At 32.2% G+C, this 121,009-nt stretch overlaps 16 protein-coding genes, 1 long non-coding RNA gene and 2 other non-coding genes across 31 annotated transcripts; 8 read left to right on the top strand and 11 right to left on the bottom strand.

Annotated features, from left to right (window-relative positions):
• Positions 1-7,206: 7,206 nt before the first annotated feature.
• Positions 7,207-13,639, bottom strand: LOC124820341 (RNA methyltransferase family protein). 3 transcript variants are annotated; one of them, XM_047292011.2, is made up of 11 exons: positions 13,189-13,638; positions 12,883-13,125; positions 12,608-12,784; positions 11,949-12,058; positions 11,432-11,540; positions 9,838-9,993; positions 9,609-9,724; positions 9,356-9,522; positions 8,822-8,952; positions 8,612-8,749; positions 7,207-8,037 (listed from the first exon to the last, which is right to left on the bottom strand). In XM_047292011.2, the coding sequence occupies exons 1-10, from the start codon at positions 13,504-13,506 to the stop codon at positions 8,642-8,644; spliced, it is 1,635 nt and encodes a 544-aa protein (XP_047147967.1). In that variant the 5' UTR covers positions 13,507-13,638; the 3' UTR covers positions 7,207-8,037; positions 8,612-8,641. The 3 variants fall into 3 exon arrangements, with proteins under 3 accessions (XP_047147967.1, XP_087949274.1, XP_047147966.1); XM_088093148.1 differs by lacking the exon at positions 7,207-8,037 and having other exon boundaries at positions 8,257-8,749; positions 12,883-13,116; positions 13,189-13,639; XM_047292010.2 differs by lacking the exon at positions 7,207-8,037 and having other exon boundaries at positions 8,257-8,749; positions 13,189-13,635.
• A 906-nt stretch (positions 13,640-14,545) lies between these two features.
• Positions 14,546-18,137, bottom strand: LOC124820343 (IAA-amino acid hydrolase ILR1-like 4). Its single transcript, XM_047292014.2, has 5 exons — positions 17,665-18,137; positions 17,275-17,400; positions 16,174-16,488; positions 15,433-15,561; positions 14,546-15,224 (listed from the first exon to the last, which is right to left on the bottom strand). Exons 1-5 carry the CDS (start codon positions 18,019-18,021, stop codon positions 14,817-14,819), a joined length of 1,335 nt encoding a protein of 444 aa, XP_047147970.1. The 5' UTR covers positions 18,022-18,137; the 3' UTR covers positions 14,546-14,816.
• Positions 18,138-22,046: 3,909 nt separating this feature from the next.
• Positions 22,047-23,008, bottom strand: LOC148196833 (ESCRT-related protein CHMP1B). Its single transcript, XM_088092240.1, has one exon. The coding sequence runs from the start codon at positions 22,889-22,891 to the stop codon at positions 22,280-22,282; it is 612 nt and encodes a 203-aa protein (XP_087948366.1). The 5' UTR covers positions 22,892-23,008; the 3' UTR covers positions 22,047-22,279.
• A 1,606-nt stretch (positions 23,009-24,614) lies between these two features.
• On the bottom strand, positions 24,615-26,882 carry LOC148196830 (large ribosomal subunit protein eL28y-like). Its single transcript, XM_088093406.1, has 3 exons — positions 26,625-26,882; positions 26,300-26,463; positions 24,615-24,982 (listed from the first exon to the last, which is right to left on the bottom strand). The coding sequence occupies exons 1-3, from the start codon at positions 26,770-26,772 to the stop codon at positions 24,842-24,844; spliced, it is 453 nt and encodes a 150-aa protein (XP_087949532.1). The 5' UTR covers positions 26,773-26,882; the 3' UTR covers positions 24,615-24,841.
• LOC148196832 (small nucleolar RNA R24) lies at positions 25,125-25,215 on the bottom strand. Its single transcript, XR_015780526.1, has one exon. It is a non-coding gene; the product is annotated as a small nucleolar RNA R24 (small nucleolar RNA).
• LOC148196831 (small nucleolar RNA R24) lies at positions 25,592-25,682 on the bottom strand. Its single transcript, XR_015780527.1, has one exon. It is a non-coding gene; the product is annotated as a small nucleolar RNA R24 (small nucleolar RNA).
• Positions 26,883-29,561: 2,679 nt separating the features above from the next.
• LOC124843840 (uncharacterized) lies at positions 29,562-31,206 on the bottom strand. Its single transcript, XM_047320673.2, has one exon. The coding sequence runs from the start codon at positions 30,512-30,514 to the stop codon at positions 29,897-29,899; it is 618 nt and encodes a 205-aa protein (XP_047176629.1). The 5' UTR covers positions 30,515-31,206; the 3' UTR covers positions 29,562-29,896.
• An 8,076-nt stretch (positions 31,207-39,282) lies between these two features.
• On the bottom strand, positions 39,283-40,867 carry LOC124843864 (uncharacterized). 3 transcript variants are annotated; one of them, XM_088092641.1, is made up of 4 exons: positions 40,746-40,857; positions 40,517-40,623; positions 40,026-40,214; positions 39,283-39,692 (listed from the first exon to the last, which is right to left on the bottom strand). In XM_088092641.1, exons 3-4 carry the CDS (start codon positions 40,205-40,207, stop codon positions 39,506-39,508), a joined length of 369 nt encoding a protein of 122 aa, XP_087948767.1. In that variant the 5' UTR covers positions 40,208-40,214; positions 40,517-40,623; positions 40,746-40,857; the 3' UTR covers positions 39,283-39,505. The 3 variants fall into 3 exon arrangements, with proteins under 3 accessions (XP_087948767.1, XP_047176658.1, XP_047176659.1); XM_047320702.2 differs by lacking the exon at positions 40,517-40,623 and having other exon boundaries at positions 40,746-40,867; XM_047320703.2 differs by lacking the exon at positions 40,746-40,857 and having other exon boundaries at positions 40,517-40,736.
• Positions 40,868-42,623: 1,756 nt separating this feature from the next.
• On the bottom strand, positions 42,624-51,208 carry LOC124843862 (serine/threonine protein phosphatase 2A 55 kDa regulatory subunit B beta isoform-like). 2 transcript variants are annotated; one of them, XM_047320701.2, is made up of 14 exons: positions 50,786-51,208; positions 49,943-50,046; positions 49,706-49,804; positions 49,502-49,621; positions 47,235-47,441; positions 46,307-46,398; positions 45,905-46,023; positions 45,117-45,240; positions 44,758-44,881; positions 43,940-44,008; positions 43,746-43,837; positions 43,582-43,659; positions 43,424-43,494; positions 42,624-43,322 (listed from the first exon to the last, which is right to left on the bottom strand). In XM_047320701.2, exons 1-14 carry the CDS (start codon positions 50,895-50,897, stop codon positions 43,186-43,188), a joined length of 1,548 nt encoding a protein of 515 aa, XP_047176657.2. In that variant the 5' UTR covers positions 50,898-51,208; the 3' UTR covers positions 42,624-43,185. The 2 variants fall into 2 exon arrangements, with proteins under 2 accessions (XP_047176657.2, XP_047176656.2); XM_047320700.2 differs by having other exon boundaries at positions 47,232-47,441; positions 50,786-51,204.
• Positions 51,209-56,336: 5,128 nt separating this feature from the next.
• Positions 56,337-58,057, top strand: LOC124843842 (inorganic pyrophosphatase 2-like). Its single transcript, XM_047320676.2, has 4 exons — positions 56,337-56,893; positions 57,048-57,169; positions 57,284-57,485; positions 57,661-58,057. Exons 1-4 carry the CDS (start codon positions 56,756-56,758, stop codon positions 57,979-57,981), a joined length of 783 nt encoding a protein of 260 aa, XP_047176632.2. The 5' UTR covers positions 56,337-56,755; the 3' UTR covers positions 57,982-58,057.
• Positions 58,058-59,146: 1,089 nt separating this feature from the next.
• Positions 59,147-60,988, top strand: LOC124843845 (inorganic pyrophosphatase 2-like). Its single transcript, XM_047320679.2, has 4 exons — positions 59,147-59,329; positions 59,432-59,553; positions 59,705-59,906; positions 60,406-60,988. The coding sequence occupies exons 1-4, from the start codon at positions 59,192-59,194 to the stop codon at positions 60,778-60,780; spliced, it is 837 nt and encodes a 278-aa protein (XP_047176635.1). The 5' UTR covers positions 59,147-59,191; the 3' UTR covers positions 60,781-60,988.
• Positions 60,989-64,591: 3,603 nt separating this feature from the next.
• On the top strand, positions 64,592-68,473 carry LOC124843848 (Pentatricopeptide repeat (PPR-like) superfamily protein). The gene is made up of 3 exons (XM_088092231.1): positions 64,592-67,240; positions 67,673-67,785; positions 68,346-68,473. The coding sequence occupies exon 1, from the start codon at positions 64,789-64,791 to the stop codon at positions 66,595-66,597; it is 1,809 nt and encodes a 602-aa protein (XP_087948357.1). The 5' UTR covers positions 64,592-64,788; the 3' UTR covers positions 66,598-67,240; positions 67,673-67,785; positions 68,346-68,473.
• Positions 68,474-68,570: 97 nt separating this feature from the next.
• On the top strand, positions 68,571-69,059 carry LOC124843827 (uncharacterized). The gene is made up of 2 exons (XR_015780033.1): positions 68,571-68,753; positions 68,832-69,059. It is a non-coding gene; the product is annotated as an uncharacterized LOC124843827 (long non-coding RNA).
• A 10,236-nt stretch (positions 69,060-79,295) lies between these two features.
• Positions 79,296-85,261, top strand: LOC124843836 (inactive protein kinase SELMODRAFT_444075-like). 6 transcript variants are annotated; one of them, XM_088092622.1, is made up of 12 exons: positions 79,306-79,390; positions 79,998-80,031; positions 80,367-80,739; positions 81,003-81,258; positions 81,676-81,833; positions 81,904-81,998; positions 82,145-83,178; positions 83,622-83,782; positions 83,916-83,992; positions 84,084-84,231; positions 84,319-84,468; positions 84,798-85,261. In XM_088092622.1, the coding sequence occupies exons 4-12, from the start codon at positions 81,075-81,077 to the stop codon at positions 84,882-84,884; spliced, it is 2,094 nt and encodes a 697-aa protein (XP_087948748.1). In that variant the 5' UTR covers positions 79,306-79,390; positions 79,998-80,031; positions 80,367-80,739; positions 81,003-81,074; the 3' UTR covers positions 84,885-85,261. The 6 variants fall into 6 exon arrangements, with proteins under 6 accessions (XP_047176623.1, XP_087948748.1, XP_087948752.1 ...); XM_088092624.1 differs by lacking the exon at positions 79,306-79,390 and adding an exon at positions 79,469-79,715; XM_047320667.2 differs by lacking the exon at positions 79,998-80,031 and having other exon boundaries at positions 79,296-79,390.
• A 193-nt stretch (positions 85,262-85,454) lies between these two features.
• On the top strand, positions 85,455-90,888 carry LOC124843853 (RNA exonuclease 4-like). Of its 2 annotated transcripts, none has more exons than XM_088092627.1 (7): positions 85,455-85,704; positions 87,239-87,390; positions 87,498-87,631; positions 87,770-87,999; positions 88,545-88,751; positions 89,121-89,201; positions 90,241-90,888. In XM_088092627.1, the coding sequence occupies exons 1-7, from the start codon at positions 85,556-85,558 to the stop codon at positions 90,497-90,499; spliced, it is 1,212 nt and encodes a 403-aa protein (XP_087948753.1). In that variant the 5' UTR covers positions 85,455-85,555; the 3' UTR covers positions 90,500-90,888. The 2 variants fall into 2 exon arrangements, with proteins under 2 accessions (XP_087948753.1, XP_047176644.1); XM_047320688.2 differs by lacking the exon at positions 85,455-85,704 and adding an exon at positions 86,499-86,812.
• Positions 90,889-92,213: 1,325 nt separating this feature from the next.
• Positions 92,214-93,116, bottom strand: PRA7 (PRA1 (Prenylated rab acceptor) family protein). Its single transcript, XM_047320696.2, has one exon. The coding sequence runs from the start codon at positions 93,037-93,039 to the stop codon at positions 92,470-92,472; it is 570 nt and encodes a 189-aa protein (XP_047176652.2). The 5' UTR covers positions 93,040-93,116; the 3' UTR covers positions 92,214-92,469.
• Positions 93,117-101,383: 8,267 nt separating this feature from the next.
• PLDEPSILON (phospholipase D alpha 4) lies at positions 101,384-104,504 on the top strand. Its single transcript, XM_047320643.2, has 4 exons — positions 101,384-101,544; positions 101,652-102,209; positions 102,312-103,503; positions 103,731-104,504. Exons 1-4 carry the CDS (start codon positions 101,455-101,457, stop codon positions 104,165-104,167), a joined length of 2,277 nt encoding a protein of 758 aa, XP_047176599.2. The 5' UTR covers positions 101,384-101,454; the 3' UTR covers positions 104,168-104,504.
• A 2,973-nt stretch (positions 104,505-107,477) lies between these two features.
• LOC124843831 (DNA double-strand break repair protein) lies at positions 107,478-113,016 on the bottom strand. Of its 2 annotated transcripts, XR_007029314.2 has the most exons (6): positions 112,886-113,016; positions 112,135-112,683; positions 111,869-112,023; positions 111,468-111,544; positions 111,132-111,380; positions 107,478-108,152 (listed from the first exon to the last, which is right to left on the bottom strand). XR_007029314.2 is itself a non-coding variant. In XM_047320656.2 (5 exons), the coding sequence occupies exons 2-5, from the start codon at positions 112,671-112,673 to the stop codon at positions 111,297-111,299; spliced, it is 855 nt and encodes a 284-aa protein (XP_047176612.1). In that variant the 5' UTR covers positions 112,674-112,683; positions 112,886-113,016; the 3' UTR covers positions 111,038-111,296. The 2 variants fall into 2 exon arrangements, 1 of the variants encoding a protein (XP_047176612.1); XM_047320656.2 differs by lacking the exon at positions 107,478-108,152 and having other exon boundaries at positions 111,038-111,380.
• Positions 113,017-113,770: 754 nt separating this feature from the next.
• On the top strand, positions 113,771-120,009 carry LOC124843832 (uncharacterized). Its single transcript, XM_047320658.2, has 7 exons — positions 113,771-114,031; positions 114,118-114,251; positions 115,114-115,203; positions 116,240-116,292; positions 117,241-117,343; positions 118,489-118,593; positions 119,525-120,009. Exons 1-7 carry the CDS (start codon positions 113,806-113,808, stop codon positions 119,546-119,548), a joined length of 735 nt encoding a protein of 244 aa, XP_047176614.1. The 5' UTR covers positions 113,771-113,805; the 3' UTR covers positions 119,549-120,009.
• The last annotated feature ends 1,000 nt before the right edge of the window (positions 120,010-121,009 follow it).

The following is a 121,009-nucleotide window of genomic DNA, read 5'->3' as shown; positions in this document are numbered from 1 at the left end:
AGCTTATGAAAAGTGGGGATGAGAAAATGGTTTGGGAATAGTATTATTCTTAAGGGAATAATGGAACAGGAAAAGTGGTGGCAGAGTAGCAGAAATTAGGAGAAAGAGAAAGGTGTTTGGTATGGCAAAATGTGTCTGGTCAGGTTTGTGGTTATGTCTGAACTTTATAAGAGTTGAGTTGGTTTGATTTCATTGCATTGCTCTCATGGAGACAACGAAGGAGGGGTCTCACTTCTCATGAGCTCCTCACATGCACCCCATCATTACACTTCATTCAATGGCTTCTCATACCATTCAACTCTAGTCTTTCTCTCTTATTTCACACCATTCATGTTTCATTGGACGACATCTGAGTCATTGATTCATTCATTTAAGGTTTTTTTATAGAAAATAGTGTCGAATTAAAATATTATTAGAGTCTGATTGATATTGTGTCTTGTCAATAAATCTATTCGTTCATGACGTGTTCCGTTAAGATTAACTGGCCATGAAGTTTAAGCTTTAAATACTCATTTTTTTTACTACATTATTGGTTTCAAGTATCAATATTTGTGAAGGTTAATATATGTCAGAATCCTGATTCATGTGTTTAATGAAATTGCACTTCTTTGTTATTTTGTTTCCATTCATGAACCTAAAAATTAAAACTTTTTTATGGAATTTATTCTCTGTTACTTATGACCTATAAAGGTTTTTACTTTTACATCAATAACTCATTATAAGAAATAAAGAAGTTTAAGGGCCAAAGAAGAATTATAGTGCAATTTTTTTCTAAATTTAGTAAATAAGTAAGTTATGTTTAGAACAACATCTTCATAAAAAAACGTTATTTTAAAACATGCCTTTTTTTTAATGTTAAAATCTTATCTTGGCCGTACGTACCAGTTTAAATGTATTTTATTTAGAAGTCATTGTTTAAAAACCTAACTTTAGATTATTATATTTTAAATTTTGGATGAAGGCGTGTTTATAAATAGAACTTTAGTGATTTTTTTAGTGTATATTGAATCGTGTTTATAAATACAATTTTAAGCTTCTTTTGAAATTAAGATTCGTATTTGTAAGTATGATTTTAATACAAATTAAAAAATATTAAGTCTGACTTCAACATGTTATGCTAAATGCTTTTGAACGATGTGAATTGTTTAAATTATTAATAGTGAATATCTTGTTTGTTTATTTATTAATATATTGTTTAATCTCATAATTCAGCTTATTTTGTAAATAGTTTTATTTAAGAATAATTTAGTTTTTAAAAATTAAGTTAACATAAGTTGGTTCAGTTTTTTTAATAATTCAATCTTTTACACAATTCAGTATGATTTAGTTTAATTCAAATATATTTCTTTTAATGTCTTTAAAAAATATAAAAAATTATTGACAATATTGAATAGTAAATTAAATAGCAGTTATAAGTTAAGTAGAGGAATTGTAGGTGGATACAAAGTGTTGAAGGTATCTACCATTCATCCCACTTCACACTTTCAATTCTATCCAAAACCCTTCACTCAAATGTCATTTTCACCTTCTTATCTTTTTCATCTACTCTTGTTTTTTTTCTCCCATTTATAATAAAGTTTCACTTCAATATTTTGGCTTTATATTCCATTTAAACCACTTCTTTTATTTTTATATATGACATTTTTAAATATCAACATCATAACGTACATCTTATTATGAGAAAAAAAATTACTAATTCACATAAGAGATCCTTAAAATAAGTTCTTGAAATAAAAAATAACATTCCAGGTAAAACACTAGATAATAATAAGAATACAAATTGTTTTTCTGACTTTAAATCTCTTGTATCATGACTGATTAAACGGCATACTAATTGTGTGTGCATAAAACTTATATAAAGATTACAGTCTTTTTAATTGGGAATTTGAGATTAAAAAGCTGCATATTATCATATAAATATGCAGAAAAAAATATTCTTAAAATAGATCGTGACACCTAATAGCTTATTGAAAATTATATTTTTTTCAAACCATGTTTATACATTGATGGTAATTTCTTCCACAAGTAAAAACGCAAAACAGAGTTTGAACTATGACTGGAGAAAGATCCGTTTTCATTTTGGTGGGCCCCACTATGGGCCTTCACTGAGCATATGCGTGCCCGGCCCAAGAATATAGGACGGCTCTCATCTCGGCTCAATAACCAGCTGCTTACGGTCTTCAATTTAGAATTTTATTTTATAATGTAGGGCCCACGATTTGTTGACATGGCCACTTTTCATTGGTTCAAATGCTCATCCAAACAAATCATTAAATATTTCTTTATTACGATTTATTAACCTTCTGGATCAATATTTATACATTTAAATTTATAGTTTACCACACAATCTTACAACACAAATATATATATATATATATATATATATATATATATATAGACACACACACAGGATAAGTGTCTTATTATCACTTACAATATTAATTTGTAAATTAAAAGGATAATTTTTTTATTAGAAATAGTATCAAAATTTATTAGAGAAATTAAACTTAGTTATATATTTTACAATTCAACTATTATTATTTTATATACTATCTTATTTAAGTTTATTTTTCATATTTTATAAAAAAAAAATTCATTCATCTTTTACTAAATTTATAATGAGACAATGACGTTTTAAAAAAGAAAAAAATATTAGTTTGTTATTTATTTTAAGAAAACTATTTTGATCTTATGTTATTTTAATATTTTTCATCACACGTGATTTTTTATCTGAAGTTTAAAACTTCCATAAGATATATAAAAACTATAAAGTTGGTGATAAAACATGAGAAAAGTTAAAAAATAAAATTTACAAAATAAAAATTACTAATTAATAAAATTTCGATTACATATTCCAATAAAATTAGTCACTTTAGTTTTTAATCAATATTTTTAAAACAATAATTGTCATTTGTCAAAGTATAATATTTTAAAATCACTTAGTAATCTCTAGTGAAAAAAAAACAGAAAGGAGTGGTATTATGACATGATGTGGGTACCAAGCCATTTGATCCAACCACCATCCATCCTTAGCATTATTATTATATCTTATACAATTTCAATATGCATATTTTTTATTATTATTATTACTATTATTATTATTATTATTATTATTATTATTATTATTATTATTTCAATGTTTTCATTAACAAATGAAAATGGAAGGCTTAACAGTGCGGTTAACGAAACACACTTATTTAAATTTTTTCAATTTGTGTATTTAATAAATTATAAATTTTAGTTTTAAGTTACACAACAAGTATTTATTTATATTTTATCTTTATTATTATATTGCTTTGTTAGTTGATGTTTGACGTATTCTTACATTTTTTTTATTAATTTCTCAACTTGAAAGTGAACATCGTGCACTAAAATTGCTCTATGATAGGTATCATATTCAGCCTAAAAAACATTTTGTTAAGTTATAATTATCAAATTAAGCAGTTTGCAGCCATATGAATTCGCTGCTATTATGTTGTCGGATTATAATGTCGGAAATTTCAGATTAACAATGTCGGAAATTTCATTTGAAGTAAAATAAACTATTTGAAGATTGTAAAGTCTTAATTTTAATTAAGTATATGTCTAATGGAGTAGTTTTTATGTTTAGATTATTTTTACTTAATCATAACATTTATTTTATCTTCCATCTTTTTCCATTTATTATTTTTTTTTTTATCTTTTTCTTCATATAATTAGGAACATTAATTTGTCATTCTCTCCTTTTTCAATTGTTTCAAAAAAGTTATTGCATAAGGATGGAAAGTTTAGAGAAAAAGTGAGATAAGCATGGAGCAATGATTTGAAGGAAAGAGTTTTATGCAAAGTGCAGGTTCTATATGGTTGAGCCAAATTCAAATTGATTAAAGCACTGAATAAAGATGGGATGATGAACCCCACACCTATTACTATTACAATTTCTAGCCTTCACTACAAACCTTGAATGATACAATGCACACTTTTATTATATTATATCATAATAAACTTTTCAAACGCAGAAGAATGGTCATTTAATAGAAATGTCTCCTCAATTAGTTTATTTTCATTTGATAAAATATTATAATTTTAATACTTGTGTTGTAGGCTGACTTGACACCCTTATTATATAAAGAAAATGTTTCTTTTATATAACTTCTCTTTTTAATAATAAAGAGACTTAGATCTAATTTAATTTTCATTTATTTGACATAAATTAAAAAAATTAAAATTATTACAAAAAAATGAATTTGTGTACTTTAGAAGAAAAAAATAAAATTATATATAAAGACATAAAAAATAAAATTTACTGAGGATATAAAAATAAAATTATACATAAAAAAAAATTATATATAAAAGTATATTTTTGTAATAATTAACTTTTACAAACAAAGACGGGAGGAAATATGAAAAAGAAAGAATATATAAAGACAAAGAAGAGACAGATGCAGCAACTTTCAGTGAGGTCTGAATAATGTGAACTGAGGTGTCCCATTGCCAGCTATATCCTAGATATCCTTCCTTCTCTGCAACATCATTCACCATGTCTTCTATGAAAAACAATACTTTTTCAGTACTTTTTAACCACCATTTCTTTCTACATATATTTATCACTCATTCATCTTTACATAACTCATATATTTCTTTCATCATTATTAAAAATCATCATAATATTCGTTTTGTCAAACAATTCTTTAATTGAAAAATGAAAAAACACACAGTATCTTAGAATTTTTATGATACTCACTATTCTCATATACATAGTAAAAGAGAACTTATCTAAATTTATTGTATAGTTTCTTCTTGTCAAATGTTCTCCCTTCTCTTACTTCTCTTTAATGTTTTCTTGATGATATAGAAATTGTCAAGGATGTTTTTCCCTGTCAAAGTCACAGCTTCATTTTCTTTCCTCATACCGTTATTTTTCTCTTTTTCACTTTTCTTTTACAAACTTAACAGTAGTAAAACTTTTTTCTTCTGTTATGATATTTAACCAACTTTAATAAAATACCAAAATGTCCTTTATTGAAGTGAGAAGAGAGGGATTAAGTTTAATAACTTTAAAATAATCCCTATGACTTTAATACCTTATATTCTAATAATTATCATATTAGAATCTCTACATCAAAGTTATACTTTAAATTAGATGAACCAATTCTTAAATTAATATAATTTAACATTCTCCCACTTGGTTCATGTGATGAGTTGAAGATCTAAAACTAAACTTTAAGTGCGCACTATTCATTAGAATTATCAAGTCATCATCCTTATATGAATTGAAATGATAGGATCATAACGAGCAAAAGTCATAAACGATAAGATTCTTTTCATGTATATCATAATCAAACAAACTCAACATAACTCTTATATTGTGCAGGATTCCTTTAAATTACATGAACTAATTCTTAAATTAATATAATTTAACAGATTTAGCATAAGATTGAACATTAATTATACAAGAGTTAAAGACATTATCTTAAGGTAGAGAAATGAAAGAAAGATGTCGGCCAAAGAAGAGATTATAACAGGAATGGTGACTTGTCGTGGTCGTAAAAAAGGTTCTATTGCTCTCTTTTATGGCAGTGAGTGAGTGTTTTTGAATCCATGCATGCACATAGAAGGACTTTGTCACATTCAATGGCCTTAGCTCAACAACCAAATACAATGAAAGACCCTACAATGAAGGAAGATGATGATGTTGACTCCCACGTGCACACCACACCAGGCCCACACAATCATCCCTGTCGTTTTCCCTTCCTTCCTCCTTCAACTTCAATGACTCTTCATTACACTTACCATCCACCTAACTTTTACTGCATATACACAACTACATTCCAACAGTGCTACAATCATTTTAGCAAACTCCCAAATTTATAAAACTTTAGTCCCTCATTCATTGTACCATAGAAAATGTGTCTGTTCTCTTAGTTTCAACAATAATTTTTCACTTCAATATTAACATTAATTACAATCTAAATCTGTAAAAGTTAATCAAAGTTCTAATAATACAACTTTTTAACAAGGGAATACAATTTTCTTAATTATATTGAAAAGATTAATCCTATAATGTTCCCTCCACTCAAAAATATTCTATCCACGGTTTTAGTAAGTAACATTTTTTCTTTCCATTCATGGACCTATTCCCACGTTGAAAGTGATAACATAGATTTTGTTGACAAAATTTTAATACACGTGTAATTTTTTTTATTGAATTTAGAATATATCATTACAATAACAAATAAATAATTAATCAGAGAGTGTCAAAATGTTGAAAAAATTTGTATAAAAATATTTTTTTCATAAAAAAATCTAATCTGTGTTAATTAAAAATTACAACTCTGATTTATTGGTTGAAGTACATATCCACTATTTTATTTATTTTTATAATAAAGAGAACTTTAAAACTGATTTAGAGGAGTCCAACCACAGTTAGAATTCTGTCAATAAGTACGTTTAGTTTATAAGGATGTAATTCTTCTGAAATAAGCTTATTTGATAAAGGGAACATAATACCGTGATAACTTTCATGTATATATTATTACATTTTAAAATTTATTTATATTATCAAAACATAACATTTTATTATTATTATTATTAAAAGAAGTTGTAGAGTGGTTGTTAAAAAAAATGTCAAAATGATAATTTTGTTAAATTCATATCAGATTTCAGTTAACTAGATAAATTATTTGGATTCATGGTGGATAATGTTTAGGGTGCAGAAGCTTTGATGGGGTGCAGGAAGAAACAGCCAATTTTTGTTAGATTCCTTGGATTTGGTCGGTTGAAGTTTTTTTGTTAACTCCTAACCCTATTAATGCCAATATCTGCAGTGAGATAGTATATGGAACTTTTAAACCAAGCTGCCCAATTGTCCGTACTTTAAAATTATTGACATGAGTGTGTCACGGGAGAAAACAATATCGTGTCTCACACCATTTAAAGCCCTAGCCTTGTTTATGAACGTAACAGAGTAGACTTTGAATAAATTACCATAGTCTGTCTTTCTGGTTTTGTGTCCATGTCTATTAAGAAACGAAAATGTTATTAAAACTAAACCTTATGAAAAAAAAATTGTTCATTTTTTTTTATTGTTACTTATATTGTTACTTGTTCATTGTCAACTAGACACTTTCAACTTATATACTTAGATCATAGTTTTTTATTTCTAAATAATAAACTCTACCATTAAAACACAATTAATATCTATTATTGTCTAATAACTACTGCGTATAAAATTTTTAAACAAATAAACAATTCATTTAATTTTATTGTATTTAAATTTATCCTAACAAAACTCTCTCCTAAACATGAAGGTTTCTTCTAGCTTTCATTCTTCTCCCATATCCCGACTTTTCAAGTGCATTATCTCAACCGAACTTGCTCCTTACACTAACAATAGGGTTCTTCCTTCGTGATAGACTTGTTTTTCACCTTAGCTGACTTTTTTCTAACCTTGGCCAACTTATTAATCATGACCGACTTCTTCTTGACCATGATGAAGATCAACTTCTCAGTAACTGAGTTCCTTTCTACATCTACATCTTCATGTTTCTCATTCGTCAAGATACCTTTAGCCTTGGCATAACCCTAACCCTAATCAATGCTCTAACCATCACTCTAACCCTAACCCTCACCATCACACTCGCCCTAACCCCAACCCTACATCCAACTAGACATCTAATATTTCAAGATGGACTTGCACTTTCCACTTCAGGTATGCAAGGATCTGACAAGTGTAGCATATGATCAATCTCATGATGGACTTGCCGGATCATGTGAGTGGGATCAACACTCAACGGTAATCCACATTTCGATGCTGCTAAGCATGAATCCAATCTTTTGGAACCTCTGTTAAATACTAATGTATGAGAAACTTTTGTAGGGTTGCAACAGTGTAATCCATGCTTGTTTTCCAATGCTATAACCATTCAAAATGAATTTTTGGTCGGCAAAGCATTAATGTAATAGTGTCACACCTTGCAGCATAAATGTACGAGTTTTCCTATTTATCGCCTTGAAGATCAAACCTTGATTTTTATCTTGTATTAAGCTTGTAATTCCCTGAAAGTCATGCAAGAAACAGATAAATAAAGGAAGAAACAAGTAAACAAACAACAGTACAACTGTAAAGAAAAAGAATTTGAATTAGTACGGATTGTCTATAACTCAAAACTTCAAGCCTTACTATCTGTGGCCAAAAATGTATTGCGAAAATTCATTATCAGGCAATGTTACAGAGATAACCTATAACTTGATTGCATTGATAGTTAGCTGCAGCCATTTAATAGAAGAAGAGAATATGAGATTGATAATTTTTATAGCAGTTTCTTATAGCCCTGAGCTCATGGATGTAACTCAGTTAATCCAGCAGAGCAGCATAGATCCAGAGTCCAGTCATCCATTGAATTGTAAATTTTACAGTCATTTTCTTTAAAAAATAGTAATTACAAATGGCATCTATAGTAATTACAAATGGAATCTATAGGCTTATTAGTTAGCCTTTTGCAAAATCTAGACCATAAGAATTAATGATTTAGATATTTCAAAAAAAAAATCACAAAAAGCTCTTCAGCCTCCAAGATGTAAACTCCCAAATAGTCCCAAATGTAGCAGAGAAAATAAAATAGTGCCCAACCTTGAAATGGAAGTTTTAATTGATCATAGATTACTGAAGCTCCAGAAGGCAAACACACTCAATATGAGGTGTGTGTGGGAACATGTCAACTGGCTGTAGGCTTATTAGTTTGTAACATCCGTTTATATTCTGTTCGGCCTACACAAAACCTTCAACAGCTCAAATAATTGAATCTCAAAGCACAAGAACATAAAATAAAATGACACATACCACGCCGTGACAAAGAAAATCAAGATCACGTGCACATGTGGCAGGATTACATGACACATACACTATGCGAGGTGCCTTAAGATTAAGCAGGAATTTAATCAACTTCATGTGCATTCCTGGACGATTGGGATCTGCATTTTCTTTACACATGTGAGAAGTGCAATGCATTGGTATAAACAAAAACACAGTGAATCTTGTCAATTATAATTTCCAGTCTGTCAGAAGAAAATTTCCTGCCTGTATATTGAAGTCTTGATCAGGCATTTAAAAATACCAGTATAAATTAGCACATCTCCCTCCATACAAAATGTCAATGGAAGCAAGTTCCCCTCAATTGTACACAAATCAGTACAATGATTTAATGAAATGAAATTAAAGTAATGAGAAAAACACGGTGAATAACTGGCAAATCAAATAAGTAGAAGGATATCTCCATATGTACTTCTGGTTAAGACTATATTCAAGTAAATAGCTCTCAGCAGAACAAGCAAAAGAAAGAGTAGGAATAAAGAAACTTAGAAAGAGCATTGAAACCTGAAATGACGATATCAGGTTTAGGAAAATTCTTCCCAAAATTCTCATCAATTTTATTTAGATCTCCCTGGATAAATGTTGCATTCTGTATGCCATTTATCTTGGCATTAAGACAAGCATCTGCGATGGCTTGAGGAACTACTTCATAGCCATAAACATGACTTACCCTGATATAGATTGGAAGACAAAATTAATCTGATTGTTTCACATTTTATCCTAAAATACTAAACACCAGATCAAGACAAAAGGTTACCTTCTTGCAAGCGTCAGACCTATGGTGCCTGTTCCACAAAACAGGTCAAGGACAATTTCAGAGCCATCACCCTTGACACCAGCACAATCTTCTATAAGCTTATATAAAACCTCTGCCTAGAAAGGAAAACAATAAAGATTATTTTCTTGCCAGATAACCATGGCTAAATTTAAGAAATAAAATATGGAACCAGATAAAGAGAATGCCAATTTTTGGGATTACTGCAAACCTGATAAGTGTTTGTTTGAAAGAAAGAGTTTGCTGATATTTGGAATGTAAGCCCTCTTAATGTCTCTCTGATGCTAGATTTCCCATACAAAGTGTATTCTTCCTCTCCAACCGATGTGTTGCCAACAGAAGTATTTACATTATTAACGACACTTACCTAGAATTCATGTAAAGAAGTTTTAATGGTATTAAAAAGCAATAAATACATACAATTTGGAATCAAGTTAGCAAGTTCATCTCCATGTGACAATTTCCCAAAAAGTTCTATATGACTGTTGGCTTTAAAATATTGACTAAAAATTGCATTGCAAACTGCTAGAGATGTAATTTAAAAACCAGCCATATGCCTTCACCAAAACAGCTTAACCTTTTGGGATATTTGGTTCATGACACTGTAACAAAACCTCTACAACCGATGACCAAGTGGTCTAGAGTTCAATCCTCTGTCATCACTGTTCTTCTAATAAAAATTGAATTTCTGGACAATGTTGGTGAGTGCATCAGGTCTGTGTAATATCCATACTTCAAGTTCAACAGACTCTTGAATGAAAGAGATGTTAGAAAATTAAGCTTGTCAAAAAAAAAATCCAGAAGTTTGCCCATACAACTTAAATGTTAATGAATATATTTCATACTTCCGGAGAAAAACATTGAGAGACTTGAGATTAAAACAGAGAAAAATACTTTTAGAGGACGTCAAGAACCCCTCTCAGTTCTATATTTATATATTAGAAGATTGATATAATAGAATGACTGACTAAACATCAAAAGCACTGTCCTAGCCACTTGGACAGAGAACTAGGTGGAGAGGTTATCTAACACTCAACCTCCTACCTTAGACTTAATGATTACATGGATTTTCTAATTATTTCAACAGAGTGAGGTACCCCATTGATGCAATACATATGTGTTTGAGGAAGGGTACAAATCAGTAAAAAGGAGTACAGCCTATGAGCCTTCTAGATACAGCAAAAACAGCTTTATAGTTGTAAACAACTATTTTAACAATTAAGTTAAAGAGATTTCTTCCGCATCCCCCTTTTGTTGCTTCTTTCAAAGCAAGTTTAAGTGTCACCCTCTCCCCAATATAGTAGTATAATTGCAGATCCTACTTCCTAAATATGCCACTAAAAATTAATCTAGCAAGTAGGGATATATCAAATTAACAATAATTGGTAAGGACCACTAACTTCCCTAAAAGCTTAAGTTGTTAGGTTGAACCACTAGATAGCTTTATGTAATTTACACAACCCCTCATGTTATGCATGCTAGAAGCGTGGAGAATGCACAAATCCCACTTTACCTTGTTTATAAACTCCATTATAAAAAAATGCAAGCAGTAGCACAGATCAAACTCTAGACCTTTTGATCAAAGAGGCTTACCATGTCAACACCAACTATTGCAAAAGGCTTAAGTTGATAGGTGGAAGTACTATCTTCAACAGAAACAAAAATCATTTCGATTACATATTCCAAGAGTTTGGACAGTTAAGGAAGAACCACATTCATAACAAAAGAAAAGAAAAAATAATAATAATAATAATATATATATATATATATATATATATATATATATATATATATAGACTACGAACCACTTCAGGAAATGCAGAAACTTTATCAACAAGGAACTTCAACAGGTCTGGTTTGTAGGAAGAGCTCACAAAGTTGACCATAACTTCAGGCTGACCAGTTGTGACATCCCTGGAACAAAAATCATATAATAATAATGATAAAAAAAGGTATCCCTCAAATTCAAAGATATAAGAATGTATTGAAGGTACAAGGACAAGTGTAATTTATGTGAAAAAATAACTATGAACACTCTTTAACTCTTAAGTATACGCCTGACTATGCAGAACATCAAATTTTGCTACCAAGTTGTTCAGTTTGCTCCAAAAAGAAATAAATTGCTATTCCATCCCTTCAAATTGCTATTTCCAACAAATCCATTCATACATTCCCATGGACTAGTTTTTAGAAAAATTGTTATAGTTTGTAACCAGGTCTAATGCAGTGTTTGACCTGTCACACTACAGTATAGTCACAACTACAGTATCCATGTGTACCTAAAACAATTAAGTGAGGGATCACAAGATGAAACTTATATACCTTCCCGATCTCAGCATCAAATGCTTAAGAAATCCCTTGTGTGAATGAACATCATATGGAGAAAAACCAAGTTGTGGATCTCTCCAACATTCTTGGATGGCTGCAAGTACCTGTTCAGACAACAATTATATCTAGTAAAACCACTGCACTGGATAAAGCAGCAAAAGTAAAGACAAGAAAGGAAGCACAGGGCAGTGAAACAAGACAATGGAAGTCATTGTAATGTCAGTGCTCCTCGGTATCAATTTTCAAGGAAGTTCCTTTCAGTTAGGTGCACATCTCGTCAAAGAGTTCAGGATAGTCAAAAGCTTCAAATAGCTGAAAACTAAAAGGCACACCCTCCAACACACAGATACACATCTAACTTTCTCAGGGGGTATAATCACCATAATGATAAAGAATAGTTTTGTCTTAGTGGCTCTGGGTTTTGTAAGCAAACCAAATTTCTATTTCTACTCTAAATGGGATTCCCTGAACTCTGATTTTTTTACCTCGCTTGCTTATGAGATTTTAACGCTTAAAGACGGCAAATCTAGATAAAAGAACAGCATTAGATTGGCTCCTTAGGCAACCTATCCTGTTCGAAATATATTAAAAAAACATAACTGCATACACACTATACAAGCATGCAATTGTAAACAAAGCATAACACTGCATACCTTATTAGCAGGATGAGATTGCAATAAGCACTTGTCAACATTTAGAATTTTATCAAAAAAACCCGGAGCATGCAATCCCAGCGCAAAATTCTCATTTTCATTATCAGCATCAACAGCTCGTCGCTCATGCAGTGATTCTCTAGGCAACCATCTTTGGGGACCAAAGGAGAATTCCATCTGCACACGCAAGCATGTAAAACACACTACACAAATCATTTACTCACCAGGGGTCGATATCTGGTTAAAAAAGAACTAGCACAAATAGCAGCACCAACCTTATTCCTATAATGAAACTGGATATCACAAGGTACAATTGGCTTCATAACGCCGTACAACTGAACCAGTTCGCCCGAAAACCTTCCCACGTGAATCAACAAGTCACGGACCTGCTCTTCCTTGGCTCTGACCTGAGCCTCGTAGGACAAGTTCTGCGTCTTGCAGCCTCCACAATACGGAGCGTAAACACAAGGAGCATCCACAATGTCGCGTGGAGGAGTTATGGTCTTCACCTTAGTTACCTGTGTTTTGTTAATTAAATCGGAAAAGGAATAGAAATCAAAGAGAAGAGAAGAGGTAGCTACCTCGGCGTAATTTCCCTTTTTGCGAGTGACGCGGCCAATGAAGTGTTCTCCGGGAAGTGCGCGGTCGCATAGGACAACGAAGCCTGTTTCTGTGACCTTGCAGAGGCCCTTGCCTTTGAAGGCGAGGGACTCGCACATGAGTTCAAGGGTTTGGCCACGCTTCGGGAAGTACGAATTAGGTTTGGGAATGGGTGGTTTGGGGTCGACCTCCTCGGCGAGAGAACAAGACAGAGTACACAGAGAAGAAGAGTAGCCACAAGGTCGAAACCTTCGAATATGCAGTGGCAGAGCGTTGGTTAAGTTTGAAATGCTCGCCATTTCGCCGCTGGTTCCACCCTTAACGCTGCACCGACCAAACACTGCGCGACGGAATGTTGAGTTTCGCGGCGGACACGTTATAACTATATCATCAACGAGGTTGGAGTTGGAGGGATAGACCAGCACCTGTTTCTCAACAATGTCCTTTTCACCCCCATAAAAAAAATCACCTTTTTGTAAAAAAAAGTAAACTCCTTAATTTTTTTATATATTTGTTTTAATTTTAAAATAATCAAAAGCCAAAAAATAATAATAATAAAGTTTCCAACTGGTTCTGGTAAAATTTGATGTTTTTTTTTTTGTAATTTTAAACCAACATAAACTAGTTTCTTCTTCAATTAAAATCTCTAAAAATCAACTATAACTTTTACATTAGAATCATTTTAAGCTGCACTTTGATCTTCATATCATGGCCATTCATCTCATCAAGGGGTAATCTACTCATATTTTTTTACCAATTTTATCTCGTCCTTTAACACTTACAAGTTACAAATATTAACTAAAATGTTAATTCAACTGAAGTAAAAATTTAATCTTAAAATTGATATTATTATTTTATGTGTTGAAAGTATTAATCCACAAATACTTCTCATCTTTTGGCAAATAGAAACTATATACAAAGAAAGCCTTAGCTAGCCTATTTCAAATTTGAGTGTAATTTATGTTTATGTTCATTTATATTCATTTTACACATATTATAAAAGTAAATTGATCATAAAAAAATTAATTTTTATATTTTTTTTCAAGAAAAAAATAGTAAAAAGTAAAAAATGAATAATGTGAAATGAAAGTAAAAAATTTATATCTATCAAAATATCATTTTTCATATCAATTAGCCTAAAAGAAAAGTTAAAGTGATATTGGAGTTTATATTTCATTTTGATAAATCATCTTTCCATGCATAAAAGAAAGGGAGTGGTAGAAAGTCTCACATTTTCTATCTCAATTCTTAGGAATTTTATATGTAATTCAAAGCTCTATACTGTAGGAATTGATAACTCACCTTTTTCAAAAACCAGTTGTCTCCATATCCAGGACATTGAATCTAAACCACATTTCATACCAGTAGCAGATGCTTGAATGAATTTGAAATTGCAGAAAATATAAAAAGTTGCCTGTTCTATCCAATTTGATTTACCCCCAAGATCAGCAGGGTTGATGATTACAATGTGGAAGCTCTATGGAATTATTTTAATTTGAATAGCATACATTTACAGCAAAGGATGTGTAAAACCAGTTCCACGAACCAGTTCCACAGTACCTCGTGATTGCACCAATAAATAACCCAACATGACTTGCAATGAACTGTGCTATAATTCATCGTGATGCTTTCCCTCCACTACTGGTACTTGTTGATGTAATTTAAGAAGGTAGCTAGTAGCTAATGATGCATGAAGTGCAGCTCCATAAGGAAGTGCATCTTCATTGACTTTGTAATATGGAGAATGTGGTAACTCAAGACGCTCAACAGAAGCATCCTCCATTCCAAGGAGGAAGAAGTACCCTGGAAAAACCTCTTGATAGAATGCAAAGTCCTCAGATCCCATCAATGGTTGCAAGTCCTTAACTTTATTGCTACCAATTAAACTCCCAGCAACACTTTGAAAGAACTCATGCAAGTCACCATTGTTCACTGTAGGGGGGAAGAAAGGTTTCTCTTCATCAAGAAAGTCGACCGTTGCATTGCATCTCTGCACTGCAGCTTGCCCAGTGATAACCTAAATAAAAAACTCAGCCTTAGCCCCTCATAGAATTGCAGTGAAAACTACAATGGTAAAATCATTTCTTGGTTGCAACAAAAGCCAAATAAGTTTGACAACAAAGGAGAAAAGGCCTGAATTGGGATCTTCTCATGCACCTTTTTCACCAAACAAGTACACATAAAGAGAGACAAATGTACAGATGAATTTATTCTTCACAACAAACCTGTTCAATCCGATGTCTCAGTTGCATGAAACTTTCTTTTGAAAAAGCTCGAAAGGTACCACCAATTGTGACAGAGTCTGGAATAACATTGAAAGCACCACCTCCTTGAAATTTTCCTACAGTCAGAACCTGTGGAGATATTCTTTATGTTAGGAAGACAAAGAAGATTGGTCCATAAACAATGAATTATTTCTGCAAACAAGGCCTTCATTATATTCAATAAACAGTCAGACAAATAATACTCTAGTAAGTTTCTCAATATGTGTGTGTGTGTGTGTGTTGCCACAAGAGTGGGCAAAGCATAGAGCCTCCAAGTCACTATTGTATAAGTTGGCCAGAATTGCTGTTCCTGATAGCATATCTTTGCCAAAGACCCTTAAAACACAAAAGCTTTCAATGCTTCATATAATGACGAAAGGCATAAGGTCTCAATGCTCAAATTAAGAGACAAAAAGGTGGGACAGATTCTTCCAAATTATGTGTAGATAACAAAAGAGAGTGAATGAAAGAAAACAAGGGAAACTAAAATTGCTAATGATATTGGTTTCAAGCTAAGGCTCAGCTTATACTCTCCAGCTTCCCTTAGTTCTTTCCCATGCCCACACATAGTCTATATGAGAATATAAAAGACAGAATGGCCAGTCTAGTAGTCATGTTTTAAAAAAATGGTACAAACTGAAAACTCTTGAACAACAATAAAGGGTAGGTGGGTAGGGCCAGATTGCAATGAAATAAAGTTACCTGGGAGTCCAGAGGATTGGCCTCGCGAGATACAATATGCTGTAAGCTAACAATGACATTGGAAGCTGCCAATATTGGGTCTATAGAGTGCTGAGGGATAGCTGCATGACCTCCCCTGCCATTTATTGTTGCTTCAAAGAAGCCACTTCCTGCAAAGATAGGACCTGCCCTGGCAGCCACTTCACCAATAGGAAAGGTAGGTGCAATGTGCAATCCAAATATGGCAGACATATTTTCCAAGACTCCAGCATCTAAAATTTTCTTAGCCCCTGCACCTCCTTCTTCGGCTGGTTGAAAAACAAGAACAACAGTTCCCTGTAGTGACAAAGTAATAAATGCTATCAATTATTCAATAAAGAACTAAAACAATAAAACAACAAAACTGAGAAAAGAAAGTGGTGAGTTCCATTGGTAAGTTCAAGTATCTGTCTTGGAATAGTAGATGGTACAGAGACCAGCCTTTTCCTTTTCCAGCGTTCTTCTTGACATGTTATGTCTTTTTAATACTAAAGTTGCATACCAGGAGATAAGAGTACTGAAAGTTCGTTACATAGAATGTTCGCATAATGAGAAATCATAATTGCCAAGGTTAGAAACAGATGTCATGTTTGACTTTGACACGATTACAATAAATAAAAAAGACAGAAAAAATTCGAACAGCAAAAGCACATAACAAACAGAAGAGTCGCAATCTTTAATGAAAAGGTAAGGAATCTCAAACAACTGTTGGTATTTCAAATAGGTAGTTACTCGGAATACGTGCATAACAAAGCATAACTATTCAATCAAAAAGAGATGGGAGTCAGTACTGCATTTTTTTGGTACTATTCAACCAATCCTATAATTATTTACTTATTAATTTATTCTATCAATTTTTCATTAAACCTTGAAATGTTTGCTTTTCTCTTTAAGAATAACTAATCATTTAGAGGAGTCATATCTCATATTCTTGACAAGATGGTAAAACTGGAAGCAGTATAAGTCTCCCCACTCAAAAACTATTTGAATAGCAATACTTCTACAAAGCATTTAACTACCAGTAGATCAGCGCCTTGCCTGTGTATAAACTATAAGTATAAAAAAAAAAGTCAAAAACCATACTCGAATCTCATTTTCATGCTCCTTGAGAATCTTTGCCGCACCGAGAAGCATGGCGACATGAGCATCATGACCACAAGCATGCATCTTTCCAGGTACTTTACTCTTGTGCTCCCATTCCACCAGTTCCTAAGTTTGAAGACAGAAAAAAAAAACCAAAATCAACGAAATATACACCGAACAGTGCAGCAAATGGGAATATAACCTATAAATTGGAAATGGGTAAGAGTATTAATAATGAAAAAATTGATTAAATAAATCAAACTCAAATGGATGAATTCCATAAAAAGTATAGTAATAATTGAAAAGCTAGAAACTTGATACAATTAGAAGAAGGTAAGAATAAATGAAAAAGAAGGAAAATATATATATATATATAGAAATCATGTAGACCTGCATAGGAAGAGCATCCATATCAGCTCTTAATGCTACAAAAGGAGGGAGCCCAGTCCCTATGAAGCCAATAACACCAGTGACTGCAACTGGGTATTTATACGAGATGCCCAATTTATCCAATTCCACTCTTATCAGTTCACTGGTCTGAAATTCCTCATAACCCAGCTCTGGGTTCTCGTGAATCTTCCTCCTGATACCCACCATCCAATCAAAAAGCTGAGGATCCTTCGCTAAATCTAGGAACTTGGTGGTGGAGATTGCATGTGAGCTGGAGGAGGATTCTGAGAAGATGGGTGTTGCAACAAGGAGATGAAAAAAGATGAACAAGTTGACCCTACTGAAGAAAAAAGCCATGGCTGCCTTGAACTTAGAGGTGGGTCTGGGAAAAAACAGTGAACAAGATCAACCAACAAAAAAACACTCCAGTCACCAAACTATGCAGTTGTTGTTCTTATTGTGTTACACATGACTGACAACATTTATTTTTGCCATTTTTATAGAATTTTGTTTCGGACATTTTTTAAAATTACTTTATTTATTTGCACTGTTGAATATTTTTATACCTCTACACAGATGGTCAATTATAATTATAATTATAATTATATAACAATTTTTATTTTTAAAACGATTAGTCAATGAAATCGTTCTTCCCTGATCAGAAATCACATAGTTGTGGCGTTGTCATGGAAAACTTACCTAATAATTAGATTAAATACTCTAAGCAACAAGATTTTTTTTATCGTCCGACAACATTTTTCGATATTTTAAAGCAAAACAATCTTGATTTGGACTGATTTCTTGAATATTTCATTGCATTTGAAACGTGAGTTAAAATAAATATTTTTTATAGCGAAATAAAATAAATATTTTTATAGGGGATTAAGAAAATGTAACAGGAAATTAAATTAATTTGTTTTCTAGATATTTTTTCATTCTCAATCATTTTTTTAAGAAAAATCGTAATTTTTAATTTTATTATTTTAAATATTAGTGATAAATGTCCTGACATTTTTGGATAAAGTAATTAATAAAATTTATAAACTAGTTGTAATAGAAAATGGTGTTCTCTAAAATTAAAAGTATAACGTTTGACATAAATCTATTTGGTCTCTAAAATCATTGTCAATTAAAAAAATATGAATTATAAAACCATTAAATTTAAAATTTCATGTCTAACTCCAATATTATTAATTTTTTTACAATTATTTAAAGAAAAATATTTAGAAAATAGTATATTGTTTTACCTGAAAATATATTAAAATGTATGGTATGGACGGTGATAAGGAATATATAGAAAATAAAAAACGTGTGGATTTGAGCATGCGGCCCTGTAACGTCCAATCAAAGCTGGTGCGTAGGTCACATCACAGCACGTGACAATTTCATTTATTCAATCACTCTCACATCACATTTTAACTTTTTTTATTATATATATTAAATTTATATACTCAAAATACAAACAAATATTAATTTATTTGGAAGCAAGTCAGAATATGAAAATAAGTAATATCACAATATTTTAGATTAATATCATTATCAATTAGGTTAAGCACTTTATTTTGGTGAACTAAATATTCTTATAGTTAAGAAAAGAGAGAGTAATATGATTACTTTATGTTTAATTTCTATAAACTATTTTGCTAGTTTTATATCTTTTAAATGTTTTTTAGAAATCTTTATATTTATTAGTTTGTGTCAACGTAATTAATAAAGAAATTAATTAAAATAATAAAAACAATTTAAATAAAAAAAATACTCGAGTAACTAACCAAATCATGAAAAGATAATTTGAAATATTTTTGCTTCCATCCTTTATTAGGAATTTCCTGCGCTTTTCTTTTTTAGCATACTTAAAATTAGTAAAAATATTATCTTGAATTATACATTTCATATTTTTTATGAATAACCTGTCCAGAATTATTTAAATAATTTATTTTAATTTATAATATATTTTACTGGTATTTCGAAATAATCATTTCATGTAATCATATTTAAAAATATATTACAAAATATGTGTAATTTGATAGTTTATAACTTTTTTAAAATAAAATTCTTTTAAATGTATCAAAGACTTTAAAAGGTGTATTTTGTTCATCGAACATATTTACGGAATGAAGAATAAAAGTTTGGACAGCTTCGGCCCATTTTCTTTGTATGGGCCCCATGAAAAAACCCAATATATAAGCAGACAGAACTTCATGTTTGTTCGTCGGTGTTTTGTCCTTTGTTCATTTCCATTACGTTCTCACTTTTTCCTTCTGGATGTGGCTCTTCCAATTCGTAAACCCAGCAACAAATTTGCTTAATTTCTGTTATCATCACTGTATCGTATGACCGTATGAATGCTCCTAATCTTGAAAAGTTTAATCCTGAAGTTATTTATTGAAAAGCTTTATTTTGCATCTAATAAGGTGTTTTTCTTTTAACGTTATAGTTATGTTTGGTTGTCTTCTTTGATGAATACGACGTTGGAGTTTCAAGGGACTAATCTTAGATTGTATTGGAATTCTCGTCAACATGCTAAGGAGCCATGAAGACTGGTTTAGAAATGAACAGAAAATTGTACTGTGGAATTCATTCAAATTGTCACTCTGTCTTCTTTTATTGATGAATCAAAATGGAATAGCGGATGACTGGGAAAACAACATATCGTTTGGCTCTTCTGAGCACTTCTATTGTTGCCTGACATTCTGAATTCCATTCGACACCGACACCGAATATTAACTAGAGTGGTTATTATTTGAAACGATCGATTACACATGTGTGGTTGTATAGTGTAATTCGTTGATGGACTATGCTTTATTGAATAGCGAAAATGATATCTTTTGAAATTGTTGGAATCAGATGCCGCATAAATGTCACTAATTTGTTGCTTACTAGTATCATTTTGCATTGTAATTAGTAATCGCGCTATCAATGTAAAAAATATCTTGTATACATTTGAAAGATTTGCTTTTGGCATTTGGCAATTTTCCATAGGAAGTTAGTTGCCCTTGAGGTAAAGCAACAGAGGATCCTTACTGTTTTTCCTTTTATAATAATAGCAAGTCTGATTCATGAAAATATGAAGTACTAGCGCGTAGTGCTGTTATATGGATACGTCGTTACAAAACTCTCATTGTTTTGTAATTGACAGAAGACGCTGTAGAAGCTTCCATCTGCAACAAATTCTTATAAAGTATTTTTCCTGTTTGGCTTAGATTCTAGACAGTGTAGAGGAACATCCAGCAGTGTTCAGTAAGTTCAGCAGAAGTTGGAAAATAATGTTGATGTTTTATAGAAAAAACGCTACTCCAATACATTTAATTCTATCTACGCCCGTCAAAATAAAGAAATTAAACGTGTGCTTAGATAGCTTCAGGAACGCATGATACTCCACGAAATCATGTTTAATATAGGTAAAAGATGAACAACCCACAACCTAATAGTTGAGTTGAGATACAATGGAGAGTCTTAAACGAATTTGGATTCTTGCTGAGTTTTGGGTACTGTTCTTGTACCAGCAGAGAATCTGGACTGGTCTTAAATGCAGTACCAGACATAAACTTAGTCAGCTTCTGGTGACAATAAGGATGAACATGCTCATGTGCAGTATAGCTCCCTTTTGTGGCCTTGTTGGTTCTGGCTCATTTCTCTAGCCTATGTGTATAACCTATGTTTATTCGTTCTGCTTCGCTGTTAATGTAAAACAGTCTAGTCTACATACGACACCATATCTCTGGGATTTACAAATAAACTATTTCAATGTTTGCCTCTCATTTCAAAAACATGAAATGCTATCTAATACCATAATTTTTGGATTCCAAACCAAAATTTTAGGAGATTTGGCTACATTTTACATCAACAAGCATATTATCACTAGATGTTAGTTCGATTCTTTGAATGTTTAAATCTTATGCATGTTTGCCCACTTGTATTTCTCTCGACCATCCTTAATTCTACTGCTTTTGTTCTGTCTAAGTTGCTTTCAAATTTGGATAGAAAGCCATGCAAGCCTTGTTTTTTCATGAGCAAGGGAGATTCGGTCTACAAAGTTATTTTGAGGAAATAAACAAAAGGTTGGAGAGTCCATAGCCGGAAGAACAGCAAGAAAACTACTTAAGTCACAACATGTCAAGGTCTGATCCGTAAAAAAAATCAAAAATAAAACCCTTTGTATTCATCAACAGAAATTGTCTAATGCCAATAAGCCCGCACGACATCTCCAGTCCACCGACGAAAAGCCTAACCTCATGCAGAGATTAAGAATGAGCAAATGTATTTCTCTCATGCAGAGAACGGGCGGGTTAGGTTTAGCACATTTTCAGCAGAAGCATACACAACCACATCCATCACACGCCGGATTCAGACCAAACCCAAGTCGTTATTCCAAAAGGCAGTGAAAAGACAAATACAAGCATTGTATAAACGTATTAAGTATTCACACGATGAGACTAACATAAAGAGAAGTCATAATACCCCTCAAAAGTAAAGACCAAATAACAACCGAATTCGGATTAATATACAGAAAACATATAGCATTGCATATTCGGCGATGGATCAGGATAGTGATAGAGATGATGATGATGACGGTGACGATGATGCGACAGTATTAATTGATTAATTAATTACGTTAACCTCTAGCCTTGAGTTCGGCGAGGCGGCGAGACAAGTCGTCCTCGTCGACCTTGTCGGCTTCCTTGGTCGGAACGGCGTGAGCGGCGGGCTGAGGGAGGCCGACGGAGACCTCAAGACCGTAGTCGTCGGCGACCTGCTGCATGAGGCTGTTGACCTCTCCTTCGGGAGTGGAGAGAGAGGTTGATCCGGCCATGGCGCTCTCCATGAACTCCGCCTGGACCTCCATGTTCACGAACTGCTTCTCGAACTGGTCCATCGTCTCCGACATCTTCTGCAGGTTCCCCGTAGCCAGCGATGACTCCAGCGATTTCACGATGTTTCCCATCGACTTGCTGATAGTCGCCATCTTCGCCTGCGTGTCAAGCCGCGCCACCACGGCGTCGAGGCGTGAGGCCAGGCGGAGGTAATTCATCTGCTCCGTGCGCTTCCGGATGGCGTTTTCCGCGTAGATCCGGGCGCCGTCCATGTTGCCTTTCTCGATCGCCTTCTTCACCTTGAGCTTCTCCGCCTTCTCCTCCTTCTCGCACTTGCGCGATTGACGCTGTAGCGACTTTGACGTGAATTTCAACTCCATGATCTGGTTCATCAGCTTCTCCGTGTTCCCCATCGTCACCGATTCGCTTAGCTTAGGGTTTTTCGATTCCCAAAATTCAGAAAGAGAAATAGAAGAGGAATGGAATTTCGAATTTTGAGTTAATTTGAAAGAGAGACCTTTCTGACGTTCCTCTTTATGGCTTCTTTTTCTATGTGTGGAATAATTGACTGGGCCGGGCTCCTTCCACGAAAATACTCTATCACACTCTCCGCGTTAACCTTCTCACACGGCCCAAACTCTGTTTCTATTATTAATATTCAAAACTTTTAAGCAACAAAACTATTTATGTAAACAATTTGTATGTATTATTGATCAATCCAAAAAATTAAATCAAAAAATTTATATTATTAATAATTATAATTAATGTTATTTATAATTTTTATTATTTTTGCAGGAGTTTCTGATGTTGCTTAAAGTCAGTTTTAATTAATATTATTCTATATAAAGTCAGTTTTCTATATATGATACTAATTGTTTTGTCTAGAAACATGTTATTATGGGAAAGTTGAAGACAGTGCTAATGGCAACAAAGCTCGTGAAGCAACTTCTAATTACCTCCATGTTCAAATATTATTTAACAAATTATTTTTACATTAATATAATATTAATTGACAATAACTAACCACGTCGCTTTTCAATAAACTTTATAAAATTTCCGTGGGACCGTTAACAATGAATGTTCCTATTTTTTAAAATATTTATATTATATTCTAGGTTAATAATATATATATATATATATATATATATATATATATATATATATATATATATATATAACTAGATTAAGTTAATAGATAAAAATAGATAATAAAAATATTATAAAATATCTGAATATTAACTGTAAAAACTACAAATATGATAAGAAAATTAAAACCGAAAAAAGAGAAATTGCAACAGTTTTATATAAAATATTTCAAAATAACAATTATTTTAAAAAAAATCAGTTAATAACTATATTTCTTAAAAAATCAATTAATAATTATATTATAAAAGACAAAATGGAAATAAAAATTATGTAACGAAAAAGTATAAGTATAAATAATAATGAATATTCTGTGTAATTTATAAAATAGGTACCCAAATGGTTAATATCATAGCATTACATCTGAATTTTCTCCTCGTTTAAGTTATGAAACCAAATTTCAACTTAATTAAACAAATAAACTTGACCAAATTTTTAAGTTCAAATAAATAGCCGAAAAAGAAAACAAATGATTAGAAAACTTTGAAAAAAATGTGCCAACATAGCTTATTTGGTTGTAGATAAATATTCTAAAAAAATTATCTAATGATTCAATGATTAAAATACTTGATAAATTAATAAAGTATTTTCATTCATGTAAAAAATAATACAACTCAAACTATTTTCTTTAACATTTTCTAGCTTGGTATTTACATTGGAACCTCAACATTTATAGTTAATAAATTATTATTATTCTCGTACCATAGGCAGCAATGGATGAACAGTTCCCTTAATCAATTGCCTCTCACTTCAATGTTGTCTCGAATGACCCTTTAATCAAACATTATTTAGATAATAGCAACTTACAAAATATTATAATTACCTTTTATTTAATTGTTTTCCTAACTTCAACCTTTTATATCAAGCACAGACGTAGCCGTTATTCAACTATTATTGCACAATTATGGAACCAATAACTTGTTTAACCAAGTTTTCTATGTTCTGATACTCATAATTGTTCAAGAATAATTTAAAAAGTGTCAGAACCCGATATCTAGTTTGACAGTTTTATGTTTAAGGAACAATGTCTTCTTGCAGTTATACATAGCCTTCCTGTAGAAATTATGTGACATGAACATCAATCCTTCATTCTTAAACAACTTCAAGAAAAAATTCAACCCATATATCTCCAGACAACATAAAAATATAGAACTGAGTTCTAAAACACAAACTACAAAAGGATGGTGGTAATGTAAAAAGCAAAGTTAACACTTCTCAATTCACTTCCTGCCAGCAACCTTCACAGCCTGTCTGTTTCTCTTCTTAACTCCAGACTTTGCAACTTTCAGACTCCTATTCACAGCGCTCAACCTTGCCAGAGCTGCCTTTTTCAGATCAGGTCTGTAGTAGTTATCCGCTACCTAAAACGCAAACCATAAAGTAAACAAAATTAGCTGCGTAGTTCCAGTGAAATAACAGTAAGTAACGAGAAATGATTAACAAAAGAAAGAGACCATTATCGATGGCATTACTACTTCCATGAAAGAAGTTCTAAATGATAAAAAAGCTCAGAAGCCAAGCGTAACAAGTAAATTTCATTGAAGGAACCCAACTACGGATTTCTTCTTACATGTTAGAGGCTCATCACCGCTGGGTAAAAACCACTCATGGCAGAGTTTAAAAAGACTCCGCTGTAAAACTTGACGCACCAAAACCATTTTTTCAACAGACATATTTCTCAAACCAACAAATTAATTTCAAATAAAGATAAAGGAGGGCTGCCGAACATGATGTCACTCAAGTTCAACTTGTATTGCATCGAAATGCCTTCAAAATGTAAAGCTACTACCAGAACCCCTAAACATGATAGAAAATATACCTTTAACAACTGACAAAAAACACATGCATCATTACAACTATTGGGGAATCAAATAATTAAAGTGAAAAACAAAAATATAATTAGATTTCCGGAATTATTCACTGTTTATCCACACCATAAAATGCAACGGGGAAGTAACTTCTCAAAGATAACAGCTCAGAAGCCAAGCGTAACAACTTAATTTCATTGAAGAACACCAATTAGGAATTTCTTCTTACATATTAGAGGCTCATCACTGCTGAAAAAGAACTAGTTCACGTTTGAGGTTCAAATGGCTTTGACTTAAAACATGATCGAACAAAACCACATCGCATTCAGTCATGTTTCTCATCGAACAATTTCATTCATTTAAAATATACAAATATGATGAAATGTACAAAAACACAACACAAAAATCCCATTTACGTGTTTCAAAATGCCTTTAAGTCTAACAAGTAATCTGCAACAACCATCAATAATCTAGGTAAACAATATATATCTAACTTACATTAACTCAAAAATAACAATGTCCTAAACAATATACTATTTCTCAATTCAACTGAAGCAACGTAATTATTTTCACATAAATAAAGAGAACCCAACAACAAAGCCCACCAGGTGGCAGTTCATAGATAGAGAAAAACAGCGAACCCAGCACACGTTGTTGCCAAACGTACATAAAGGCAATACAAACCATCAACATTTTCTCTCAATCGATACCAAATATAAATGAAGCTACCACATAAAACAAAACAAAAATCAAATAGAAATATAATCAGCTGTCCAGAACCATACGCCATTTACTCCATGTCATAGAAACGAAACAGGGAAAACACCCCAAAAAACATAGATTGACCGATTTAATTCTCTACCAAATTACCTGATTTTGCACTGCCTTCGCCATTCTTCGGAACTCCTTTTTCATGACAGACTTGTGAAGCAAAGAAGCAGGCTTATTTTGTTTCCTTGTTTTAGTTGTGGCAAGTATAACAGATTGGTCTTTACCAGCAGGCTGAATAGTGACGGTTTTCTTGTTCGCCAAACCTAACATGAATTCACAAACAAAAATTGATTATCCACAATAACCTGGCCTCAAAATAAAGAGTGTAAGCACGTAATCAAGGCTTAAAAACTCTACAACAACTAAACCCTATAAATCAACAAAACGTTTAAAATAAACTCCACTTCACTAACAGGATAATTACCTGAGTACTTGAAAGTGTTGAGGTTGTAGAGATTGTTGGGCTCTCTGCTGAACTGCACGCTCTGAGTGCCCCTTCCGAACTCTTTTACCAAGAAAGAGTTGTTCTTCTTCACGATCTCCCAAATCAATTGTCCTGGCACTGTCGTCATTCTTCTTCTTCTACTACTACTTTCTCACCTGATACGACCACACAAGATCTAAATTGAAATCACAAGAACCTTCGCTCGTTTTGCAGGTGAGAGTGAAGAAGAAAGCAAAGGAATTCTTTCTGTCACAATTTATAGCGAGTAAAATGGAAAACCCTAATTCAAGGCCTTCGAATGGACCCAGTCTGATTGTTTATTGTTAATGGGCTGCAACCCGTATAGACACCCACCTACATAAGCCCAAATGCGGATGTTACTCCTCCACCACCACACTCTTCTCCATCCACTTCTCCCAAATTCTTTTATTTTAAAACATTTTTACTCTTACCATTTTCATTTTTTCTTACCCTAATTCTACCATCTCTTATTAACTGCGCAGCCACTACACCTCACCCCCACATCTCTCTCACGGACTCTTTCATCTTTTTTCCATTTCCGTTTTCTCCCTTCTTCTTTCTTTTTTTTCACTTTTATCCTACTTGAAGTCCTTACAAACTCTACAAGTAGCCCAATTAGAGGCCAATCACTTACCATTCGTTAATTGTCTATTTTATAATTACAATTTATGAGCCTAAGAAAATAAAATAACTAAATAACTGCAGATAAAATAAAGTTAATCCCATCCTCGGACTATATTTTTGCAATATATAGGATTGGTTTTTTTGCAATATATAGCAACACAAAAATATGTTAAATAGCAACACAAATTGAGTCTCAGAAACCAAACATGTGAACACTTGCACATTCTGACCAAAGTCCACGTATTAGAACGCTAATAAAATAAAGACTAATGTATCATAATTATGATAGAATAAAGACATTATCTTACTAATCACTACATGTGTGTGAAGACGTAGCATGTCATTGGACGGATGTGAAGATCCGTGAAGTCCTATTTTAGATGCACTTAAAAAGAAACTATGCACATGATTTATAAAATTCTGTAATTTATATTTCAATAAAACTATATCGTAACTAAAACACTTTTTCTCTTCTTCGATATTAGAAACCTGAGAATTGCGTGTTTGAAAAAAACATAAGAGATTAATCCAACCCTACCCAAGTAGTGACATGGAGAGAAATCTAAACTAACATAAATTATTATGATAAGTCTGCCTCCAAATTTTCTACTTGGACGTACCCTTTAATCCAAAAATTGAGACCAAAAGCCAACGCTAGGAATATTTAAATAAATATCTCTTGAACAAGTACACATCACCATCTACAAAAGAGTCATATCTTAAATATTTCTATCTATGTCGTTTTCCGCCATATCTCATTTTAAGTTTAACACGAGAGAGGAACATAAAAATATATAAATTTATAGCCATTTTCTTAAGTACTTTCAATCCAATTCTCTTATTAGAATTGGGATTTCAGTTGCATCAAAGTCACCTTAAAATACAATCTACTTTTAAATAAAAAATTAAATATGTTTTTTTTTTGGGAGTAGGGTCAAGATTCCCACGAAACACTCCCCATATTTTTTTCCTTGGTTAGGTAGTTCTGAATACTTTTGGTCAAAATATTTTTCTATGCATGCTCCAAACCGTCCCGGTGTGCTTGGCAAAGAAACTTCATCACTCAAGTTGGTGGTTAATTCGATCAGGAATCACAGTAAAATTTTAAATTTGTAATAAATGCAATCACATATATCTTTACCTTTGACATTTATTTATAGGTTTTAAGATAGGCGAGTAGTGAAATATTAATCACGGCTCAATCATGACTCGTTTCTTACTGAGTAACTCTTACTAATAACCTTGATTTGGAAATATGTTTAGAGGGTTTTTACTCATGGAAGTCGTCTCTCATCTCCATGATCGTGCGGTCAGTTAATAAGCAATACTTATTTATTTTGGTTGGACGATACATCACACTGTTGACCGCAACTTGTTGGGACCGATCGTCCCTCCTTGATGATCTCATCCAGTCGGATCCGGTGGCCATACAATACATTTTTATTCCTTAACTCTAAATTAAGTTGTTTTTGAAATCTATGATTCAATTTAGTTTTTTAACTTTAAAATATATAAATTGAATCATTTTAACCAAATTTCACTCAATTTATTTTATATTTTAAACATATTTTATAATAACATTTAAATTATTTGTCCTGATATTAGTTAATAAACACCATTAAACCTCAAATAAACTTAATAAAATTTATTTAAAATAATTAAATTCTGACCATTTAAAAATTAAAGGAGTAAATTAATCTATAAAGTTTAATTATAACTTCTACTATAAGTAAAGAAGTTAAGAAGGAAGAAAACATATTTACCCATGATTGGACCTGGTCAAATTGAACTAGAGTGGGTCCACAACAGTTCCCTTTGAAGTCAATTTAAGACGACCGCACAACTATTCGAAGGTAGACTGTGATGCGTTGTTCCATGTCATAATACATATCTAGAACCAACATCAATATATCCAACATTTCCGTGGTAGAGATTCATTTACAGAAACTGAGTTTGCGAGGATGTGGATGCAAAGTGGAAAACCAATTGCCAAGTTGAAAACTCAAATAAATTTTTTAAAAAATGTGCATTAATGGTTATTTCCTTTGAGCCTCGTCAACCCTCCATTGAAAATGTATATATAATTATATATAGTGCAGTTCTGTACCTCCAACCAGATTCAATGAAATCAACCTCCATTACCAAAAAATATTAAATGGGCAAGTAGCTAGCCGAGTAGGACACAAGCATACAAACAGCCATAGGTTTTTCAAAAAGCTATTATTGAAAACAGCATACAACAAATTGCGCATGTAAAATACACAGATACGGTAAATAAATTAGAATCTCCAAGTCATGGCATTGGCAGCACTTCTACGTGATGACATTGAAAACAATCTCACTACAACAACATTCATATCTAAGAAAATACATGCTGTCTTTCTTTCTTCCATCATTGGTAAAAGTGAAGAACACCACCATCCACAAACATAAAAATCCAACACAAAAGAAACTTTAAAATCGATCCTATTGCAGTGGCTTACTCGTTTGTGATCTCCATAGCACGATATATATGATATACCGATATCCCAAAGACTTTAACTTAAGCTACTGATATATATAAATCTTTTCACAACATGTTTAAATATACATATATATCAGAATATTCATAAATTTTCATAGCTAGGCCCAGGAGTGAAAATTGCAAGGTTAGACCACCCATTAGTACCATTCCAACAGCTTGAATCACCATTTTGCATACTCAGAAAACTTGCTGCATTCCCATTCCTTTCAATCTCCAGCACAGGGTTCCGACCAGAACCCGGATCCACCAGGTGACCCGAACTAACATCCTCCCCAAATTCTTCCATTTGCACAGCTTTTAGATTCGCCCCACTTGATTTCAGACCCACCAAGAGGTTCCCCAAATGAGCACCCGATGCCAAAAGGGAACCGAAATTCCCACCACCACCAACAACCGGGCTAGGGCAAACACGAGTCGGGTCGGGTTCTGGAGCAGGTGACGGGGAAGCGCGTTTGGTGTTGGCGGATGAGGATGATCGTTTGGCGTTCTTTCTGCTTCCACCCCCGACGGGGATGTTTCTCAAAGCACCTCCTTTGGTCCAATACCTTCTGCAATTCTTGCAAAAATGGCGCGGCTGCGAGAGGTTGTAGTTGTTGTAGTAACAGAACTTGGTGTTGACGGAATCGCAACGCGGACACTTAAGCTGCTCTTGTTCGGGAAAGTGGGGTTTCAAGGGCTGGAACAACGCTGGATCCTGCATTCTCGTATTCGAAAAAGGACTTCACTTTGGAAGCACCTTTTGTTTAAGATCTCAGAAGAAGTGAGGGGAAAGTAGAAAGAAGACAAAAAGGTGGGATTTTTGTTGAAAGGATGAGAAGGGTTGGTTTGGGCTGAAGTAGAGAACCGACCAAAATCGTAATAAATGAAGGTGAAGAAACAACCTTTTGTATGCAGAAGCGAACGAAATCCAGGACGAAGTTGTTGTGTGTTTGAAGATAAAGAAAAGAAAAGCTCAAAGGGACAGAAAGCTACAAGGGTGTGATGGATGAGTGGAAAGGCAGAGAGATTGATTTGTGAGGTGATTGAGGAAGTTGGCTTGTGGAGGGAGGAAACTGGCTGAAAAAATAGGCACTGATTTAACTGGGCTAAGCAGATAGCTAACAAGATTCGAGAAATTAGGGAAAGTAAGGATATTTGAAGAGTGAGTTTGAAAATGTTGATGAGATTATAGAGATTATAGAGATTATAGAGATATGAGATGACCTAACGTGAATGTGACGCGTGAATGATAACTACCTCTCACTCCGCAGCCTTCAGATAGAAAGGGAAAGTGCACAGTCTCTTCTCTTCTGCACACTGCTCCAAAGATTTCCATCACTCTTCTGCTATATTCCCGAATCCACTTAACCAAACTTAACTAACAAGTTAAATAACAACTTTTTCTTTTTACACTCATCTTTTCTTCTTCTTCTTCATACATATCATGTATAACACTCATTAAAACGGTGTGCTTTAGGTGCAAGATCCCTATCATCAATGACAAATCATCCTTAGAAAAATACACAGATGACTATTGTGAATAACTACCCTTGTCTCGTTGGTCAATAAGTTCAAAACAAACGGACAACAAACAATAAATTTTAGTTGGTTTGATTCAACATCTGGTACAAGAACTGTACAATTAAATACAAGTACAACAATGATGTAATAAAAAAACTGGTAAAGAGACAAACAAGAATATCGAGGGAAGAATTAACCATAAGAACATATATTCCCTGTGTGGTTATAAACTAATAAACATGTGACTATCGAATCACCTCAACACTCTTTTTTTATTTTTTCTTTTGAATGTTTGCGATGTTGGAATGACTCTGTTAACTTAATTATCAGATTAATAGAATATCATCCAAAATGACCTCATCACTGTTTTGTTTTACTTTATTCTCTTGAAAATTAAAAAAAAAAAAAAACATGTATTTTAAGAAAGGGACATGACCGACATAGATCGTAGATCGTAGATCGAAGCTTGATGAGTTGGGTGAGCCCAGCCAGGCGAGTGGGTTAGAGCCGCCGGCAACTGTGGCCCAGTGAGTCCACGACAGGCTTGCGCGTGAACAAAGCAAGAGCCATCCATCATGATGTGGTTTTCATCAATGGATCTGGACCGTTGAATCGTATCGATGGGATTGAGAAGGGTTCTTGCGTTGAGTTATCGCCACCCCAACATAGCCACGGTCAGTGTCACCTCCGACATGTGGCAGATCCCCATAAGTGGCACACGCACTAGCAGTAAGTGGGAGCTGCTGGTGATAAGGCTATAGTGGTAAATTTGGTATTGGGAAATGCTAGATCGACACGCGGGTGAGACGTTAAAGAAGGTGGGTCCCAGGATTTTGTATTCCAATTGGGTTTTTGACTGGGTGGTGACTGTGACGTGGAGGGTGAGGCTAAGGAAGCACGTGGGTCCTACTGTTGTAACGAATTATTTGGACGGCCATGATTTGATATGGTTGATGGATTACAATTGAAGAGAGGCACCGTCCTCGTGCGCACACCGCATAGTTGAATGATTAAGTGGGCCCCATTTACAACTAGATCTATGAATTGATTTAAATCCGATTAGAAGACCTGATTTTATTTTACCAGATATTAGATTAACGGATAAATAAATTTTGAAAAATCAATTCGTTGAGATATATGTAATTCACATAATCATTTATGTGACTCTATGACCAACCTACTGAAATTTACCTTTTATTTCTAATGGAAATAGTCAAGTTTACATTTAAATAAAAGTAGATAGTTATTTTATTTGTTTATTCTTGTTATTAAATATACAGAAAACAAGTCCACTTCTTTTTAGTTTTAATTTTTTTTATGAAATAAAACTATCCAATAAAAAAATATAAAGTCTCTCGAGTTAAGAAAAAATAATGTTGTGGGTGTAAATTAAATTCACAAGTTTTCAACATCGTAATAGATCAACAATAGAAGCAAACACAATCAAAATAACAGAAATAAAAATAATGTATTCTTTAAGTGGAACAAAACTAAGAAAGTTAATAATAAATGAATTAATATACTTTTGATTTCACAAAATAAATAAATTTTAAATTCAAATTCTTTAAGACATTTTTCGTCATTGAGTAATAAGTTGTCATTAAATACAAATTAACAAATTAAGTAATTGTATTAAAACTTTTACAGAGATTAAAATCTTCAGTGAATTGAGTCATTGACATATTTTGAGGCAAAGGTTCATTTAAGATCTCTTTAATTTCACCATCTTGACTAATTTCTCTAATTTCATCACGTTGAATCATCATCTCTAAAAAAAACCCTCCAGGCCAATTACCAATTCTTTCGGATGTCATTATGCTTGTGAAAATTAGATAAAATTAGAAAAGACAAAAATTATAAAATAAAAACTCATTATAAAATCATTTTTTGTAAGAAATTGTTTAACAACAAGTATTTCTGATTTTTTCCAGGTCAATTACCAATTTCTTTATGCTTGTGAAAATTAGATAAAATTAGATAAGACAAAAATTATAATATCAAAACTCATTATAAAGTCATTTTTTTGTAAGATTGTTTAACGGCAAGTGTTTTTGATTTTTTCAATTGGGGCTACAGTAGGGTGTTTCTGATTTTTTCAATTGGGGCTACAGTAGGGATGACAGAGAAAAGATTGGAGTGAGAAAGATGAAAGAGAAATGGTTGAGAGGAATGAGAGAGGTGAGTAATACCCTTAACCTTAGAACTTAGAATCCATGGTATATAAGGATATTTTTGTCTACTAAAATCCGGTACACATTACTAAAATGTACCAACTGAAAAACAGGCGTACGCGCGTTAGCAAACCCCTATATATATATATATATAAACAATTTGAAATTATAATATCTGAATTTTATATTATAACTCGATGAAAATTTATATGATATATTTCTTCAAAAAGAAAAAAAAATACATATTATATGAGTATTTTTAATTGAGTATTTTTTTCATCAAAGTTTGTGTTAGTTAATTTTTTGTTAATTCAGTAATGTATTTGTTATTTTGTTAAATTATTTTACTCACATTTTTGTCGTATGTTTTGTGATTAATTTGAAACATCATCACAATTTACAAATAATTTTTATTATCTTAATTAAAAAAATGTTACATAATGTAAGAGCTCATAAATTTAGTGTTATGAGAGAGACAGATGTCTCAAAATAAAGAGACCAAGTGTTGCATGAGCATATAAATAGGAAATTTAAACAAAGATGGTCTCATTATTTTTAGACTCTGTATTTCTCTAAAACAGAATCATCTACCTTTTTTCTCTCTTCTCTCTAGAAATTCACATTTCTTCTTCATCGATCATCAATCAGACCGTGGTTGAGCCTGCCTAGTGTCAAGAGCTTTCCTTTGCACCGATCAAGTTGTTGTTTTGAGCGGGTAAGTTCAATTCCTTTGTCTTTTTGAAAAATCCTGCATTTCCTGTCACATGCAAGCCTTGTGCGGTCTTGCATGTGTTCATCAGCCTTTCATTCTGATTATGTTTATGTTTCTGGTTCGGTGGTCGGTTTCCTTTCACCGATCCAAAATCTATAGATTGTCTTGGAATCACTTGCGGTTTAGCAAAACTGTGGAGAAGTTTTAATCTGTCAATTTGCTTTGAGGTAAGGGAAGCTAATTCATTTAATTGATTGATTTATGATGTATGAAAATTGTTGGTTGATGATACTGCATGTATGTAAAAGTTGAATGTTGTGTGTTCGGAAATGTTCGTGTGGGCTGTTGAATGCTATGGTTATGTTGTTTTCAGTTCTATAGAATTCTGGGAGTTTTACCGAGAGAATTGTGAGGCAGTAAAATGATAAAAATTGGGGAATTTGTGTTCAAGGTAGTTTGCTCTGTAGAGAGATATTGGACAAGTTGTTTAGAACTGGTTAGAGCCTTTGAATTACTCAAAACTGTACAAAAAGTAGGAAATCTGATTTTCGATCCTTGAGTTGATGATTCTGCAGAATTGACTCTTAAGTCTGAGATGAAACTCTCTAAATGATGTTAGAAAGGTTTAGGTATTCTTAGTTTAGTGTAGAGATGTGTATGATTCATGTTTGGAGGATTAAAAGTTGGGGAACATGTTTAGTTTTGGTAAAATTTGATGTGTTCATAACTCTGCAGAAGTTTCTGCAAAATTATGCAGAAAACTGAGGGTTCGCTGTGACCGCTCGGTCATGCGCTTATTTGGCCGATCGGCCTTTTTCTGCGCTCTGTTATTGATAGGGTTCGGTCTCTTTGGAGTCCTCCCGGTTCATGACCGTTCGACCTTAGTAGCGCTCGGTCTCGGTAGTGCTTGTTCTGTACTAGCGCTCGGTCTCAGTAGTGCTTGTCTTGTACTAGCACTCGGTCTTGGTAGTGCTCGGTATTGCACTGGTACTCGGTTTGGTATTGGTGTTCGGTTTTAACTACGTTCGACCTCTAATGGGCCTTACCTGTTAATGAGGTCTCTCTTAGTGGTTGGTCCTAAATAGTGTACGGCCACTCCTTCGGTCTTATCTGTTATGAACCGTTCGGTCCTGTCCTTTGGGAAGTGAGAAACTGTTCGGTCTCCACCAGTCTCAGAGTATTCGGTCTAAGCCGACAGTGTTCGACGTAAGATAAAAATGTTCGGTTTAAACTCTTAGGAGTCGGGTCAATGAAGTGGTTAATTTGGTAAATAGCATTCGGTCATGTTAGTTACTAAGGAGTGTTATTCCATTCGGTCTCGTTAATAAACATGATAATACCTCTTTCGATCTTGCTCATGATTAGTATTTTATTTTATCATTATGTTTGATTGAATTGATAGTTAAGTATGATGATATTGAAGAGTGATATGAATTGAGTAATATGGATATAAAAAAGAATTCCAAGGAGGAATATCTCATGAATGGTATTGGAATGATAAAGTATGAATGTGGACAAAGCTTAGCTGGCGTTTATCCTAATATTTCGTGATTGCTCATTCTCACATAGAGAAGAGTAACTCATGTGTGGGAATAGCAGGAGGTCCTAGACCATAAGGTGAACTTGGGCGGAATGGACTAACCTTGGGTGACAACTGTTGAGGCATCCCAGCTATTACATCACCCGAGTGCAAAAACGTCGTAGCTACACAAAACTCATACAGTCCGGACAGTCACAGTAAAGTGGTTGGTCATTGCATGCATTCCTGTATGATTATGGTTAGAAATGTATGATTGGTTGTTGCATGATTGATCTATTGAATATCTCAGAATTGTGTGAATTATATGTTTTACTGAATTAATTAAATTACATAAGCTTACTCTACTTTCCTGTCTTGTCATGTTATCCATTCGGTCGTCCTTGTCATTGCAATGATCACCCTGGGTTCAGAACATATTGAGGGTTCTCTGGAGCATGCACTGGCTGGAGAGGATGGTTTCCGCTAAGAGTAAAATCGTTCGGTCTTGTGTTTGTTTTCGCAATTAGTATAGGATCATTCGGTGTAATACACTGTTTATAGGACCGTTCGGTCGATACACCTCTTGTATAACCGATCGGTCTGCTTTTATAATTTGTATTAGTGTAGGTTTCTTTAAAGTTTTAATTTATGGTTATTTTAGGATAACTGTAAGTTAGCTTTGTTTCCTATAACTGTTTTATCTTATTGTAAATATAGGAACTCTTAAATATAGTTTACCGTTGTATTTTTTTTGGATGTTAGATAATCATATAATCATATTCCTTGTTAACTTTTATATTGTTATTTACAATACTAATGATTGTTATTTAATGTTTTTAGAAAAAGTAAAAAGAAGATTATCATTTTACATTAATTATAATATTATTTTATTTAATCTCAAAATTTACGTAAATACAAATAAATACAACAACAATTTAATTAACGAAAAAAGTAAACAATACAAATTTAATTAAAAAATATAAAATACTAAAAAATGAATAAATTTAAATTTATAAATTACTTAAATTTTAATTATTCTTTTTCAAAATTGTCGTTAAAACCAATGTGGAATTTGGTGGTATGAAGACAAACAGTATGGAAGGTATTTCAAAATATTTATTCTCACGTTTAAATTGTCAAGCACTGATGCTTCTTCAATACTTAGTTTGTTTCTTCAGTGATGTATTTTTCATGCCGACTTAAATAAATAACAAGTTTTATTGTTTGTTTTTATTGATTATGATAATAATAGTACAAATGAAATAATGATAATAATAAAAATTATTATAATAATAAATAGTAACAATAATATTAGCAGTATTTATTATTTAATGAAATTTTATTTAAAACAATAAAACAATTTGATCGTAATGTATTGTTTTAATTTATTTATCATAATGATTCACATTTTTATATTTTTCTTTACTTTTTGACTCTATTTTATTTTACTTTTCATTTTTTTTTTCTCCAATCCGATCAAAAGCTAAAAGAGACCGAAAACCTTCATATGATTTTACATATGCAATATTTTTGTATGTAAACGGACAATTTAATTGTGTAATTGAGATTACCTATTGTCAGGAAACATCAAAGTAAACTTTCATTTACAGCTTATATAATTAAGAAATATTTGGTTTATTTTTTTACTTCAAAAGTCAATTTTTTTTTCTATGATTATAATTTGAAGAACTTAATTAGCAACTCTCTCTTTTTATCATTTTATAGATTTATATACTAATTTTATGGATTATTATAATTTTTGTGAACTTTGTTCACTTTAGATATAACGTTATTATATTTATTTTTAAATTTACTACATTAGAAGATTAAATCAACTTTTAAAATAATATTTTAATAAAAAAGTACAATATACACCATCCATATTTTCATATATGAAATTTTATGTAGAGTTAATTGGGATTGGAATGCGAATTTATGGAATATTAGGAGTTATATAATTATAGAATATAAAAGATCATATGAATTCTATATTTTCTTAAAAAATGAGTTACCTCATTTTAACTGAGATTTTTTTTTGTTGAAGCAAACCAAACCGTAATTCACTGTGAAATATTGTTTCATAATACAGAATTGATGAAAAAATCATTCAAAACTTGATCAAAAAGTTTTTCCATTCCAAATATAAATTTAAACCTTAAATAAGTGAAAACTTAAATGAAAATTTACTATAAAGGACAGCTGAATAAGATTTGGTAATATCTATTCATTCAATTTTATCGTCACATATATAATTTTCTACATTTTTTCGTTAAGAACAAAATCAATGACCAATATTTTTATGAGTAAAAAAATTTATTTTTTAAATATTATTTATTCACGTAGGTAATTCACCCAAATTATATTATAGTTTATTAAAAATAGACTCTAATAGTTTTACATGAATAAATATTAAAATCATGTTTAACTTGCATATTATTTTACTTTTCAAAATTATTAATAAATTTTAATGGAACTTTTATAAAAATATATAAATAGAAAGATAACGTTCTTACTATAATGTTGAAATTAGACAAACATTCTCTTCTCTTTAATATTTACCTAAAGTTTTCTTATAGATACAAACTTAAATGGTTTTGAAAATTTTAAATATGATTAATGTGTGTAGTGATCATTATAAGATTGATTTAAAAGTAAAAATAAAAAGTTGTAGAATTAACTTTCTTCAACATTTAAAAAATGTAAAATTGGTTTGGTGAATTTAGAAAAAAAATTGTAAATTTAATCCACTATTAAAATACTAGAAAACTACATCAGTTTATTAAAAAATATAAATAAAATATTAAAGTATTAGGATAAATTAGAATTGGATTTTAAAAAATTGTCCTTTGCAGATACACATAGGATATGGTCAAGGAGAGTGGGTGTGAGTGTTGGAGTACCATGGTCCTGTCATGTCGGTGTCTCTTTCCCGTGCAACACGCCACCAAAACATCATCGTCCAAACCAAACCAAAAACCCATTTTCCAAACCTATTAACCTACACCTACACCACAACACGCTCATTTCCTATTCCAATTATAAAACTCTACCAACATCACTAGCCCACTCACATTTTCATGTCATGCATGCATCCAAATAAATCACATCATCATGTATCAAGTCAACGCAAGTTGACTGGTCGCCATCTACTCCTGACTCTCATGATATTTCTTTCCATCATCTACACGTTTCTTCTTAGTAAATTACCTCCCTGCTATTGCAAGATTGAAAGTGACGTGATTCCAAAAACCAGGTTAGATTTTATGTTATAGAATGCCATGACCACAAGTGAGTGTATTATTAAGTACGATGATGTTTTGCCTCAAAATTGTTTTTTCCATTTGAAGTCACTACTTACAAAAACACATCTATTATAAGAAATAAAAACACAACCTTCCATTCAAAATACATTACTCAGAAAATATGAATGTGGTTGTTCCTGAGATTCTCTGGCTATATATTGCAGCAAATCCAACACGTAAAAGCAAAGTATGCTTAATTCCAATTGAGTTTTAAACCGGTATTTGCCTTGAAGCTTCTTCAAATGTTCAATGTGCACACAGATAGCAACAAGTAAAAGAGATTTGTTCATAATTTAATTAGCTTTGAAGAAACATAAATCTCCGCCACGGATTTCACAAATTATTATGCTTGCCATGTTGACCGGAATTTGTTAATTTCATACATCAAATGATCAGAATAAAAAACATAACGTGTAAAACTGGACCGAAGCCTTATGCTATGCTGTTTTCAAGAATGAAGCTAATGGCTCTAACAGTGTAGTTCTATTTAAACATGGTAGCCAGTGAATGTAAATCCTCGGCCAACGATCTCACCTCCCCAAAACCATGCAAAACATTCTAGTCCGAACAAAGCAGCAAAACCGACATTCTCCCTGTTTAGGTCCTTCCAGTTCTTCACCATGTTCTTTGCATGATCCAATTCCTTCCAGAATGAATTGTAACGAAGAGGAATGCTGCAGAAAATATGTTAAATGTTCAATACCAGAAAGAACCAAAGCACATACCATCTGTGACTGTAGTTTCTGTTTGTCAAAATCACGCTGCCAATGGATTAATACGCTTAATATTTAGTCAGGGAAATGAAACTGTAAAATGGAAGGTTATTTCACGGTTTTGAAAATCAAGGACTGTTAAATTTAGAAGAAACATTTTAAGAAAATGAACAAACAGAACATAAAAGTAGTTGCTCACAGTGACCAAACAGCGATGTTCACAACAAAATAAAGCATAATTGTAGTGTGAGTACAGAGCAGTTAACAGAACTGAGAAAGTGAAGAAGCACGAACCTGGCAAGGCGAGTATAAAACAACTGTTTGGCCAATGATTGACATTTTTCAACGGTGGGTGGATGTTGGATGTAGTGTTTGTTCTGCTCCATCAATAACTTGTAGTAGGAAGCTCCATTTTTTGCCACTACTTGCGAGACTTCGTTCATCTTTGACTGTAACTGGGGAATCTTTGATGCCATGGATTTCCTGTAACAATGTTGGTTGCAAAGATGGAACATATATTCAAATCTTATGATTAGATTCTCCTAAAACATACATTTATGAACAACATCAAAGAAATTAATCTCAATACCTTCTTCAAGTAATTAGAACGATATATGAAATTTTGTCGAGATTTTAAATTAGATCTTCATAGTCAAGAGAACAGATTTTTTTGAGTTAAAAAAAAAAATCAAAATTAAACAAAATGTCTACAGTTACATGATGTAAACACGTAGTTATTATGTATCCTTCAAACATCATAGGAAAAAACAGGCAATTGCACCTACCTACGTTGTATGGTGAAAAGTGTTGGTTTGTGTTGGAGAAGTTCTAGGTTGTGAAATTGGAAATCATGAAGGACTCGTAATTTCAGGGGTTAATGACGGAATGACCTCTGTTTGGTAGAATTAAAAAGACATACATGGATCTTCATCAAAAGAAAGGAATGAAAAATGCGATAGCAGAACATAAAGAGGAGAAGAACATTATCATTGAAACATTGGTTTTGGTCAGTACCAGGAAAGGGTAGTTTGTTGAGGATTGATACGAGGAAAATGGAGAATGCAGCCTCCAGTCAGCGATTACCGTTTCCACCCGCTATGTCGCCTTCTACTCCTCTGTACTTTAACTGCTCTCGCTCCTTATATATATAACAGTTAAAATACATCCTAAGAGAGTGAATTTACATTTATATATATAAAATTTAACTATTTTCATAATTTATTATTTTTTAACAATTAGTTAAAAAATAGAAAAATAATACAATTTAATATATATGATGATTTTGTATAAATAGTATTAAAAAATCATGTAACCATTATTTTTAAAAGAGAAATTTAGATTTTTTTTAAATAAAATAATTTATTCAATTATTTATTTTATTAAAAAAAGAAATTATTTTTATTCATTAAAGGATAATATTTTCTAATCAAATTAGCTTCTAATAAATAAATTGTTAATGCATATCAATGCATGGATACATAATTCAAAAAATAAACAATAAAATAACACTAATCACTTAAGTATTGTATTAAAATTATTAAAAAATAAATTTATTTTAATATATTTTTTAAAAAAAGGTGAACTTCATTTTGTTCTTAAATTTTAACCGAATCCAAATTATCTAAATATTTGATTAATTATGATTTTGGTCTCTAACTTATAACATGATTTTTTTTTTATCTCAACGTCCGTTTTATTATATCCCTGTACTTAATAAATTAATAAATATATAGATAAAGTTTTTTTCGTATCATAATGTTAATCTTTTTTTTACAATAAGTTGTCTTATCAAATAAAAAAATATTTAACATTGGAAAAAGAAAGATATAGTTGCATTTATTAAATATGGAACAAAATAAAATAGATTAAGACAAAATTTAATTCGTATTATACTTTTAGGATCGATAACATGATTAAATCCTAGTATTTATGTCAAAATGTTCCTTAAACCTCTGTTCACTTGTATGTATTTGACGGAGAGGGATTGAATGAATTTGAAAGGATTTAAAATATTTTTGTTGTTTATTTGAGTAGATTTTTGAGGTAAGTGAGAATGGATTTGGTAAGTTTTTAAGAATTAGTGTAGAATTTGATTGATGTGATAGATTAAAAAAATTTACTTCCAAATTCACTCTCACTTACCTCCAAAGTCCACTCAAATAAACAACAAAAAAATTTACCTTCAAATTCTCTCAAATCCATTCAATCAGTCTTCCTCAAATCCATTCAAGTGAACAAAGAGTAAAAAAAACGATAATGATACTTTAACAACATTTTTTATCATCTACGTGTCATTGTGTGGTTGGTCCAAAATTATTCCATAATCAATAATAGTAATCATAAACATCAACATGGACTAATCACATAATGACGTAGATGATGTTAAAATGTTATCAAAGTATTATTATCCTAAAAGAAATTTGTTAGAAAAGGATTAGAATTTGGAACTGAAGCCAATCATTACAATTTTTCTGAGAGAAAGTATTTCAAATGAATTTAACTCAACTGAATGAAGCTGAGAAAATGTCCTTACAGCATGCACACTCAAAGAGTCACTTCCGCTTCCTCTATCCATTTCTGTACAACGCTAAGCTCATTAAGTATTTTAAATCAATTTTAGAGTATATACGTTTCTACCTTTTCATTTTTAGAGTATATATCCACCTTAGAAACGCAGCATTTCGCATACGCATGAAATAAACATTATTACATGCATAGTTGTAGATTCAATGCACGTGAACTTAAATTTCGAACATGAAATTCATACAAAACTTGGGGCTTATCCTACATTGCAGCCTAAAGTTATTACCTCTCAACAAAAGAAAAAGAGATTAACAGGTACTGCTACTACTACTATTACTACAGACAAATTAGAATTTGAAGCATGTCAAATTAAATTCCAACACAATTAATCAATAAAAAAATGATGCACTGCAGGTTTCAACTGCTCCATCCCACAGAGATATATATCTGGGCAAAAAGGAAAAGAAAAACTACATTTTTAATCTGAATCCTAGTGGCAGATATTGAACATTCTTTAGTATCTGTTGTAGGAGAGCTACAATCACATTTTCTTCTTCACTTGCAAGCCAAACACAATTTGAAACATTGGTTGCACCTTCTCTTTCAGAAGAAGATACAGAAATAGAGGGAAAGAATAGTAGGGTTGTTGAAAGGAGGAGGAAAAGAAAAAGAAGAGAGCGAGAGAGAGAGAGAGAGATAGATGCCGGCCATCCAGTAACAAAATAAGGTTTCCTCCCTAACGAGGAATTTGGAAACAGCCACTTCTGGATCTTTTTCTGAAAGCTCTCTGAAGGGCACTTGTAGTGTGAGTTAATAATGTATATGTAGCCTCCAAACCAGTGTGGTTGGTTGGTAAGATCGGAAAAGAAGCAGCCTTCTCCACAGCAATATGACCATGCAGATACATGTTCTTGTCTTCAATCGTCTCTCTTTACGCATAGTACATGTACAAGCTATTTGCAGCAGCACAAGCAATTGAATTCTCACTCGGATGCCATGCTAAGTGCAGCAACTTTGTTGTGAAGTCAAATGAATTCCCATTAGCATCCACACCAGGGGCTTCTGCTCCTGTTCAACACCATCACATATTGGAACTTGTAATCTATACTAAGTTTACTATAAACCAACAAATACTTATGGAATCTTTGCTCAAGAAATAGAAAACTGACCTCGTCTTACAACACGTGTTAAACTATTTCCCAGTGATCTAGAAGGCCTTGAAGGGGTTGGAACTTGTCGTCTGAAGGAACGTGAAAGTTAATACAATGCTACAGCAATCCCTAACTAAAAATTATACTTTCATGGTGTCAGAGCTTCATACAATTACCTCATCGGGTTTTTACTGGCTTCTAGAGTTGTCGCCTCAGCACTTCCAGGGGCACAACCAAACACACGGAAGAGATTGCTGCCATCAAGTGAAACAAAATTGTAAGATGCACGATAAACAATTCCAATGGCGATCGAAGCATGGATTAAATTTGTATAACAGACCTGTAAGAACCAGTGGCTACACGCAATCCATCACCACTCAGACAACACTCGAACTTGTCAAAAATTGAATCATTTTCATATAAATCACAAAGCTGGCATGTTCAAACATAAAGTATAGCTGGTTATAATTCTATCGCAGCAGAATTGCAGAAAGAAATTCCAGGTTGATCATTACTCAAACAGAGTAATCTAACCTTGGGTCTTAAATACTCGTGAACTTGGAAAGTTGCAACGGGGCCTGAATCCATATTAATGTCCCATAACTAACAAAACAACAAGCAGAAATCCTCCATAGTAAGAAATGAAAATATTGGTCTCTTAATCTACACAATTGAATTCGAAAGGAACAGAGATCTAAATGAATAATCCATATTCCACATTTACTAGAAGTGAAGGTTCATCTCCATCTCAATTTCCCATCCATTTGAGTGGTTTCCTTCCCTGCCATTTTCCCCACCCATTTGAATGAACTTTTCCTGCCCCTTTACATGGATATTTCTGTCCGTTTTATGCTTTCTTGTGTTTCCATTTTGGTAAAATTTCCGTTTTGGTGATGATTTTGCATGATGTAAAGTTAATGTTATTTATGAAGAATTTTGTGTGAATATGTTTTTTATTCTTTATTTTATTTGTATGGTTTAATAACTTTTGTACATGGCTTTGGTGTAAATTTAAAATATGAGGTCAAACTCTAGTCAAAACCGTTTAAATAAAAGATGCTAGCTCAACTCAAATAGATGATGCATCTTTGGCAAAAAAAGTTAATCGATTATCAATTTGGCAATTTTCGCCTTCAGATTTTGAAAAACATTTCAATAGCAATACATTTTTCTCCATTTATCATTAGTTAGAAAATAAGTTTCCAAAATATTCATATTTTTTAGCATAAATTAGTTATTGACATGTTTTAAAGTTAAAGGAGTTTGACTACCAAAAATTGAAGTCAAAGGGTATAGTTCCAAGAGTATACGAAAGGTTTAACAGAATATTTTGAAACTAGAAAATTTCAAACCTTTAAAGTCATGTAATCACGACTAAGTATGTATCTTCCATCCTTCCCAAATTTTATGTCTGATATAGAAGCAATAATCTCTGTGAAAAATGATCTTGACCCTGGGGCTTCCTGTTCCTCAAATCTGCACCAAATGGCCAAGGGTATTGGTATTGTTTATTAGAGAATGTACCAGGTATTTTAAAAAATACATAAATTCATGCATATAGCTTCAGAAATGTCCTGTATAATGACATTGCCAGAAATTTTACCTACCGTATTGAAATTTGTTAATAACTGAGCCTAAATAAGAGGAATGGGATACTTATTTGTCAGCAACCAGCAGGATTACAAAAAGAATTAAAACAAGATGCACTTACAGTTTGGAATGAGAATCACATAATGCCGATTGTCTCAAGTCAACAAGTCGGATCGAACCCTTTGAACTGCTATAAGCCAACATATTGCAATGTGTAGGGTGAAATTCTGCTGATGTTATAACCTCTGCAATATTAACATCTAGGGTCAAGGCTCCACCAAACCAATACTTGAGTCGGGTAAAAAATAGAAGCACGCCATTCTTCTTTCATGTTTCCCCAAAAACCATGAATGACCAATCACTAAATTCACATCACACAAACAGACATCAATACAAACTTAAAACCTCATCAATCACTTGCGAATCCCCTTTCACTGGGAAACACCTAGCCAACCTTCAACAACTTACTTTTACACTAGACTCACTACAGAACCAGGATTATGATATGTTAAAAATTCTAATCCTTGCAGTGTACTACATCAAACAAAGTGAGACTAGAAAGATTTACACAAGCAAAAAGATTCTCAAGGGATTAATGATTTTGAGTTTGACCTGGGCAATTTTTTTGACTATTTTTGCCAACTTTAGATTGAGTCTAGGTGGAGATGTGCAAGCCACACCAGCCCAAAGTTTAGACAATACCTAATCCGAACTGCAGATTTTTAAGAAGTCATCAGGCTAGATTGGACTATTATACAGGGTAGTTCATGGCCCATGAGCACCTACCATCAGTCAACTACAACTTATATGTTGCAGTTATTTCTTTAAGTATATAAATTGATTAATTTTAGTGTATTACCAAGTTAGAATAATGTTTACACTACATGATAATATTTTTGTCAATCTTACCTGTCAGATCCTCCATATTTGCAGGCTTTACATCAACAATATTAAAACTTTGAGAGCTAATTTCCAGGTTCCAAAGGTTTATTCGCAAATCATCGGCAGATATGAAAGTTTCGCCATCACTAGAAGATATGAGCAACCATCCAAATTTGATCAGTATCTAGAAAACTACAAAAATTAAAAGTACAAAAGGAACACAAAATCATGCAGACATAAAGCAATACCCAGAAAGAAAATGTGTCATCTTTTCTAGAAACATCGCTACAGTTATAGAAACAAAACTAATGAAAGCATGATTGACACTGAATAGCTTCTAATTATAATGTGGATCCAGAGTTTTCAATTTCAACCAAAATTTGCTAGACTACAGCAAAATACAGTACATGTTAAGAAAACTAAAATTACCTGTTATTTGAAATAGAATTGATATGATAATCATGAGCATGTGCATACACTCTACGACATCGAGCAACTAGGCTGCTTTCATGGCTACTTACCTACATATTTTACAATACGAGTTAGTACTACAAATGAGCAACTGTCGAAGTTTGAAAAAGAAATGGAATTCAATCACTTCCAAATCTTTCTTCTCTTTCAAAAATAAAAAATGCAAAAAAAAAAGAATGGAAATAAAAAAAAAAAAATCTCTATATTTCTCTTTTCACTTCTTCCACTGCTTTCTTTGCTTTGTGAAGGGGACTATGCAGGACAGCTAAAACTTCTTAAAGCACAGTCAGTCAATATGCTATGAGTAGCTTTCTAAAAAGAGATAGGTGAAGGAGCTTTTAGAGAAAAAAAAAAAAGAAAAGAAAGAAAACTAGCTTCTCATTTCATTCTTCCTGTCTCTGCTCTTCCTCTCACTACCGACTCTCTTGTCCCTCTCACAGGCTACCTCCTTTAAGCTAAAAAAGGGGAAAACAACCCAAAATGCTTCTACTTTACTTCATAGCTCTTATTTCGACTTTAACTTTAAAGTATATTTAAGCAATAAAAAGAAAGGAAAATATTTGAATCAATTATATGCACCAATATGGTTTCATTTATTTAAATAGAAAAATTTTCAAGTTGTTTCAAAATGGATTAAGCAACCTTAATCCACGTCATGATTAATATATGTTTCAAGTACCAAGTCTTGCAAGTTCAACCTATTTTTTCCAGGCTGTTAACTGCATTCATATTTGAAGAAGGAAAAGCAAGCAACGCAGAGCTTTGACCCTTTAATGTTTATCTAAAAGCAATTTTAGTTGTTTATAGCAAAAGACATATCATAGAAAATTTTATCCTGACGAACAAAAAAAAAATATTTGCAAGTGAAAGGGTTGGGTACAACTACCATGGGTAATCTCAGTGAAGGAATGCCTCCTGGTGGAAATGAAAAGTCATTGCTTATATAATTGTAAGATCTATCCGGAGATCCTCCATTTGCAAGATATGGCCTAGAGCTACTTGAATTGCTTGAACTAGCAATACATCCATTCCCCATTGATTTTGAAAGGTCAATATTCATCTCAGAAATTTTTTTTACCTTCTTTTCTTGAACCTGTTTGACTCTCAGATGAGGAAAAGTACAAAGGAGTGAGTACAGGATGATGGATTGATCAAATTATTTATATGAAAAATGTGCAAATATGAATGCAACAACATTCATTTTGTATACATGCACAAGCAAAACAACCAATCTGGGTTACATGTTTATTCAAAATAACTTCCCTTTGGGATCCTTTTAGTAGCAAGGCCATCCCTGGTATCTACTTTTCACAACATTCAATCATTTCAATGCATGCAATCAAAATAGCTTATTAAGACACCACAAAGCATATAAAATTCGGAAGTTAAACTTAACAAGAAAAAGATGTCAGCTGAGGTCTTTTAAAAGACAGATGTGTTCAGAAAGACAATCATGATATCATGCACTTGAAAAACTACAACCTATAAATGCATGCACCCTTAAAAGTCATTCCTCTACATGCAAAGTTATCATGTTAATTTAAACAAATAAAAAAAAAGTAATGATCTCATAGAGAAACCGTGATCAGCCCTAAAACCACGATAGTAGGGCTACGTGGAGTTATGTTAGGCCTCTTATAAGTAAATATTGTAAGAGGAGTCAGGATTTAGGCCTTTTAGTAGGACTGAATGTTTCTATACTAAAGAAGGCCCTTTCCATCAACAAATCTCAACCTCTACCACCTATGTTATCAGCAGAGATGGAATTGCAGGTAACACCAGCTGCTGTGAAAGGAGTGCGTCACACTGCTCACGAGACTGTTGAAGTGCTTCTTCAGTGGCTGACCTGCCAGAATTTGAAGCCACTTGGTAACCAGTGAAAACCATCATGAAGCAATTTCCTTCTTTTCACCTTGAGGACAAGGTGACTCTTTTGGGTAGGAGTATTGTAAGGCCCTTTATGAGTAAATATTATACTAGAGGCAGGATTTAGGATTTTTAGTGGAACTGAATTGTTTTAGAACTTATTAGTAAGCTTAAATGCCTCTAAGCATTTATTGGCAGAATAAAAAATAGGAGAAGAGGAGGACGAGGTACACATTTTTTTGGAGGGGAAAAGTGGATTTTGGGAAGAGAGAGACCTAACTCTCAACATCTTGGAAGGAAACCTATGTACCCAATCAATAGTACTCAGTTCCAGTGTAATTTGTAATTCCATATCCATTCAATTATTCAGTCCTTATTCTCATACTAGTTGGTGTCTATAAGGTTACCACCATACTGAAGATTGTTTGTATATAAGTCATGTAATTCATAATAAACATTACCAAAGGTTAGAAATTTCAGGGAAAAAAATTGAAGATATATTCCAACTTCAAAGTTCTTAATTAATTTTCAAGAGTCATCATAGCAATAAGCTAAACACACAAGGCAATAACAACATAACTCAAGAAATCATACTAGTTCAAGCATAAGGCTTTAAAGTCAACTCAGTACAAAAGAAAAAGGTGAACAACACTGAAACAGGATAGAGGTATACCAAAGCCAAGACCTGTGAGAGATGAAAGGACTTGTGTGACAACAGAGTTAAGCCATAGATCACATACAGGAAAGAGCAATGAGACAAGGCTAGGCTGAAACTAAGTCGGTAAGCAGTGGGGAGAAGGGATGTGTCAAAATAGAGAAATTTAGAGTGTATTTGCATGAAATAGCAAAGGGTTTTCAAACCCTCTGCTCCTATAGCAAGGAGAAATCATGAAATAACCCTTAAAACGAGGTTAATGGCAGGTTTTAAGCCCTTTTCACAGTTGCAGCCATAAATGACCAAGATTTCTGTTACATTAGCGGGTCAGAGAGCTGCAGAGAAAAATACAACACAACAATTTGTGCAGTGACCAAAAATGACAGACTGACTCTGATACTACAGCATGCTATTAATAAGTACACCTCAAAATGTAATTGGTAACTTCAGAAGGCTAAGCCTTGCCAATTGAATCCAATTAGAAAGACATGAGCTCAAGCATTAATACATCTCCAGAAACAAAAAAAAAAAAACTGTCAACATTTGAAACAAGTGACCAAAAGTTAGTTCCTCCAACATAAAACCTTGTGCACATTTTGTCAATGAATTGATAATGACAGCACTAAGCATACCTTCCAAAATTTGATAGTCTTATCATTTGTAGAGAGAAGGAAGAGGGCCCCGTTAGCTGTTAGGCACCATCTGATTTTGTTGATCTTTTCTTCAATCTCCAAACTCTTAAGATAGTCAAACTGCAACGAACATCATACAAAATAATTATTGATACTTCTAAGCCATAGGATGTTAGGGCACATTAGTATGATAATGATGATTACCTCAGGTTCGTGGCTCTGAAACTCTGTTTTGTACCGGAACTCAGGATGCCTACTAATAGAATAGTCCATCCTCTCCAAATCCCTTCTTGATGCACCATGCTGCATGTTTCAGCATGCATACATATTACAAATTACAAATACTAAATGCATAACATGGAATCTGTCAAAACAAAGTTTAGCTTCTTTTCTCCTCATGTAAAAGGAAAAAACACTTGCACAAGATAAAGTCAGTCTTACATCTTTTGTATCTGTTCTCTCAAAGAGAACCACCCGACCACCCCGATCACCAGTAGCAAGGTGATCACCAGACTTGTCAAATTCAATAGCAGAAATTATGTCCACTGTAGAAAGACAAAAAGGCCAATAGTCATGAAACTTTCACATTACCCTGCAACAGAAATTAATTCGTATGCAAAAACATCAACCAAATTCCTCTTACGCAACCATTAGGACACACAGTCAATCCCACTCTCCCCTCCCCTTGAAAGCACCAAATTCCTTGTCCTAAATAATTCCTTCGCATAACAATACATATCTGACTAACACCTCAACAATATCTTCATTTATCACTTTTTGTTCGAATAGAAAATAAGGTTTCCTCATATTGCCACAAACACACATTCTTGTACTGTGAGCTAAGCATTCAACTCAAGAGACCCGGACTCGGCAAACCCAGCCAAAACAAAATTTGCTTTAACATTGTCAAAGGCCGGTATTAAGACCAGCCCAGCAGTCAATCTTCAACACCACTGGCCAAACTACGCAAAACCAAGATCTAACCCATCATACTTGAACAAACTCACACATTGATTGATGAACTAAAGCAACCAAACCTCCACAACAGAAGTGGCTACAGCACATATAACACCCAAACCAAACAAAACCCACAATCAGACAAGGATTAAAACACTGGTCCAAAAGCTAGAACAAGCATTACTCGACAAAACAAGCAAAGGAGTAATGAACCACGATCCGAAACGGATCGAATCAAACCCTAATCCCAAACCAAGAATTGGATCCGACAGAGAGACAAAAAGCATGGCCTTTTTTTCTTGCAGAAATAGGAGGTACGACAATTACCTTCCTGAACCTCTTCCCCTGCCGTGCGTTCGCCGAAGACCTGCGAGAATTTCCAGTCCAGAGGATGCGGTGGACCCGCCGCAGCTGGCACGACCTCATCGCTTCCGTTCATTTGTCCCGAAATCAACGGTCACCGAACACGCGACTGAATCGGCCAATCCTATGAGTGCATCAAAGATCGCTTTCTGGGTTTTCAGAAGATCATATGTTCAGAAAGACCCGTCTAAAAAAGAAATAAAATTTCTTTTCTCTTCTCTTTGGGTTCCCAGTTGAACCATTGGAACACAAAAAAGACCAAAATTTCTCTCTCTCTCTCCTGCACCCCTTCTCTACCTAAGTTATTCTCTCTCTACAAGGACAAATTTGGAATTTTCTGTATTAAAATATTATTCAGCAAACGTTCTTTGGCTTTGGAGACGAGAAAAAGAAAAAGAAAACAACATAAACATAATCACACGTACACACTAACTCACCTTTAGTTCTCTCTTGACGATAAGGTTGTGTTTGTTTTTCTACATTCTGTTAAAAAATATTTATCATTTTAAAATTTCCCTTCTCTCACTGTGGTATATGATATCCTCATTTCTTGTGACTCATTCAAGTGGAAAGAAAACCTAGTCTCATTGGACTGTGATAGTCTACCAGTGTACACATGTGTGACCGGACTGTGTGGTACAGTTAGGTGAGGTTAAGATTATTCTTTAAGATGATTCAATTCAACAAATTGGTTAATTAATTCAGGATTAAACAAATGTCCTTGCATTTTTTCTTCTTAATTGTTTTTATCACTATAGCACTACCCTATTATAAAGGAACAAGAGTTTTGCAAAACATTTTAAAAAAAATTAAAAATAAAAAAAAAATAAGACAAAACTTGGGTCCTGGATAATAATACCAATGTGTTTCATGTTGTGACAATGAACAGAAAATACACACATGCAATGCAAACAATAGTGTGGGATGATGATACCTTGTGTTTCCACAACTTTGTTTCCATTCTAAACTTGGGTGTGACCAATAACTTGATTTTGACATGGAGATGGAAGTTTACTCATACAGACAAGACATTTTTACTCAACTGTTTGGAGTTTTGTTTCTCAAATGATGTTAGTGTTTTGTATAAAAGGTACTATCTATTATGCATGTTTCACCACTCATTTCTCTTATTTCATATAAAATTCAAATGTTTTGTCAATCTTTGAAACTTTATCTACCAAACAAAGACCTTTCAAACTTAATAATTAAGTAAAACTGAATTACCAAGAAAACAATTATGCTATTTATATTAAATCGTAAATAATAAATATCATTACTCAATACCTAATTTAATTTTATAAGTTGACAGTAATAACTAAATATTTCTTAATCAATTTGAAAACTTCCATGACAATATATTTGTATATTATATTGTTTTTGTTTGGAGAGAAAAGGATTGTTTAGGATGGAAAATGAGAAATTGGTAAAAAAAAGTAATACTTTGACACAAATACAAAAATTTATTTTTTATAACCATTTTATTCTTATATTATATATTAAATAAATATAAAAGGAATGTATTTGCTGAGTGAAGTGGTGTTCGTGATTATTGAAGTTGAGCCTTGAAATTGACATGTCACCGTGATGCAGGGGAAGAAGACATTTTCTTTTGCTTTGTGTTTCACAACAGATGATTATTGGTGTTGATCCAGAAAATCAAATAGTGAGGTTAGGTGCAAACCATGTGCAGAGAAGGCCTATGAATAAACAAATATTATATTAAATTGCAAAATATCTCATCCACCTATCTAAGTCTTTCAAGCTAAAACATTAACAACATAATTTATAATACTCTCTTTTAAACATGTTATTATTATTGACTAAATTTTATTAAAAGGGGAAATTTTTTTGTATCTTATTTCTATGCAACGTTGAAAAAAAAATATTATGTTGTTGACATTTTAAATTAAAATTAGAAACTAAAAACAATAGTATAAAAATAACGGGGCATGTTAGATGACTAATCTCCTCTGTATTCGTGTTTTAAGTAAATTATCATCATGATTAAAATTTCATATTTTAGGAGATTTTTTTTTTTAAATATCTAACATGTTAACTTTTCGATAAACCTGCTGCATATTATATGTTTGTGAATACTAAAAACATCTTCAAATGTGTTGTCAAACATCTTCATAATTTTCTTATAATAAGTTTTAAAATGTAGTAGGGTGAATATGACTTTACTACATTATTTCTGAGATTTCTTCTTCTAATTTTTGTTTAAGCGAAGACTTGTGTGATTTACACTTTTTGCAACTTTTTTATTTATACCTTAATTTTCTTAGTGTCCAAATTTTAATTCAATTATACACGGAAGTGCATTTTTATTCTTAAGAAATAATTTTTTAAATAAACAATAACTATATTGTTATTTTTATTGATTTTATAAAATATAAAAAATTACATTAAATTTATAATAAAAATCACACTTTATAAAACATAAATAAACTATATATTATGAAAACAAATATATTGAATTAAATCATATATAATGTTTTTTATGAATCAAAATAAATTAGTTTTTAAAAAAATATATATGAGAAATTTTAAATTATATATATTAAAAAATGTAAGCTGATTTTCTTTTAATATTAAAAAATCATTTGTTGATTTTAAAAAAAATATTATATAAAATATTTTTATTCATTTTAATAATAATAATATTATTATTTAATAATATACTTCACTTAGATTTTAGATTTGATGTACTAAATTCATCACAAGTTTTCGGCTACTTTTTCTGAGAGATATATCATTACACAATTTTCTAGTTTCTTTTTCAATTATTTTTCTTACCTAGCTGTAACTTTTGTATCATTTCAGCTTCCATTATCATATTCTCAATTTTTCAAATAACTTATCAAGCTAAAATTGGAATTGTCCAATTTTCTTATGCTATAAATATTACATAAAAGTATAGTACATTGCTTTTCTTATTTGTTAGTTAGTATGATATGACATCTTTTTAATAAGTTATTGGGAGATGTTCCAAACCAAAGGGGTTAAGCTTAAATTAATTACTTCATCATTAATAATTTTCCAATTTTAATTATATCCTATCTCAATATATAAATAAAATATTTTAGTAATTCATTATATAATAATCAGTTTTAATATTATTTTTTTCTTACACATAAGTCAAATCAATTATAATCCTACTTTATCTGTACTTTCCTGTCATGCTAATTGTGTAAGGTAAAGTTCTTAGTTTGTTAAGCAATAAGTTGTCTCTTTCTTCTTCAATTTATACTTTCTGTCTATCTAAATAAAAATCTTCTTCAATTTGTTATTTGGTTAAAACTATATTTTTCTTGTATTTCTTTTTTTTTATTTTGTCCTTATCATCATTATGGTAACCAAATATCTATCTGAACTTTAATGCTTCATCACTCACACTATATAATGTTCATAAACTCAGATATATTTCATTCCTGCAACATCGGAAGGTTCTCATTCAATCATGGAATTCTTTTAGAATCATAAAAACTCTCTGGAAAATCCAATCATTTTCTTTTAATTACTTTCCTTCAATAACTACAAAACAATCCAACTCTTGGGTCCAACAACCTTAGCCAAATTCTCTCAATATCAACAATTAATCAAACCTCACCAATCAATATATATATATATATATATATATATATATATATATATATATATATATATATATATATATATATATATATATATATATAACTTATCCTATGTATTTATCATTCAATACCTTTGACTTAAAAATTTATTTTTAAAACCCAATTAATCTATTTCTTTATGTTTCGGTCCACGAAGTTAACTTTAAATGTCTTCTCACACAGTGTTTCTGAGATTTAAACTTATGTTAAAATTTTGTTTTTAGTTTTTTTTATTATAATAATAAATATACAGTGAAATTAACTAATTATTTGAATATCAAATTTGTAGATTTTAAAATAAGTTTATGAATAGTGTCAATCTAACTACGGTTTAATATAGTAATAATCTAATTTAGAATTAACATAATTATTTTTATTACTAATTTTATTTGTAGTCTGATCAACAGATTATTTTGTAATAAATCAAAAAATATGTTAATCACTCAATTCATGATTGACCAAACGATCATACTGGATATCCTATATATATATATTTAACCTTATCTTATATAATTATGTAAAATTTTATGATTTCAAGATAAACAATAAAAATTATTTAACTACAAATCGTCTTTGTGTTTTTATTTTTCAGCAAAAACAAATTTAAATTTTAAAAGTTCCTGTTTGTCTATCCATCATTTAATTGGGACAATTTTATCCATCATTTAATTGGGACAATTTTATTGTTAAATTTGAGTTGAAAAAAAAGGAAGGGATTAGAAAAAAAATCTAAATTTAATTAAAATCGAATTAATCTCTATTCAATTGAAATTTCCATTTGACTTCTTGTGAGCATGGAACAGTGATATGTTTCCTGGTTATGATGTTTGAACACAATTTAAGTAATAATAAAGCATGTTTAAGAAATAAGAAATGTGTTTAGAAAAGATAAAGAAATAAGAGATAATATAAAGAAGATGGTTTTAATGTGATGAGCATGTGAAGGGAAAATGGTGATATTCGTCTTATGAAATATTTAAAGTTATCTGATAGAAGGAATATATTAGGTGTGTGTATGTAAATGTAAAGACTTGTAGGAAAGAACAAACAGTGATGAGACTCAGAATTTTTTACTATACACGTGCTATTCACCCAAACACTAAACGCCAAAACATTCTGCAGAAGGACCAAACATCATATGTGCACTGTCCATTATTCTTATCAACCTGTTCTGTCACATACAACATCATTATAATAACATTTTCTGTTCAAGATTATATATATTGTTAAATTAAACAATTTTATAAAAAAATCATTAAATAGTATTTGATCTAAAAATAAAAGTAGTTACTCATTATATTAATTAAATTAAACACTATTTTATAAATTAAAAATTTTCAATAACTAAAACATTTTTTATATTTAATATAACCTAAATTGATTTTTAATATCATCTTTCAGGTTTTAACTACTTATTATTACTATTTTGAAATTAGTATTTAGTTTTAAATTATGGATTAATATAAAATTAATAATAATAAGTGATTAAAACTTTAGGGCAACTGATATTATAGACTAATTCATGCTTTCATTCACAAATTAATTATAACATTTTATTAATAATAATGATTATTTTATATATCATTTTATTAATATTTATATTCATTTCATATATATTATAAAGATAAAATATTCATAATTTTTTTTTGTATTTTTAAAATGAAAAAAATAGAAAAAAATGATGTTAAATAAATATAAAAAAAATTGTATATGTAAAAATTTTATTTGTCTTTACAAAACATCAAAGAAGCAATGGAATACAAAGTACAATATTTAAATGTAGGTGATGTTTTGTAAAGTGATGAGATACAAGTGTAGATGCACTTGATGAATTCAGAATTCAGCCACTACACAAAACAAAATAGGAAAAGAAAGCCACACCAGACATATTCTTTTAACCACACAGTGGATTTCATATCTGGCCAACTTCAGCATTTAATTCCCCACAAATATTCCCATTCATTTCATCATTTCATCACATATGTCACATGACTTTAACCTCTATGCCACACCATCTCTTCTTAGCCCTTCGATTCTTTCACCAATCAAATCTTCATCTCATCCAATGCCTCTAATTGAACTTCAGGAATAACAGCAAATGTTCCATGAAAATCTGTACCTTTTGGCTTCCTTAGGCTTTCCGTTCCCTATAAATAACCTTTAATTTTCAAGATTGGATCGAAGCAAGACACGATTTTGAGAGCAGTTAGAGACACCCAATAGGAATCTGATTCTTGAGAAAGGAGATTTGTTCTTCTGGGAGATTGCCATTTTTGTCTTCCACACTAACTTCGTTACTACAATGGCTGAAATTGTAGTGGTTTTTGACTTTGACAAGACCATTGTCGACTGCGACAGTGATAACTGGGTTGTTGATGAGTTGGGTTTCAGTGTTCTGTTCAATCGTCTCCTTCCTACCATGCCTTGGAACACTCTCATGGTGAGCTTTTCATTTCATAGGAAAAAATTATTTTTATTAAAAATGGTTTTGTATTCTATTTTCTTTTTTCAAGAAAACATCTTCAGACACATTCTCTGTCACACTCTTGTAGACACATTTTCTCTTATTAATGATCTGGTTTTGGCTTTAACAGGATAAGATGATGATGGAGCTTCATTCCCATGGAAAAACCATTGATGACATTGTGCAAGTTCTTCAGATGATTCCAATACACCCCAGAATAATCCCTGCCATTAAAGCAGCTCATGCTTTAGGGTATGTTATGTATCACTTTTCTTAATCTTTTTCTTCTGTAATATTGGTAATGTTATTGTTTTTTACTTTTAAAAACAATATGTAATATTGTGTGGTAACATATGTGATTTTCAGGTGTGATTTGAGGATTGTGAGTGATGCAAATACGTTCTTCATCGAGACAATTTTAGAACACTTAAAAATAAGGGAATGCTTCTCAGATATAAGCTCTAATCCAAGTTATATCAACGAAGATGGAAGGTTGCAAATTTTGCCTTACCATGACTTCAACAAGTTTCCCCATGGATGTACTCTCTGCCCTCCCAACATGTGCAAGGTCTATATTTCATAAACCCTTTACATCTAATAATAATAATATATTATAAACTCTAGACGTGGAAAAGATCTTTAATGATCATATCTATGGTGTAGAGTGGCATTAGTTCAAACATGTTTCTAAATTTATTTTCTTAGAAGTATTTTGTAGCTTATTATAAAAATTGATCTTGCAGGGGGAAATCATAGAGAAAATCCAAGAATCATTAGGAGAAAAGAAGAGATTGATCTATCTTGGAGATGGTAGTGGAGACTATTGCCCAAGCTTGAGGCTGAAAGAACAAGACTTTGTGATGCCAAGAAAGAATTTTCCTGTGTGGGAACTGATATGCAAAGACCCTTTGCTCATTAAAGCTGAAATTCATGAATGGAGCAATGGAGAAGAGCTTGAACGAGTTTCTTTGAGGCTAATCAACAAAATTTGTTCTGGACAAAATGCTGAGTTCATTTCATCCAATTGCAAACTGCATTTTATGTGCACGTTTAGCTCCGATTAAAATATATAGATTTACTTTTGATATTATATATTACAAAAACTTTTTATCAACAGAGTTATCTTTTATATATATATATATATGTTCATCTCTGATCTAAGGTGAAATTTTGTTTTGAATCCTAACACTTCTATCCATTAACAAATAATGACAGTTTAATGGCTATGAAAATCTAACGAATTTGCCTCAAAAGGTATTTATTTTGCTTCTGAATTAACCTTTCCCAAAGTTTCCAATGTTAATTGACTCAAGTTGGATTATACTAAAGAAAAAGAGTAGTTGCTATAATTTTGTTACATTTTTTCACACTTTTAGGTCAGTTTCTTTTTTCAGAAAGAATGTTTCAGAATACATTTTTCGGATATGAAAAAATATTTTTGGAATAATTGTTCCAATTTTCTTTTTATATTTCGAAACAATCATTGTGGAATATAAAAAAAAAAATCCTGGAACGGGTTTTCAGAATGTATTTCTAAATCCAAAAAACTTATGGAATATCTTATTTAGAATTTTTCTTTTGAAATACATTTTTTGATCTAGAAATAGTTTTTGGACCACCTAATCCAAAATATAAAAATAGTTTTTTAAATGGTGTTCTGGAAGATATTTTTGAATTTAAAAATATATTCCAGAACACCAGGTATTTCAAATTAGGGAAGGAGGCAACCGAAGAAAGTCAACTTGTATTATTAACTGAAAAGGGTAGAATGGACACTTAATAATTAGAGGGGTTGGAAGGAAAACATGTGGTGCAGGAAGTAGCAGCCGAGAGAGAGACTTTGTGCTTGTTAAAGCCCAAAGAAGAAACTTTATAAGGCTAATTAGACAGTGTATGAATGCTTCAAGCTTCTTTAGAACTTATAATATTGGACAGTGGTGCTTGTTCGACAGTTTTATGTTACATGTTGACAGTTACTGGTTAGAAATTAAACTTGGACGTGCTGAGAAATTCTTAGACATTTTACTGATATTAGTGTTTGTGTTAGGAAAGACAAGTTTATATATAGTAATTTTTATCTAATGTAACTCCGTAAGATTCCTTGGAATAAAAAAGATTCCATGGAATAAAAAAGATTCCATCTATCATGCATGCTTACGAGCGAGCTACCATTTTCTTTGCCTATAAATACACTAAATCTGTTAGTCTACACAGCACATTCACAGACAGTATCAACCCATTTAGGCATTACAAAGATAAGCTTTTGCACACTCAATGGCTGGGATTGTGGTGGTTTTTGACTTCGACTCAACAATCATCGAATGCGATAGTGATAACTGGGTTCTTGATGAGTTTGGTCTAACCGAAAAGTTCTATGAGTTTCTTCCTAACACGCTTTGGAACCCTCTCATGGTTTTCTCTAAATTTTCTTCCTTTTCTTGCTTAACCCACTTGTAATATTTTCCTGATAGCAAAATAAATATATTTTTCTTTAATCGTCCCAAAATTTCACAGGATAAGATGATGTACGAACTTCATTCACAAGGAAAAACCATTGAAGACATTGTACAAGTTCTTAATAGGACTCCAATGCATCCCCGCATTGTCCCAGCCATAGAAGCAGCATATTCCCTTGGGTACATATACATTAAATCACTCTAGTTGCTTTGATACTTGAACACGCTTTTGAATATTTCAACAAAAAACTCATCATAGTAAAACATTATGGTCATAAAATTTCGGATATAATAATGATGGTAGAACCTAAGATGACATTGTTATGTTCAGGTGCGAGTTGAAGATTGTGAGCGATGCAAATAGTTTCTTTATTGAAACAATTTTGAAGCATCATGGGGTTTGGAATTGTTTCTCGGAGATCACTGCAAACCCCAGCTATGTTAATGAAGAAGGGATTCTCAGAGTTTGCCCCTACCATGATTATGTCAAATCTTCTCATGGATGTAATCTCTGTCCACCAAACATGTGCAAGGCAACAGCACTAACTCCATTATTTCTCACATTATCACTTTTATTAAGTACATAGAATCATATTTATATATTCTTTTTGCTAATGAATGAAAAAACTCATCAAATCTAATAATAAAAATCACTTTTTTATTTGGGTTTTATACCTTTCAGTTATTTTAAAAAACTGAAAAGGTATTACTTTTACATGAAAAAATATTATTCTTGTGTACGGAGGAATCAGCTCTGGTCAAATTTTCTTTTTGACGATATTCAATTATTGAGAACTGTCTTTGTTATCATCGATCACACGTCAGGTTCCATCTTTCTGGTGCATGTCATAATGCAAAAATCCAGGGATCCCAGCAACATAAAGGCAAAATCATGCTATATAATACACTATCTAGAGTAGTGTCTATAAGAACAACCTTTGACCAAAAACCACTGACTAAATTTTTTAATATTACTTGCAAAGGTTCAACTTTTGAAACCATTATATCGACCCTTTTAATAATGTTATACAGGGACTGGTGATGGAAAGGATCCAAAATTCTGTTGATGCTGCATCAGAGCAGAAGTACATTTACCTCGGAGATGGAAATGGAGACTTCTGCCCTAGTTTGAAGCTGAAAGACAAGGACTTTTTGATGCCCAGAAGGAATTTTCCGTTGTATGATTTAGTGTCCAAAAACTCTAATCACGTAAAAGCAGAGGTGCATGCATGGCGAAATGGGGAAGAGCTTCATGATGTTATGCTCCATATTATCAAGAAAGCAATCGGTGAAGGAAAGAGCAGTGTTAGTAGTTGTACTCCAACAAGATCAATCGATTGCAAGTTAGGGTCAATTTCGATTGATGTTCATAACCCTTTACCTACAGCACTTCCAGTTCCTCAATAACTACCGATTAGGATCGATCAATCTCAGAATTATTATGTTTCTTCTGTCTTGTCATCTCTGTGTTCTTACTTTATTTTGCTGTCGCTTCTCTGCTTTTGCAGAAAGTGTATCAGGCTTTAGCCTCCTATTATTACTGATAATAAGACAATGAATAAAGTCTATATCTAGTTATAATTAAACACTGTTTGTAATATATGCATTTACAAAAAGTTTAATTAATAAATATCGTTTTAAGTTTCTTAATCTGTGTCGGAAGACGAATAAATCATATTTAGATATTATTTTTCTGTTTATTTTCATTCTTAGTAATTAATATCAAAATTACTTATAAAAGAGAAAGATTACCAACATATTATTTATCACTTTTATGATAAACTATTTTATGTTAAATTATCCCTTTTACCTTTTTATTTATTTAATTGACTTAATATGGTCTCTTCTTTGATTTTTTGTTTTGTTTTCATAATCGCATTTATATTATTCTTTTCACTAATTGATATGACAGCACTATGTAATTCGAGTATGTATAACTTCTATACTTCGCAAATGTGCTACGATCAATTAAATGAAAATGACAATATTAACCTTTGAAATTAGAGAATTGAATAGTTTTTTGTTATTATTGGTTGCAAATCAAACCAATTAAATAAATTATGTGACCAAATAAACCATTTAACCATTATTCTAACAACTAAATAATACATCAAAGCTACTGACATAATTTACAGCGTCGAGATAAAGGTTGGGGGTGAAAGACTCTTTTATTTCAAATATATTTTTTCTTTCATAATGTTTGAATATAAAATTTATTTACGTTATAACTTACATAAAGGTGAGAAATAGTGAAGGCATTTTTTTTCTTAAAAAAACATCCGAAGAATAAAGTTCAAATTAAAAATGTTTAGTTTTATAAAACAAACAAAAATAATGAAAGTAAAAGAAAAATAATAAAATAAATCTTATTTTAAGGTTATACATCACTCTTCCACTAAATTACCAAAACTTATTTTGGATATGAATTTTAAGGTTACCAGTTTGAATTCTACGTTCAGTTTAAAAACTATCTAAAAGATAAGTTTTTGTTCATCTAAATCAGGATATCTGCAAAAGACATTTTCATTATAAAATTAGGTGAACTTTGATAATTAATAATTAAGTAGTAAAAAAATACACCATCTTACTTTTAACCTTTATTTATTCATTTTGAAGTAGACTTTTGATTAATGTTATTTTAATTACAGTATAATTATGGATAATCATACTTTATTCTTAAATTGATCAACATTAAAATTAATATACTTAGTAAACGATCCAAGACTCTCTAACCAGATAATGATTAATTTTTACTTTTTCTTTTTCAACCCAACATACATAAAAGAAAAAAAGAATGTCCATATTTCTTACACCAATTATATTAGCTTTTCTTCTTCAATATTTAGCACTAATTTAACTCGGAGAAATAAATGAGAACAGTGAAATCCATCTCCAACATTGGATCTTGAATGCTCACCAAACATATAAAAAAATCCATAGTTTTTCAATTTCTGCTGATTTAGACAAGTAAACAAGATTTTCTATGAGCAGTAAAGTCAAGGAAGATTATGGTCAAATTTGAACTAAAATATTCAATATCTTCTTTCCCTTCACCATCACCACGCTTTTCCATTATCATTCATTTGTCATCTTGTATGCTTTCCCAGAAAAAAAAATATTGAATTTGGTAGAGTTGTTTAAAGTAGATCTGAATTGAATCAGGAAAAGCTATATATATGTGTTGCAACTATATGTATCACATAATTTTCTTACTGTGCCATGCACTAAAACTCCTTTTTCTTCAATGCTGGCATTGTTGGATCTCACCACACACCACCTACATAACAAAACACTAATCAACAAAGTGCAACCTAGCTCCATCACTATAATTGCCTGTTCCTTATTTTTTTCAAATTCTTAACTTTTCTCTCTTAATTTTCTATATTTTTCCTTATATTAAAAAAGCAAATCATGCATCTCGTTGGTACATTGATTTTAGTTAATAAAAAAAATATGTGTACTGTTGATATTTTCTATCTGTTTTAAAGTGCTTCCCAAAAAGCTTATATATGCTTCTCCTTATATCGTCCAAATCTTTGAAATGTACATAGTTTATGAGTGAGTTCTGTCTAAGACGATTCCTTTATGTAAAGCAAGTGGTGCAGGAGAAAAGAGATTTGTGATGAACTTTTTTTCTTTTCTTAATCCAAAAGCATGCTAGTTAATAAATGTAATGTTGTGTAGTGTTGTAACAACGGTATGAATTATTGAATCTAACAAATCACTAATGAATATCAACAATGTTCAATAACACCTTAAAACATTAATTATAAATATCACAGGTGATATGATAAAAATAAGATAAATTATTTTTAAGTTTTTGTTTTTTCAAAAGGGAAGGATGCTCGTCTCATTAACGGGTTTTAGGAGAGAGAGAAAAGTGAATTAATAAAACATGAACCTAATTCAAGAGATTGACACCAAAAAAGAATTTATGATTTTTTTCTTATATAATACTTAAAATATCATTTTAATTTATGTACCGGGGATTGACACCACCTTCACTTTAAAATACTAAGATAATTAATATGTAAGTCTTCTTCCTTACATAATATTTAATTTTCTCATCTTTATTCAGTAATAAATATGTAAATCTTCTTCTTTACGTAATATTTAACTTTCTGGATATGAAACTTAGATTTATATTTGAATTTCTTAATAATCATAAATAACCACTCTTCTATCATTATCATTGTTGCCTCTCCATTGTTGTTCCACTCTTTGAGAGACGAAGAAGGGAATCTTGTTTTGAAAAACTTATTTGGAAGAGTATCATATATGTTTCGAAAAGCTTATTTGAAAATTTTGTTCAAGAAAACTCATTATGTAATTATGTATTGTATTTAATGTCTTTTTTAAAAACTTCTTTTACAAAACTTATTTAAGAAATCTCATCCTAGAATGTATTTCATATATTTCGATTTTTTTTCAAAATCATATTCTGGAAATTTTTTTTCTAGAAATCTTATTATGGAAATCATGTTCATGTTCCAAAAACTTTGAGAAGTTATTCCAGAAGATCAAGGTAATCCTAAAGCCATCTCAGCAAAGGAGAAAAAAGTTATTTTACAAATTACAGAGGTGAAGTTAGAAACTACGAAGAAAACATATAAGTTTAAGAGGCTAACAAGAGACCTAACAAAGCCCAAAAGAATAAAAGTTTCAGGCTATACTTTATGCACCCGATAAGTTCCTACAACATATACTGAGAATGAATGTGAGCTCCTAATAGTATAGAAAGGTAGCAGTTTCTTACTAATTTAGTATCAAAATGTTCAAACTTGAAGCTTATATATTGCTTCTTGTAGCTCTCTTTCCCTTCTTAAGGCAGCATTTCAGAGTCGTTTTAAATCCTCTTTTCATTGAGTCCGCTCATCATCTAATTGTTCCTTCAGTTCAGCTGTTTACTTTTTGACTACACAAGAACGAAGAGAGTTACTGTATTGTCAGCATAAATAACACAACTTTTAGATTAAGATAGATTTGTCTCTAAGTGACAAGATGGTGTTGTTAAAGATCCTGAGAGATATTCATAAGGACATCACACCTAAGTTTTTAGAGTTAAGTGCATGCTTGCACCAACATTTTCATGGAATACTTACTAACCAGTCATGTGCATCTGCATTTATCTTTTTGAGCTCCTCCATTTTAGCCTCTCATGCTTGGTAATAGGTATCTTTTGCAGTTGTCATCATCAAATCACAAATAAAAAGTAGTTAGTAAAAATTTAAATGGTTAAACACGACTATAATACAAAAACTATACAAATTTATATTTAAAGCAAAAACAAAATTATAAGTTTTTATTTTAAAAGTAAAATTAAATATGATTACATTCACAATGATCGCCAGGTGTGTTTGGGCGAGAGCATGGTTGAAAAAGTGACCTGAGAGTGTCTGCTTCTCCACACTGTCTATGAACAACATTTCCATGAAGAACCTCAAACTCATCCTCACCCAAGCACAAGCCCAAGCCAAAGATCCCGACCCCTATCTGAAGCCCGTGTTCTACGCCTCCCTCCTACAAGACTGCATCAAAGCCCACTCCTTCGTCCAGGGCACCCTCCTTCACGCCCACGTCCTCAAATCGGGCCTCCTTGCCGACCGCTTCCTCGCTAACAGTCTCCTCTCCCTATACTTCAAACTCTCCCCACACTTCTCCCAGGCCCGCACTCTCTTCGATGGCCTTTCCTTCAAAGATGTCATCGCATGGACCTCCATTATCTCCGGCTATGTCCGGAAAGCCCAGCCCACCCAGGCTCTCTGCCTCTTCCTCCAAATGCTCCGCCTCGGCCTTTATCCCAACGCCTTTACCATTTCCTCCCTCCTCAAAGCCTCCTCCCAGCTCCCAAACCTTCTCCTTGGCAAAGCCCTCCATGGAATCGTCGCCACCCGCGGCTTCCACTCCAACTGCGTCGTCGCCTGCTCGCTCATCGACATGTACGGGAGGACCAGCGTGGTCGACGACGCGCGCAGGGTGTTCGACGAATTGCCCCACCCGGACCCGGTCTGCTGGACGGCCTTTATCTCCACGTTGGCGCGTAATGACAGGTTTAGGGAGGCCGTGGGGTTGTTTTCCGTTATGCACGACGGAGGTTTGGGGTTGGAGGTTGATGGTTTCACCTTCGGAACACTGTTAAACGCGTGTGGGCACTTGGGGTGGCTGAGGATGGGGAGAGAGGTGCATGGGAAGGTTGTGACTTTGGGGATGCGTGGGAATGTGGTCGTGGAGAGTAGTTTGTTGGATATGTATGGGAAGTGCGGCGATGTTGGGTGTGCGAGGGCAGTGTTTGATGGGTTGGAGGGGAGGAATTGGGTGTCTTGGACTGCTATGCTTGGAGTTTATTGTCACAATGGAGAATCTGAGAGTGTGCTTGGGCTTGTTAGGGAGTGGGGGGTGGTGGATGTTTATAGTTTTGGGACGATTATCCGTGCTTGTTCGGCGCTGGCTGCGGTGAGGCAGGGGAAGGAGGTGCATTGTCAGTACGTGAGGAAGGGTGGGTGGAAGGATGTGGTGGTGGAGTCTGCTTTGGTTGATATGTATGCGAAATGTGGGAGTGTGGATTTTGCATATAGGTTGTTTTCGAGGATGGAGGTGAGGAATTTGATCACGTGGAACTCCATGATTGGGGGGTTTGCGCAAAATGGGAGAGGGCAAGAGGGGTTGGAGTTGTTTGAGGAGATGGTGAAGGAGGGGGTGAGGCCGGATGGGATCAGTTTTGTGAATGTTCTGTTTGCGTGTAGTCATAATGGTTTGGTTGATCATGGGAGGAGGTATTTTGATTTGATGAAGAGGGAGTATGGGATTAGGCCTGGGGTGGTGCATTACACTTGCATGATTGATCTTCTTGGAAGGGCTGAGTTGATACAGGAGGCTGAGTGTTTGCTAGAGGCTGCTGATTGCGGGTATGATCATCATTCGGTTTGGGCGGTTCTGCTTGGAGCTTGCACTAAGTGTTCGGATTATATCACAGCTGAACGTGTTGCGAAAAAGATGATTCAGCTGGACCCTGAATTCCATCTGAGTTATGTTTTGCTTAGTAATGTTTATAGAGCAGTTGGCCGGTGGAATGACGCCCAAGAGATCAGAAGGTTAATGGAGGAGCGAGGGGTTAAGAAGATGCCTGGCACGAGCTGGGTTGAAAGTGAGAAGCAAAAGGGTTCTCCTAGTTTTGATTTGAGCATTGTTGGGAGGAGCATGGGAGAGGCTGCGTGTGTTAGATAGTTATAGGCAGGTTGAGTTCTGTCGATATAGTTGGTAGACTGATTTAGCATAGAATGAACACTCGGTTTATTTTTGGTATCATGGAAGGTTTGTTCAGAGATTCTATGGTGGTGTTGTACATGAAGAGATTTCTTTTGTCATCTTACTTGCATTGTATTAGACAGTAAAAAAACTTTCACTTGGTGACTGAATAGAATGAAGTCCAAAAGCAGCATCAAATGAACACATCATTCTTGTCTGGTTGGAGGGATCGTCATGAAAAGCCTGCAAACATCATCAGCTGCTGCAATCAAATGAATAAAGAGTAACACCTTGAGCTGATGCATGCTCATTTTTGTCAACTGAATTTAGCGGCCTTCGTCTCGAACCAGTGAGTGAAATTTTTTATGGGTGAAATTATGGTGTGACTGTCCCTTCTGGCCTGACGACGGCATGTGCCAGTTGCGGGACTGTAGTGCATGTGAATGCCCAGAAAGTGAATTCCCTGAATCATTTAAGAAGCCACATGGCTTCTCAATGAATGATCTTGTTTGTCAAGAAGGAAAACCTCAGGCAGCTGTTGACCGTACTTTAGTCAATAAAGTTTTCAGAGGATGGATAGAAATAGACAATGCATTGACAAATGACGATGAGACTGACAACGGTGCGTTATTACTTTATATTCTAATTCACATCTAAATTATTTGTGCTATCAGTTGTTGTTTCAATTAATTGTGTGAAAGTGAAATAGCAGATATTAGCAGTGAAGTATAAAATTTAGGATTCTTAAGTATATTGAGTGACATCAGATTTATACTCCTCTAATGAGTATATCTTTGTGAATCGTTTTTGTTTTATATCTTGATCTGCTAAGAGATTTCTTTCTATTATTAAATTTCAACTTGACCAGCCCTTCGTTTTTAGTATCAGAAAGCAAACAGTGTTGTTAGCATTCACTTATAGTAAAAGTGCCTTTTAACTTTTTTTTTTACTGGTGGCAGAACGTGATTCAAATTACTAAATCTTTTTATGATGTATTCAACCTCTTTCTAAGAAAAATAAGCATGTCAATTGAAAGCCGTGTTTGCATTTGCAGACGAGATGACATACGTGAATCTTCAACTGAATCCTGCGAAGGTATACTGGTTACACTGGTTCTTCTGCAAGAAGGATATGGGATGCTGTCTACTCTGAGAACCGCCCCAAAATGTGAGTTTTCTCTGAAAAGCTTATTCACTTAAATAATTTGACTAAACTACAATATTTTGAAAAGGCCTTGGATTTTAGGTTGTTTGATGGTACCTTTCATATTATTAAACATTGACAGACCAGTAACTTTGAATGTAAATAATCGCTTTTCTATTTGTAGAGTGGATATTGGTTGTGTTCTTATCATCTGTTTTGGTGAAAGATATCTTTGAAATGTTAATAAAAAGGGAGTTTCTTTTCTCTGGTTCATTATTGTTAGAAGTAGACTTTAAGGCTAACTCAACCCCACCAAACCGGCTTGTAGGGTGAGGTTTGCACCCACTTATAAATTATGAATTGGCTTTATCTCTAGTCGATGTGAGACTTCCAACAATTATAATTTGTCTGGACTTTTTGAGTACCGATCGTATCTGAACATAATTTTTGACTGTATAAGACAACTAAGTGACCGATCCTTGTACTTGTTCACCGTTTATTATTCTACTACTGATTTATCTTACGCTCATTTTTATTTATTTATCTCACTGGCAATTGAATAATATTTTTTTGTGTGTAAACAGTGCATTGATGGATTGTATATGATGTGAGAAGTGTCGATTATGGGGGTAAGCTTCAGGTTCTTGGTCTTGTTGGAACTGCATTAAAGATTCTCTTCTCTGTTGATGGTCAAGAAAACTCAAGTCAAACAGTAAGTACATTTTACCCCAGAATTTTTTTTTTCTTCCTCCCTTCACACTATGGTTAAGTTACCAACACCTTTTAAATTACACTTGACGATCTTTCAGCTTCAGCTGCAAAGGAATGAGGTAATTGCATTGATGAACCTTCTCAATCGGCTTTCAGAATCTGTCAAATTTGTCCATGAAGTGGGACCTGCAGCTGATGGTGTGATGGAAGGACATGTTTCTGCTCATAAAACATTGATTAAAGCATGCAAAAAAATTTGGTCCTTTGTATCTAAAACTTAGGTAACATGCTCTCTTCTTAGTATTTGTTGTATCAGTCTTTGATGTTCCAAACTGAGTATTAGATGTTTGCATCTGCAGGCTGAGTGAGTGGTGACAGTTCTGTTTTCTGTGATTAAAATTACTTCATAGGTTAGACATAGAAAACCACTGTCATAGTTTGGAAACTAATGTACTTAGAGTGTCTCAAAATTGAAAATAAATTGGTTGAGTATAGGGGGAAAAGATTAAGTGAAAGTAATAGAAAATATATTACTTGGGAATTTGGGGTTTAATCCCCTTCTTCCCCACTGATTTTGTAATTCAATATTTCTTGCAATATCTGTGCACCATTTCTCCTTTGTCTTGAGAAACGTGTTAATTTATATATCAAATTATCATATTTAAAATTTAAAATTAGTTTTATTAATTTTGAAATAAGTCTTGAAATATATATTTTATTTTTTAAATTCTTATATTAAAAATTATCCTCTAAAAGAGAAAAAAAAATAGTGTATTAACCCAACATAAGACCGTGCGTCTGCCTAAATATTAATATTACAATCTACTTAAAATATAATTTAGATCATCAATTACATTTTTATCCTTGACCCATTAATCAAAAAAACCGAATCATCTTTGTTCACAAGTTGAATAATTGGGCCTTTGATATAATTCTTCTAATTACAATATTTAGAACCCTAAATCGTTATTCATTTAATGTTAAATGTAACACACACACACATATATACTTTGAAATTTTCTTAAATAGCATTTACATTCCTTTTAAATCTTTTTAAAAAAACCCACTCGTTTCTCTAAATGTCATTTATTTCATTTTTAAAGTACGGTGTAAGATTTTTGTACATTACGCAATAAATAAAATAAATTTTCAATTTACTCTTTGATAAAATGCAAATTAGTTGTTTTATGAAACAAATATTGGTTATTTTGTAAGGAACTCAAGATTATGGGAAAAAAATAGAGAACAAAATTATGATTTTTATTAAAGATAACTGCTTTTAAAATTTAAAATAATATTAGCTATTTTATTGAATACAATATATAATATTAATTTTCAAGTTATTAGCTCTTTGGTTAATAACTTGAAAATTAAAAGGTAAAATATAGGACAACATATTTTATTCGTGGTGGCAATAATTTTAGCAAATTATTGAATTTTAATATAGCATAATTTAACTAATGGGTCATATATATATATATAAAATTAAATTTTCAAGTTCATACTTACAAATGATTTCAAACCTAAAAATTAAACAACATTCAAAATAATTACAAATTAAAGAATAAAAAGTTATGTAAAACTATCTGAAGACTAAATAGTACATTACTTTTTCAAAAAGAAAACATAACACATAAATGAGAATAAATAATTATGTGTTTAGATTAATTTATTACATTAATTAAAGAATACGAATTAAAAATAAATTATCTGAATATAAAGACTACTTAGATTCTTTGTACATAGTCATGAATACTAATTTAGTGTTTAAATCGGATATAAAATTAAAGATAAATATATGCACAATCGTTAAATTTGTTCATATTCTAAATTATTAAACATCTTTAATTTATATTATATGTATGCAAATATGATTTATATTATGGACATTTCACCTTGCACCTCATATTTTTACAAATGTTCTCGTAATTAATGAGATTGATATAGATTAAATTTCTTTTACAAATTCTGTTTAAGGACTTCAATGAATGAACGTGAAATATAGACTTCCATTGTCCCAGCATCTCTTTCATTGGAGTTGGAAGAGTATTTTTTTTAAGCTTCTCACATCAAACAAACGAGTGCATGAATTTATTATAAAGCTCTAAGCTCTTAGTGAAATCTAATAAATAATAAATTGATATCAAAATTCGATTTATTCTGCTTCGGATTTCAAATGATATTTTCTATTGGATTTTGATATCCATTAAAAGCGAATCGAATATCAACGACAAACATAATAAACAAGTATTATAATAATGATTTTTAAAAATTTTATTTAATGTTTAATTATATTATTTGTAAATGTCTATTAGATTATTTTAAAATGTTTAAATAGATAATTTTTAAATGTTTAATTTAGTTTTATTAATTTTATTAGATTTTTTTTTGTAAATATTTAATTTATTTTATTTTTTTATTATAACTTAATTATAAATGTTAAATTTATTGTATTAGTTTTTAATAATTTTTGTATAAAATAATTTTTTTGAATTATTTTAATTTATTAAAAAAATAATTTATTTAAAATTCATATGAAAATTTTATTAAAAATTTAAAATTCATATGAAAAACATGTATCAAAGCCCACTCTCCCCACACTTCTTCGAGGCCCGCACTCTCTTTGATGGACTTTCCTTTAAAGATGTCATCGCCTGGACCTCCAATATCTCTAGCTATGTCCGGAAAGCCCAACCCACCCAGACCCTCAACCTCTTCCTCCAAATATTATATATATATATTTAACACAATATTTCAGCTTTATTTCCTATAAAATGCCTTATTTTTTTTTGCTTTTCACAAACCAAATGGTATATGTATTCTTTTTAATTTTTCTATGTGTGAATTATTATATTTTTTACAGTTAAAAGTTTAAAATTATTTATTTCTTTAATTAAATTATTTGGTCATTAATTTGATTCTAGTTTTTTAAAAAAACGTATTGTTATATAAACTCTTAAAACATAATTAAATTAGACAATATAAAATGTTTATCTTTAAATATATGAATGAAATTAATATATGAATGAAAGTCATAATAAATGTTAAATAAAATGAAGAATGTGGTGAATAAGAAGAGTAGATTGATTTTGTTAAAAAAGTGATTTTGAATGGTAACATTCAAAAGGGGTGATATTTTGACAATATTTTATCATTATTTACGACGGTAACAAATGTTAATGTTGTCATGTATTTAATGTACGAGACAAGTGGGGATTTGGAAGGTTGAAGGGTCATTGAATGCTTATCGTTGTTTGCCCTTACATTGCTCACTACTTACTGTTTTCTGTTTTCTGTTTTCTGCAGACATACAATTGATTGATGTGAACAACCTGGGAACTCGATCTTCTTTTACTGTTCTGCATTTATGTTTTAGCAGCTATTCTTTTCCTACTTTTAATTCCTCACCTTCAAACCAAACTCAATTCTTCAGCCTTTCAATCTCTTTCTCATAAATAACCAATCCCAAAAAAGTTAAAAATGGAAAAATTACATTTTTCTTATAAAGGGGCAAATGTTTCTGTTTTAAAATAGGATAACGATACTTTGACAATATTTTTTGACAATATTTTAACACTGTCTACGTGTTATTATGTGATTGATTTATGTTGGTGTTTATGATTATTGTTATTGATTGTGGAATAATTTTGAACCAATCACAGAATGACACGTAGACAGTGTTAAAATATTATCAAGAAAATGTTGTTATCATTATCCTTTAAAGTATCAACCAAAACTATATATTGAAAAAAATAGGAAAATTAAAAGTACATTTAGTTTTTTAAATATCAAACAACAAAATTTGTCATATTTAAAACATTTTAAAAAAAATAAAGATTAACATTTGTGTACAAACATTATAAATATATCTTTTTAAGATAAATATTATAAAGGCTTACATGTTCTTTTACACAAGATTATGCAATTTCACACGATTTTTTTAATAGAAATATATGTAATATTTTACTCAAGACTAAATTAATAATTTAATCTTTATATTTAACTCCATGATTTATCTGGTTTTTATATTCTTTTATTTAATTAAATTTTAATATTTTTTATATAGAATTAATTTAACTTTTTATGTTAATTTGATGTTAAAATTGTTGGAAAGATATCATGAATCAAATTGTTGAAAAAGATCACATATCAAAATCTGAAATAACATCAATTTAAAAGAACTAAGTTTATTCTATTTAAAATATACTATAACTTAATTAAATAAAAAATTATTAAGACCAAGATGAATAGTATAATTAAATATAACGAACTGAATTAACTCGTTCTTTATTCAATGATCATGACAGTATTTATGTATTTTATTGGTCCCTCTCATCTAACAAAGCTATGAATCATAGACAAATAAGAAAGGTAATGATTTGAACATGGATTGTTCACTTAAGATGAATCTTCTCCCCCTCTCTTCTCTAATTATTTCTATTAATTTCAATTTGAAGCACATGTGGGCCTTCATCATCGAGTGGTTAGTTCAGGAAAGTATGCAGAAACTAAGTTCAAACTGCAAAATTTCCACTGTAGACACTTTTTATAATGATTGATTGAACACTTATTTTGGTTTGATGACGAGCATCGTTTTTAGCACACAAGTAAGAGCACTGATTACATGACAAATTAGGATGTTTTATTAAGGATGATGGAACATGTTAGGTGAACTGGTAGGGCAGTGGAATAGCAAATGTTGATAATTAAGATCATTTTCGTGACCACTGTAATGTGGCCTACATGTACTATGCATGTTTTCTTTTTCTTATCTGATGCTAGATTCTGGCACTTGTGTGCTAGGGAGACACCACTGCACGAATGGCTCCAACTCTGTAAACTCCTTTTCATAGTTTGCATTCTATATCTGCATGATTCCATCCACCTGTTTCATAAAGTAGTTTTGAGTCTAATCGGGAAGTAATTACCATTTTGATTGATCATAAAGAGCAATCACAGAATCCCTCTTGTGTAGTGAAATGAATTTTCACTTAGATTGACAAGTTTACGAAATGTTTCTTGGTTCATTTGATGCCTAATAAGTGATTACTATTTGGTTAAAACATTCCACATGCTACATATTATAGTATTGTGCTTTTTTCTGAATTAGTCAATGCTTTGAACGGGACAGAGAAAGGAAAAAGGTAGGGGCACGGCAGTGAAACAGGATTGCCTAAACAAAGATTCACATGCAAATAGTGTTGGGAATGTTGACCCCCTTAACAATTGGTATAAGAGAGTTGATGGTTAATTTTGGTGACCAGCTCATATGAGTACGTTTCTTGTGAAATGGATCGGCTCAGACAAGTACATTCTTCCATGATAAGGTGAAATGGACCGGTTTAGACGAGTTCTTCTATAATAAGGTGAAGCGGACAAACTCGGATGACTACGTTTCTCCATGATAAGGTAAAGTTCTGGAAGGCAGTTGGTGACAAGCAGCCAGATGAATCATGGGAGGTGGAGAGCAAGAGATACTCAATAGTGTAACCATGGGTCATGAAAGAGAGTAAAAGATGTTCAATGCAGAAGAGATGAATATAAATTTATATATACATAACATACTTTGGATGGTAAGACGTCTTGTAGGGTGTGATAACAAAAGTAAATCCTATTTCAGAAAACATTTGAAGGATCATTTTGAATCTAAATGTGAATTTTAAACTTCAACCCGGTGAATGATTTTTTATCAATAATCTTTGAAGAGAGAAACCTACCTAACAAAAAATTAAAAGGAAAATGAAGCACTTGAAGGTCTTGAAGAGTTTGTGCTCAAGTGGTTGACAGGGTCAATAATGCAAGGCATGATGGGTGGGCCAGTTGGAATTTGTGCCCACATGCAATTCATACCATGCAAGGTGCCTAAGGTACATCCCCATGTTTTACCTTGTTCTATGAAAAGATGAGAAGGCTATGTTAGCCCCCACTGGAGCCTCTTTATTGCTACCAGCATTGCATATTGCTTTGTGTCTGTCACCGTTCTGTAGTTAATGATTCCACGTAAACTTGGAACTGAGAAGAACCATGTCATAATTGTGTCCATGACCATAACATTCAACATTTTGGCTGCCTCTTCAAACCCACTAGACAACCAAACTTGTCTCTTTACGATAATTAAGAAAATATTCTGATTCCATTTCCTCAGTTTCTATTTTTTGGCTTCAACTTTTCCCTGTCCTTCTCTTGTTTTCATTGTATCAACTTCATGTTTTGGACCTCATTCCCCTATTATGTGTTGTACTGCATGAATTTGCCTTGCACTACGGTACTAGGACAAAAATATTGTTCTGAATCCGTCCAAATAAGAAATTATACACTGTAATTCAAAACTTTAAAACAATAAATTTATGAGATTTTGTTTTTATACAATGGTCTAACTTTATCATTCATATTTAGATTTTCATATGGAATATGTTAATTAATGTCTCTTTAAACAGGTACATTTTTACCCTTTCTTTTGCACCAAATTTTGGTTGCATTGATTTGTGTCATATGATTGTTTGGCTTCCCCCATAAAAGCTATTCATGTTTTTGAAGTTTTAATATTAAATTACTTGATTCAGCCTTGACATAAATCTGTTTTCTTACTTTCTCGATTTTGGTTAAAGCCTTAAAGGACAGCCTCAGAGAGAGAAAAAAAAAGAGTGAAAAGAATGCTTTTAAATGCTTCTTTTAAGGATTCATCTTTTAAATGCTTCTTTTAAAGTGCACTCTGATATCTAAATACAGTTCTCTCACTATTTAACAACAAAATACGTATCGGATTTCTTAAATGACAAAATTACTGGGCTTCAAGTTCTGTACATCAATCTCATGCCCAATTTCAATGTAATTAAGCAAGACCAACCCAACTTCACTTGAAAATTGCTTCCTGTACCCTCTCATCTTTCTTTCTGCACCATTTTCCAATAATAACCTTTGTAAATGTATCATTTAACCCTAACTTTCCCCTTCTTCTTCGCTGTGAGGATGCTGGTGTACGATGGTATTTTATGTCGCACATAACGGAAAACAATCATATGACCTCCCTAAACGCATCGTTACATGTTAATGTCGAGTTAGAGATCGTCCAATAGACTAAGTCTGAGTGAGACAATTTGTCGAACATCCTGCGTGTATCGTCAATCACACTGATCCCCTGTATATGTTGATGAGTGCACAAGTAACGACGTAATTAGAGTGGAAGTCGCGACAAAAATTCCATGAACATTAAAAAAGATTAATATTTTTTAAGTTCTTTTTGTTTTCACAACTCATTTTAGTCAAGACTTACACCACTTGAATATAAATAATGTCTTTATTCATGAGATTTTTAAAGAAGAAATATACATTAAGATTCTTCCAATTGGATAGAATAAGTCATATCTCTCCAAATTTTTTATACAGACTTTTAATATCTAAGATCATAATTTTATATATTTATGAAAATAGTGATTATTTGTATGTTATAAGTAAAGTCAATCAGTATTAGAAATTTAAATGTGATTCTAACTCCCATATTAGATAAAGATGACAAAAAGTTGATTACCTTAAAAGAAGACGACCTATAAATCTATTCACTCAAAGTCTTATGTCATAATGTAATAAAATGATGAAAATTTCCAAAGTTAATATTTCTATAAATTATGGTATGAAAGCAAATCAATCTAAAATATTATTCACAATTCATATAATGCGGTAAAATCAAACATAATATAATATTGATAGGTCTTTTAGAAAAATGATCACATAAGAAAAACAACAATATCTCAATAAGATATGAATTCAAACCATATAAAATATTGACATCATCTTTCCTTTAAATAATAAGTGTGTATTTGTTTTGCTTTTATACTGTTCAACTTTCTAATTTATATAAAATGTAAAATTTATACTTACACTTAAATTCTCAATAAATATTAATAAATATTATAGATATAATATATGTTTTATCTCACGTAACAAAGAGTTTCACTAAGGTACCTTTGACATTGAAAATTATTGATTATCATGTAATTATTCATCAAAATATCACCATAAGTAATATAAATAATGAAATAGAAGAAAATTACAATTATAAAAATAAATGATTGATTTGAGAAGAATTTTCATGACACAGTAAGTGTCTTAGATATCCAGGAGATTTGGGTAGTTTTGAGTCATTCAATGTTTCTTTGTCTAAGTAGATTACATGAGTTTATTATTTAAATTTTGTGTTTTTTTTTAAAAGATTATTATCTTTAAAGAAACATATTTGTACAATAGTTTGTTTGTCAATAATAGCAAAAATACACTTCATTCATTCATAATTGTAGGCAATTCTGGCTAATTCACCTAACACCTTCTTGTTTTAATACGGCTACTTAATTTCCCTACTAAAAGCGCAAGGTTTTGGTTTTCAATTCCACTCTCCAAGTGCTGTGTAAAACAGGAGAAGAACAGTAACAGTATCAATTGCTTCCTTCAGAGTTTCTTAATATTTCATAATCTGACCAAATAATGCAATAAAATAGAGTTATAAATTTGCTGGTTTGAAAAGTACGTAACGATGAGAGAAGTCAGAACACAGCGTGAAATTAAAGCAGAACTGAGAAGACGATGAGGTTGGAATAGATGGAAAACGTTACTCATCGGGAAGTGATTCGAGGGTGACAGCGGTGCTGAATAGACGGGGATTGGTAACGGCTAGTGGGTCCCCCAGTGAAGTTGTTTTGTGGTACCAAAAAAACCACAACCACTGATGACGGAACAACTGTTCTGGTTCCTACGATATCTGTGTTGGTTGTTCTGTTTTTGGGTTTTGAAAATTGGAAGAATTAGGAGAGCGAGTGACTCTCATTTATTGATCTTATGACAACCTTCCAAAAGTTGAATTGGGAATAGAGATAGTAGATTACTAAATGGGTTCATATTTTATTGTTTTTTTGTTATGCACCACATTGTCTTTTGTTCATGCATGTTGTACACCTACACATTCAGCAGATGCTGCTGCTGCTCATACTCATCTTCATTTCATGCAGTGCAGTCAATGCTTTCACAACATTTCATCTTTTCTTTTTTGTATTTTTTGTTTGCAAGATTCTGCTGTTAATGAACCAACAAATAGATAAAGCATACCACTACAGTATACAAAAAATTTGTCAAGTAGTAATCAATAATTAATGATGTGGTTAAGCAGTACATTATTGTTATTTTTATTATAAATAAGGACATCAAAATCACAGTTAGAAATTCTATGATTCAGAAAATGATGATGAGGCTAATGAGTGTTGTCTCTTATCTTGTAACTGTTGAGACGAATAGAAGCAGCAGAACAAAACATAATGACTGCGGTTTTGTTATTAGAAACACAACTTAGTAAAAATCATGATATAGAGTATAGGTCATATCATTTCACTGAATCATAGGTTTGCATTATTATTTTGTTAGAATTAGTACATGCATTTGTGTAAAAAAAAAAATCCATTTTCCAATCCTATGCTGATTTGTTTTTAAATAAATGTAAGTTTTTCTTTTTGTAATTTCATACTTTTGTTTTTTTAGGTTTTAATAAGTTTTTCTTTTATGATTTAAGGAAACTTCTTTTTAACATTTGACACATACTTTTAAAGAGATAAATTCAAAATAAAACAAGTACAATAACTGCAACTAAAACCAAACAATGTAAGGATCAATATATTAGGAATATAATTTTTCTTATATTCTTTTTTTATTTTAAAAGACTTATGTTTTCTTCATCCTGTAAATAATAACAACCAAACTCAAATTTTAAAAATAAAATTTTTCAATCTTTATTCCAAAGAGCAAAAAATAATCTATAATATTTATTATAATGTATCATCTAAAATATTTTATTCAAAGAACAACTAACGCAAATAATTAACAGAGTGTTGTATAAATGAATATTTTATTTCAAAGAACATTTTACTTTAGAGAAAAATAAATAAAATTACTTTTAGTATTTTAAAAACATAAAGTATTGAATTTAACTTCTGTGTATTATTAATATTTTTTTATATTATCAATTATTTAAATGTGTAATAAATATGAGTTATAAAATAATTTTTTATAGCATACTTACATAGTGGTTGTTGTAAGAAAATGATAAATATATATACAATAGTAATGCATAATTAAACTATAGTATAATTATTTTTATACAATTAATAAATATATTATTTATCCAATATCTGATATGTTCCTTAATTTACATAAAAAAATTATGTAAAATATTGCAAATAATTCAGACTTGTTATATGTGTCATTTGAATTCTTTACTTGCCTATATCTCGTGTTCAGTTATGTTCAGTTATTCTATAACATAAATATTATTATTTATTTTTAAATAAATATTAAAAAAATTATAGATGAAAATTTCTTAAAATGTTTTATGAAGAATAAGTCTAACACAATATATGAACACTAAGAAAGTTATTTCAAATTTTATATAAATGAAATAATATTATAAGTAAAAGTAAAAAAGTAAAAAATAGAAATTAAATATTAGTACTACTTTTATTATAGATAATATTTTTATATCTTTGTCTTATGTCAAGTATCTTTTGTAGCATTCTTATGATATATAATCTTCTTTTAATTAATACAATGTTGTGTTAACATATTGTTAGATATAATATTTTCATTCCATATTTTATCCTACTTTCAGATAAACATATCATTTCTGATAACATAGTTCAGGTTTAATATACACTATATAACACACACATAGATATAATACACTATATATATATATATATATATATATATATATATATATATATATATATATATATATATATATATATATATATATATATATATGGAAAAGCCATTTCAGAAATGATCACAGTTGACAAGTCGGACACACATGTAGACGGCGATTTACAGCTTAGCTTTCTCTGCTCTGCACAAAATCTGAATTTCTCTCTCTGCATTCAAAGTATGTCATGTCCCATGCGTGTGTGCATTTCATCTTCTACACCAAATTGCAACACCATTGCATTTCATAGTAATAAATTACTCTTACAATTTTTGAAAGGATACAATACTATATTTCTGTCCCAGTTTGGTCTTAACTCTCTCTATTCCTCAAACCAACAAATTTCACCTCTTCTCTTCTTCTTTTCTCCAAAACCATTTTTCCACTCTTTTCATTCTCCCAGACCTTAAAACCTTTGGGTTGTCCAACCGTGGCTAGTTTCATGTTTTCTTTTCATACTTGTGGATTCTGTTATCACTCAAATGTAAGAGGAGATTGTCGCAAAGTAAGCAAGAAACCTTAATGACAAAGCTTTGGGCTTTTTCTAACTTTTGACAACAGTATAAAAGGGTCAAAATTCGTCACTCTTTATCTTTTTTAGTTTTTGCAAACAATAATTTGAGCGAGTTCGATTATCAGACACTTCTTTCTTTTGGTTGATGCTTGGCTGTGAGGATATTGTTTTATTTGGTTAGGTTTTGATTTTGATTTTTTTTTTCTGTTATTTGGTTGAGGATGTTGTTTTATTTGAAGTTTAACTGTATGAATTTTCTTTGAAAATTTCCAGGTTCTGATGATATGACTAGCCTAAACAGCGAAATGTATGTTATTATTTGTTTTGGTTGCTGTTGTTTTATTTTGTTATTTTATGCAGGATGTTCATTGTCCTGAGGATGGACATGGTATATACTAGCATGACACAATAATGGAGAAAAAGAAAGTTTTGGATCTTCTTGAGAGATCTCTCTTATTGTTTTCTACTTGGATCCTTAGTGATATTTTTTATATTCTTAAGCAATCAAAAGGTTGCTAGTGATTACTTATCTGTATGTCTCACACTGACATGCATTTTTCTTCTTCTTTAGACTCTGCATTATTGATGCTATTATTATCTCTATTTCCAACTTTTAAAGTTGATTCCTATGTCACTGTGCAGGGTAAAAACTGATGCTGAGTTTTCAGTGACTCGGAGAACTACAAGACCTCTCTACCTTTAGTCATATCAAATAGTGATTCAAACTCTTGATATATGAAGGACATGCCACTGTTTATGTAGTGGAATCTTTTGGCAGGGCTTCCTCTGGAGGATCATCAAAAGCAAAGCCAACTAGTTGAAGCCAAATTTTTTGACTTGTAAAGAATAATTTGAAGACTCCACAACATAGCTAGTGTATGCAACTGTTCTCGTGCAATGAATTATCTCATAGGCCTTCCCCAGCAGTGCTTTTAACCCTGTAGAATTTCTGAAACTTGAGATGCACAGTATGGTAAACTTGGGGATGCAACGTCTTGCTTTCTGAACCAAAAAGGTATCTGATCCGATTCTTGACAGATTTGATTCTATTTTGGTAACATGGATTTGATAAAAAAAGTTTACTTGCCAATCTGTAGCACTAATGATTTGAGTTCGGGTTAAAAGAGTCTTGTCAGTGATTGTTCTGTTCCTATTGGAAGCATGTTGCATTGTGGTCTGGTTATATATGATAATCCTGGTAGAGCTTGAACACGACAGAAAAAACTAGTGATCTTGAACATGCTCTTGCGTTTCATCCCCTTGTTGTTTAAAATGTAGGAACATCTGGGTTTGAAAGTTATTGAGTGACATCTGTTGAGCAAGACAGTTTTTGTGGGATTGCTGGCCCTGATGAATCGAGAACAGCAAAAGCGAGGGAAACAAGAAATATGTTCTGATGGAGCTGAAAAGGTCATTGTTGCCGTTAAGGCATCAAAGGAAATTCCAAAGACTGCTCTTGTTTGGTCCCTGACTCATGTTGTGCAACCTGGCGATTGCATTACACTGCTAGTAGTTGTACCTTCACAGAGTTCGGGTAATGAAATTTTTGCCTTAATTTCTTTATCTATTTGCTCTTTTGTCAGACATTATTTATTAAGGTGTGGTCATTATGGTTGCCTATTTTGGCAAGCAAATAATATATTAGTTGGGTCCTAAGGATATGTCACTCCCTTTTTTATATGGATTGTTTTGTTTTGAATAAGAATTATGAACAAATGGATCGCAGGCTGACATTTTATATAAACCCTTGTGTGATAATTTTGTTTACTTTCTTGCTTGTGGTGGATGACTATAGTTATTTAGTATTGCTGTATCTTGTGTGTGTCTCTTATTTCAGCTTAAATTCTTGATGCATGAAAGAACCTTTACTCTGTTATTTTTTTTATTGGTCATTTGAACCTGCAGTCTTCCTTTATTCTGTGTACCTAACTATTGTTCTGCGCCTATGTAGGCAGAAGATTATGGGGTTTTCCAAGATTTGCTGGTGATTGTGCCAGTGGTCATAAGAAATCTTCTTCAGGATCATCAAGTTCGGAACAGAAGTGTGATATCACTGACTCTTGCTCTCAAATGATCCTTCAGCTCCATGATGTCTATGATCCTAACAAGGTTAGTGTTAATATAAGAGTTTTCACATTCAATGTTGCATCTATACGCCAACCTAACAGTTATTCAACAGATAAATGTGAAGATTAAAATTGTTTCTGGATCACCATGTGGAGCAGTGGCTGCGGAAGCCAAGAAAGCCCAAGCCAATTGGGTCGTTTTAGACAAGTAATTTTCTATCATATTTTCCCCCACCTAAAGGCGTGCTTGTGTAATAAAAACAAACTTGAACTCTTCATTTCTGGTTTCACTATTTTATTGATGTGATTATAATTCAGTATGAATTGTTGGTATTTCAATTTTGCTTTGTACAGACAGCTCAAACATGAAGAAAAACAATGTATGGAAGAGCTGCAATGCAACATTGTGGTCATGAAGCGTTCACAACCTAAGGTACTCCGCTTGAATTTGGTTGGAAAAAAAAAGAAGGATCTTGAAGAATTATGTTCACTACCTTCTGAACAAGATCAGGTGCTTGGAAAACAAACTAAGAACAAGAGTGATTCTTTAAATTCCTTAAAAGGTCCAGTTGTCACTCCATCTAGCAGCCCTGAGCTAGGGACACCATTCACTGCAACTGAAGCTGGTACTTCATCAGTTTCAAGCTCTGATCAAGGAACTTCGCCATTTTTCATCTCTGAGATAAACAGCGAGTCCAAAAAAGAGGAAACTATAAAAGAAAATCCAGAACTTGATGATTCTATATCAGACACAGACAGTGAAAGCTTATCCACTTCTTCAGCAAGCTTGAGATTCCAGCCATGGATCACCGATTTACTTCTGCATCAACGATCTTCTCAACCTAAGGAAGAAAGAACAGAGAGATCTCATAGTAGGAATCAATTGTCTACTACTAGAGCTTTGTTAGAAAAGTTCTCGAGACTTGATAGAGAAGCTGAAATTGAAATCTCAACCTATAAGACTGACTTGGATTTCAGTGGGAATGTACGAGAAGCAATAGCGTTATCTAGAAATACTCCGCTTGGTCCACCTCCCTTGTGTTCAATCTGTCAACACAAGGCTCCTGTTTTTGGAAAACCTCCAAGATGGTTTACCTATGCTGAATTGGAGCTTGCCACTGGTGGATTTTCACAAGCCAATTTCTTGGCAGAAGGAGGATTTGGATCTGTTCACAGAGGTGTTCTACCAGATGGACAAGTTGTTGCTGTGAAGCAACATAAATTGGCCAGTTCTCAGGGTGACCTTGAATTCTGCTCGGAGGTAGAAGTCCTGAGCTGTGCTCAGCACCGAAATGTTGTTATGTTGATTGGTTTCTGTATAGAGGATAAGAGAAGGCTATTGGTTTATGAGTACATATGCAATGGATCATTGGATTCTCATTTATATGGTAATTTCTTTTGCTTTCAGACCAAGTTATGCTGTGGCAAGGTCATGTTTCTGAATTGGCTTGAACTTCGTTAACATTCATATTCATGTTGTCTGTGAAAGGTCGAGGATTTATCTATTTGAAAAGTTATGCATCACCTAATATATGGGAATTTGGTTTGATGTGGTAGATTAACTTTTGTAAAGCTAATCAGATTGACGTCTTTATATATACTCCTATATAAAACTTGGTTTCATCACACATATTTTAATTAGCACGCATTTATGCTTTTGGTTGGAGTTGGACTTATCTTGTTCTTGAAGACTAGTAATGCAGAATATGTAAATATTTTGTCATTTTCACATTAAATATAATGATTGCAATCATGTAGTATAGGTTGCATTTTACTGATACCGGCTCAATTTGTTAACTGGATAACTGGACATGACTTGGAACTCTATCAGGGAGACAACGAAAACCATTAGAATGGTCTGCCCGGCAAAAAGTTGCTGTTGGAGCTGCCCGAGGGTTGCGATATCTTCATGAAGAGTGCAGAGTGGGTTGCATTATCCACCGTGACATGCGACCGAACAACATTCTTATCACTCATGATTTTGAACCTCTGGTATGGGTTGTCTGTCACCTGCTATTGTTCTATGCAGTCAGCTGTTTTATAGTTTACATGTGAAAGGCACCACTGCTTCATGTCTTTCTTTCACAAAGTTTTCAGTTAATTAAGTTGTGTTAAATTATTCCAGGTTGGTGATTTTGGACTGGCAAGGTGGCAGCCTGATGGTGACACAGGAGTGGAAACTAGAGTGATCGGAACATTTGGGTATCCGCTGTATTAATCCTTATTTAGTTTCATTGTCTTGTTAGTCTGCACAATATCAACAATTTAACTAAGCTTTGTTGGTGCTATGCAGGTATTTGGCTCCTGAATATGCTCAAAGCGGCCAAATTACTGAAAAGGCTGATGTTTATTCATTTGGTGTTGTATTAGTGGAACTTGTTACAGGGAGAAAGGCTGTGGATCTGAATAGGCCAAAGGGACAGCAGTGTCTTACTGAGTGGGTAAGTCAAATGATATTAATATCTAATTTATTATGATTTTAATTGTGGCAATGGCATCATTTATGTGAGCATTCGATATCTAAACAGGCACGACCACTGTTAGAAGAATATGCCATTGAGGAACTGATTGATCCAAGGTTGGGAAGTCACTATTCGGAACATGAGGTCTATTGCATGCTGCATGCTGCCTCATTGTGCATAAGGAGAGATCCTTATTCTAGACCTCGCATGTCACAGGTAAGGAAAATTGAACTTTTTTTTTTTTTTGTTTTTTGTCTTTTTTCCATGAGTTGGCTACAATACATTCACATTTCCTAAATTTAAGAAATTATAGGCTTAAAGGTTATAATTATAATGTCAATTGGGGACTTGAAGGAATTCCTCGTGTGTTGCTGAACTGAGCGTTAATTTTTATGAATTCACTCTTGATGGTTCTTTTATTGTGAGAGCAAAGAATATTACTGACTTCCAATGTTCTAAACACTAACTTTACGCATGGATGATGTTACGCTACTTTTGGTTTTCCCCACCTGATTTCGATGGCATTCTTGTCTTGTTTGTTCAAGGTTCTGCGAATACTGGATGGTGACACGGTTATGGACCCAAATTATATTTCAACTCCCAGTTATGATGTGGGAAACCGGAGTGGTTGATTTTTCTTTTGGCCAGAAAGGTAAAGCAAAGACAGCGCCACTACAAAAGGGGTCCCCCTGTTGTAAGAGTCACTGAAAGCTTTCTTTGGGAAGCTGAGCACAAGCCTTTGCCTATTGGGAAAGCAACAAGTCTGTCTAAGTGGACAGACATGTGAAGAAACTACGGTTAAAACACTTCACGACGAAGATTACTGTCTTGTTATGCTAAGCCTTAGTATTTTGCAATGTGTAGGTAGTTGTTTCTATTTCCCTGCAATTTGATCTAATGTTGCATATGTGTATAGTAGTAGTGCTAAAGTAGGTTAAGTAACATAGAAGCTTTTGAAATTCTCCTATGAAAATTATGAAGTCCTGTGTCTCAGTGACCTTGATCATCAGACTATGCTCATTAGATGGATCAAAAAAAGTTTTTGGTATTGTTGGTTCAAATCTATCCCCAATGCATGTGTTTTCATAAGCTGTGTTTTAAGAAACAAACAAACTTGGGCTGGGGCTGAGGCTGAGGCTGAGGCTGGATGTTTCAACTGGCAACAGAAAAAGGTAGAGTAGTGGATTTATTTGAAGTACAAAAAGCTGAGGTGTCATTATATGAAACATGTGAAACAAAGACACCCTGGTTGGCTGATGATGACTGAAGGTTGAGAATGAGAGGTTGAACGTGATCAAGTGGCATGTCAAATGTTTGTTTCTGGGTTATGTTTTGGCTTCTTGTTACAAAGGATTACACACTTTACAAAGGATTGCATGTTGTATTAAAACAACACCGGTACAAGTTTACAAAATCCAGAGGTATCTGTTCATCAAGTATGTGCAAACTAAGGTATCATTATTGCTTTATCTGTTTTCTTTTTGGTAAATCTATTTGGTTTAAGTTCTCGTCTAACTTTTATACTTTTTTGTGTTTGTACATTTTCAATTAACGATGTAATAATCGCTTGCTTCGCCTCACATTACAACATTAATAACATAATTTGACGTAAATGTTAGATTACCTTTAAATAGCAACAGGAAATCAAATTCGCGATAAACAAAGTTGTTTCTAAAAAGCCTAGGTGTACAGAAACTATTTTCTCTCATATTGAACCTAAAGACCATCTAATTGTCGGAAGAATTTGCAGTAATCTTAATGCATCAATTATTATATGAAAATTTAATGAGAATTATAATGATTGGATAAAATATTGTTTAGAATTCTTAACTATAATATGAGAAAAATTTAAAACATGAATATAGCAATGATATTATAATAACCGGGGGGAAACACATTTGCTATTGATATGATTGTATTATATATAATTATTTTAATTTGAAAAATGATTAAATTTAAAACAGTTATTTAAAAAATAAAATTAGTAAAATAATTATTTTAATTTTAAAAAATGATTATTTAAAGAGTAAAAGTAGAAAAAGAAAAAAAAATAAAATATATATATATATATATATATATATATATATATATATATGTAATAATAACAGTAATATAAATAAAAAAATATATAGTATATTTAACTTTTTTGTAAAAATTGTTTAATAATTTTGTAGTAACAAAAATGGATTGAAACTGAAATATTAGTGCTGAATATTAAATTAAAAATAAACCAAAGCAGAATTTAATTTGTGATATTTGGTTGGGGTGACTGCTCCACTTGCTGTCTACACAGTAGCATTGTGCGTTTCGACTCAAAGCAGTCGTTGCATCTTCTTCCTTGGCGTTGTTAGGGTTTTGGAGTAGCCCTTTCACCACAGAATTTTTCGTGTACCTCACTATACTACAAAATGTTGTGATTTTTCTATTGAATCCTCTCGCTAACACGCCAAATACGAGTCATTTCATCGTATCTGCGCCACACCAACATCGCTTTGCATGCGTTTGATTTACCATTTGATATGGAGGCCAAAGCGGACTCAACTCAAAACCCTACTCCAAGGTCAAACTGCTGCGCTTCACTTTCAATTTTTCTTTAGTTTTGTTTGTAAAATCGAACCTTGTCATGAAAAAAATTTATGAGGATTTTAGAATCAAATTCAAATTTATGGAGTTTTTAAAATTGTATATTACTACATTTTGTTCTGTGTTGCACTTTAAAAGATTCTCTTGTTTGAGCAAATATTCTAGTTAGTTTTCAATCAGTTTGTGGGGGCTAATGAGTATCTGATATATATAGTTGCCTGAATTTTCTATTTACAGTGACTAATTAGTATCTGCAATATAGTGAATGAGGGGATGTTTCATGCTTCTGAGTAGAATAATATATATTGAATCAATGCACTCAGTTTTGTTCTTTTTTTATTCCTCTGGGTATAGCTGCTTTTTTGCGTAGTTTGTTTGAAGAATAACTGATTTCTTCCTACAGACACAAATGTTCGGCATGCTATAAACAATTCAAGAAGAAAGAGCATCTAATTGAGCACATGAAAACCTCAAACCATTCCGTCCATCAGCCTGCGTGTGGAGTCTGTCAAAAGCACTGCAAATCTTTTGAGTCTCTGAGGGAACATCTTACTGGTTAGTCATTTGTGCGTTCAATCTGTGCTGTCGGCACTATTCATTGCTTTCCATGTTTTATGCTCATTTATTTATATTTTCTTGTTCCTTTTTTAATTATGATTTAGGTCCTTTGCCAAAAGGAGTTTGTTCAAAGACTTTCTCTCAACGGGGCTGTCAACTTTGCTTAGTACTATTTGATAGTCCCGGGTCTCTCATTGCTCACAGAGAAACATGTTGCTTATCTGCCCCTACTCGTCTTGTAAGTTGATAATTGATAACCTTGAGCATTTATAAAATAAATAGGTTTCTTATGTGTACTGTTCACCCCGAGTAATCAAAGAAACCTGCTTACATTCGGTGTTTATTGTATACATTGTTGTGTCTGGAACTGTTGCAGGGAACTAAAGAACTGACCTATATAGATTCCCATTTTGAATGTCAAGATTCTTCCGATGAAAACCATGCTGGCAGGGGCCCTGGAGGAACAGTTGCAATAGACTGTGAAATGGTTGGTGGTGGAAGTGATGGTTCTCTGGAACTTTGTGCAAGAGTATGTTTGGTTGATCAAGATGAGAACTTAATCTTTCATACGTATGTAAAACCTCAATTGCCTGTTACTAATTACAGGTACTTTTAATTTGTTTCTTTGTTTTCTTTTCTTTTACAAAATACTTGTTTTAGGTTTGATAGGGAGAAGGAAATGAAAAGGAGGGAGATAGGATAAAAATATCAATGTTTCACTATTTTTTTGGGAGCAGAAATAGGGACGAGGAAGTCTTTCCTATGGGAGAGATGATGTCTGTTTTCATTTTTGTTTGAGTTTCTTAAAAAGTTAACTAATGTTTTTATAACAAAAAAAAATATAAATCATAAATAATTTAATGTTGAAAATAATAGAGATGATATATTTTTTTGGATTAAATTAGTACAAGGATATTTCATACAATTTATTTACTTTTCATTGTCTCTTTCACTCATCTAAACAAATGAGGCAAATTTCCCCACTTCTCTTATTTTTATCAACCCAAACAACATATTTTCAACTACATTTATCTTTTATTTCTATCCTTCATATTTCCTTACTCACTTCCATTCCTAAAATCGCATTATTCTCAATGAAACTTGAGAAGGGAAAAAGAGTGTAGGGGTTGATTTTATTTTGATATTTTCAGATATGATATAACTGGGTTGACAGAAGAACATCTCAGAAATGCCATGCCCCTTAATGAAGTTAAAGAAAAGGTATGCAAAATACTATACAATGGAGAAAACCTTGGCAAAATTCGACTAAATGGTGGAAAGGCCAGGCTTCTTGTGGGGCATGACTTAGCACACGATTTATATTGCTTGAATATGCATTATCCTGATCATATGCTAAGGTAGATTCTTCTTGAGTAACTTAAATTATGCTAAATCCTGCTTGGCAGAATTATTCTTGACCACATTCTGGCACTAATTTTCTTATCACCACTTTAAGGACTTATCATGATGATGAACTAAACAATTGTTAAAAATCCATGAATTTCTTCTGTTTTTCTCCTTTTCTTATTATATAGGGTATTATCCTAAACAAGTTTCCAGACTTAAAAGATCTATACTATTGAGAACCTTTTTTGATTGTTATATTGGATCATGCCAGATTGATGGAAATATCTCCTTGAATGGACTGTTTGTTGTTCGAGAGCACATTTTTGTAATTATTATTATTAGCACTCATATTTTGCCTATGCTTTTATGTCGCATTGAAGAGACACTGCAAAGTACCGTCCGTTGATGAAGACAAACTTGGTCAGCCATTCGCTCAAGTATCTCACCCGAACATATCTTGGGCAAGTTAATTTTTAACTCAAATCTTTTTCTGTTTGAAACTTCTTCCAGCTTATAGTTTTCCTTTTATTTTAAAAATCAAATTACAATTGTTCAATGGCTATGATTTCAATTTGCCCAGGATCATTGTAGATTCTATGAATGATACTTCTTTCTATACTAAAATAAAATGAAATTGGTGATCAACACTTATACGAATAAACTAATTTTGAAGAATGTATTCAAGTTGATTGTCAAATACAAAATTTTATAAACTAAATCAAGTTTAGTTATTTTTTGGTTTCAATTTTTTCTGGTTTTTACTCTTCAAATTTCGATACCAAATTTTAAATGCAAACATCCTATCCTGAATTAATGACCACTATCTGGGTCTGTTCGCTGGCAAAGGTACGGGTGATAGTGGTGGAGGTGGTGGTGGTTATAAGTAGTGGTGATGACTGGTAATGAAGGCCATGGCTCTAGTTGCTATGGTTATAACAAAGACTATGGTAGCAGTGACAATAAAAACATTGTAACGGTGACGATAGTGGTAAAGTGGTGGCATTTAGGGAGGTGGTGGGTGGTTGAGGAGGGATGCGAGAAACTGAATTGCTTGTTCTTCCTACTAAAAGCCATCATGAAGCAAAACCTTGTTTTTGAAAACGTATTTCACAACCAACTAAGTCAATTCAGCTCCATTTTAGTCAAATGGGTTTTGTTATGAATTTTTATTTGAAAATCCAAATTTGAAAACATACGATTATATTTTCATTTTCTTTTTTATTCCAAACGAAATGTATTTGACGATATTTCTTTTCAAGACAAAATGCATTTCACTAAAATGAATCAGCCGAATTGATTTTTAACTAGTTTTTAAATGTTTTTATCACAATTTAAAAGGAAAATAAAAGTTTTGGTTTTCTGCTTGTACTTGGAAACAAGCTTCTAAAGCATGTCCAAAGTTACTGCAGTGTGGATGCATCGATCAATACTTACCTGTTTAATCTTTAAACTACGATTGTTAACTGATGACAATAATTTTTTATTGTTTTTGCTTTACAGTTATGATATCCAATCCGGCACTCATGACCCGTATGAAGATTGTGTTTCTGTGATGAGACTATACAAGAGAATACGAGCTCAAATGCATCCAGAGGAAGAAGACCATGGAACATCGACTCCGAGTAACAGGATTGTCGGCGTGCATGATTGCTGGAGATCCAAGGAACTTGACAACCTCACTCCAGATCAACTCTATGCCATGTCAAGATCGGATTACAAGTGTTGGTGCTTGGATTTGAGGCCAAAATTGCCAACCTGAATTATTTCATCACTGAATTTGTCTCCGGCATCATATCATAATGCTTATTTCTTCAGAAACTATGGGAATGGGTTGCTAAAATATTTTGCAGTGATATTTTCGGTGCATATCTTTCTAACGCATCGTGTGATCCTCGGGACAAGAAAACTGTTTAGAGAAAGATAGGTGCTTGATTATGATGCTTTTGTGAATATCTAACTTTTGGTTCAAACCAAATTAAGGCTACCTTTTTAGAATGAAGACTTTCCTACCTTTGGCATAAAGGCTACCGACACAAACATAACTGATTTAAGGCTTGTTCTAGATCCAATTTCAAGGGAGCCATAGATCTAAGTTGCTGATTGGTACAAGGAGTTTTCATTTTCAAATATAAACATGTTTAGTTACTATTTAGTTTTCTTTAAAGTAATATATTTTCTTTGTTTACCACGGGAAAATTAACTTGGTATTAATTACCATGGGAAAGTTTCATTCCTGAGTATGAAGGTGAAAAATGTTTTATTCTTGTCTATTCCTTAGGAATAAGAACTTTCAACTTGAAAAACAAGGGTAATTAGGTAATTTCAACTTGCGATTATTACAATCTTAAATTATATCAAACTGACATCTTTGTTAATTGCAACATAAATTTTCTCGACCGTCTATTTGATTTAATATAAGAGTAATTTTACTGTATATTAAAATATGCTATAAATTATAAATTTTAGTTATATGTTTATTATGCAATGTACATAGGTCAAAAGATACATTTCTTGCAATTAATTGTAGATTAAATAAGCTGTTTTTAATTTTGAACAAAACTTCTAATCTTCTTTTGTAATTAACTCTTTCTAATATCAATAACATTTTGTCTTGTTTAATGGTTAGGATATAGTATGATACGATAAAATATAATGATATAAACAAACAAAAATGAAAATAATGGTTTTTTTAATAATAATAATAATAATAATAATAATAATAATAATATCGTCAATTAAAAGATATAAGTAATAATAATATTAATGCTAATCATAATAGAAATGACCACTAGTGATGCATAATTTGTAAACCAAAATAGTGACAGCAGTATTAATAGCAATGGTGACACCTGTAATAAAAGTGGTGATAACTATGTAAAAAAAACGGTGATAACAAAAATAATGATAATGTTTGTAATAGTAAAAGAAAAGTAAATTATTCTATCCCATTACTTTTTTACACAATTTCTTTCAAAGAAAAATATAATACACTATAAATTAAACTATACAACAGAATAAGGAAAATCATATTGTATTCGCGTACCAAACAATGTAGGTTTCCTATCTTATTACATATCATGATCATGATTTAAAAGACTCACATGGCACACGTGCTAACTCAAAAAGTTCAATCTATTTCGTTGAATATATAAAATGTTGAGTAAAAGATCGATTACAATATTAAGACTGAAGAAAGTATTAACAGAATCGCGCATTTAATATAAAGAAAGATTGAAAGACAAATTTAATCACCGATTATGCCCCAAAACTTTAGTTAATAAATTGTAAAACACAAAGAAAGTCTGAAATTATTGCCATTTGGTTACTGATTCCAACTTGTCAACTGGGTAACCCAAATGCAGAAAAAAATAGCAACTTTATGATTGCTCCTCTTGCCGACATGTCAATTGCTATGTCTCAATTTCAAGAACGAACTAACCTTCTTTCCACAGAAACAAGAATGAGATATCATATCACAGAAAAACAAAGGGATAAAATTTACATTAAACTAAATTAAACGTAAGCAATGAATTTCAGTTCATCCATAGCACTCAACATCTTTAGCCTCACAAATTCCAAACTTCCCATTCAAAAAGGGCAACAAAAAATAAAGCATAAAACTGAAAGAGAAGGAAGAAGCTGAACGGAACCTAAAATTATTTACTGAATTGACGAAATAAAAAAATTCAGAGAAAAGAAAAACACGAAACGGAAGGAGAAGATTGGGGATCAAGAAAGAGGAGCACCGGGATGAGGAGCAGGAGGAACGAAGCGAGCAGTCGCCTCTTCTTCGTCGTAGAACAAATCATCGGTTCTCCTGAAGGCGGCGTGCGCCACCACCAAGACGACTCCGATGAGGAGCGCCAGTAGGATGTTGGAGACAGCGCCGGTAAGGAGGAGGAGGGCGATGGTCAGCACCGCCATGACGACGAGCACGACGCGGTCGCTGATCATCCGGCCGAAGACGACGAGCGGCTCGTCGCGGAGAAAGTATAGGAAGACCCACGCCGCCAGGAGCACCACGAACACGATCAGCGATATTGGATGCCAGAGGAGACTGAGGAAGAGCACGATGAGCACCACGATGGCGTAGTTCATCTGGAAGTAGCCGACGTTCTCCCGCACGCGCCTCACGGCGTCGGAGAAACCGGCCGGAAGGGCGAAGGACCGGAAGTTGAACATGATCTTCCATGGACGGCGCGTGGCGAGACCCTCCTTGACCCGCTGCTTGGCGCGTGAGATGAACTCGAGATTGGTGGAAGGTGAAGAGGAAGTTGGGATTGTGCCGTAGTTAGTCATCGTTGCCGAAACACTTCTTTCTTCCTTTCTTTCTTTCCTTCCTTCCTTGGTTTTTCACGAACAAAGATAAACAGTCTTGCAAAACAATCATTAATAAAGACGCCAATAAAATATTTTTTATTTTTTATTATTATTACTATTATTCTTATAAATTAATGCATTATTTTAATTATAACGTGCCTGAGGGTTTGTCTTCCTTACTGGGGCACCTTCTCTCACACATGCAATTCAAAATCATACAAATTTCTTTCTTAGTTTTACTTTTCAATTGGATTTTTATTTCATTTTCAAATTTAATTATAGATATAAATCTAAAGTCAAATAATGACAATAATAAATAAGCTGAGTAATACAAATAAAGCCTATATTTTCTGCATTAGATTTCATGCACAAATTCTCTAAGAAACTCAAATTCTATTTAACTATTTATCACGGGAGGAATAGAAAGAAAAAACTTATATTTTTTTTTCTTACTTTTGGTGTAAAACTATCACACTCACAATTAATTAAATGTTAAGTCTGATTTTAAGATAGTGATTATAAAACAACTATATTCTCACTATATGTTCGCACACAATAAATATTGAGTGTGTATATTTAAAAAACATACAATTTAAATAAGTGATTAAAGAATTAATAATTAAATTTAATGACCCATTTTAAAATCACATGGTTTTAGTTTGGGATGAAGGACTAAACTCTATTTTTTTTTTAAATATAAAGATTAAAAGTAAGTCACATTTTCAGAATTGAACTAAAAAAAAGTATGAATATTTTCAAAGATAAAAGTTCGTTTAAGCCTAAATATATACTTTGTTTAAGTCTTGTAGTGACGTGTAAACAGGTGTTTGGGTCAAGTGAATATAAGTATTTGTGGTCTGATGTAAACAAGTGTTTGATCGACTGAATATAAGTATATAAAAAGTTTTATTATATTAATGTGTTTGAAAATATATATTTAATTTTGATACACTATTAATATATGTTTTTTTTTTCTTTTTTTATCCATAAAAAAGTTAATAAGTTTGATTTCTCTAGTACTTTTTCTCATTATTTTCCCAAGTTTTTCACTCTAATTACCACATCTATTAATATCATATTTTACTCTGTAGTTGTTTTGTCTTACTAAGTATCTTTGTGCTCTAAAAGTCTTTCATTTTCTTTTATATTTAAACTCAATATTGATTTGTTCGGTAGAGAAAATGTTTTTTTTTCTCTTTTAACTAGTTTATCTATTAATTAAAGTTTGATTTTATTTGGCTATTTTTAGATATTGTGTACTCTTCGTCTAGGAAGTTGATGACATTTTTATGAATGATTTTCAAATAAGACAATATTATGTATTATTATAAATTTTGACATATTAGTTATATTCACACATTTTGTAAATTATTTTATTATGTGAAATTGTTATTTTAAGATTATTAGTTTGATGGAATATTTATGCATTTAACATGGAAAGATGATGTTTATTTTAGATAGAGTTAAGTTAAAAGAGTAAATTTAGTTTTTGTTAAAGTGAAATATGTATTAAGTTAAATTATGTCATAACTTGAGTGTTCAAGTATAATTAAATGTTATGTTATGTTTGGAAAGATCTTTTTAAAAGTTAAAAGAATAGGAACATGATATATAGTCATAAATGTGGATGTATTTAAGTATTATGAAAAATGTTGAAACTGTTTTTTATGATTTTAAAAGTGCTTTATATGTTACATGATATTTTAATTCTAATTTATTTTCATTCAAGCGAGACTTTCTCATTTAAATAAAAATGAAATTAAAGAAAAGAGCCAAAATGAATAAAATGTTACACTATCGGTTCTACCCAATAATCGATATAATATCTTATTTTTCTATTATAATAACATATAAATATGTTTTATATCTATATTTTATATTTTTAAAAAGATTATTATATCCATTAAACACAAGAATTGATATAATATTTTATTGGATATCTATGAACATGCCATACATGTTCAGTGCTAATTTTTAGTGGTAATTTCAGTACCAGTTTTAAAAGTGTAGATAATGAGTCCTAAAGTTATCAAAATTGTAAGAATCGAGTTCCTTCCGTTAAATAGGTAGAAAGGGAGTTAACTCCCATATGATGTGGCCAAGGAATCTTCATTTTTTCTTCTCTTTTCTCTGCTTTTCGTGAAATGCCAGTTTTTTTCTCTCTTTCTATATTTTTATTAAATATTTTTTTTCTCTCTCTTTCGTCCGCAACCTCTACCTCCATAATAACCACTTCTAGGGTGAGTTTCCTCCAAGTCTCACTCGCCTCGCTCATCTCACTCGCTTGGATCTCTCCTCCAACAACTTCACAACTTCACCGGTCAAATCCCTTTCTTCGTCAACAACTTAACCCACCTCATCGGCTTCTTCTTGGAACACAACGGCCCGCAGGAAACATAGATCTCTGTGGCCCGCCGTTGAAGGCTTGCAACCCCTTCTTCTCGGCTCCAGCGCCGTCTCCCTCCTTCAATTCGACCCCGACTACGACGTGTAAGAAGTCCAAGAATCTCTCCACGGGCGCCATTGTTGCAATCGTTGTTGGGTCTGTTCTCGTCGCGGTGTTGCTGCTGTTGCTGCTATGCCTCTGGCGTCGACGACAACAGCTAGCGAAACCGCCAAAGCCTGTTATGACGGCGCGATTCGTGCCGGTGGAGGCGGGGACGTCGTCGTCGAAGGAGGATATCACCGAGGGTTTTGTGGAGACTGAGAGGAACAAACTGGTGTTCTTTGTTTTATTTGAAGATTTCACTTTCAGAGTTTTATTTGAATTCTTCTCTTTGGAGGATTTTGTTTTTAATAAAATAAGAAAAGACGATGTCTAATTTTACACTATAAAATTCTTTTCAATTGAAGCCTCAGATTCGGCCGGAACCTGAATCAAGCTTGCCAACTGTAATGAATGGATCTTGTAGGCCTTACAGTATTGCAGACACATCACCAAGATTGATCTCAAAGTCTCTTTTACTTGTTGAAGACCTCAAGGAGTATAAAGATTGAGCATTGCACCCAGGCCATTGATCCTAAAAATGACCATTATGCTTCATCTTTTATTGGAAATTATGAATCTCTTGTTTCTAGGACGCTTTGTCTCAACCGCAGCTCTAACCAAATGCTGAGAAGTCTATCTCGATTAAACCTGAATGTTGATGATAAAACACCTGAACTTGTCAAATATGAAAAACCTGCTAATTTAGCTAGCCCTGAAAATATAAAAACTGAGAAAGTGTGTGTTGGGTGATTAACTTATTTGTTCGCAATGGCATGGGGATGCTTTCTAAGTTGATAATGGAAGTAGGTTTTGCAGAAAAAGTATTTAATAAATATATAAAAAAAGAAAAAAAGCTGAGACATTGCAGGAAAAGCAGAGGACAGAGAAAAAAAAAATGTAGATTCTTTTGTCACATAAGCTGGGAGTTAACTCTGTTTCCTTCCACTAAATTGATGAGACTCAATTCATACAATTTTAAAAACTTTAAGACCCAATGTCTACACTTTTAAAACTAGGTACTAAACTGAAAATTACCATGAACATAGGGACTAAATAAGCATTTAAGTAGGAACTAATTAAGCATTTAAGTCTTTAATTTATTATATTATTTTTTCTATAATCAACATAATATTTTGTCGTTATACTCTTATTCTGCACTAACCATTAGGTATGTTACTTTTAGCTTTAAAAACTTGATTGATTATTGGTACATGACATTTTTGTGTATGAATTTTATTTAAGTAACGGTATTACAATTGTTGTTGAGTAACAATTTTCTAATTAAATTCTGAAGTTATATATATATATATATATATATATATATATATATATATATATATATATATATATATGTGGGTTAAAGATAAAAATGTACTGGTTGATAAAAATATTGTTAAAGATATTAAATAATTTTTTATTTATTTTTTATTTTTTAATTTTTATTTTAAATTAAAAATAAAAATTATTAAAATACTTTTGTGTTTAAAATATGTTTTTTTTATGAATATGATATTTTTTTAACTAATATTTAGTATACTTTAAAATGTTACGTAAATTAACCAATCATGTATATTTATGCATAAATTAAGTTATCCTTGTAAATATTTGGACTGTGATAGAATTGTGATATAGATGTTAACAAATATAATTACGACATGAAATAGTTGGACATGCATTATATATTTATATTTATATTGCTATTGCTATCTAATGAGACGTGTCTATACCTCTAGTTATTTGACTTTTATGATAAAAGAAATACTTTTTTCCACTCGACCTAATCCTATTCCGTGAATATTTAACTTACAATATATTTATGTTAATTTTTTATGTAGTAGAAGGGAAACGATGCTACCCATAAATTAAATATATTTCGATAGAGAGATATTAGGCAGAGGAATGATTGGTCAGTGTTGTTATTACACACTTTAATTTATATAATAATAAATACAGCTTCTATTTTAAGTCTAACAATTCACTAATTAAACAATTTCTTCTTTTAAACACTTATAACATTCATCTATTTCTACCATCTTTATCATTTTCCGATATTTCCTCTTTATTTCATTATTAATTCAAACAATATATTAAAATTTCCGACTTTACGAATGAACTGGGAATGAGCTTTACATATAATTTAATGTGTAACTTAAAGCATTGGACACCAAAAGAAGGGACATATGGCTTGTATGGATGAGAGACCAGACCACATTACATTGAGCCGAACCAACGTTGTAGGGACGGCAAAGAACCAATCATCAAGAGCCACGTGTTCAAACGGTCCCCACGAGAAGAAGATTCCCAAACATAACTTTCCTTTTTCTTCCAGAAAAGGAAGAGAGTTCGTCAAACACAACCTTTTTTCTTCCTTTTTCTTTTCCTTCAATGATCAATTCTTCATAATTCATCAATGAATATGATCTATCATCTAACCTTTTTCCCTCCTTTGCTTTGCTGCCCAGATACCAACTCAGAGCTTTTACCAGCTTTTTGGTTCAAATTATTTATAAACTTAATTAGTTTGAAAAGGCTAAAATACATTACAATTTAAAAAACTAAAATAATTGTATTAATCTCACATTATTAGACTAAAATAATTTCATGTAAATAAACACGTATATCAATTTTATAAGATTGAATTAGATTTAAATTTATATTTATATTTTAACAAATAAGATATATATTTTAAATATGAAATTAAAAATCATATAACACTCTACTTTATATTTTAAATATAAAATTAAAAATTAATAAATAATTTAATAATAATACGATAGCAAGTAAAATAATAAACTCAATTATTTTGTGTGTGAGGTTGGATCACAATCAAAACAGTACTACGACTATTCATTTATCATAGTAAAATCTTAAACTAACAATAAATACAATCATATAACTCTCTACTTTATATTGTATTTATAAGTTTTGAGATGAACTTATAATTAGTAAAAAACTTAATTATGGTCCAATACTCGATAAATACACTTTACCTGTAAACTTAATTATTAGTGATAAATGTTTAAATGTTATGATTGTTTGACCATCCTTAAAGTCTGACCGAGTAGTGGATAGGTTCAAATTCTAGTACGTTTCTGTGGTAAACTATTTGATTAATACTTAACCAATCGGTGATACAATACATGAATTAACAACAAATCTCAATATATTAAAATTTAATTCATTTTAATACAATAATCACTAATAGAGTGATCATCCCTACTAGTTCGACATATGTATTTAATGATATAATCAAGATATTCAGTTTCTCAAAATCAATTCAGAGTGCCGGCCATTTAGGTATAAATATAAAAAGTTTGAAATAAAATTCCTATCCATAATATTATATATATATTTTTTCATATACGATGAACGTGTAAATGGAGTGAATACATTATCTAATAAAATATTGACATAGTGGTGGAGGACAGAAAAAACTGCAGAATCGAGATGAATAGAGTATGATATATAGTATAATTTGGCAATTGGATCTTTGCATTATCGGTAACAACTAAAAACAGATGTCAAAATAGCTTCAAAATTTTGTTGTTGTATTTTATATACATATATTCTTTTCAAGAAATCATAAGCTATGTTTCTTGCACTCTTCTTCCACATAATCATTCATGGCCATTTAGAAGAGTTGGCACAAGTTCTTATGCTTGTGTGGCCATGGAAGCTTGCTTTATTTGTGAAACTAATTCCATAACGAAGCACATGATGAATATATGGTAGCACGATGAAGAAGAACCCTAACATAACTTTTCAGACTTGCCTCTTCAATGCTTAAAGAAACAGACTTTATGTTATTCAAACTTCAAGCTTTTTTCTTCTTCTTTTTTTCTGTATATTCATATAGCTATGTGCCTCTATCTATAGCTGGCTAACATTTTTAAGAAATAATCAATTTTTTCTTTTTTTGTACAAGTAGTATTTTTTTTTAAGTTTATATCGATCTTTCAAACTTTCACGTATGAAAAATCTTTTATTAAATGATTAAATTGGTTTTTGGATATTTATGTTTTAGTGTTAATAAAGTCGCAATATAAAATATGCAATAATCATACATATTACACGTAATATAAAATAAATAGATGGCAAGAATTTGAATTATAAACAGCATAAAAAAATTACAAAGAACTAAAGGACAAAAATTTTGTACATCTTTTATAATTAAAATGTTGAAACATGTGATTAACTATTCAATGACAAAGAAACAACGATAATGATTAATAGATAGATACTTCAACTTTGATGAGAATAAAACAATAACCACTTTTAATAGATTTATTAGTAAATAACATCTGCATTTTGGTTTATGTGTACGTGTCAAAGAAGAACATAATATTTAAAATAAAATTAATATATAGGACGCGATCTTTATAATAAAATTAGGTTGTATGAAATTGAAGCATTCGTTGTTACATGCATGGCTACATAATAAAACGTCTATAAAAGACCAACAAAATTACTAGTCTTGCAAAATAAAAAATATTTTTTTCTTGATCAGATTAGAATCTCATCGCATTAATTCCCTAAAGAAATAAATCTTAATTACCATTATATTATACTATTTAATAATAATTTTTTGAAATTACTAATGTTAAAGAAAGAACTTTAATTGCTTTAGTCTTCCTCGGAATATTTTGTCTCTTTATATAAATTGCAAGAATTGTTTAATGATTATATAGTTTTATATAATAAATAGTTTTTTTTCAAAACAATAATATTGGAAATACTTAAACTTAGACTACGATGAATAATATTCGTACAAGTTATCATGTACATACAAGTTGGTCTAATGAAGTGGTATCCATGAATGTCCAAAAAACCAACGATGGAATGTGTTTAAGATTTATATATAATTTAGTTATCTTGATGATAATATTAAAAATTCCATTACGTAGTAAATTAGGATTATATAAATTTTGATGATTTGATATAGCTTGCTTTCTCTCATTTAGCCAAAAAAAAATTTAAAAAAGTTTGAGCAATTGATCTCATTTTGTCATTTCATATTCATGTTAATTTAAACCTTTTTATGAATTATATAGATATTTTGGTATAAGAAAATTAGAAAACATACTTTTAATATCTGAAAAAAAAAATTGATATAAAAAAAAAAACTCTTAAGGTAAGGCTCTTCAAGTGATTATATAAAAGTTTTTTGAGTTGTGCGGTCTATAAAATTGTATATGATAACAAAGTATAATGACATGGACTTTTTGAAAACATTTTTTTATTGAATTTAGAATATGTCATCACAATAATAAAAAATTAATAAAGAGATAAAAAAATAACAAGAATACTGTATTAAAATCTATGTGAAAGATTTTACGGATGACAAATAACAACTTTCTTTTAATAATTTTTTAGACAAAAACATCATGTGTCACTGTATATTTGAAACGGAGTAATCATAAACTATGGTTGTTAAAAGGTTCTCAAAAAACTATTGTTAAAGAGACATTTTCTTTTATTGTTTAACATGAAAGTTGGATAAGAATGTTTGAAGCATTCCTCGTATGTGTAAGGAGAATATACGAAATACTGAACCAGTCTTAAGTGGTCTGAGTCAGGCCGAAAATCTGTGATTTGAGTTTAAGAAACTTGAGCTTGAAGCAAAAACTTGTGTTTTTGGATAGAACAGACGTGACGGTTGGCTGTGACTATACGTTTAATTATGCATAATTCCACAAGTTTTCTCTAACTTGCAGCCCTTTAACAGTTCAATTGCATTCGAAGGTTCCCTTTGCTTCTTCCTCTGCAACACCAACCTCACAACCTCTATATATATGCATATATGAAATATGTCTTTGATAACAGTTTTAACTTTATCTTCATTCCCTCAAAAGTCAAAACCCCAGTTACTCATTTTCTATCATTAGTTCATATTGGTGCTTAAATCAATGGAGGAAATGTCTAAGTTCCTCATCCATGGAACAATTGAAGCTACCATCTTCAATGCCACACCTTACTCACCTTTTTTTCCCTTCAATGTAAGCTCTGCATAACTTTAATATTAATATGTTAATGTTAGCTGTCATGGGAATTCTGCACTGGTCTATAAACTCAGCATGTGTTGATTTTCCGTTTTTTTTTTCAGTGTGTACATAGAAAAGGAAAGCCTGCATATGTATCCATCAGGATAGGCAAACAGAAGGCGGCGAAAACGACACGAGAACGTGAACGTGTGTGGAACCAAACCTTTCAGATTCTGTGTGCTCATCCAGAAGATTCAACTATCACCATTACACTGAAGACATCATGCTTCGTTTTGGGAAAATTCCACATGCAGGCCAAGCGGTTGAAGGAAGAGAGTTTGATCAATGGATTGTTCCCTCTTCTCATGGAAAATGGAAAACCAAATCCACAACTGAAGTTAAGATTTATGTTGTGGTTCAAGCCAGCAGAAATGGAACCAAGTTGGAGAAAGATACTAAGCAATGGGGAGTTTCAAGGGCTTAGGGATGCTACTTTCCCACAAAGGTCCAACTGCGAGGTTAAACTCTATCATGATGCTCACCATTCATCTACCTTCCACCCTCCTTTTGACCTTTGTGGCGCTCCATTAAAGCTATGGGAAGATGTCTATAAAGCCATTGAGGGTGCAAAATATTTGATTTATATTGCAGGCTGGTCTTTCAATCCCAAGATGGTTCTGGTAAACATGATCTCATTTCAATTTCTTATTGTTCTGGTAAATGTGTCTAGCTAATGGAGTATAAATTTAGTTTTGAGTAGCTATAGTGTGGTTCTTGTGCAGGTTAGAGATCCTCAAACAGAAATCCCTCATGCTAGGGAGATAAATCTGGGTGAGCTATTGAAGAAGAAGGCAGAGGAAGGAGTGGCTGTGAGGGTTATGATTTGGGATGACGAAACATCTTTGCCTTTGATTAAGAACAAAGGTGTGATGAACACTCATGACGAGGAAGCTTTTGCCTACTTCAAACACACTAAAGTAATATGCAGAAAGTGTCCCAGGTTACACCACAAGTTCCCCACACTCTTTGCTCACCATCAGAAGACCATAACTATGGACACCAGAACACCCTACTCTGTTCATGCCAGAGAAATTATGAGCTTTTTGGGTGGTTTAGATTTGTGTGGTGGCCGCTATGACACAGAAAAACACTCATTGTTTCAGACACTTGCTGAGGAATCCGATTACCATGACTTCTACCAGACAAACATTGCAAAAGCTAGCCTCAATAAAGGAGGACCAAGAGAGCCTTGGCATGATGCTCATGCTTGTGTTATTGGTGAGGCTGCATGGGATGTGTTAACCAATTTTGAGCAAAGATGGACAAAGCAGTGCGATCCTTCTCTTCTAGTTCCTGCCAACACTCTACAAAATCTCATTCCCACATACTCGAGCACTCCAACAGAAAGGAATTGGAAAGTCCAAGTATACAGGTCAATTGACCATGTATCTGCTAGCCAGTTGTTTAGAAGGCTAACTGTGGAGAGAAGCATCCACGAAGCTTATGTTGAAGCTATTAGGCGTGCTGATAGGTTTGTATACATTGAAAACCAGTATTTTGTTGGAGGGTGTCACTTGTGGCAAGAAGATAGGCACAGTGGATGCAGCAATCTGATTCCTGTTGAGATTGCACTGAAGGTGGTTAGTAAGATCAAAGCAAGAGAGAGGTTTGCAGTGTACATAGTCATACCAATGTGGCCAGAAGGAGTGCCTGAAAGTGAACCAGTTCAAGATATACTTCACTGGACCAGAGAAACAATGACAATGATGTATTGGTTGATTGGAGAAGCAATAACAGAAAGTGGGGAGCCAGGGCATCCAAGAGACTACTTGAATTTCTTCTGCCTTGCAAACAGGGAAAAGAAGGAAAAGGAGGAGTTTCTTCCTCCACTTTCTCCCCATCCTGCAACACAATACTGGAATGCACAGAAGAACAGAAGGTTCCCGATTTATGTTCATTCAAAGGTGATGATAGGTATGATTGTACCACTCTCCAATCAGCTTTTTTCCCACTACTTTGCCAGAAAAACAACTGTTATAATCATTTTATTTCAGTAATAACCAATAGAACAGTGCAGTGCAAGTGAATTTGTTCAAATAACTTATACTTTAATCAGAAAAATCGAATAGCACTATGTAGAATTGTGGCACAGACTGTGGTGTGGGTTATCTAACATTTTCTTTTGTTGCTTCTGGCACCAGTGGACGACATATACATATTAATAGGATCAGCCAATGTGAACCAACGATCCATGGATGGAGAAAGGGACACTGAGATTGCCATTGGGGCATACCAGTTTCAAGATGGAGTTGATCACCACGTAAACCGTGGTGATATTCATGCATACAGAATGTCACTGTGGTATGAGCACACGGGAAGTGCTGAGGAACTGTTCTTAGAGCCAGAAAGTTTGGCATGTGTGCAGAGAATGAGGTCAATAGGGGATCATATGTGGGAAATGTACAGCAGTGAAGAAATTGTAGACATGGAAGGTGTGCACCTTGTAAGGTACCCTGTGAAAATAACTCAAGAAGGGTATGTGGAGGACCCAGATGATGGCGGTGATCATTTTCCTGATACAAAATCTCCTGTGAGGGGGCAGAGATCAAAATTCTTAAACCCTGTCTTCACCACTTAAGTTAACCATACAACTGTCACACGGACACAGACTAGAGAGACCATTCTTTTGCTTATCTTTTTCACACTGAAATAAGTGTTCCTATTTATACATAGGAAGCTGAAAGCTGTTGACAATAAAAGTTGTAAGGAATGTTTAACTTCGCTATGTATCTAAATATTTTATGCACAGTTAACACTAAAATGTGTTGCACCAGACAGGGAATATAATAACCTTGTTCCAATAGCTGTCAGCATAAATGGACATTGGACTATATTTTCTATTTCGTGATTTCCAAATCTGTATGTAAGTCATCTTGAGACTTTTCTGCTGTAAGTATTAATAGAAGCAAGCAACAAACAATTACATCAACTCTGGAGTTTAGTTTTCATAACAATATTGACAAATCACTGGCATTTCTCAGTCGGCAAAACTAATTCATGTAAATAAGTGATTAGAGAAGAAGAAAGTGGAGGCTTTATACATGTCAAAAGAAGAAAGTGTGTCACCATAATTTAAGTTGTCTGTGAAAATGCTCACCCTTTAACCATTTTACTAATCAATAATTAGGACATCCTGCTTTACTTTGTAATGTGTAACCATTTTGGAGAAGTAGAATTTTTATTTCCAGATTGCTACCTGTCTAATGATATTAAGCATCAGCAGTTGGTAAGAAGAGAAGGATGTTGTCCAAAATGTGGTCTGGCAAATGTGTTATCATATCAGCATCACTGTCACTGTCATTAGTATCTGTTTCCTTTTCTTCTCTCATATTTTCCGAAGGTTTTGATTAGTACCACTGTTTGGTAGCAATTAAGAAAATTAATTATCTCAAACTCAGAAAGTGATTAATAAAGAATTAGACTTTAAATTAATTCAATTTTATAAATTAAGTATATAAGATAAGATTTATACTTATTTATATATTATAAATTGGTTTTACAACATGATCAAAGTGATAAAAGGAAAAAGAGAAAGATGAAACAATAGAAAAAGGTAACATAGATTAGTTCCTCCGTTAATGATGATTATTTAACTTGTATAATAACTTTGCTATGCCATTTCAACACAGCAGTTTAGGATCTGCGTTGATTCAGGATTCTTTGTGAAACTGAAAACGGGTTCCTGCATTCAAGGGATAATTCTGTTGAATGAAGAAGCTGAAGTCAATTTCATGGTGTAGTGTTGTACTGTTTATCTAATTTAATAGTTTCTATTAGGTGATAACTTTTTTCATACCATTAACCCTAATGTTTATTTAAATAAGTTGTTTTTTTACTCCAAAAAATTGTTGGTTTATCGCAATTATAATAATACGAATAAAATTAGTTTATAATAGAGTGAATATGAAAAATTCATGTAAGAATAAAGAAAAAGTTAATTTTGTCTATTTAATCTTTTAACGATATTTTGTATTTTGATCTGTTCTTTTTTTTTATTATAAAGCTAAATATGTTGAAAATATAATTTAATTAAACAGTAAACCAATCATATGAAATTGTATATGTTTGTTACTTATTAATTATTTTAAAATATATCATATTCCATTTCGAAAAAATAAGTTGTTTTTCAGTTCTTGATATCAAACCAAAACAATTAGATCCAAACAAAAAATAAATAAAGTAGTCAGTTTTAATTGATTAACCGTTTTATAAATCAATTTTCAATTATAATTGGATTCAATTTTAAGAACACATATATTGTTACATAGGATTTTTGCATGGCATTTGCTGATAAAAAGATGGTATCAAATTTCAGTATTAGTGGTTTCAAATCTTATCATTCTTAATTATCTACCATGTTGCCAATTTACTTAAAACATGAAGTCTCCACACAGTAATAATTGAAAAGAGAGATTTTTCCTCATCATTGATGTATTTTATTCATTTCAAAATTTCATGAGCTACACTATGAATCAAAGGGTCGTGTAAGTTAGATCTTGCACCAAAAATAATAAAATAAATGTTAAAAACATATTTTTCTAACACGTTTCTTTTATAAATATACTATCTATTAACATTTACTATATTGACAAATCATACTAATAGCTGAAATTTATCAAAAATTATAATTTTTTTTAAAACTTTCAAATATTTAATGATGTGCCTTTTTCTAAAGTATAATTTACAACATCTTTTAACTTATATATAGAATATATGTTAGAAACAATTTGTTAAAGTGGGTTGCTAATAATTTTAAAGGCGAAAAGCAATAATATCCTTGAAACATAACTATATCAAAAGATCAAAATCTTACTTTAACATTATTTTAAAGTTAAAATCTTACTATTTAAGAAATTCTAACTAGATCTCACTGTTAGATATCTATGAAGGATTTTTTTATCAAGGTATTTTTTTTTATTGAGGTTTTTCGTAAACAATGTAGTGAGACTGAATTTTTAACAGTTAGAATTAAAATAAAAATCTCACCATAACTCATTTATTTAGGATCTGACTTCAAGCTTTTTTCTTAGAAGTGACTGTAAGTCACTTTATAAAAACTTTAGTTCATTAAGTGATTCATTTTTAGTTGAATATGTATTAAATTCATCTTTTTAACATCATAAGATATATAATATAACGAACTGTATAAAATTTTTAGAAAATGATGTAAACATATAATCAACATAAAAGATTACCTTATTTCTGTTTTATAAGATAAAAATTATAATAGATGTTAATTTATACTTGAATAGTATATATAAGCACTTTAATTTGATATAGTTTTTTGAAAATATCTTAGGTATCAACTACTGAGGTTTATCGAAGATCTATTATTATATTTGTACACCTGGCACTTCTAAAAATGCTATAATAAGAAATATTTTTCTTATTTCTTTTCAAAATCATGTTCATTCGAAATCGAATGTTTCAAAATCGTTTTTTTTTTCAAAAAAAAATAAATATTACGAGAAACGAGTGAATAAAACGTAACGAACAAAGCCTGAAATAAATAAACAATTACAGATACGTTTATTCCAAGTATGATGCTGTCTCGATTACCCAATTTCATTTTATCGTAAACAACTTAAATGCTAAATGACATGTTGATCCTTGAAAATATCAAAACCATATCTGATTTTAAAAAGAAAGTTATTAGAACCCTGTTCATTAAGTTCTCCATTTAAATATGCAGTAGAATATGAGCGAAATATGGTTTGTGCAAAATAAAACTGCTCCAATTAAGATTCGCCATTGCAAATCGGAGACGGTCCAATGTTGGTGCATCTGTGCATGTAAAATTCAACGAGAATACCAAATATTCTTCAGCTGAAAAGGGGTGAGAAAACAATATATGAAATTAATGAATTAGTTGCACAAATACACAATAATAGAAAGAAAGCAATTTAGCCACCACTTTTATAAACCTTAAAATAATAAAAACCCTAATAAGTAACGGCTACCTAGTTCAATGACAACCAAACCGCAATCGCACGATCACAAGCAAGTGCATTACAATCAACCATAAATAGCCTCTCAACCTCTGTTGACTAGCTTTGATCAGAAGATGAGAACCTAAGGCTTTGATCAATGATGATCCCGGGTCGTCCGCAATGTGTAGTAGGTTCGCATTGAAACTATTCTACACATTGCAACATGAATGTCTTTTAATGCAAAATCATGAGAACATAAAAAAAAAAAGTGTGTAAAAGAGGCATCCCTAAAACATAGTAAGCATCGTCTTAAGCATGGACTCATGATCCATCTAGCAAACTAACATTTGTAAATTTGACCGAAACCATCCATGCTTACCACCAATGCTTTCATTTCCAATCTCATAATACGATGATCCAACCCAACAAAGTCGTGTTAGTACCATTATCTCAATCCATCACGACCAGGAAAAATACACCCATCCACCAGTGACAAATGGTTCTTTGTTCCAGATAAAACTTCAACAGATTTCGCATTTTGAAATAACAAAGAACCTAATGGTGTTCTTCGAAACAAATATGCATGGGGCTGTCTCAACTTCTCCGTCCCAAACAAGATTCCCAGCTTTTCATCTGCAACCACATAAATAAAAGATTAGGATGAAATAAATGACAAGAAACTTAAATATGCATACAAAGTTCAGTAGCAGTAGGTGAAAATATACGAGAAGTATAACAAAACACAAGTGAAAGAACCCAGCTATGTTATATAGAAATAGAAGTATCAGAACAAAAAAAAGTAATCATTATGTATGACAATCGAACAAATCTCAAGAGAATTTAGTCACAAGACTACTAGCATCCTTTGCTCTGAGAAAATGTAACAGAAACCTCCAAAGATTCCCGAGGCCAATTACTGAAGCACTACCTATAATGAAATGAATGCCGCTATTTATTTATCTAGGTGGAAGTTGATTAATCCTATCTACTTATCTCACTAAGGAAGCTGACAGTTCATCTTGTCTCCTTCAGTCAAGCTTATTCCAGAGACTGCAAATTCCAAATCGTAATATCGTGTTCAAGTCAGCAATAATAACTAAAATATAACCTAAAATAAACTAGTTGAACCTTATTGCCCTTTAACTAGGTAGTCTTGAAAATTCCAAATTCTGCTACATACATATGCGAATCTCTAACAGAGAAAAGTAGCAATGGCAACCAGTATGCCCAACCAGCCACTGGAAATAAATGCAATCTATAAGCTGCAAACTCTGAACTTTAGCAATAATGTGCCCCAACTTAACTGGGTGGTCTGGATATCCAAAAGGAGTTAACAATATTGAATGTTCCTTTTTGCTTGTATTAGCAGTCTAAGAAAAATCAAGATCTATAGGAGCATTACATATAGAAAATTTTCCACCGTGCAACTTCAGACTGCTCCAGGCATGCAGCTAAGTTCTTAACACTTTAAATAGGATACATTGGCAGCTAGCATTGCATTAAATCATTACACTAATATAGAATTAAGTTTTAAATTCTTGATCATTAATATTCAAACTTCTGGCTAGATGGCATCACTACAAACAAAATCTGAAATGATCTGACCCTACTATGCTCTAATTCAGGTGTGCAACAATTAAGTTTCATATTAAGCAGCATACTAAAGCTTACATGATTGTAAGCAGCAGGGTAACAAATAGCATGTTCTAGATTTGTTACATCATTTAGACCGATAAAGAGAAGCAGAATACTTGCCTATGAGCTTTCTGATCAACAGCTGGCCTTCACACATACTGCAGGCTCGAAGCCTTTTCTTCTGATATTCCATGGTGAATACGAGAAGCTTTCATATTGTGGGGGACCTTGACCAAAGAGATTTCAGCACCTCAACTTGGTATAAAGAACAAGAAACTTTGTGATGGTATGAGATAGCAATTTCTTTCTCTTTCAAAATTTCAATATTTAAGATCGGATAAATTGGATACCATCGTTCTTAAATCCTAAACCTAGACAAATTTGTAAACTAACTATTAGCATCTCTCTTACCTTCATCAACCAATTTCTGGTCCACTTCAAATAAATAGTTTGCAAGAACAATACAAACACTATAGCACTACTCTCTTGCTGAGCAAATGTGACACCACCATGAACTCAGATTCTCATGTACAATAATACCTTGTAATCGATATCAACTTCCATATAGTATTTGCAACTTAAAACACCCAGGGTCTAACTGAACAATTCACAACAAAAGTCATATCCTACCAATAAGTCTCAGACATTCCCAATTCTGGATAAAGGAGAAGGGTTGTGGTAAACCCTCGACAGTCAAGGTAAAACTTGTCAAATTCCAAAAGGTCTAAGCGAACAATTCAGGTTTTCTAAAGAAAGACTAAACAGAATTACAACATATTTCTATATATGTATCTCCATCCACATCTGTTGTATTAGTAGTTTTCCTCAAATCAACAAACATAACCGAATGCCAAATTATCTGAAGAGGAAAACACATGTTCCTGCAATACTGTTACAGCCTTATAATGCAAATGTCTCATCATTCATCATTAATACCATCTATGACAAAACCAACACATTTCACCAGTTCCCCTCCATGCCAGCAAAAAGTAGTAGTTATGACCAGAAACTTGGCAAAGAAAGAAAATCAGGAATTAAAAATGCTTCAATACTCCGAAACATAATATTATGTGCAGGTGCATAAATCGCCTCCAAATGTGAGCACAACCCCCTTCAACACAAGCAACTTTTCCAGGAAAAGAAACAAAATAAAGTTCACCAGCTTGCAACTTCATCTCCAAGAAAAAGGCATCCTATATACACCTCAGTTATTTGCAACACAAGCAATTCCCAGATGTATATCCCAATAATATGAGGATACCAAATTACCAGTTGCTAGCAGTACACTTTTTACAGCTAAATGTAATCCACCTTGCCACCACCATCTCCGGCACCTCAGGAAGGTTCATCCAATCTTACAAATAGTTACAAACTTTTAGATCTATCGCTTAATCCTAACAAAAGCGTACTATAATCACAGAATAAGAGCAAGTTCTCATCTTTTGAACTTGAGTAAACCATATAGCCTAACATAATTTATTCTCCAATTTCCTCTGCATTCAATCAGTGTCCTCTGCCAAAGTAACAGGACTAATTCCAAAATCACAAATCCATAATCCTTGACATGAGATGCACACAGCGACAGCATTCATTCAAAACATTGCCCAGATTTCAACAAGGAGCACAAGGTAAACAATTGAAAGCAGAAATAAATAATGAAAGAGTCTTCTAATAATTCTAGCTTGACAAACCCCTCATTTTTAACTTCAGCCCACATTATCCATCACAAGAGATATAGAAAATCTCAACCTTACACTGCTTCATTCCAGCTCATGGTCAACACAAAAATATATTTTTACCCAGAATAAGAAATGAGAAATACTATTAACAATAGCAACCAAAAACATAATTGAAACAAGAAATATGTATCAATGGAAAATAGATAAAGGGAAGAAATCCGTCATATTGAATTTTAAACATAGAGATACTGCAGTAATGTTTTTTTCTAAGAAAAAGAAAACCAACACTAAAACCTACACATGCCAGTTTAGGATTAAATATATCCAGAGTTCCAGATAAAATGACCATTGGTGTTGCATGCATACACAGTAGGACATCAAACTCAATCTCCGCCATCCAGCTAACAGAAAAGGCAATTCGATGGCAAGCCTTTCTTCATCATCAACAGTAATTACTTGAATTTCAACGTCGATTCATGCGAGGCTTCTCATGTCCCTTTCTTGTAGCAGCACTCGCCCCATACAGAGGACCTTTCTCTGCAGAACCCTAGACATCATCACATTAAAAGTGAACACCATACCCATCTGCAAATTAAAGAGTGCTTAATCTAAAATCATTAAGGAAAGCACATACCAAGTGAACGCCATATCCATCTGCATACGGAGCTGGAAAACCCTCTGGGCTACCAAATTTTGTTCCATATTGCCCACCTTCAGAAATGAAGCAAACATGAAAAATAATATGAAAAAAAGAACGACGATAATATATGTGCAAACTGGAACTATGTGATTCAGGCTAGCTTTTAAATGATTAATGAAATCAGCTTTCAGCCATGATGCATAGACACTTCAAGATTGGTGGTCTATCACATTTATCAATCCTAGATAGCAACATGCAGTGGCCAACCCCAATAATGTTATAGTGGGCAATAGCATGGCTGGATGGACACTACTCTGATGTGTGTCTGTTATATATTTTACAATATATACATGTAAATGATTAAAAAAATTATAAATATTTTTGAAATGTCATACCTGACATACCAGCACCCCAATGTCTTCCATCAGAACTAGCAAGCTCAGCACGTAATTTCTCAACTTCCCGGGCCATGGAAACCAAATTTTTTTCCATGGACTGCCTCTGTTCCATGAACTCTATGTTTGCCTTCTTTTCATAATCCACCATGGTTCTGTGAAACAAAAAATGAAACAATTATTAGTTTAAGCAACATATGTGGAGATACCTATCTAAGAGCTTGACAATAGAGAATGAAAACCCTGGCAGCAACTGAAGCACACACCTGGCACGCACTAGCTCTTGGTGAAGGCCATCCATCTCAGCTCTCATCATAGGAATCTGTTGATTATCTGCTTGTAACCTTGCAACATCTTGTGTGAGTGTCTGAACCTTCCCTGTCAGCTCTTGTTTCAGATTATTAAGTTTCTGAACTTCAGCCCGCAGTTGCATGACTTCATTCTTCAGGGGCTCATTTGCCCTAAGGTCAGCCTCCATTTTCATGCCTTTCTCAACAAGCTCCCTCGAGTGCGCCTCGTGCTCAGCGCGAATGTCACCGATTGCGAGATTCATGCGATGAAGCTCCTCCTTCGCGGCCGCAAGGTCTCGCTGCAACGCCATGCGGTCATCAATCAACCTCCTGTTGTCTGCCACCAACCTCCGCATCTCAGCATGCTGAAACTCAAGTTCCTCTTCCAGCACAGCCGGATGAGGCGGAATAGGCGGGGGCCGCGGCATCGGAGGCCCGCGAGCATAAGGCCCATCCGGCGGATACCCCCTTCTGCCATTCAAGGGTTCTCTGTGAACACGGTGCCTTGATGCCATGTCAAAAGACCTAAAACGATAGACGAAGATAAAATTGCAATTACAGTCACAAATTAAACTGCAAACATTTTTATATTCTGAGAATCAAAACGAATATTACAATTACGAGGAAAAGGCGAAAGAAAAGAACAGTTAAATAAATTATACGAAAAAGAACGAAAAATTCAATCGATGCATAGAGTGAATTGATGATTGAGAGAAAGAAGAAAAACCTTGTGAAAAGAAAAGAGGGGAAAGGGTCTTCTGCGATGGAACAAAGAACGCCAATACCAAAACCCAACAAAGCAACCACACTCCAACAAATAAAGAGGATCGATCAATTTGGCTCTTACGGCGTCGTTAAATCACCAATATTTATATTCCTTTTTCTATATAAATAAATAAATAAGTAAATAGCATTTCTTATGTTTCATCTATTTTTATTTCCTCTTCTCTAGTCTCTAACTTTTCTTATATTTATTTCCAAATTATTTGTTAATTTTTTTAATATCTTCAATATAAACCAAATAATCATTATTATTATTTATTAATGAAAACACGTGCCTTTATGATAAAAAATATTAATTTAAAGTAAATATAAATAATTATTATAATAAATTTTTTTTTTTAAAATAGCTATTTTAATTTTAAAAATTGTTAAGTTAAAAAAATCATCATATACAAAATTGTTTAATTTTAAAAATATAATTTAAAAAATAAAACCGATTATATAATTATTTTAATTTTAAAAAGTAGAATAAAATTGGAAAACAAAAATATATAAAAATAAATAAATATATTTACGTTGTTACTCATACGATAAAATTTTATTATTTTTATATGAGATAAGGTTTTATTATTTTATCCTTTTACTAAATAAAATATTGATAATGATGGATAATAATTATTTTTTATATTTTTATATTGTATTGTTTATTTATACCATTATACTATTTATACCATCAGAAACTGATTTTGAATAAAAACTTATTTTTATCTCCATTTTATCCTTATGAACAAATAAATCTTCAAATGGACAAAAAAAAAATTAACACACACCAGGGGGTTTGAACAGCGAAGGGGGTGCCAATAGCAAACCCCGATGTAGAAATATCAACAGCGTGAGTTGAAGGTGAATTTGAGTTGTGCCACCATGGAAACTCTGTTATCTCTGTCATCTTTATCTTCTTCCCTGAAATTTGCAGTGCGAGCTTCGTGGGACACGCAACAGAGACTCCCTTACAACCCCAACGCTCCCAGAAAGCTTAAGAAGAACATCGTTTCCACTCCCACTCCTTCTTCCGCTGCACCGATTACTCGGAAGAGGGACCAATACATTTCTGATCTTCTCAAGCGCGCGACTCCTCTCCCCACTATAGGTATTTCTGTCCTCCTTTCTTCCTCCTTTCTGTTACCAGTTATCTTTAATTTCCATGTTTCATAGTAATCATATACATATTTGCAGCTCATGTAGAAGAAGAGCAAGACGAAACTTATCTGGGATATGAGAAATGGCTGCCAACTCCACCAAAAGTGGTGAAGCCTCGATCTGTGTTTAACGCTGCTACTCTGGCTTACATCGGCGATTGCATATACGAGGTCTGTTTTGGTGCTTATCTTTAGTAGCTTATTCGCTCCAAATTTCATTCTCTGTGTTTTTGGAAAACTATATTTATGACTGCCTGAAAAAGTAAAGAATAAATTCTGTTAATGATTCACTATTAGAACACAAATGGGCTTTGCCACTTGAAGTTTGAGCTTGGTATGTTTTTTAGCACTCTGTTTTTGGATTTCCCTATCGATCAAATGAGCATTTTCCTCAAGGAAGTTGGTCTTTTTGAGTACTAGCCATGAGGTCGTGCCTAATGCCTAAGTTATGCAAGCACTGTTTAACATCGATGATATGCAATAGCCAGAGCAAGGTTTTAAATTGTGGTCCACAATTGCAGATTAAGCTGCATCAACTGCATTTTCCTGCAGCTTCCCACAATGTCAAGGATTGCAACATAAAACAATGACCACATCCACAATTTAAAACCATGGCTATAAGTAATTTTTCTTGTGTATTGTTAAGCGGCAACAACTAAGACTGAATGTGCTTTCTGGACTAAAAGGGAAACCTGACAAATTTGAATTTGACTACTTTGATGAAATGCAGAGTTAATTAAAATATACTATGCATTAAAAATACGGTATCTGGTCAAGTATTGAATTTGTTACCCACAAAATTTTGGTTGCCAAGCACAAGTGTTTTAATAAGACTACAAATCTATTATAATTTTAATTTTTTTGATGGAAACTATAAATTGCCATCCACTATGCAATTGAACACAGTCAATAGACTTGCCTAGTTCATATTATAAGATTTATGTATTAAAATTCTTACCATTCTTATGTTTTTAGAACTTCCAGATATCTTATTCAGTGAAATTCTTACAATTCTTATGTTTGGAACATGCAGCTATACGCTCGTAGGCACTTTTTGTTTCCTCCCCTAAGTATTGAAGAATACAATGTTCGGGTTATGGCAGTTGTGCGTTGTGAGGCTCAAGTATATTTTCTTTCCTTACTGCTTATTTTATCTTTATGTATCATATATGCAATGGAAGTAGATAAGTAACATGCTAAATCTTGAATAATAGTACCTTTTATGGGCATATATTTTTTCCATTATTCTTTTTTTTTTCTTTCTAATCTATAAATCTGTCAGACTTTATTTTCACCTAATTGAGGGTTAGGAATTATTTATGTACTTTTTCTAGCTTGATCTACTGTTATAGACATATAGATCTTTCTGTTTTGAATAATGTTATACTTTATTCCTTTCTCAATTTTCGGTACTATTCACGATTTCTCTGCAAATACTGATATAGCTTTACATGCATATAGGATTTGCTCCATACATAGTGTTAAGCTGTACAAAGTAAATCCTTTCATCACCAGAAGTAAATCATGAACCATGATAATGAGATATGATTTAAGTAGCAGAAAATAATAGAGTTCAATTCAAGGAGGGAACATAAGAAGTTCACTAAGGTGGCGTTTGGCCCAACTTTTTCATAACTTGAAAGTACTTTAAAGTTAAACATAAGACTTAAAATAAGAGCTTTGTTTTTAAAGTTAAATTTGTTTGGTAATTCTATAATTTTTAAGCTTGTAAGTTACTTTTTAGTTAATTTTCTTCTGTAATATGTTCTTGGATATTAGTATTTGAAACAAAGAAGGAAAACGAGAAAGAGCAACCACATGCTCCTAAAACTAGTTTGTCTTAAAAATTCTGTGTTTTTCAGAGTTTTCTTAAATAATATGGGTCAACACTACTGAAATTTTTGTTATAAAATCATGTGCTTAACACTTTTTCCTCTGGTTTGAAAACTTCAGAAACTATTCTCCCAAGGCTGAATTTGTTGAATGAGTTTTTTTCATTGTTAGAATTACATATCTTAGTTGTCATTGCAAGTGTTTTAATTTTTGCTACAGATGGGCGGTGATGTCCTCAAATTTTATTGATTGTTACTAATGAATTAAAATGTGATTCTAATCGAATTATAGCATATACTAAACTGTTTATGGATTCTTCATTCCAGGATGCATTGCTGCAGAAACTTCTTGAAAGTAACTTCTTATCAGATCAGGAGAGGTTAGAATGTGTTACTTTTAGGTCTCAATGGTGTCTCTGTTAGTTACGAATTTGAATTTTCTACTGTGTCTCTCTATAACATCAGTGTATTTTAAGTGCTCAGTAGAGGATAGCACCAAAAATCCCAGTAGAGAATCTGGACTCCTCTATTACAGTGGTGGTTAATAAAGACCTCCGTTACAAAATAAAATGCCCTTAAAATTAATTGATATGGAAATAATTATTCTGTTATCTCAATTACTAATGGAATCCCTTTAATTTATACAACTATTGCATCAAATATTGAACAAACCACGATACACGTATTGGTTCATTTTTGTAGCCGTTTTAGCACATTGCTTTATAAATGTTTTGGCATGCTTCAAACTTGAAGTCATTTGGACACTTCAGTACTGGTTTTGGTATAGAACTGAAATTTTCCACAAAAGGATTGCATCCTTGTTTAGTACAAAGCTATATTCTGGTTTGTCACCAGACGGATCTACACCCATGAGCCTTAGTTTAAATGGCATGAGTCCAAATAATACTGCTATTGAATCATAAAAACTCATTTCACAGATTCTACTATTTCCTATAAAGTCTATCTTGAGGTCCTGGAACTCAGATCTTTGTAAAAAAATAAAAACGAAGAAAAAAAAAAACTGGTTTGGGTAGCTTTAGATCAAATTTATGTTCTAATTTGAGATTATATCTAGATTTAACATTTCAGTCTGTCTCATGGTTTGTACATGGTGATGATTGGATGGAACCATTGTGATGATGGAGCCAATAGACAGTAAACATTGCAAAAAAGGAAAGAAGGAAAAGAAACTGACTTTCAATTATGCTAATGTAGTGCTGGTTCAATACAGGATTGATTACACTCCCAGCATGATAGGAATTGGCAGATCTTGGTAAATCTGTTAAGTTTTTTGTTTTGGCTATGGCTTTTAATGATCTTTATTGCAGGGATGTTCTTCGATGGGGAAAAAACATAGTTTCCAGCAAAACTAAGACCAAAAAACGTGCTGGTACAGCTGTGTATAGCAGAGCATCTTCACTAGAAACATTAGTCAGTGCCTTCAAACTATGAATTTTCTCTTCTTTTGATATAAATCTTGCACAAAATGGCTATCTGATTCTTGAGAATCTCCTTTATATATATGTTTAACTCTAAAATGGTGATGACAACTGTAACATGATAATTTGCTGAGATTACTATTAAAACACACACACACACAGATAGATATATATAAAATTAAAAATCTTCCCTATTCTGGATACATTTTTTGTTTTAATCCACCATGGAAAAATCTTTCATTTTAGTCCTTTTATGAAACATGCTTACAGATTGGTTCTTACTGTTTGTCAGTGTTAAATTTGGTTCCTATGTTTGACATTATTTTCTCAGTCTACAAAAAATATTATATCATACTTTATTTTGGGGCCTACATTTAAAAAAATTTAAAGTTTGGTCGCTACAGTTGACATAGAAGGAGTGGATAACAGCCTTTTAGAAAAGAGGGAGTACATGAAGAACTGTGATATTTGGAGGGTCCAAAAAGATCGAAGTAAAAGTTTGGTCCTCCATTCCTCTGAGACATGTAAACTCTAATTAACCAAGTGAATGGAAGACTAACAAAGAAACTGTATAGGAAATGTAAAAAGTATGATTATGAAGACTGAATTATAACTTTTTAAAAATGGGAGTCCAAATGAGAAAATATGGTATTTCAAAAGAACTAAAACCACATTTAAGCCTGAAAGTAATTCTTTTGAGAACAACAAATCTTAATCATATAATCATATATGGACTGTTGTGATTGGTTTTAGTCAAATTTGATTGTGACCATTAATGTATGATTCTATGCTAAAGATTTGTATTTCAAACTGAAACGGCTATCATTTTTTTAGCGCTTATGCATGTATTTCCAGGCTGCAGCCTTACTCTTTGAAACAAAGCTTATATGAAATATTAGCATGATTGTTTTATTTGTACAATTTATGTAGCGCAGTCAACTGTTAAGGATAAGGGCTAGTTGCCACATTAATGCTTTGAGATTTCTTCTTGCATGTGCGTTGCTACATATCCATCTACTGTTATTGTTCGTTTGTAATCGAAAATCAGAGTATTTAATAAGAATAATCTGAAACAAGTTATTTCCTATAATTTGAAAGTTGTTTCCAGCCTGTTCTCTGACACAGACATTGAACTAGGTTGGTTATCTGTATTTGACAAATGTGAATCGCTTGGAAAAGCTAATGCTAGAGTTGGGATTCTCAGTTGACTCTTCAGAGACTCTGAATATTGAAGAAATAATAGTAAGTTTCATGCATCCACTCCCGCTTGCTATTATTTTTCTCGTTTAATCTCTGCTTTCCCAGTTGAAATTTGGTAGAAACCGACTCTATTATCGCATAAAACTGGAATTAACCAAGAAACGACAGAAACTGGCATTTGAAATATACATAAAAAAAACGATTGGTATTTTGGGATGTTTGACTTCTTGTTGACTAACCAAATCTTTATGCACAGAGTCATGAACTGGTTTTCCTGCTACTTGCTACCAGATTGTTCAACGTGATAGGACATGGGAAGGAATTAATAATACTATGTTGTAGCAAGATGTTGTATAATGCATCATTATAATACATATATAGCATACATGGGCAATAAAGAGATTTATGAGATTTTTTAGAGAGCATCAAAAGGGTGGCCAAAGGGGACACTTTGGCCTTTTTTATGGTGGGCCAACAACACGACGAGCTAAGAGCTCTGGTCTACCCCACTAGAGAACACAAGCCCACCAGTGTTTTTTTTTTAATATATAACTTAACCATGTAAATATTTCTAATTATAAAAGGAAAAGATTACTACATTTGCATTTAAATCAATTCATAAGTGATAATGATTTTAAATTACAATACTATTATATCTTTTAAAAAACACATAATGCAAAAAAAAATCTTTAAATTATTTGTCATTTTAATTTTAATTATAAAATTGGGCGTGGGTCTGGCCCACTTGCCCTTGCTAGGCATCAATAGGATGTTTCAAACAAGGTTATTGTTTTTTTGCATTTGTTGAACAACATATCTAACTAATTCAGGCAACTCTTTCTTGTTGTTCTTATGTAGTAGGCTTGAACATTGATCATTCATGATGTTGCCTCTATCTGTCGAGTGTTGGCAAACATATGGTATTCTGTTCTTGTATAGGTTGCTGATAATTGCCTTTCTTTTCCTCTTCTAGGCAGATGAATTGAACAACAGATGAATATGATCTTCAGACAATCTCCCACATGAGCAGGCAAAACAACTTCTGAAGATTTTGTTCGTATGTATTCATCTACAAAACATATATGACTTCCTCTTTTTACTTTGGCGGGAGATGCTGTATCACAACCACATTCCAACAGCATATCTTTCTGTGCCATATAGGTCAGATCAGAAGCCTCTAAGCTCCTTTATAACAGTATTTATGGAGGTTGTGGCACCATAGTTTGCTGGCAATTTATCCTTTTTCAAATGGGTTCAGTCAGAAGAAGGAAGTAATGCAGCGAAACTTTTGGTTCAGTGTGGTAGATTTCTGTTAGGGTTAGCAAATTTTGCTCGAATTTAGTTGAGTTGGTAGGTTCATATGTGAATTCAATTAGTAGAATACCAAAGACGTCAGACCAATGCATCACTTGTACTATTATTACTTTGGAATTATTACCTCTACTAGTCTTTCATCTACTCCGCAGTTAACTAAATCTATTAAATTTATTAGCAATTTATCTACCTCACTTGTACTATACTCTTGAAATTATTAAAGTTTCAATTTCTATCCTCTTTTCATCTAATTAATTAAAGCATTTTCCATAGTTACAATATTTGTGGACAATTAGTGCAAAAGATAATTTGGAGGAACCTTTTAAAAAATGTAAACAAATGTGATAAATTTACGAACACACACTCCAAGAATTGAGTATCACATCATTGAGTGTGTAATCAAAATTAAGACGGTTTTTTTTAAAAAAAAAAGATAATATAATATTTAAAATTAGATGTGTAAAAATCTATCCAAGAAGGAAAATGTGTGACATAGGTAATGGATAAAGCGAGTATATATGAAAATTAACAGAGGGTGTGAGTGTTATCATCTGATGCTGTATATGTATGAGTGTTCATTTGGATGAAGAAGGCCAACCAGATAACACTTCATACTAAATACATGACATTCCCATCACTTTAAAAGATGAAACATGGTTTTCAAATCATATTAAGGTTTTGAAACAACACTTACCTTAATCTTATTAAACCAACTCAATAAAATTAAGTTTGACTTCTTTTATATATTATAATTTTATTCTACTGCATCATCATTATCACTCTCGTCCATTTCTCTTCATTGATCAAGATTTTCTATACTTCTAATACACTCATATTTAGCTTCAAGTGTCCTAACCCACAATGAACACTCTACCCTCATAATTTTCCTCCTCCACATGCCAAGAAGGTCCTTATTAAGCCACCAAGTTGTGTTGGTCGACAGACTTGGTCCCACTTAACCAAATTCAAAATTTTTACCTTCTCTCCACCTCACCGAAACTGCCTTGCAATCTTACTTGTTTTACATTATACTCTCGCCTCAATAAAATTAATACACTTTGTACATAGTGAAGCTGACACTGTGCAGCATCATTATCACATTAAGAGACGAATGCTCTTTTACTTTTTCGTAAAAATGCAATTG

This window comes from Vigna umbellata, chromosome 6, assembly GCF_029865625.1.
Source record: "Vigna umbellata cultivar VRB3 chromosome 6, Vumbellata_1.0, whole genome shotgun sequence".
Taxonomy (NCBI): domain Eukaryota; kingdom Viridiplantae; phylum Streptophyta; class Magnoliopsida; order Fabales; family Fabaceae; genus Vigna; species Vigna umbellata.
The sequence above is the reverse complement of the archived record's forward strand: the minus strand, read 5'-3'. Positions and strand labels throughout refer to the sequence as shown.

What these genes read in the sequence shown, in the direction of transcription:
- LOC124820341 (XM_047292011.2), bottom strand. Translation starts at nt 13,506, where the DNA reads ATGGCGAGCATTTCAAACTTAACCAACGCTCTGCCACTGCATATTCGA. An exon ending in TTCAAACAAACACTTATCAG is followed by an intron (nt 9,725 to 9,837) that starts GTTTGCAGTAAT and finishes TTTCCTTTCTAG; the next exon opens with GCAGAGGTTTTATATAAGCT. An exon ending in ATTTTCTTTGTCACGGCGTG is followed by an intron (nt 8,750 to 8,821) that starts GTATGTGTCATT and finishes GGTTTTGTGTAG; the next exon opens with GCCGAACAGAATATAAACGG.
- LOC124820343 (XM_047292014.2), bottom strand. Translation starts at nt 18,021, where the DNA reads ATGGCTTTTTTCTTCAGTAGGGTCAACTTGTTCATCTTTTTTCATCTC. An exon ending in TGGATGCTCTTCCTATGCAG is followed by an intron (nt 17,401 to 17,664) that starts GTCTACATGATT and finishes CTTCAAACTTAG; the next exon opens with GAACTGGTGGAATGGGAGCA. An exon ending in AGCATGAAAATGAGATTCGA is followed by an intron (nt 16,489 to 17,274) that starts GTATGGTTTTTG and finishes TTGTCACTACAG; the next exon opens with GGAACTGTTGTTCTTGTTTT.
- LOC148196833 (XM_088092240.1), bottom strand. Translation starts at nt 22,891, where the DNA reads ATGGGGAACACGGAGAAGCTGATGAACCAGATCATGGAGTTGAAATTC.
- LOC148196830 (XM_088093406.1), bottom strand. Translation starts at nt 26,772, where the DNA reads ATGACGACAGTGCCAGGACAATTGATTTGGGAGATCGTGAAGAAGAAC. An exon ending in CAACACTTTCAAGTACTCAG is followed by an intron (nt 26,464 to 26,624) that starts GTAATTATCCTG and finishes AATTCATGTTAG; the next exon opens with GTTTGGCGAACAAGAAAACC. An exon ending in CGAAGGCAGTGCAAAATCAG is followed by an intron (nt 24,983 to 26,299) that starts GTAATTTGGTAG and finishes TTTGCGTTTTAG; the next exon opens with GTAGCGGATAACTACTACAG.
- LOC124843840 (XM_047320673.2), bottom strand. Translation starts at nt 30,514, where the DNA reads ATGCAGGATCCAGCGTTGTTCCAGCCCTTGAAACCCCACTTTCCCGAA.
- LOC124843864 (XM_047320702.2), bottom strand. Translation starts at nt 40,207, where the DNA reads ATGGCATCAAAGATTCCCCAGTTACAGTCAAAGATGAACGAAGTCTCG. An exon ending in TTTTATACTCGCCTTGCCAG is followed by an intron (nt 39,693 to 40,025) that starts GTTCGTGCTTCT and finishes TATTTTCTGCAG; the next exon opens with CATTCCTCTTCGTTACAATT.
- LOC124843862 (XM_047320700.2), bottom strand. Translation starts at nt 50,897, where the DNA reads ATGAACGGAAGCGATGAGGTCGTGCCAGCTGCGGCGGGTCCACCGCAT. An exon ending in TTCAGAGCCACGAACCTGAG is followed by an intron (nt 49,622 to 49,705) that starts GTAATCATCATT and finishes TGTTCGTTGCAG; the next exon opens with TTTGACTATCTTAAGAGTTT. An exon ending in AACACGTGTTGTAAGACGAG is followed by an intron (nt 43,323 to 43,423) that starts GTCAGTTTTCTA and finishes GGTGTTGAACAG; the next exon opens with GAGCAGAAGCCCCTGGTGTG.
- LOC124843842 (XM_047320676.2), top strand. Translation starts at nt 56,756, where the DNA reads ATGGCTGAAATTGTAGTGGTTTTTGACTTTGACAAGACCATTGTCGAC. An exon ending in TGCCTTGGAACACTCTCATG is followed by an intron (nt 56,894 to 57,047) that starts GTGAGCTTTTCA and finishes TGGCTTTAACAG; the next exon opens with GATAAGATGATGATGGAGCT. An exon ending in AAAGCAGCTCATGCTTTAGG is followed by an intron (nt 57,170 to 57,283) that starts GTATGTTATGTA and finishes TGTGATTTTCAG; the next exon opens with GTGTGATTTGAGGATTGTGA.
- LOC124843845 (XM_047320679.2), top strand. Translation starts at nt 59,192, where the DNA reads ATGGCTGGGATTGTGGTGGTTTTTGACTTCGACTCAACAATCATCGAA. An exon ending in GAAGCAGCATATTCCCTTGG is followed by an intron (nt 59,554 to 59,704) that starts GTACATATACAT and finishes TGTTATGTTCAG; the next exon opens with GTGCGAGTTGAAGATTGTGA. An exon ending in GTCCACCAAACATGTGCAAG is followed by an intron (nt 59,907 to 60,405) that starts GCAACAGCACTA and finishes AATGTTATACAG; the next exon opens with GGACTGGTGATGGAAAGGAT.
- LOC124843848 (XM_088092231.1), top strand. Translation starts at nt 64,789, where the DNA reads ATGAACAACATTTCCATGAAGAACCTCAAACTCATCCTCACCCAAGCA.
- LOC124843836 (XM_047320667.2), top strand. Translation starts at nt 81,075, where the DNA reads ATGAATCGAGAACAGCAAAAGCGAGGGAAACAAGAAATATGTTCTGAT. An exon ending in AATTGGGTCGTTTTAGACAA is followed by an intron (nt 81,999 to 82,144) that starts GTAATTTTCTAT and finishes TGCTTTGTACAG; the next exon opens with ACAGCTCAAACATGAAGAAA. An exon ending in CTCATGATTTTGAACCTCTG is followed by an intron (nt 83,783 to 83,915) that starts GTATGGGTTGTC and finishes AAATTATTCCAG; the next exon opens with GTTGGTGATTTTGGACTGGC.
- LOC124843853 (XM_088092627.1), top strand. Translation starts at nt 85,556, where the DNA reads ATGTCAAATGTTTGTTTCTGGGTTATGTTTTGGCTTCTTGTTACAAAG. An exon ending in TATCCTGATCATATGCTAAG is followed by an intron (nt 88,752 to 89,120) that starts GTAGATTCTTCT and finishes GTCGCATTGAAG; the next exon opens with AGACACTGCAAAGTACCGTC. An exon ending in CTCACCCGAACATATCTTGG is followed by an intron (nt 89,202 to 90,240) that starts GCAAGTTAATTT and finishes TTTGCTTTACAG; the next exon opens with TTATGATATCCAATCCGGCA.
- PRA7 (XM_047320696.2), bottom strand. Translation starts at nt 93,039, where the DNA reads ATGACTAACTACGGCACAATCCCAACTTCCTCTTCACCTTCCACCAAT.
- PLDEPSILON (XM_047320643.2), top strand. Translation starts at nt 101,455, where the DNA reads ATGGAGGAAATGTCTAAGTTCCTCATCCATGGAACAATTGAAGCTACC. An exon ending in TCAATCCCAAGATGGTTCTG is followed by an intron (nt 102,210 to 102,311) that starts GTAAACATGATC and finishes GTTCTTGTGCAG; the next exon opens with GTTAGAGATCCTCAAACAGA. An exon ending in TCATTCAAAGGTGATGATAG is followed by an intron (nt 103,504 to 103,730) that starts GTATGATTGTAC and finishes TTCTGGCACCAG; the next exon opens with TGGACGACATATACATATTA.
- LOC124843831 (XM_047320656.2), bottom strand. Translation starts at nt 112,673, where the DNA reads ATGGCATCAAGGCACCGTGTTCACAGAGAACCCTTGAATGGCAGAAGG. An exon ending in CAAGAGCTAGTGCGTGCCAG is followed by an intron (nt 112,024 to 112,134) that starts GTGTGTGCTTCA and finishes TTTGTTTCACAG; the next exon opens with AACCATGGTGGATTATGAAA. An exon ending in ATGGATATGGCGTTCACTTG is followed by an intron (nt 111,381 to 111,467) that starts GTATGTGCTTTC and finishes GATGATGTCTAG; the next exon opens with GGTTCTGCAGAGAAAGGTCC.
- LOC124843832 (XM_047320658.2), top strand. Translation starts at nt 113,806, where the DNA reads ATGGAAACTCTGTTATCTCTGTCATCTTTATCTTCTTCCCTGAAATTT. An exon ending in TTGTGCGTTGTGAGGCTCAA is followed by an intron (nt 115,204 to 116,239) that starts GTATATTTTCTT and finishes TCTTCATTCCAG; the next exon opens with GATGCATTGCTGCAGAAACT. An exon ending in TTCTTATCAGATCAGGAGAG is followed by an intron (nt 116,293 to 117,240) that starts GTTAGAATGTGT and finishes TCTTTATTGCAG; the next exon opens with GGATGTTCTTCGATGGGGAA.